Source organism: Eleutherodactylus coqui, chromosome 3 (genome assembly GCF_035609145.1).
Source record: "Eleutherodactylus coqui strain aEleCoq1 chromosome 3, aEleCoq1.hap1, whole genome shotgun sequence".
Taxonomy (NCBI): Eukaryota; Metazoa; Chordata; class Amphibia; order Anura; family Eleutherodactylidae; genus Eleutherodactylus; species Eleutherodactylus coqui.
In genome coordinates this window covers 300557673-300701851 of record NC_089839.1, presented here as the reverse complement: position 1 = coordinate 300701851, position 144179 = coordinate 300557673, and the positions used below count along the sequence as shown (strand labels likewise).

The 144179-nt window shown below is 43.3% G+C and overlaps 1 long non-coding RNA gene across 3 annotated transcripts; it reads left to right on the top strand.

Annotated features, from left to right (window-relative positions):
• The first annotated feature begins 41166 nt into the window (after positions 1 to 41166).
• On the top strand, positions 41167 to 142812 carry LOC136620054 (uncharacterized). 3 transcript variants are annotated; one of them, XR_010791119.1, is made up of 4 exons: positions 41167 to 41227; positions 41307 to 41355; positions 77330 to 77471; positions 142730 to 142798. It is a non-coding gene; the product is annotated as an uncharacterized lncRNA (long non-coding RNA). The 3 variants fall into 3 exon arrangements; XR_010791120.1 differs by lacking the exon at positions 77330 to 77471 and having other exon boundaries at positions 142730 to 142812; XR_010791118.1 differs by having other exon boundaries at positions 41186 to 41355.
• Positions 142813 to 144179: the final 1367 nt, after the last annotated feature.

The following is a 144179-nucleotide window of genomic DNA, read 5'->3' as shown; positions in this document are numbered from 1 at the left end:
GCCATTGTCGATTTTACGCAACCTGCAAATTCCGGCACGAGTGCTCGGTATGCGGGGGGCAGCATGCAGCGATCCGCTGTTTCAAGAAACAGAGGTCGGTACCCGCGGTGGGTAGCACCGGCGGAAATGCGAACTCCGGTGAGAAGCCAGTACCTGGATCCGTGGTTAAACATGTACCACAGGAAACAGGAAGCAGAAATCCTTAGGTTAGGATTTCGAGAAGGCTTTAGAATTCCGTACGCGCATCAGCCTGCCACTATGTTATGCCCCAATTTGAAATCGGCAAGGGACGATATCGAATTGGTAAAAGAGAAGGTTCAAAAGGAAGTGGAGTTGGGCCGGATGGCCGGCCCTTTCAGTATTCCTCCTTTCGAGAACTTGCGAGTGTCTCCTTTGGGTCTGGTACCTAAGAAGGAAACCGGGAAGTTCCGATTGATACATCATTTATCGTTCCCAATAGGGGGATCGGTCAATGATGGCATCTCAAAAGAAGAAGCAGCAGTAGCCTACACGTCATTCGATTGTGCGGTTCGGCTGGTAAGGTCGGCGGGTAGATTTGCGCATTTGGCGAAAGCTGATATTGAATCAGCTTTCCGTTTGCTTCCGGTTCACCCGGAGTGCTTTCATCTTTTGGGTTGTAGAATCGAGGACCAGTTTTTCGTCGACATGTGCTTACCGATGGGATGCTCGATCTCATGCTATTTTTTTGAGTTATTTAGTTCCTTCCTTGAATGGATGTTAAAGTATGAGACGGGCATCACATCGGTGATCCATTATTTGGACGATTTTTTGTTCGTCGGCTCAGAGACATCGGGTGATTGCGGTTTCCTAATGACAAATTTTAAGAGGTTAATGCGGTTAGCGGGGGTCCCGTTGTCTGAAGAAAAGACAATGGGCCCAGTTACATGCCTAACGTTTTTAGGTATAGAAATCGATTCGGTGGAGATGGTGTTCAGGTTGCCGGCGGATAAAGTGGTCAGGTTGCGGCAAACAGTGGGCGAAGTGGCTAAATGTAAAAAGGTGACGCTGCGGCAGGCGCAAGTTTTGCTGGGTCTTTTAAATTTCGCCTGCAAAGTGATTCCCATGGGGCGGCCGTTTGCCAGGAGACTGTCATTGGCAACCGTGGGGGTCCGCGAACCACATCATTTTATACGTGTGACGGCAGGAATTAAGGCTGACTTGCATTTATGGACGGTTTTCCTGCATTCTTTCAACGGGCAGGTGGTATGCCCTAGGGAAGATGTGGAAGGAACTGAAATCAGTTTGTTTGCCGATGCAGCGGGTTCGGGCGGTTTTGGCGTTATCTTCAACAGACATTGGTGCAGGGAGTCCTGGCCAAGGTCATGGAGAGAAAAACGGTGGACGAAGAACGTAACTCTGCTGGAATTTTTCCCGGTGGTGGTAGCAATTGAGTTATGGGGAGCAGAGTTACGAGACCGGAGAGTTTGTTTTTGGTCGGATAATGCGGCGGTCGTACAGACGATAAACAAACAATCGTCGGCCTCCCCGCCGGTTTTGGCTTTGTTGAGACACGTGGTGCTGAGATGCTTACAGGGCAATATGTATTTGCGTGCGAAGCATGTCCCGGGATATGACAACAGAGCAGCTGATGCACTCTCTCGTTCACAGATGGAGCTGTTCAGGGAACGGTACCCGCAGGCGGATGCCGAAGGGGTACGCTGCCCGCCTTCCTTATGGAATCTGGCAGAAGAGAGTTGTTGAAGCTGGTGGAGTCATCGGTGGCGGCTGCAACGTGGAAAAATTACAATTCAGTCTGGTTATTATGGTTGCAATTTGCAGGGGGAGCAGTGGTAGGAGGTGAAAGGGCAAAGTCAGCAACCTTGGATATGCTGACGGAGTTGCGGAAAAAGCGTTTGTCGGTGGGAGCAGCCAAAAAGCATCTAGCGGGTGTGGCGTTTTTGTTAAAATTACACGGTATGATTGATGTTACTAAGGATTTCGTGTTTCAGCAAATAATTCGCGGGTGGAAAAAAGAAAAGGTCCAGACGGATACACGCCGTCCAATCACGTTTCCAGTGCTTACAAGCCTGTTGTCAGTTTTGGAGTCGGTCTGTGCGGACGAGTACGAAACACTGTTGTTTAGAACGGCTTTTTCACTAGCATTTTTCGCGGCCTTACGTATCGGGGAGATGGTCCCGGCGAGTAAAGTCAAGTTGGGTGGCCTACGGGCCGCCGACGTGATAGCTACGGGAACAGCCATACGGGTAGGTATAAGGAAGTCGAAGACGGATGTATACGGAAGAGGTGAATGGCTCACCATTAACCAATTAGGGGCAGGATGGTGCCCGGTCCAGGTCATCAGTGAGTTCTTAAAAAAGCGCCCACAGAGTGGGCAGTTTTTAGTACATTCCTCTGGTTCCCCACTCACGCGTTTTCAATTTTCGGCGGTTTTACGTTCGGCGTTAAAGAAGTGCGGTTTGGAGCCGGGGGAATTCGGGACGCATTCTTTCAGGATTGGGGCCGCTACAACAGCGGAAGCCCATGGTATGTCGGAGGACGGCTTAAAACGATTGGGGCGATGGAAATCGCAAGCGTACAAGTCGTATATACGACCGGATCGTACGGTAGACGTGCTTTTGGAATAGGACTGATGTGTACAAAAGACTTAGCGTTATGTAGGTCGTGTTTTCTTGCAATTTGCGGGTATTTGCTATGTTTTTCTTGTTCCAGCGACTGACCCATGGCATGTTTGGATCATCGGCCATTCGTTTATACATTGGGCGGAGAGAAGAGCAGCCACTCGACCGATGGGACGGAATCTGGGTCTGAGTGGCGCGCTCGTAAACTGGATGGGTGTGCGGGGGCTTCTATGGCCCAGGATTCTGCAATTCGTTCTCAAAATTAGCAGGTGGACCCCCCGGAGAGTTATACTGGTCGTTCACGCCGGGGGGAACGACTTAGGAAAAACAAAAATGAATGAATTGCTAGTACTCATGAAACAGGACATGATGCGTTTCCGGGACTGTTTCCAGGATTGTGTGCTCGTATGGTCAGACATCGTGGCCAGGAGATGCTGGCGGGGTGCCAGAGACGGTGACGCGATTGAGAGAGTAAGAAGATTAATCAACCTTAGGATGTCCAAATTCGTTAAATCGTTGGGTGGAGTGGCAGTTCGCCATTGGGAACTCGAGGACAAGGAAAGAGGAGCACTTAGGGAGGATGGAGTGCACCTTAACGATGTTGGTTTGGACACGTTTCTGTCAGGACTCCAGGACGGTGTGGAAATGGCATTGGCTAGGGTTGGCGTGGTGGGGCGGGATGCGCCATAGGAATACGGCGCATACCGCGTGCCGGGAGCTTCCCATGCGGGCTACGGCTTAGAGGAGGGTTTGCAAGCCCGAGGTAATAAGGGGCTTACGAACGTCCTGTGGCCGTTCCGGTAATAAAAGTTCGACAGTTTAGGCATGGGAAAGCGTGAGGAATTTAGACTTAGGTAGTTCAGGTTAAAAAAGTAAAGGTTATAATATATGTTTTAAAATGTTAATAAAGCTGTGGCCAACCCACGTTTTCAGCAAGAAGTTGTAAGTATTGGTTATTATAAGATATGTTTTATTATATGGTAAGCGAGCGTACGCTTAGGACTAGTATGCCCCCAGTCTTGCAAGCCGCAAAGTGATTAACGAGGCGGCGTAGGACTGGGGGCAGGGGGGTGAGGGGGTTAGTCAATTAGCGAGCAAGGTAGTGGGGTGGGAGGAGTTAGAACAGGAAGTAGTAAGGAGAAGAGCGGGAAAAGCCACAAACGACCGAGGAGTGGAAGAAGAAGGACGTAGGAGGAGAGCAGACGCCCACCCACCCGCCCAGGTAAGGGGTAGGGTGCAAGGATGCAAGGCGTTCTAGAGAGGCGGAAGTTGTCACAGCTGGGGAATGGTAGGCCGGGAGCTTCCCATGCGGGCTACGGCTTAGAGGAGGGTTTGCAAGCCCGAGGTAATAAGGGGCTTACGAACGTCCTGTGGCCGTTCCGGTAATAAAAGTTCGACAGTTTAGGCATGGGAAAGCGTGAGGAATTTAGACTTAGGTAGTTCAGGTTAAAAAAGTAAAGGTTATAATATATGTTTTAAAATGTTAATAAAGCTGTGGCCAACCCACGTTTTCAGCAAGAAGTTGTAAGTATTGGTTATTATAAGATATGTTTTATTATATGGTAAGCGAGCGTACGCTTAGGACTAGTATGCCCCCAGTCTCACATGCAGCAGGTGCCCCAGCGGTGAGACCGAGCACATGACATGCAGCAAGTGCCGCAGCAATAAGGCTGAGCACACCACATGCAGCAGGTGCCGAGGCAATGAGACCGAGCACATAACATACAGCAGGTGCCCAAGCAGTGAGGCCGGGTACATCACATACAGCAGGTGCGCCAGCAGTGAGGTGGAGCACATCACATGCAGCAAGTGCCGCAGCAATGAGGCTGAGCACACCACATGCAGCAGGTGCCGAGGCAATGAGACCGAGCACATAACATACAGCAGGTGCCCAAGCAGTGAGGCCGGGTACATCACATGCAGCAGGTGCCGCAGCGGTGATGCAGAGCACATCACATGCAGCAGGTGCCCTGATGATGAGGCTGAGCACATTACATGCAGCAGGTGCCCCAGCGGTGAGACTGAGCACATTACATGCAGCAAGTGTCGCAGCAATGAGGCTGAGAACACCACATACAGCAGGTGGCGCAGCAGTGAGGCCGGGTACATTACATGCAGCAGGTGCCGCAGCGGTGATGCAGAGCACATCACATGCAGCCGATACCCCAGCAGTGAGGCAGAGCACATCACATGCAGCAGGTGCCGTAGCAGTGAGACCGAGCACATCACATGCAGCAGGTGCCCTGACGATGAGGCTGAGCACATCACATTCAGCAGGTGCTGCAGCGGTGAGACCAAGCAATCACAAGCAGCAGGTGCCGCACCAGTGAGGCCGGGTGCATCCCATGCAGCAGGTGCCCCGACGATGAGGCTGAGCACATCACATGCAGCAGGTGCTGCAGCGGTGAGACCAAGCAATCACAAACAGCAGGTGCCGCAGCAGTGAGGCTGAGCACACCACATGCAGCAGGTGCCCCAGCGGTGAGGCTGTGCTCATCACATGCAGCACGTGCCCCGGCGATGAGGCTGAGCATATCACATGCAGCAGGTGCCACGGCGGTGAGACCGAGCTCATCACATGCAGCAGGTGCCGCAGCAGTGAGGCTGAGCACATCACATGCAGCAGGTGCCCCGGCGATGAGGCCGAGCACACCACATGCAGCAGGTGCCCCGGCAATGAGGCCAAGCACATCACATGCAGCAGGTGCCCCAGTGGTGAGACCTAGCACATCACATGCAGCAGGTGCCCCAGTGGTGAGACCTAGCACATCACATGCAGCAGGTGCCCAGCAATGAGGCAGAGCGCATCACATGCAGCAGGTTCCCCAGCGGTGAGGATGAGCACATCACATGCAACAGGTGCGGCAGCAATGAGGCCGAGCGCATCACATGCAGCAGGTGCCCCAGAGGTGAGGATGAGTACATCACAAGCAGCAGGTGTGCAGCGGTGTGGCCGAACACATCACATGTAGCAGTTGCATGCAGCAGGTGTGCAGCGGTGTGGCCGAACACATCACATGTAGCAGTTGCCTGCAGGGGTGAGGCCGAGCACCTCTCATGCAGCAGGTGTGCAGCTGACCCTCCAGCACACAGACAGCGTAGGACTTCTCTGGAAAGACAGACTTTGCAGGACAATCTGCAGCAGCACGATATAGTGACCGTCATGGAGCGCTCAGGCTGCACAAGATCACAGTCTGGCAGTGGAAGTAGCAAAAATGCTGATAAGTCTGTGGATGCGATGCAGATAAGAACTACAGTAAAATCTCACCGTACTCTTAAACCGGTCACCTGTATAAACCTTGTTGAGTACAATACCAATGCAGCAGCTGGCAGTCGGTCTGGAACCAGTGGAGAACCCATGAGGGTAGACCTGACAAAATAGGAGTCTGCTGATTTCAGGACAGCTGGGTAAAGAGATGGCACGGGCACCTGAGTTGCATCTGGCAGAGGAGGTCCCGGCTCTGGTGAGAAATAATGGATGATCTAAAGTGCCAGAAACAATTGGTTTAAGTGGACATAGACTGCATTTACAAACTGAAGGCAGCAAATCCAGCAGCTGAGACCCTTTATGCACTTGGCCTGGAACTCGCCACTGTGGTTAGAGAGATGGCCTCTATCCTCCACAGCATGGGACCGCTGGCTCACACATATTGCAATAAAGAACGATTTATGGAACAAAGGCTGAGCTGTGAATCACCGTCCAGATCTTCAGATGTTGGATTGCACTCACATACCTCCATAGATGACCCCTGCAGGTGATGACATGGCCCATGCTATAGCCTGCAAGAGATCTACAAGTAAGTTAAAGTACAGGAACAAGCACCACAAGTCCTAGAGGGCACGGCTGGGACAGTGGACATGTGTCCAGGTTTAGGACAGTAAGCTAATGCAGCAGAGCTCTACTGCAGGGGCACCAACTGGGGATAGTTGTTCTCTAGTCAACAGTTAATTTTGGGGACCTGGACTGAAAAGATAATTCCTCATGGGCAAATAATATCAGTGATTGGATATTGTCTTTTACAGGATCTTGGATGCAAGGGAGCAGTCTCAAAAGAGGGAGATGGACTTGTGACTACCTTTTCCAGTATCTTGGCTATGGACTTAGGTGTCTGAAGAAATTGGGTATAGACAAGTCCTATATTGCAAGTAAGACCAGGAAGGACCTATACTTCAGAGTGTATAGGGCTTACAGCAAATACTAATAGACCGTACGACTGCAACCATACATAGAAGTCTAAAATTTCTCGAAAGAGTGAGGCTCCCAGCTTAGTTTTTTTTAGATTGCTTGCCTGTCATTACATGGGAAGCTTTATGTCAGATGGAACTTAAAATGTTTGAGTGGGTCAGAAAGAAAGTATCCTTTGGGTTGTCAGCAGAAGATGACAATGGTGCATTTTATATCCAAGAGCTGGGGAGGGAAACAAATATGGAAAAAAATATCCTGTAAGCTAAGAATCTCCAGGCTGCAACTCCAGATATACTGAGATATTATCTATGGAGTACCATCAAATGTGAATAGCATTGACCAAGAGACCATGTATCTGATAATTAGGCCTTAGTCAGACGGGCGTTTTTTCACGCGATTTGCGGATCGCATGACGGATGCGCATTCGCAAATCGCGTGACCAGTGCGCGCAAGTCGCCCGCAAATCGCCCGAAAATCTGCTCCTAGCTGCGTTTCATTAGAAACGGGCCGGAGCTGTCCAGCGCATTGCATTCAATGGAGACGGCAATACAGCCGTCTCCATTGAAAGCAATGCGCTGCGGGCGAGCCTGGGATGAATTGTCGGTAAGGGCTTAAATATATGAGCCCTTCCCTGCAATTCATCCTAAAATGTGTAAAAATAAAAAAAAATTGTATACTCACCTTCTCCCGGCAGCCGGAGCTCCGCGCGGCCGTCCTGCAGTGGGTGTGAAGGGGGTGTGAGTCAGACCTGCCCCCTGATTGGCTCAGCGCTGAGCCAATCAGAGGCATGCCTCACTCACACCCATTCATGAATTCATGAATGGATGTGAGTCAGACCTGCCCCTGATTGGCTCAGGGCTGAGAGGCAGCAGTCACTCACCCATTCATGAATTCATGAATGGGTGTGTGAGTGTTTTCAGCCTCTGATTGGTCAGGGCTGTGACCAATCAGAGGCAGATCATTCAGCAGGCGGGTATTTTAAAGCCCCGCCGGCTGAATAGTGCCAAGAAGCAGTTCAGGAGAACTGACAGCGGCCGCGGCTGGACTCCGGCTGCAGCGGAAAGGTGAGTATACAATTTTTTTTTATTTTAACACATTTTAGCATGAATTGCAGGGAAGGGCTTATATATTTAACCCCTTCCCGACAATTCATCCCGCGCACGCCGGCAGCCCATTGCTTTCAATGGAGCGGCTGTATTGCCGCTCCATTGAATTCAATGGGCAAACATCGTTCTTCTCTGCCACAGCTGTTACAGCTGTGGCAGAGAAGAATGATTTGTCTTCTATATGTTCTCAATGGGGTCGGCGCTGCTGTCGCCGGCCCCATTGAGCGCATATACAGAAGAGAACAGGAATCGGACGAGCGCATGAAAAGCGCTCATGTGTCCGATACCATTGCAAAGCAATGGTTTTATAAAATCGCCGGACGCATGCGCAAATCGTGGCTAAAAACGCCCGTCTGACTAAGGCCTTACTGTCATCAAATAATACAACTGGAACACATGAACAAGACTATCCATCCACAATGAGCCATTTGATTACATGCCAGCAGTGAACTTCATCCTGTCAGAGTTGGGTTAAATATTGAGAATTAAAGAAAAATGTGAAAAACTTGAAGTTATGGAGAAATACACATAATAAAGTAGGATCAGTTGTATGTATAATAAATTGTGTTGTGTTTGAAAATTGTTTTATTCCCTTCTCCTTCCCCTTATTTTTCTTTGACAGACATGCAGGTTTTTTTTTTACATAATTCTTTGTTTCGATATTTCTGGTGGAAATGTATTCTTTTATTTCTGTAAGTTTTTCTACTAATAAAAATTGCCTCCAATGTGCAAGAATATAACTACTATAATACTGCTCTTATGTACAAGAATAGAACTACTATAATACTGCTCCTATGTACAAGAATATAACTACTATAATACTACTCTTATGTACAAGAATAGAACTACTATAATACTGCTCCTATGTACAAGAATATAACTACTATAATACTGCCCCCTATGTACAAGAATATAACTACTATAATACTGCCCCCTATGTACAAGAATATAACTACTATAATACTGCCCCCTATGTACAAGAATATAACTACTATAATACTGCTCCTATGTACAAGAATATAACTACTATAATACTGTCCCCTATGTACAAGAATATAACTACTATAATACTGCTCCTATGTACAAGAATAGAACTACTATAATACTGCTCCTATGTACAAGAATATAACTACTATAATACTGCTCCTATGTACAAGAATAGAACTACTATAATACTGCTCCTATGTACAAGAATATAACTATTATAATACTGCCCCCTATGTACAAGAATATAACTACTATAATACTGCTCCTATGTACAAGAATATAACTACTATAATACTGTCCCCTATGTACAAGAATATAACTACTATAATACTGCTCCTATGTACAAGAATAGAACTACTATAATACTGCTCCTATGTACAAGAATAGAACTACTATAATACTGACTCCTATGTACAAGAATAGAACTACTATAATACTGCTCCTATGTACAAGAATATAACTACTATAATACTGCCCCCTATGTACAAGAATATAACTACTATAATACTGCTCCTATGTACAAGAATATAACTACTATAATACTGCTCCTATGTACAAGAATATAACTACTATAATACTGCTCCTATGTACAAGAATATAACTACTATAATACTGCTCCTATGTACAAGAATATAACTACTATAATACTGCTCCCTATGTACAAGAATATAACTACTATAATACTGTCCCCTATGTACAAGAATAAAACTAATATAATACTGCCTCCTATGTACAAGAATATAACTATTATAATACTGCCCCCTATGTACAAGAATATAACTACTATAATACTGCTCCTATGTACAATGATATAACTACTATAATACTGCCCCCTATGCACAAGAATATAACTACTATAATACTGCTCCCTATGTACAAGAATATAACTACTATAATACTGCTCCCTATGTACAAGAATATAACTACTATAATACGGCTCCTATGTACAAGAATATAACTACCATAATACTGCTCCTATCTACAAGAATATAACTGCTATAATACTGCCCCCTATGTACAAGAATATAACCACTATAAGGGCTTAGTCACACGGGCGTTTATTGCCGCGATTTGCGCATGCGCATGCGTCCGGCGATTTTTTAAAACCATTGCTTTGCAATGGTATCGGACACATGAGCGCTTTTTATGCGCTCGTCCGATAAATTAGAGAACAGAAATCGCAGATCGCACCTATCTGCGATCTGCGATTCCTGTTCTCTTCTCTATATGCGCTCAATGGGGCCGGCGGCAGCAGCGCCGACCCCATTGAGAACATACAGAAGACAAATCATTCTTCTCTGCCACAGCTGTAACAGCTGTGGCAGAGAAGAACAATGTTTGCCCATTAAATTCAATGGAGCGGCAATACAGCCGACTCCATTGAAAGCAATGGGCTGCCGGCGTGCGCGGGATGAATTGTCGGGGAGGGGTTAAATATATAACCCCTTCCCTGCAATGCATCCTTAAATGTGAAAAAATAAAAAAAAAGGATGTACTCACCAGCTCCCGGCAGCTGGAGATCCCGGCGGCCGGCCTGCAGTGGGTGTGAAGGGGTGTGACTCAGACTGGCCCCTGATTGGCTCAGCCTGAGCCAATCAGAGGCTGATCTCAGTCACACCCATTCATGAATTCATGAATGGGTGTGACTGAGACTTGCTTCTGATTGGCTCAGCGCTGAGCCAATCAGGGGCAAGTCTGAGTCACACCTCCTTCACACCCACTGCAGGCCGGCCGCCGGGATCTCCAGCTGCAGGGAGCTGGTGAGTACATCCTATTTTTTTTATTTTTTCACATTTAAGGATGCATTGCAGGGAAGAGGTTATATATTTAACCCCTCCCCGACAATTCATCCCACACTCGCCCGCAGCGCTTGCATTCAATGGAGCCGCTGTATTGCCGGCTCCATTGAATGCAATGCGCTGGACAGCTCCGGCCCGTTTCTAATGAAACGCGGCTAGGAGCAGATTTTCGGGCGATTTTTGGGCCGATTTTTCGGCGCCGGTCACGCGATTTGCGCATGCGCATCCGTCATGCGATGCGCAAATCGCGTGAAAAAACGCCCGTGTGACTAAGGCCTAATACTGCTCCTTTGTACAAGAATATAACTACTATAAAACTGCTCCTATGTACAAGAATACAACTATTATAATACTGCCCCCTATGTACAAGAATATAACTACTACAATACTGCCCCCTATGTACAAGAATATAACTACTATCAGGGCTTAGTCACACGGGCGTTTATTGCCGCGATTTGCGCATGCGCATTCGTCCGGCGATTTTTTAAAACCATTGCTTTGCAATGGTATCGGACACATGAGCGCTTTTTATGCGCTCGTCCGATAAATTAGAGAACAGAAATCGCAGATCGCACCTATCTGCGATCTGCGATTCCTGTTCTCTTCTCTATATGCGCTCAATGGGGCCGGCGGCAGCAGCGCCGACCCCATTGAGAACATACAGAAGACAAATCATTCTTCTCTGCCACAGCTGTAACAGCTGTGGCAGAGAAGAACAATGTTTGCCCATTAAATTCAATGGAGCGGCAATACAGCCGACTCCATTGAAAGCAATGGGCTGCCGGCGTGCGCGGGATGAATTGTCGGGGAGGGGTTAAATATATAACCCCTTCCCTGCAATGCATCCTTAAATGTGAAAAAATAAAAAAAAAGGATGTACTCACCAGCTCCCGGCAGCTGGAGATCCCGGCGGCCGGCCTGCAGTGGGTGTGAAGGGGTGTGACTCAGACTGGCCCCTGATTGGCTCAGCCTGAGCCAATCAGAGGCTGATCTCAGTCACACCCAATAAACGCCCATGTGACTAAGCCCTAATACTGCTCCTATGTACAAGAATATAACTACTATAATACTGCCCCCTATGTACAAGAATATAACTACTATAATACTGCTCCCTCTATACAAGAATATAACTACTATAATACTTCCCCTATGTTAAAGAATATAACTACTATAATACTGCCCCCTATGTACAAGAATATAACTACTATAATACTGCCCCGTAAGTACAAGAATATAACTACTATAATACTGCCTCTATGTACAAGAATATAACTACTATAATACTGCCCCCTATGTACAAGAATATACCTACTATAATACTGCCCCTATGTACAAGAATATAACTACTATAATACTGCTCTTATGTACAAGAATAAAACTATTATAATACTGCCCCTTATGTACAAGAATATAACTACTACAATACTGCCCCCTATGTACAAGAATATAACTACTACAATACAGCCTCCTATGTTCAAGAATATAACTACTATAATACTGCCCCTTATGTACAAGAATATAACTACTATAATACTGCCCCTATGTACAAGTATTGCCGTCTCCATTGAATGCAATGCGCTGGACAGCTCCGACCCGTTTCTAATGAAACGCGGCTAGGAGCAGATTTTCGGGCGATTTGCGGGCGACTTGCGTGCACCGGTCACGCGATTTGCGGATGCGCATCCGTCATGCGATCCGCAAATCGCGCGAAAAAACGCCCGTCTGACTAAGGCCTAATACTGCCTCCTATATACAAGAATATAACTGCTATAATACTGCCCCTATGTACAAGAATATAACTACTATAATACTGCCCCCTATGTACAAGAATATAACTTCTATAATACTGCCCCTATGTACAAGAATATAACTACTATAATACTGCTCCTATGTACAAGAATAAAACTATTATAATACTGCCCCCTATGTACAAGAATATAACTACTACAATACTGCCCCCTATGTACAAGAATATAACTACTACAATACAGCCTCCTATGTTCAAGAATATAACTACTATAATACTGCCCCTTATGTACAAGAATATAACTACTATAATACTGCCCCTATGTACAAGAATATAACTCTTATAATACTGCCCCCTATGTACAAGAATATAACTACTATAATACTTCCCCGTATGTACAAGAATATAACTACTATAATACTGCCTCTATGTACAAGAATATAACTAGTATAATACTGCCCCCTATGTACAAGAATATAACTACTATAATACTGCCCCCTATGTACAAGAATATAACTACTATAATACTGTCCCCTATGTACAAGAATATAACTTCTGTAATACTGCCCCTATGTACAAGAATATAACTACTATTATACTGCCCCCTATGTACAAGAATATGACTACTATAATACTGCCCCCTATGTACAAGAATATAACTACTATAATACTGCCCCTTATGTACAAGAATATAACTACTATAATACTGCCTCTATGTACAAGAATATAACTCCTATAATACTGTCCCCTATGTACAAGAATATAACTACTATAATACTGCACCTATGTAGAGGAATATAACTACTATAATACTGCCTCCTATGTACAAGAATATACCTACTATAATACTGCCCCTATGTACAAGAATATAACTACTATAATACTGCTCTTATGTACAAGAATAAAACTATTATTATACTGCCCCCTATGTACAAGAATATAACTACTACAATACTGCCCCCTATGTACAAGAATATAACTACTACAATACTGCCCCCTATGTACAAGAATATAACAACTATATTACTGCCCCTTATGTACAAGAATATAACTACTATAATACTGCCCCCTATGTACAAGAATATAACTACTATAATACACTCTATGTACAAGAATATAACTACTATAATACTACCCCTTATGTACAAGAATATAACTACTATAATACTGCCTCTATGTACAAGAATATAACTAGTATAACACTGCCCCCTATGTATAAGAATATAACTACTATAATACTGCCCCCTATGTACAAAAATATAACTACTATAATACTGTCCCCTATGTACAAGAATATAACTTTTGTAATACTGCCCCTATGTACAAGAATATAACCACTATTATACTGCCCCCTATGTACAAGAATATAACTTCTATAATACTGCCCCTATGTACAAGAATATAACTACTATAATACTGCTCCTATGTACAAGAATATAACTATTATAATACTGCCCCTTATGTACAGGAATATAACTACTATAATACTGCCCCCTATGTACAAGAATATAGCTACTATAATACAGCCCCCTATGTACAAGAATATAACTACTATAATACTTCCCCTTATGTACAAGAATATAACTACTATAATACTGCCTCTATGTACAAGAATATAACTACTATAATACTGCTCCTATGTACAAGAATAAAACTATTATAATACTGCCCCCTATGTACAAGAATATAACTACTATAATACTTCCCCTTATGTACAAGAATATAACTACTATAATACTGCCTCTATGTACAAGAATATAACTAGTATCATACTGCCCCCTATGTATAAGAATATAACTACTATAATACTACCCCCTATGTACAAGAATATAACTACTATAATACTGTCCCCTATGTACAAGAATATAACTACTATAATACTGCCCCCTATGTACAAGAATATAATTACTATAATACTGCTCCTATGTACAGGAATATAACTACTATAATACTGCCCCCTATGTACAAGAATATAGCTACTATAATACAGCCCCCTATGTACAAGAATATAACTACTATAATACTGCCCCCTATGTACAAGAATATAATTACTATAATACTGCTCCTATGTACAGGAATATAACTACTATAATACTGCCCCCTATGTACAAGAATATAGCTACTATAATACTGCCCCCTATGTACAAGAATATAACTACTATAATACTTCCCCTTATGTACAAGAATATAACTACTATAATACTGCCTCTATGTACAAGAATATAACTAGTATCATACTGCCCCCTATGTATAAGAATATAACTACTATAATACTACCCCCTATGTACAAGAATATAACTACTATAATACTGTCCCCTATGTACAAGAATATAACTACTATAATACTGCCCCCTATGTACAAGAATATAATTACTATAATACTGCTCCTATGTACAGGAATATAACTACTATAATACTGCCCCCTATGTACAAGAATATAGCTACTATAATACAGCCCCCTATGTACAAGAATATAACTACTATAATACTTCCCCTTATGTACAAGAATATAACTACTATAATACTGCCTCTATGTACAAGAATATAACTAGTATAATACTGCCCCCTATGTATAAGAATATAACTAGTATAATACTACCCCATATGTACAAGAATATAATTACTATTATACTGTCCCTATGTACAAGAATATAACTACTATAATACTGCCCCTATGTACAAGAATATAACTATTATAATACTGCCCCCTATGTACAAGAATATAACTACTACAATACTGCCCCCTATGTACAAGAATATAACTACTACAATATTGCCTCCGATGTACAAGAATATAACTACTATAATACTGCCCCCTACGTACAAGAATATAATTACTATAATACTGCTCCTATGTACAAGAATATAACTACTCTAATACTGCTCCCATGTACAGGAATATAACTACTATAATACTACCTCTTATGTACAAGAATATAACTATTATAATACTGCTCCTATGTACAAGGATATAACTATTATAATACTGCACCCTATGTACAAGTATATAACTATTACAATACTGCTCCTATGTACAAGAATATAACTACTATAATACTGCCCCCTATGTACAAGAATATAACTACTATAATACTGCTCCCTCTATACAAGAATATAACTACTATAATACTTCCCCTATGTTAAAGAATATAACTACTATAATACTGCCCCCTATGTACAAGAATATAACTACTATAATACTGCCCCGTAAGTACAAGAATATAAGTACTATAATACTGCCTCTATGTACAAGAATATAACTACTATAATACTGCCCCCTATGTACAAGAATATACCTACTATAATACTGCCCCTATGTACAAGAATATAACTACTATAATACTGCTCTTATGTACAAGAATAAAACTATTATAATACTGCCCCCTATGTACAAGAATATAACTACTACAATACTGCCCCCTATGTACAAGAATATAACTACTACAATACTGCCCCCTCTGTACAAGAATATAACAACTATATTACTGCCCCTTATGTACAAGAATATAACTACTATAATACTGCCCCCTATGTACAAGAATATAACTACTATAATACACTCTATGTACAAGAATATAACTACTATAATACTACCCCTTATGTACAAGAATATAACTACGATAATACTGCCTCTATGTACAAGAATATAACTAGTATAACACTGCCCCCTATGTATAAGAATATAACTACTATAATACTACCCCCTATGTACAAGAATATAACTACTATAATACTGTCCCCTATGTACAAGAATATAACTTTTGTAATACTGCCCCTATGTACAAGAATATAACCACTATTATACTGCCCCCTATGTACAAGAATATACCTACTATAATACTGCGCCTATGTACAAGAATATAACTACTATAATACTGCTCCTATGTACAAGAATATAACTACTATAATACTGCTCCTATGTACAAGAATATAACTACTATAATACTGCTCCTATGTACAAGAATATAACTACTATAATACTGCTCCCTATGTACAAGAATATAACTACTATAATACTGTCCCCTATGTACAAGAATAAAACTAATATAATACTGCCTCCTATGTACAAGAATATAACTATTATAATACTGCCCCCTATGTACAAGAATATAACTACTATAATACTGTCCCCTATGTACAAGAATATAACTTTTGTAATACTGCCCCTATGTACAAGAATATAACCACTATTATACTGCCCCCTATGTACAAGAATATACCTACTATAATACTGCCCCTATGCACAAGAATATAACTACTATAATACTGCTCCCTATGTACAAGAATATAACTACTATAATACTGCTCCCTATGTACAAGAATATAACTACTATAATACGGCTCCTATGTACAAGAATATAACTACCATAATACTGCTCCTATCTACAAGAATATAACTGCTTTAGGGCTTAGTCACACGGGCGTTTATTGCCGCGATTTGCGCATGCGCATGCGTCCGGCGACTTTTTAAAACCATTGCTTTGCAATGGTATCGGACACATGAGCGCTTTTTATGCGCTCGTCCGATAAATTAGAGAACAGAAATCGCAGATCGCACCTATCTGCGATCTGCGATTCCTGTTCTCTTCTCTATATGCGCTCAACGGGGCCGGCGGCAGCAGCGCCGACCCCATTGAGAACATACAGAAGACAAATCATTCTTCTCTGCCACAGCTGGAACAGCTGTGGCAGAGAAGAACAATGTTTGCCCATTAAATTCAATGGAGCGGCAATACAGCCGACTCCATTGAAAGCAATGGGCTGCCGGCGTGCGCGGGATGAATTGTCGGTAAGGGGTTAAATATATAACCCCTTACCTGCAATGCATCCTTAAATGTGAAAAAATTAAAAAAAAGGATGTACTCACCAGCTCCCGGCAGCTGGAGATCCCGGCGGTCGGCCTGCAGTGGGTGTGAAGGAGGTGTGACTCAGGCTTGCCCCTGATTGGCTCAGCCTGAGCCAATCAGAGGCTGATCTCAGTCACACCCATTCATGAATTCATGAATGGGTGTGACTGAGACTTGCTTCTGATTGGCTCAGCGCTGAGCCAATCAGGGGAAGTCTGAGTCACACCTCCTTCACACCCACTGCAGGCCGACCGCCGGGATCTCCAGCTGCCGGGAGCTGGTGAGTACATCCTTTTTTTTTATTTTTTCACATTTAAGGATGCATTGCAGGTAAGGGGTTATATATTTAACCCCTTCCCGACAATTCATCCCACACTCGCCCGCAGCGCTTGCATTCAATGGAGCCGCTGTATTGCCGGCTCCATTGAATGCAATGCGCTGGACAGCTCCGGCCCGTTTCTAATGAAACGCGGCTAGGAGCAGATTTTCGGGCGATTTTTGGGCCGATTTTTCGGCGCCGGTCACGCGATTTGCGCATGCGCATCCGTCATGCGATGCGCAAATCGCGTGAAAAAACGCCCGTGTGACTAAGGCCATAAGGCCTTAGTCACACGGGCGTTTTTTCACGCGATTTGCGCATCGCATGACGGATGCGCATGCGCAAATCGCGTGACCGGCGCCGAAAAATCGGCCCAAAAATCGCCCGAAAATCTGCTCCTAGCCGCGTTTCATTAGAAACGGGCCGGAGCTGTCCAGCGCATTGCATTCAATGGAGCCGGCAATACAGCGGCTCCATTGAATGCAAGCGCTGCGGGCGAGTGTGGGATGAATTGTCGGGAAGGGGTTAAATATATAACCCCTTTCCTGCAATGCATCCTTAAATGTGAAAAAATAAAAAAAAAGGATGTACTCACCTGCTCCCGGCAGCTGGAGATCCCGGCGGTCGGCCTGCAGTGGGTGTGAAGGAGGTGTGACTCAGGCTTGCCCCTGATTGGCTCAGCGCTGAGCCAATCAGAAGCAAGTCTCAGTCACACCCATTCATGAATTCATGAATGGGTGTGACTGAGATCAGCCTCTGATTGGCTGAGGCTGAGCCAATCAGGGGCCAGTCTGAGTCACACCTCCTTCACACCCACTGCAGGCCGACCGCCGGGATCTCCAGCTGCCGGGAGCTGGTGAGTACATCCTTTTTTTTTATTTTTTCACATTTAAGGATGCATTGCAGGAAAGGGGTTATATATTTAACCCCTCCCCGACAATTCATCCCGCGCACGCCGGCAGCCCATTGCTTTCAATGGAGTCGGCTGTATTGCCGCTCCATTGAATTTAATGGGCAAACATTGTTCTTCTCTGCCACAGCTGTTACAGCTGTGGCAGAGAAGAATGATTTGTACTCTGTATGTTCTCAGTGGGGTCGGCGCTGCTGCCGCCGGCCCCGTTGAGCGCATATAGAGAAGAGAACAGGAATCGCAGATCGCAGATAGGTGCGATCTGCGATTTCTGTTCTCTAATTTATCGGACGAGCGCATAAAAAGCGCTCATGTGTCCGATACCATTGCAAAGCAATGGTTTTAAAAAGTCGCCGGACGCATGCGCATGCGCAAATCGCGGCAATAAACGCCCGTGTGACTAAGCCCTTATACTGCCCCCTATGTACAAGAATATAACCACTATAAGGGCTTAGTCACACGGGCGTTTATTGCCGCGATTTGCGCATGCGCATGCGTCCGGCGATTTTTTAAAACCATTGCTTTGCAATGGTATCGGACACATGAGCGCTTTTTATGCGCTCGTCCGATAAATTAGAGAACAGAAATCGCAGATCGCACCTATCTGCGATCTGCGATTCCTGTTCTCTTCTCTATATGCGCTCAATGGGGCCGGCGGCAGCAGCGCCGACCCCATTGAGAACATACAGAAGACAAATCATTCTTCTCTGCCACAGCTGTAACAGCTGTGGCAGAGAAGAACAATGTTTGCCCATTAAATTCAATGGAGCGGCAATACAGCCGACTCCATTGAAAGCAATGGGCTGCCGGCGTGCGCGGGATGAATTGTCGGGGAGGGGTTAAATATATAACCCCTTCCCTGCAATGCATCCTTAAATGTGAAAAAATAAAAAAAAAGGATGTACTCACCAGCTCCCGGCAGCTGGAGATCCCGGCGGCCGGCCTGCAGTGGGTGTGAAGGGGTGTGACTCAGACTGGCCCCTGATTGGCTCAGCCTGAGCCAATCAGAGGCTGATCTCAGTCACACCCATTCATGAATTCATGAATGGGTGTGACTGAGACTTGCTTCTGATTGGCTCAGCGCTGAGCCAATCAGGGGCAAGTCTGAGTCACACCTCCTTCACACCCACTGCAGGCCGGCCGCCGGGATCTCCAGCTGCAGGGAGCTGGTGAGTACATCCTATTTTTTTTATTTTTTCACATTTAAGGATGCATTGCAGGGAAGAGGTTATATATTTAACCCCTCCCCGACAATTCATCCCACACTCGCCCGCAGCGCTTGCATTCAATGGAGCCGCTGTATTGCCGGCTCCATTGAATGCAATGCGCTGGACAGCTCCGGCCCGTTTCTAATGAAACGCGGCTAGGAGCAGATCTTCGGGCGATTTTTGGGCCGATTTTTCGGCGCCGGTCACGCGATTTGCGCATGCGCATCCGTCATGCGATGCGCAAATCGCGTGAAAAAACGCCCGTGTGACTAAGGCCTAATACTGCTCCTTTGTACAAGAATATAACTACTATAAAACTGCTCCTATGTACAAGAATACAACTATTATAATACTGCCCCCTATGTACAAGAATATAACTACTACAATACTGCCCCCTATGTACAAGAATATAACTACTATCAGGGCTTAGTCACACGGGCGTTTATTGCCGCGATTTGCGCATGCGCATTCGTCCGGCGATTTTTTAAAACCATTGCTTTGCAATGGTATCGGACACATGAGCGCTTTTTATGCGCTCGTCCGATAAATTAGAGAACAGAAATCGCAGATCGCACCTATCTGCGATCTGCGATTCCTGTTCTCTTCTCTATATGCGCTCAATGGGGCCGGCGGCAGCAGCGCCGACCCCATTGAGAACATACAGAAGACAAATCATTCTTCTCTGCCACAGCTGTAACAGCTGTGGCAGAGAAGAACAATGTTTGCCCATTAAATTCAATGGAGCGGCAATACAGCCGACTCCATTGAAAGCAATGGGCTGCCGGCGTGCGCGGGATGAATTGTCGGGGAGGGGTTAAATATATAACCCCTTCCCTGCAATGCATCCTTAAATGTGAAAAAATAAAAAAAAAGGATGTACTCACCAGCTCCCGGCAGCTGGAGATCCCGGCGGCCGGCCTGCAGTGGGTGTGAAGAGGTGTGACTCAGACTGGCCCCTGATTGGCTCAGCCTGAGCCAATCAGAGGCTGATCTCAGTCACACCCAATAAACGCCCATGTGACTAAGCCCTAATACTGCTCCTATGTACAAGAATATAACTACTATAATACTGCCCCCTATGTACAAGAATATAACTACTATAATACTGCTCCCTCTATACAAGAATATAACTACTATAATACTTCCCCTATGTTAAAGAATATAACTACTATAATACTGCCCCCTATGTACAAGAATATAACTACTATAATACTGCCCCGTAAGTACAAGAATATAACTACTATAATACTGCCTCTATGTACAAGAATATAACTACTATAATACTGCCCCCTATGTACAAGAATATACCTACTATAATACTGCCCCTATGTACAAGAATATAACTACTATAATACTGCTCTTATGTACAAGAAAAAACTATTATAATACTGCCCCTTATGTACAAGAATATAACTACTACAATACTGCCCCCTATGTACAAGAATATAACTACTACAATACAGCCTCCTATGTTCAAGAATATAACTACTATAATACTGCCCCTTATGTACAAGAATATAACTACTATAATACTGCCCCTATGTACAAGTATTGCCGTCTCCATTGAATGCAATGCGCTGGACAGCTCCGACCCGTTTCTAATGAAACGCGGCTAGGAGCAGATTTTCGGGCGATTTGCGGGCGACTTGCGTGCACCGGTCACGCGATTTGCGGATGCGCATCCGTCATGCGATCCGCAAATCGCGCGAAAAAACGCCCGTCTGACTAAGGCCTAATACTGCCTCCTATATACAAGAATATAACTGCTATAATACTGCCCCTATGTACAAGAATATAACTACTATAATACTGCCCCCTATGTACAAGAATATAACTTCTATAATACTGCCCCTATGTACAAGAATATAACTACTATAATACTGCTCCTATGTACAAGAATAAAACTATTATAATACTGCCCCCTATGTACAAGAATATAACTACTACAATACTGCCCCCTATGTACAAGAATATAACTACTACAATACAGCCTCCTATGTTCAAGAATATAACTACTATAATACTGCCCCTTATGTACAAGAATATAACTACTATAATACTGCCCCTATGTACAAGAATATAACTCTTATAATACTGCCCCCTATGTACAAGAATATAACTACTATAATACTTCCCCGTATGTACAAGAATATAACTACTATAATACTGCCTCTATGTACAAGAATATAACTAGTATAATACTGCCCCCTATGTACAAGAATATAACTACTATAATACTGCCCCCTATGTACAAGAATATAACTACTATAATACTGTCCCCTATGTACAAGAATATAACTTCTGTAATACTGCCCCTATGTACAAGAATATAACTACTATTATACTGCCCCCTATGTACAAGAATATGACTACTATAATACTGCCCCCTATGTACAAGAATATAACTACTATAATACTGCCCCTTATGTACAAGAATATAACTACTATAATACTGCCTCTATGTACAAGAATATAACTCCTATAATACTGCTCCTATGTACAAGAATATAACTACTATAATACTGCACCTATGTAGAGGAATATAACTACTATAATACTGCCTCCTATGTACAAGAATATACCTACTATAATACTGCCCCTATGTACAAGAATATAACTACTATAATACTGCTCTTATGTACAAGAATAAAACTATTATTATACTGCCCCCTATGTACAAGAATATAACTACTACAATACTGCCCCCTATGTACAAGAATATAACTACTACAATACTGCCCCCTATGTACAAGAATATAACAACTATATTACTGCCCCTTATGTACAAGAATATAACTACTATAATACTGCCCCCTATGTACAAGAATATAACTACTATAATACACTCTATGTACAAGAATATAACTACTATAATACTACCCCTTATGTACAAGAATATAACTACTATAATACTGCCTCTATGTACAAGAATATAACTAGTATAACACTGCCCCCTATGTATAAGAATATAACTACTATAATACTGCCCCCTATGTACAAAAATATAACTACTATAATACTGTCCCCTATGTACAAGAATATAACTTTTGTAATACTGCCCCTATGTACAAGAATATAACCACTATTATACTGCCCCCTATGTACAAGAATATAACTTCTATAATACTGCCCCTATGTACAAGAATATAACTACTATAATACTGCTCCTATGTACAAGAATATAACTATTATAATACTGCCCCTTATGTACAGGAATATAACTACTATAATACTGCCCCCTATGTACAAGAATATAGCTACTATAATACAGCCCCCTATGTACAAGAATATAACTACTATAATACTTCCCCTTATGTACAAGAATATAACTACTATAATACTGCCTCTATGTACAAGAATATAACTACTATAATACTGCTCCTATGTACAAGAATAAAACTATTATAATACTGCCCCCTATGTACAAGAATATAACTACTATAATACTTCCCCTTATGTACAAGAATATAACTACTATAATACTGCCTCTATGTACAAGAATATAACTAGTATCATACTGCCCCCTATGTATAAGAATATAACTACTATAATACTACCCCCTATGTACAAGAATATAACTACTATAATACTGTCCCCTATGTACAAGAATATAACTACTATAATACTGCCCCCTATGTACAAGAATATAATTACTATAATACTGCTCCTATGTACAGGAATATAACTACTATAATACTGCCCCCTATGTACAAGAATATAGCTACTATAATACAGCCCCCTATGTACAAGAATATAACTACTATAATACTGCCCCCTATGTACAAGAATATAATTACTATAATACTGCTCCTATGTACAGGAATATAACTACTATAATACTGCCCCCTATGTACAAGAATATAGCTACTATAATACTGCCCCCTATGTACAAGAATATAACTACTATAATACTTCCCCTTATGTACAAGAATATAACTACTATAATACTGCCTCTATGTACAAGAATATAACTAGTATCATACTGCCCCCTATGTATAAGAATATAACTACTATAATACTACCCCCTATGTACAAGAATATAACTACTATAATACTGTCCCCTATGTACAAGAATATAACTACTATAATACTGCCCCCTATGTACAAGAATATAATTACTATAATACTGCTCCTATGTACAGGAATATAACTACTATAATACTGCCCCCTATGTACAAGAATATAGCTACTATAATACAGCCCCCTATGTACAAGAATATAACTACTATAATACTTCCCCTTATGTACAAGAATATAACTACTATAATACTGCCTCTATGTACAAGAATATAACTAGTATAATACTGCCCCCTATGTATAAGAATATAACTAGTATAATACTACCCCATATGTACAAGAATATAATTACTATTATACTGTCCCTATGTACAAGAATATAACTACTATAATACTGCCCCTATGTACAAGAATATAACTATTATAATACTGCCCCCTATGTACAAGAATATAACTACTACAATACTGCCCCCTATGTACAAGAATATAACTACTACAATATTGCCTCCGATGTACAAGAATATAACTACTATAATACTGCCCCCTACGTACAAGAATATAATTACTATAATACTGCTCCTATGTACAAGAATATAACTACTCTAATACTGCTCCCATGTACAGGAATATAACTACTATAATACTACCTCTTATGTACAAGAATATAACTATTATAATACTGCTCCTATGTACAAGGATATAACTATTATAATACTGCACCCTATGTACAAGTATATAACTATTACAATACTGCTCCTATGTACAAGAATATAACTACTATAATACTGCCCCCTATGTACAAGAATATAACTACTATAATACTGCTCCCTCTATACAAGAATATAACTACTATAATACTTCCCCTATGTTAAAGAATATAACTACTATAATACTGCCCCCTATGTACAAGAATATAACTACTATAATAGTGCCCCGTAAGTACAAGAATATAAGTACTATAATACTGCCTCTATGTACAAGAATATAACTACTATAATACTGCCCCCTATGTACAAGAATATACCTACTATAATACTGCCCCTATGTACAAGAATATAACTACTATAATACTGCTCTTATGTACAAGAATAAAACTATTATAATACTGCCCCCTATGTACAAGAATATAACTACTACAATACTGCCCCCTATGTACAAGAATATAACTACTACAATACTGCCCCCTATGTACAAGAATATAACAACTATATTACTGCCCCTTATGTACAAGAATATAACTACTATAATACTGCCCCCTATGTACAAGAATATAACTACTATAATACACTCTATGTACAAGAATATAACTACTATAATACTACCCCTTATGTACAAGAATATAACTACTATAATACTGCCTCTATGTACAAGAATATAACTAGTATAACACTGCCCCCTATGTATAAGAATATAACTACTATAATACTACCCCCTATGTACAAGAATATAACTACTATAATACTGTCCCCTATGTACAAGAATATAACTTTTGTAATACTGCCCCTATGTACAAGAATATAACCACTATTATACTGCCCCCTATGTACAAGAATATACCTACTAAAATACTGCCCCTATGTACAAGAATATAACTTCTATAATACTGCTCTTTTGTACAAGAATAAAACTATTATAATACTGCCCCCTATGTACAAGAATATAACTACTACAATACTGCCCCCTATGTACAAGAATATAACTACTACAATACTGCCCCCTATGTACAAGAATATAACAACTATATTACTGCCCCTTATGTACAAGAATATAACTACTATAATACTGCCCCCTATGTACAAGAATATAACTACTATAATACACTCTATGTACAAGAATATAACTACTATAATACTACCCCTTATGTACAAGAATATAACTACTATAATACTGCCTCTATGTACAAGAATATAACTAGTATAACACTGCCCCCTATGTATAAGAATATAACTACTATAATACTACCCCCTATGTACAAGAATATAACTACTATAATACTGTCCCCTATGTACAAGAATATAACTTTTGTAATACTGCCCCTATGTACAAGAATATAACCACTATTATACTGCCCCCTATGTACAAGAATATAACTACTATAATACTGCCCCTATGTACAAGAATATAACTACTATAATACTGCTCCTATGTACAAGAATATAACTATTATAATACTGCCCCTTATGTACAAGAATATAACTAATACAATACTGCCCCCCTATGTACAATAATATAACTACTATAATATTGACTCCTATGTACAAGAATATAACTACTATATTACTGCCCCCTATGTACAAGAATATAATTACTATAATACTGCTCCTATGTACAAGAATATAACTACTCTAATACTGCCCCCTATGTACAAGAATATAACTACTATAATACTGCCCCCTATGTACAAGAATATAACTACTATAATACTGCCCCCTATGTACAAGAATATAACTACTATAATACTTCCCCTTATGTACAAGAATATAACTACTATAATACTGCCTCTATGTACAAGAATCTAACTAGTATCATACTGCCCCTATGTATAAGACTATAACTACTATAATACTACCCCCTATGTACAAGAATATAACTACTATAATACTGTCCCCTATGTACAAGAATATAACTACTATAATACTGCCCCCTATGTACAAGAATATAATTACTATAATACTGCTCCTATGTACAGGAATATAACTACTATAATACTGCCCCCTATGTACAAGAATATAGCTACTATAATACAGCCCCCTATGTACAAGAATATAACTACTATAATACTTCCCCTTATGTACAAGAATATAACTACTATAATACTGCCTCTATGTACAAGAATATAACTAGTATAATACTGCCCCCTATGTATAAGAATATAACTAGTATAATACTACCCCCTATGTACAAGAATATAATTACTATTATACTGTCCCTATGTACAAGAATATAACTTCTATAATACTGCCCCTATGTACAAGAATATAACTATTATAATACTGCCCCCTATGTACAAGAATATAACTACTACAATACTGCCCCCTATGTACAAGAATATAACTACTATAATATTGCCTCCGATGTACAAGAATATAACTACTATAATACTGCCCCCTATGTACAAGAATATAATTACTATAATACTGCTCCTATGTACAAGAATATAACTACTCTAATACTGCTCCTATGTACAGGAATATAACTACTATAATACTACCTCTTATGTACAAGAATATAACTATTATAATACTGCTCCTATGTACAAGGATATAACTATTATAATACTGCACCCTATGTACAAGTATATAACTATTACAATACTGCTCCTATGTACAAGAATATAACTACTATAATACTGCCCCCTATGTACAAGAATATAACTACTATAATACTGCTCCCTCTATACAAGAATATAACTACTATAATACTTCCCCTATGTTAAAGAATATAACTACTATAATACTGCCCCCTATGTACAAGAATATAACTACTATAATACTGCCCCGTAAGTACAAGAATATAACTACTATAATACTGCCTCTATGTACAAGAATATAACTACTATAATACTGCCCCCTATGTACAAGAATATAACTACTATAATACTGCCCCCTGTGTACAAGAATATAACTACTATAATACTGTCCCCTATGTACAAGAATATAACTTTTGTAATACTGCCCCTATGTACAAGAATATAACTACTATTATACGCCCCCCTATGTGCAAGAATATAACTTCTATAATACTGCCCCTATGTTCAAGAATATAACTACTATAATACTGCCGCTTATGTAGAAGAATATAAGTACTATAATACTGCCCCTATTTACAAGAACATAACTACTATAATACTGCCCCCTATGTGCAAGAATATAACTACTATAATACTGCCCCCTATGTACAAGAATATAACTTTTGTAATACTGCCCCTATGTACAAGAATATAACTACTATTATACTCCCCCCTATGTACAAGAATATAACTTCTATAATACTGCCCCCTATGTTCAAGAATATAACTACTATAATACTGCCGCTTATGTAGAAGAATATAAGTACTATAATACTGCCTCCTATGTACAAGAATATAAATACTATAATACTGCCTCCTATGTACAAGAATATAACTACTATAATACTGCCCCCCATGTACCAGAATATAACTACTTTAATACTGCCTCCTATGTACAAGAATATAACTACTATAATACTGCTCCTATGTACAAGAATATAACTACTATAATACTGCCTCCTGTGTACAAGAATATAAATACTATAATACTGCCCCCTATGTACAAGAATATAACTACTATAATACTGCCCCCTATGTACAAGAATATAACTGCTATAATACTGCTCCTATGTACAAGAATATAACTACTATAATACTGCCCCCTATGTACAAGAATATAACTACTATAATACTGCCCCCTATGTACAAGAATATAACTACTATAATACTGCCGCCTATGTACAAGAATATAACTACTATAATACTGCCCCCTATGTACAAGAATATAACTACTATAATACTGCCCCCTATGTACAAGAATATAACTACTATAATACTGCCCCCTATGTACAAGAATATAACTACTATAATACTGCCGCCTATGTACAAGAATATAACTACTAGAATACTGCCCTTTATGTACAAGGATGGCATTGCTTTAATACTGCTCTCTATGTATAAGAGTACAACTAGTAATTATTAGGACATTATAGTCCCAGTGTGTCTGGTGGCACACACACTCACAGTAGCTTGATTACCACACAAGACAAACACAGCTCGGCTCCTCCCGCAGCAGTGATGTCACCGCAGGTCCTTCAGCCAACCGTATTTCTGTGGTTGTGGTAGGTCAGTGTGTTCTGCCTCGACTGCTAAGTTGTGTAGGAAATCATAGTACCAGTGTTTCTGGTGGCACAATGCGCCACACAGCTCTGCTACATGGTCCATGCATTATGATCCCCACACAACACACACACAGCAACTTGATTACCACACATCACACACACAGCTTGGCTCCACCCACAGCAGTGACATCCCCACAGGTCCTTCAGCCCTCTGGATCTCTGTGGTGGTGGTAGGTCAGTGTATTCTGCCAGGACTGAGTTGTGTCTTCTGAAATAATAACGGCTTCGTTGTATTCTCATTTTGTTATGCTTGCCCTCCCCTTCCAAGAGCCCTAACTGTGTTGTTCTTCTGTAGGTCAGACTCTTTGTTTTATATATGTTGTAGGACCTACAAAGGCGTCACCAGGGGGCAGAGAGATGACATCAGCAGGGGGTGGAGCATAAGAAACACTCACACACAAACATACAGATAAGTGGTCATTAATATTTGATTAACCCTTTGTGGCTGCTTGATCTGAATGCATTGTTTAGTAGTGCATTTGGAGATAATTAATGATTGCCCTTTTAGTGTAACTCCTGGGCTCCTACAGTTATAACTCTCTTAATGTTTTTCCTACTGTGAAATAAATTATGCAGCTCGGGTCAGAAACTTCTCTTGTATCATGTATCTAAGTTGGAATATCCTGATGGAGAAAAAGAGAGAAGAATTTGACAAATCCTTCTGTGGACAGTAACAGGCATTGATTATACAAATCATTAGGTAAAGTCCTCCGTATAGATTGACCTAAAAACCTACATTATTGTGTTATTGACTGTTAGGTGAGCGGTCTGGTCAAGTACACTTACGATTCTGGTCATGTACGGTCCGGCCAGGTACACTTACGATTCTGGTCATGTACGGTCCGGTCAGGTACACTTACGATTCTAGTCATGTACTGTCCGGTCAGGTATACTTACGATTCTGGTCATGTACGGTCCGGTCAGGTACAGTTACGATTCTGTTCATGTTCGGTCCGGTCAGGTACACTTACGATTCTGGTCATGTACGGTCCGGTCAAGTACACTTACGATTCTGGTCATGTACGGTCTGGTCAGCTACACTTACGATTCTGGTCATGCACGGTCCGGTCACGTACACTTACGAGTCTGGTCATGTAGGGTCCGGTCAGGTACACTTACGAGTCTGGTCATGTACGGTCCGGTCAGGTACATTTACGAGTCTGGTCATGTACTGTCCGGTCAGGTACACTTACGAGTCTGGTCATGTACGGTCCGGTCAGGTACACTTACGAGTCTGGTCATGTACGGTCCGGTCAGGTACACTTACGAGTCTGGTCATGTACGGTCCGGTCAGGTACACTTACGAGTCTGGTCATGTACGGTCCGGTCAGGTACACTTACGATTCCGGTCATGTACGGTCCGGTCAGGTACACTTACGATTCTGGTCATGCACGGTCCGGTCACGTACACTTACGATTCTGGTCATGTAGGGTCCGGTCAGGTACACTTACGAGTCTGGTTATGTAGGGTCCGGTCAGGTACACTTACGATTCTGGTCATGTACGGTCCGGTCAGGTACACTTACGATTCTGGTCATGTACGATCCGGTCAGGTACACTTACGAGTCTGATCATGTACGGTCCGTTCAGGTACACTTACGAGTCTGGTCATGTACGTTCCAGTCAGGTACACTTACGATTCTGCTCATGTACGGTCCAGTCAGGTACACTTACGATTCTGGTCATGTACGGTCCGGTCAGGTACACTTACGATTCTGGTCATGTACTGTCCGGTCAGGTATACTTACGATTCTGGTCATGTACGGTCCGGCCAGGTACACTTACGATTCTGGTCATGTACGGTCCGGCCAGGTACACTTACGAGTCTGGTCATGTAGGGTCCGGTCAGGTACATTTACGAGTCTGGTCATGTACGGTCCGGTCAGGTACACTTACGAGTCTGGTGATGTACGGTCCGGTCAGGTACACTTACGATTCTGGTCATGTACGGTCCGGTCAGGTACACTTACGAGTCTGGTCATGTACGGTCCAGTCAGGTACACTTACGAGTCTGGTCATGTACGGTCCGGTCAGGTACACTTACGAGTCTGGTCATGTACGGTCCGGTCAGGTACACTTACGAGTCTGGTCATGTACGGTCCGGTCAGGTACACTTACGAGTCTGGTCATGTATGGTCCGGTCATGCACAATTACGAGTCTGGTCATGTAGGGTCTGGTCAGGCACACTTACGAGTCTGGTCATGTACTGTCCGGTCAGGTACACTTACGAGTCTGGTCATGTACGGTCCGGTCAGGTACACTTACGAGTCTGGTCATGTACGGTCCGGTCAGGTACACTTACGAGTCTGGTCATGTAGGGTCTGGTCAGGTGCACTTACGAGTGATACTTTCTTTCACTTGTAGATTTAAAGAGGTATTTTCATCTGTAAATCTGCTGCTCAATGCTGCCTGTTTACTGTGAATTGAGGCGGGTGGCCGAAACGATCCCCGGCCCGCTATGCCTCCATTCCCTTGAACGACTATCGCTTTTGTGTATAGCACAGCAATTATTTTTGCGCAGTAGTCGGTGGGACATCTGTCAGGCGCCTCTGCACCCTACAGTTGTCTCGTGTAAAAGTAATATTACCATCTTTGACTTCATTTTGTTAGTCGAAGCCCAAGTGAGAGTTAAGGCTGTTAGTGGAAGGTCCCATCTGTATGAGATCACCTTCCGGCATAGGTAAACTTACATTGTTTGATCAAAGTGTGTACTAAGACCCCCCTATTTACTGTTTAAGCATAGTAAATGTAAAATAACCCATATATTCAATATTTGAGCATATCTTTGGATTCCGAGTGATGTTATTAATTTTGTAGAAGGATAGATTTGAAATATTGGAGCAATAAATAGATGTAGTATAGATAGAGTTATAGATAGAAGGATAGATATGACATAGATATAGATAGATTTATAGATAGATATGAGACAGATTGATATGAGAGAGATGGATATGAGAAAGAGAGATAGATAGATAGATAGATAGATAGATAGATAGATAGATAGATAGATAGATAGATAGATATGAGACAGATTGATATGAGAGAGATGGATATGAGAGAGAGAGATAGATAGATAGATAGATAGATAGATAGATATGAGATAGATATAGATAGATAGATATGAGATAGATATAGATAGATAGATATGAGATAGATATAGATAGATAGATATGAGATAGATAGATATGAGATAGATATAGATAGATATGAGATAGATAGATAGATAGATAGATATGAGATAGATAGATAGATAGATATGAGATAGATAGATAGATAGATAGATATGAGATAGATAGATATGAGATAGATAGAAATGAGATAGATAGAAATGAGATAGATAGATAGATATGAGATAGATAGATAGATAGATATGAGATAGATAGATAGATAGATATAGATAGATGTGAGATAGATAGATATGAGATAGATAGATAGATAGGAGGTGGATAGATAGATAGATAGATAGATGGATATGAGATAAATAGATAGATAGATATGAGATAGATATAGATAGATAGATAGATAGATATGAGATAGATATAGATAGATAGATAGATAGATAGATAGATATGAGATAGATAGATAGATAGATATGAGATAGATATAGATAGATAGATATGAGATAGATATAGATAGATAGATATGAGATAGATAGATAGATAGATAGATAGATAGATAGATATGAGATAGATAGATATGAGATAGATAGATAGATAGATAGATAGATAGATATAAGATAGATAGATATGAGATAGATAGATAGATATGAGATAGATAGATAGATAGATAGATAGATATAGATAGATGTGAGATAGATAGATAGATATGAGATAGATAGATAGATAGATAGATTTGAGATAGATAGATATGAGATAGATAGATAGGAGGTGGATAGATAGATAGATAGATGGATATGAGATAAATAGATAGATAGATAGATATGAGATAGATAGATGTGAGATAGATAGATAGATAGATGTGAGATAGATACATGTGAGATAGATAGATATGAGATAGATAGATAGATAGATAGATAGATAGATAGATAGGAGATAGATAGATAGATAGATAGATAGATAGATAGATAGATAGATAGGAGATAGATAGATAGATAGATAGGAGATGGATAGATAGAGAGATAGATAAATATGAGATAGATAGATATGAGATAGATAGATAGATAGATAGATAGATATGAGATAGATAGTTATGAGATAGATAGATAGATAGATAGATATGAGATAGATAGATAGATAGGAGATAGATAGATAGATAGATAGATAGATAGGAGATAGATAGATAGATAGATAGGAGATAGATAGATAGATAGATAGATAGATAGATAGGAGATAGATAGATAGATAGATAGATAGATAGATAGATAGGAGATAGATAGATAGATAGATAGATAGATAGATAGATAGATAGATAGGAGATAGATAGATAGATAGATAAGAGATAGATATGAGATAGATAGATAGATAGGAGATGGATAGATAGATAGATAGATAGATAGATATGAGATAGATAGATATGAGATAGATAGGAGATAGATAGATAGATAGATATGAGACAGATTGATATGAGAGAGATGGATATGAGAGAGAGAGAGACATAGATAGATAGATAGATAGATAGATAGATAGATAGATATGAGATAGATATAGATAGATAGATATGAGATAGATATAGATAGATAGATATGAGTTAGATAGATAGATAGATATAGATAGATGTGAGATAGATAGATAGATAGATAGATAGATTTGAGATAGATAGATATGAGATAGATAGATAGGAGGTGGATAGATGGATAGATAGATAGATAGATAGATGGATATGAGATAAATAGATAGATAGATAGATAGATAGATATGAGATAGATATAGATAGATAGATATGAGATAGATATAGATAGATAGATATGAGATAGATAGATAGATAGATAGATATGAGATTGATATAGATAGATATGAGATAGATAGATAGATATGAGATAGATAGATAGATATGAGATAGATAGATAGATAGATTTGAGATAGATAGATATGAGATAGATAGATAGATAGATATAGATAGATTTGAGATAGATAGATATGAGATAGATAGATAGGAGGTAGATAGATAGATAGATAGATAGATAGATAGATAGATAGATAGATAGATATGAGATAAATAGATAGATAGATAGATTTGAGATAGATAGATATGAGATAGATAGATAGATATGAGATAGATAGATAGATAGATATGAGATAGATAGATATGAGATAGATAGAAATGAGATAGATAGATAGATATGAGATAGATAGATAGATAGATAGATATGAGATAGATAGATAGATATGAGATAGATAGATAGATAGATAGATATAGATATGAGATAGATAGATATGAGATAGATAGATAGATAGGAGGTGGATAGATAGATAGATAGATAGATAGATAGATATGAGATAAATAGATAGATAGATAGATATGAGATAGATATAGATAGATAGATATGAGATAGATATAGATAGATAGATAGATAGATATGAGATAGATAGATAGATATGAGATAGATATAGATAGATAGATATGAGATAGATAGATAGATAGATATGAGATAGATAGATATGAGATAGATAGATAGATAGATAGATATGAGATAAATAGATAGATAGATAGATTTGAGATAGATAGATATGAGATAGATAGATAGATAGATAGATAGATATGAGATAGATAGATAGATAGATAGATATGAGATAGATAGATATGAGATAGATAGAAATGAGATAGATAGATAGATATGAGATAGATAGATAGATAGATAGATAGATATGAGATAGATAGATAGATATGAGATAGATAGATAGATAGATAGATATAGATAGATGTGAGATAGATAGATAGATAGATAGATAGATAGATAGATAGATAGATAGATAGATATGAGATAGATAGATAGATAGATTTGAGATAGATAGATATGAGATAGATAGATAGGAGGTGGATAGATAGATAGATAGATAGATGGATATGAGATAAATAGATAGATAGATAGATATGAGATAGATAGATGTGAGATAGATAGATAGATAGATAGATAGATGTGAGATAGATACATGTGAGATAGATAGATAGATATGAGATAGATAGATAGATAGATAGATAGATAGATAGATAGATAGATAGATAGGAGATAGATAGATAGATAGATAGATAGGAGATAGATAGATAGATAGGAGATGGATAGATAGAGAAATAGATAAATATGAGATAGATAGATATGAGATAGATAGATAGATAGATAGATAGATAGATAGATATGAGATAGATAGTTATGAGATAGATAGATAGATAGATATGAGATAGATAGATAGATAGGAGATAGATAGATAGATAGATAGGAGATAGATAGGAGATAGATAGATAGATAGATAGGAGATAGATAGATAGATAGGAGATAGATAGATAGATAGATAGGAGATAGATAGATAGATATGAGATAGATATAGATAGATAGATATGAGATAGATATAGATAGATAGATATGAGATAGATATAGATAGATAGATATGAGATAGATAGATATGAGATAGATATAGATAGATATGAGATAGATAGATAGATAGATAGATATGAGATAGATAGATAGATAGATATGAGATAGATAGATAGATAGATAGATATGAGATAGATAGATATGAGATAGATAGAAATGAGATAGATAGAAATGAGATAGATAGATAGATATGAGATAGATAGATAGATAGATATGAGATAGATAGATAGATAGATATAGATAGATGTGAGATAGATAGATATGAGATAGATAGATAGATAGGAGGTGGATAGATAGATAGATAGATAGATGGATATGAGATAAATAGATAGATAGATATGAGATAGATATAGATAGATAGATAGATAGATATGAGATAGATATAGATAGATAGATAGATAGATAGATAGATATGAGATAGATAGATAGATAGATATGAGATAGATATAGATAGATAGATATGAGATAGATATAGATAGATAGATATGAGATAGATAGATAGATAGATAGATAGATAGATAGATATGAGATAGATAGATATGAGATAGATAGATAGATAGATAGATAGATAGATATAAGATAGATAGATATGAGATAGATAGATAGATATGAGATAGATAGATAGATAGATAGATAGATATAGATAGATGTGAGATAGATAGATAGATATGAGATAGATAGATAGATAGATAGATTTGAGATAGATAGATATGAGATAGATAGATAGGAGGTGGATAGATAGATAGATAGATGGATATGAGATAAATAGATAGATAGATAGATATGAGATAGATAGATGTGAGATAGATAGATAGATAGATGTGAGATAGATACATGTGAGATAGATAGATATGAGATAGATAGATAGATAGATAGATAGATAGATAGATAGATAGATAGATAGGAGATAGATAGATAGATAGATAGATAGATAGATAGATAGATAGATAGGAGATAGATAGATAGATAGGAGATGGATAGATAGAGAGATAGATAAATATGAGATAGATAGATATGAGATAGATAGATAGATAGATAGATAGATATGAGATAGATAGTTATGAGATAGATAGATAGATAGATATGAGATAGATAGATAGATAGGAGATAGATAGATAGATAGATAGATAGATAGATAGGAGATAGATAGATAGATAGATAGGAGATAGATAGATAGATAGATAGATAGATAGATAGGAGATAGATAGATAGATAGATAGATAGATAGATAGGAGATAGATAGATAGATAGATAGATAGATAGGAGATAGATAGATAGATAGATAAGAGATAGATATGAGATAGATAGATAGATAGGAGATGGATAGATAGATAGATAGATAGATAGATAGATATGAGATAGATAGATATGAGATAGATAGGAGATAGATAGATAGATAGATATGAGACAGATTGATATGAGAGAGATGGATATGAGAGAGAGAGAGACATAGATAGATAGATAGATAGATAGATAGATAGATATGAGATAGATATAGATAGATAGATATGAGATAGATATAGATAGATAGATATGAGTTAGATAGATAGATAGATATAGATAGATGTGAGATAGATAGATAGATAGATAGATAGATTTGAGATAGATAGATATGAGATAGATAGATAGGAGGTGGATAGATGGATAGATAGATAGATAGATAGATGGATATGAGATAAATAGATAGATAGATAGATAGATATGAGATAGATATAGATAGATAGATATGAGATAGATATAGATAGATAGATATGAGATAGATAGATAGATAGATAGATATGAGATTGATATAGATAGATATGAGATAGATAGATAGATATGAGATAGATAGATAGATATGAGATAGATAGATAGATAGATTTGAGATAGATAGATATGAGATAGATAGATAGATAGATATAGATAGATTTGAGATAGATAGATATGAGATAGATAGATAGGAGGTAGATAGATAGATAGATAGATAGATAGATAGATAGATAGATATGAGATAAATAGATAGATAGATAGATTTGAGATAGATAGATATGAGATAGATAGATAGATATGAGATAGATAGATAGATAGATATGAGATAGATAGATATGAGATAGATAGAAATGAGATAGATAGATAGATATGAGATAGATAGATAGATAGATAGATATGAGATAGATAGATAGATATGAGATAGATAGATAGATAGATATAGATATGAGATAGATAGATATGAGATAGATAGATAGATAGGAGGTGGATAGATAGATAGATAGATAGATAGATATGAGATAAATAGATAGATAGATAGATATGAGATAGATATAGATAGATAGATATGAGATAGATATAGATAGATAGATAGATATGAGATAGATAGATAGATATGAGATAGATATAGATAGATAGATATGAGATAGATAGATAGATAGATATGAGATAGATAGATATGAGATAGATAGATAGATAGATAGATATGAGATAAATAGATAGATAGATAGATTTGAGATAGATAGATATGAGATAGATAGATAGATAGATAGATAGATATGAGATAGATAGATAGATAGATAGATATGAGATAGATAGATATGAGATAGATAGAAATGAGATAGATAGATAGATATGAGATAGATAGATAGATAGATAGATAGATATGAGATAGATAGATAGATATGAGATAGATAGATAGATAGATAGATATAGATAGATGTGAGATAGATAGATAGATAGATAGATAGATAGATAGATAGATAGATAGATAGATAGATATGAGATAGATAGATAGATAGATTTGAGATAGATAGATATGAGATAGATAGATAGGAGGTGGATAGATAGATAGATAGATAGATGGATATGAGATAAATAGATAGATAGATAGATATGAGATAGATAGATGTGAGATAGATAGATAGATAGATAGATAGATAGATAGATAGATGTGAGATAGATACATGTGAGATAGATAGATAGATATGAGATAGATAGATAGATAGATAGATAGATAGATAGATAGATAGGAGATAGATAGATAGATAGATAGATAGGAGATAGATAGATAGATAGGAGATGGATAGATAGAGAAATAGATAAATATGAGATAGATAGATATGAGATAGATAGATAGATAGATAGATATGAGATAGATAGTTATGAGATAGATAGATAGATAGATATGAGATAGATAGATAGATAGGAGATAGATAGATAGATAGATAGGAGATAGATAGGAGATAGATAGATAGATAGATAGGAGATAGATAGATAGATAGGAGATAGATAGATAGATAGATAGGAGATAGATAGATAGATATGAGATAGATAGATAGGAGATGGATAGATAGATAGATAGATAGATAGATAGATAGATAAATAGATAGATAGATAGATAGATAGATAGAGAGATAGATAGATATGAGATAGATAGGAGATAGATAGATAGATAGATAGATATGAGACAGATTGATATGATAGAGATGGATATGAGAGAGAGAGAGAGATAGATAGATAGATATGAGATAGATATAGATAGCTAGATATGAGATAGATATAGATAGATAGATATGAGTTAGATAGATAGATAGATATAGATAGATGTGAGATAGATAGATAGATAGATAGATAGATTTGAGATAGATAGATATGAGATAGATAGATAGGAGGTGGATAGATAGATAGATAGATAGATAGATAGATAGATAGATAGATAGATAGATATGAGATAAATAGATAGATAGATAGATAGATATGAGATAGATATAGATAGATAGATATGAGATAGATATAGATAGATAGATATGAGATAGATATAGATAGATATGAGATAGATAGATAGATATGAGATAGATAGATAGATATGAGATAGATAGATAGATAGATTTGAGATAGATAGATATGAGATAGATAGATAGATAGATATAGATAGATGTGAGATAGATAGATAGATAGATAGATAGATATGAGATAGATAGATATGAGATAGATAGATAGGAGGTGGATAGATAGATAGATAGATAGATAGATAGATAGATTTGAGATAGATAGATATGAGATAGATAGATAGGAGGTAGATAGATAGATAGATAGATAGATAGATAGATAGATAGATAGATAGATAGATATGAGATAAATAGATAGATAGATTTGAGATAGATAGATATGAGATAGATAGATAGGAGGTGGATAGATAGATAGATAGATAGATAGATAGATAGATAGATGGATATGAGATAAATAGATAGATAGATAGATAGATAGATATGAGATAGATATAGATAGATATGAGATAGATAGATAGATATGAGATAGATATAGATAGATATGAGATAGATAGATAGATAGATAGATAGATAGATAGATAGATATGAGATAGATAGATAGATATGAAATAGATAGATAGATTTGAGATAGATAGATATGAGATAGATAGATAGATAGATAGATAGATATGAGATAGATAGATGTGAGATAGATAGATAGATAGATAGATGTGAGATAGATACATGTGAGCTAGATAGATAGATATGAGCTAGATAGATAGATAGGAGATAGATAGATAGGAGATAGATAGATAGATAGATAGATAGATAGATAGATAGATAGATAGATAGATAGATAGATAGGAGATAGATAGATAGATAGATAGGAGATGGATAGATAGATAGATAATTATGAGATAGATAGATATGAGATAGATAGATAGATATGAGATAGATAGATATGAGATAGATAGATAGATAGATAGGAGATAGATAGATAGATAGATAGATAGATAGATAGATAGGAGATAGATAGATAGATAGGAGATAGATAGATAGATAGATAGATAGATAGGAGATAGATAGATAGATAGATAGATAGATAGATAGATAGATAGATAGGAGATAGATAGATAGATATGAGATAGATAGATAGATAGATATGAGATAGATATGAGATAGATAGATAGATAGATAGGAGATGGATAGATAGATAGATAGGAGATAGATAGATAGATAGATAATTATGAGATAGATAGATATGAGATAGATAGATAGATAGATAGATAGATAGGAGATGGATAGATAGATAGATATGAGATAGATAGATAGATAGATAGATAGATAGATAGATAGATATGAGAGAGATGGATAATATACATAGATTTCAAAACTATAGCTAGATAGATATGAGATAGATATGAAATAGAGAGATAGGTAGATATGAGGTAGATAGATAGTAGAGATGAGCGAGCATGCTCGGATTAGGCCGCCTCTGCGAGCCCCGCACAAAAATAGGACATGCCGCGGTTTGTTTGCCGCGCGAGATTTCGCGTGGCCAAACCGCGGCCGTCTGCATAGGATTGCGTTTGTTAACGCAATCCTATGCAGGCTTTGAGCAGCGGAAATCCCGCGGGAAATCCCGCCGCGGGATTTCCGCTCGTCTGCAGGCGGCCTTAGGCAATTACTCAAGCAAGCATCGCTCTTCTCGAGTAACTGCATTCTCGTCCAAGCAGGCTCGGGGGGGGGGGGGGGCAGGGGGCAGAGTGAGAAAGATTTCTCCCCTGCTCACCCCCCCTGAGCCTGCTCAGACGAGAATGCAAATACTCGAGAAGAACGATGCTCGCTCATGTAACTGCCTTATCCGAGCGTGCTCGCTCATCTCTAATAGATAGATAGATATGGGATATAGAGATACTATACAGTACATATATTTGGATATTATTGATAAATAGATGTCAGGTAGAATAAACAAATTTCACATCTTATAAGAAAATACATGACAACATCTAGGAGACAATTGCCGCCTCTTCTCCTCTACTCCTCTTCTCATGCACTTATTGTATGAACAGTCTCATGGGAGTTTAGTTGTGATTCGCGGCTGACACGTGCGATGCAGCCCCAGCTGATCGAGGATGAGGAGGAGACGCAAGCAGCAGGATTTTACTAAATGTAACTTCTCTTCAGCTTTAGGTAAAATGTATGAAATCCAATTACTCCCCTGCATTTGTTCTTCACACAGAGACATCCAGATGAATCCACCTGTGAGGTTTGCAGTTTGGGCTTTACATGGGGTTGACAGGTATGATGAAGGATTTGTTAACTACCTGCATAGACAAATTGTTCACTAGGATTGTTGTTTCTTTTTCATAATCTTTTAGGCAGAAGATTTTCCCACGCCTCTAGCGCTCATTAGAAGGAAGCAACAAGGTATTTAATCAATGCCCATGTGCGGGAATATTCCTATGGTGCAATTTGCATAATATTTGTTTATGGCAGTGCCTGCTATTCAGCAGATTTCCCTGTTTGCATTCATAATTGTACATTATGTGTTTGCACTGATGTGTTCTCCAGTCTTGTACATAGGTAGAAAATAAATCAATGTCCTGTAAGTACACAAGCGGTAAAAATGCGGTTTGTGTTTAAAATGCTAAGCAGCAAAATATACAGATCCTTATAGTCTCTGCATAAATATAAAGCTGTTCTGGATAGTGAGACCTCGCTCTCTAATAATAGTTTTACATATTCAAAAAATGCTTAAAGTAAAAGGCCAAATCCCCTGTGTAGACTTAGGAAAATAATACAATTCTGGTTTTTTGAAGCCACCACTAGAGGGAGCTCATGAGCCTACTGCATACTTTATTACTGACTACAATGTAGAAGTCTCTCCCTCTAGTGGTGAATTTTAGGCAAATCCTCACAAAATAACGAACTTTTCAACCCGACGGTCTCAGGATTTCATGAAATTTGGTAGGATGATAAAGGGCATAAAAAAACTTACAGGTGTAAAATATTAGCCCTCAGTAATACACGGTATTCATACAGCAGGGTTGCAAACATGTAAGGGTTGTGCTGGTGGGATCTGTTGTATTACATAGGTTTCTAGCAGCACAACCCCACAGGTGTGGAATGATTAAGCTGGCTGGGTGTGGTGCTCTCCTGCTAGCCAATCACCACTGGTCTGTTTGCAGATAAATATCCACCCTCTGCCTGGTTGGTTCTGTTTTCCTGCATACTTGCTATAGCTGATTGTATTCTGTCTGCCTCTCTGTCTCGGGTCTGTTTCCTGACCTTCTGTCCTGTATGAGGCTTCCTGCATATCTGCGTCTGTTCTTTAGTTTATTTTCTGTCACTTTCATGTTAGTTTGCCTCCACTCTTTCCTGCATCTGTCTGCTGCCAGCTCCGTCTGGTTCTGTCTGTGTGCTGTTTATTACTCCTTCAGGGATAGTGAGGTCTGAGGTCCCAGCGCGGGGCCACCTTTATCGAGGCGATCACCTTGCTTACAGGCAGGGTTTTGCCATTCTCCCTGCAGCTTGGGGTTAGTTGTCTTGCTAGTGTAGGAACCCACAAGACAACGAGGAGCCTTGTAGTGGCATGTGGACTTAAGTGACTTTGCCAATCCACAAACCAATACCTCGTACTTTCATAGCATTTCCATCTGTTATGTGTGCTGGTATGCAAGGTGAGTGTTTGGGTCCTTATGGCAGTCCCTATCTCCGGTAACGTTCGTGTGGACCCGGTGCTCACTTGCCCATATGAACGTAACACAACTAGTGGAGTGCGGCATACAAATATTCCATATGAAATATTGCCTTTGGAAGATATAAAAGGCTTTGTGACTTGCGTGTATAATGATGCTTGGTAGTTAGGGGTTGTGTAATAAACATGAATACAACATTACAGGAGGTTTTGATCAGTCTTCTACATCGCAATAGTCCATCCCCATCAGGCGTATTCTCTCATCAGCCAGACGTATGGAACAGTACAAGAGAACACGTTTTCAGTGAGGTTGATCCACGTGATGAAACTGGGCAAATCTACACACTATCTGCTAGAGACACGAACCATTAAAAGGCGCTTGCGCGACACTGGGCTGCAAGGTAGATGTCCAGCAACAGGTGTTCCATTGACCTCATGCCACCGCTCTCAAAAGCCGGCATGGTGCAGAGCAAGACGGCAGTGGAGGATGGAGTGGAGGTCCTCTACAGTGATGAGTTATGCTTTTGTCTCAGATGCAATGATAGCCAGAAATTGGTCTGGAGACCATGTGGGCTACGTCATGAAGAAGTCTTCACAAGGGAACATCACACTGGTCCTACTTCCGGGATCATAGTGTGGGGTGGCATCAAGACTGGTAGCTGGACCCTTAATTCCAGGTACACTAACAGCTCATTGTTATATTGATTTGGTCATGGAACCAGTGGTACGGACATTTCTCTGGGTTTTTAACACGGCAACGCCAGGCCGCACATTGCTCATGCAACTGTGAGCAGTATGTTTAGCCTAAACATGCTACCATGACCTTCAGCGTCTACGGACTTGTCTCCCATCCAGCACATCTAGAATCTCATTGGTCATCAATTGCAAAGCCATGCCCAAGTTCATTTAGTGTGGCAGAACATTCCCCAGACAGCCATTAATAACCTCACCGATGGCATACCAAGACATTCAAGTGCGTGTATTTCTGCCAATGGCGCTCATACTCGATAATGAATAAATTGAGATATTTTCAATAGTTTTTCATCATTTGCAAACCGTTAAGATGTCTATTGATCCTACAAGTTCCATCATTCCACGACTTTTCCCTCTTGGTGTTGCAATTTTGATGTTGAGGAGGGGTCTCATTCTTCCTACATTGTATGCCTATATATTATATACTGTAGGGCGAAACTTTAGCCAACTGGGTATTCTTACAATGTGCCGATCAGTACCAAGAAGCAAAGTGTTCAGCTGCCAAGTCACGTAGGACATTTTCTGGATTGCTCTACCTAATTCGCGGCTTATTAGGATTCTATAAGTGTGTCCTTGACATTTTTAACATCTTAGTAGAAGAATGTTTACTTCACAGATTACATTATGCAAGTCTTTGACTTTCATACGGTTACATGTAATCAGAATGCCTATATCCACTGCGTTCCACCGCCATTCATATGTAAAAATCAACGCAATTGTGTTGTAAAGTGTCTGTTCCCGGAGTTGTGTGATGTAAATATACGCTGCCAGCGCGCTACTGGGACAATATGACAGTCTAACAATCATCCACTTTGGAGCTTGTTTGCTACTCAGACGTAGAAGATCTATAGAGGAAGTCAATGCCTGGAGAATTAAAACTTGAAATCAAGTACGTTTGATCCGAGGACCACGATGGCGGAGTGCTGTGTGCAGTTTGGGAGGAAGGTTAACCCCTTAGAAACCGCAGTCAATAGAGATGTCAGTGTTTATAAAGGGAGGAGATTCCATTTGTATCTAAGCAGGCGGCGTGGATCTGTATACCTGTGGATATTAGTGTACCTGGGTATAGCGTACAGTCACGTAGAGATATGGAGGAAGAATATGAAAAGTAGTTACCTTATAATAAAAATGTAAAAAGAAGTAAATGATAATTAAAAAATACATAATAAACACCATAAAAAAGTCAAAGGCAATATATTAGTAAATAAATGTCACAAAATGAGATGCAGCATCTCTTCTTCCGTTCCCAAACAGCACCCCCCCCCCCCATATCAGCACCGCAGTAGTACATCACTCCTCTGCATCCCTCTAGCTGAAGATCACTACACCCGTGATCATGCATATCTTCCCACCTTTCCCTGCAGCAGCACTTCACCCCCAGCAGCACCATCCTTCTAGCATCTAATGCCCGCTCCCCTATACACCAGCAGGTTTCCCTTTTCTTTTTTCCCTAGCAGTCTGTTACCCATGCCCTCCGTCACCACATACCTCTATCTCTCTAGTAGCACATTACCCTTGTCTTCCTGCTTCCCCAGCATCTTCTCCTCCTAATTCTAATATTCTTATACTGTATATATCCCTATTACAGCATACCAAATCCCAGGCAACATATTTTCTCTGTTTGATCTTTCCATTGGCTCATCTTCTCTTTCCCATCTCTGTAGCAGAACATCTCCGCTTCTTTATCCCTCTAAAAGAACATTTCATCCTCCCCATCCTTGCAGCAGATCCTCTCCTCCCCATCCCAGCAGCAGATCCTCTCCTCCCCATCCCAGCAGCAGATCCTCTCCTCCCCATCCCAGCAGCAGCTCCTTGCCTCCCCATCCCTGCAGCAGCTCCTCTCCACCCCATCCCTGCAGCAGCTCCTCTCCTCCCCATCCCTGCAGCAGATCCTCTCCTCCCCATCCCTGCAGCAGCTCTTCTCCACCCCATCCCTGCAGCAGATCCTCTCCTCCCCATCCCTGCAGCAGATTCTCTCCTCCCCATCCTTGCAGCAGTTCCTCTCCACCCCATCCCTGCAGCAGATCCTCTCCTCTCCATCCCTGCAGCAGATCCTCTCCTCCCCATCCCTGCAGCAGCTTCTCTCCTCCCCATCCCTGCAGCAACTCCTCTCCTCCCCATCCCTGCAGCAACTCCTCTCCTCCCCATCCCTGCATCAGCTCCTCTCCACCCCATCCCTGCAGCAGCTCCTCTCCACCCCATCCCTGCAGCAGATCCTCTCCTCTCCATCCCTGCAGCAGAACATCTCCTCCTCATCCCAGCAGCAGATTCTCACCTCCCCATCCCTGCAGCAGAACATCTCCTCCTCATCCCAGCAGCAGATCCTCACCTCCCCATCCCTGCAGCAGCTCCTCTCCTCCTGTCCCTGCAGCAGCTCCTCTCCATCCCATCCCTGCAGCAGTTCCTCTCCTCTCCATCCCTGCAGCAGATCCTCTCCATCCCATCCCTGCAGCAGCTCCTCTCCTCCCCATCCCTGCAGCAGCTCCTCTCCATTCCTGCAGCAGATCCTCTCCACCCCCTTCCGGCAGCAGCTCCTCTCCTCTCCATCCCTGCAGCAGATCCTCTCCTCCACATCCCTGCAGCAGAATCCCCCCTCCCCATCCCTCTAGCAGAACATCTCCCCACCCTTGTAACAGAGCATCTCCTCTTTGTCTCTTGTATTAGCACTTCTTGTTCTCCCATCTTGCTGCTTCACTTTTGTAGATCTCCCATTCCCTTTTTCCAAAAGCAAATCCCCCCCGCCATTCCTCTGGCAGTCTGTATTTCCCTTGCGGGCAACATACTGCTCTCTACTAATAATGTATCTTTATAAACTAGCAAAATCACTAACAACCATAACTGTCTGTCATCACACCTCATAGTAGCTACTCAGCTTTTCCCCAACTCTGAATGGCATACAGTTATGCAGTAGTACATCTTAGTGTTCCTTATCATGTATGACTCTTCTTGTGTGGCTTCATTGTAGCTTTATAGTTCTAATTATGTATCAGAAGAAGATAATCAATATCAGACAACATTCCTGTTTTTTTGTGGGGCTGTCCTGACTGCAAATTAGGCGGAGCTTGTGCACATTTGCATAAAAAGGCATGTCTAATGCGCTCCTCCTGGGTTGTGTAAGGGCGGGACTCTAAGTGTAATTTTTTTTAACAATTTCAACAAAGAATTCAAATTTTGGAATTCTGAGTAATATAAATTTTTTGAAAAATAACAAATATATCTACATGGTCATCAGTCTGTGAGAGGTGGCAGGTTCAAGTCGATATTGGCCTGACGGATAAAGCGGACCTGGCTCTAGAGCAGGGAGCACCAGACCAAGCTCCTTAAGTGGGTTAATGGTCCCCTTTTCTTCTTGTTTGGGCAGATGGAACACCGGAGACTCAGGACCCAGTTTAGGCCATAACAGTTCAAGGGAGGGCTGGGTCTTGAAGTAGGTCCTGTTGGCCACCATAGCTTGAAGGAGATGTCTTTGGAGATGTCTTTGCTGCACCATACATCACACTTTAATAAACGGCAACTGAAACTATCAAATCTGAGTCCTGGACTTTGGGATAACTAAGTTTTCAATACTGTATGACACAGGATAGCAATCAACAAGAACAGCATTGGTGTTCCACATTAGTGGTAAAATAATGAAAGTCCATACCCAGTTATCAATATCAGCAATAGGTGCTAATAAGTTCACCTAGACAGTCTGAAGACCGTCAGTATGGGATACCTGTAGATTCTCTCTGTCCAACTGGTCGAGGATGACTCTTTCACAGACAAGCTCAGCGAGTAGGAAACTGGGAAAATGCTCAATTCTAAGTTCCCTATTCAATGCCTCTTTTCCTGAACACCGGAGGAAAACCCGTCTGTAGGACAATTACTGCGTCCCGGTGGCATCAATCAAGAGAAACTCCCCTCTTCCTCCGTCCACAGCACAGCTGCTCCTCAACTAACTCCACTTTTGCTCCCTTTCCATTCAGAGTCCCGTTCCTCGGTTCCCATCCACTCATAGCCCCTTCACGCCCTAGGGCATACATTTACGTCCTGGTCGTGCAGGGTTTCTATGGAGGAGGATCGGGAGCTGATCCCGCTCCATGCACATCGGGTGCCGCCTGTCTTTGACAGCTGACACCAGTCCACAACACCATGATCAGCGTTCAGGCTGATCATGGCTGTTAATCCTTTTAATGCTGCTGTCAATTCTTATAGCGACATTTCAATGCCCGAATCTGCATTCCAGGGTCCCGAGCGGCCCCTGTGATGACATTGTGAGGTGCCTTTTGGTTACCATGGCAGTCTGCAGCCTTCTGAAGGCCCCCAGGGCTACCATAGTTGATTACCTATTAAACCATGCCTATAGCATGACTTAATAGACTGCCTGTCAGAACACCGTATAATGCCATACTATGGGATTTCATTATACTGCATTAACGATCAAACATTCACAAGTTCCCCCCAAAAATGGTTTATTAATCAGTAGAAAAAATAAAAGGTAATAAAAGTTTAACCCCTCCCCCTTCCACATATGTTTTAGTTTTTTCTAAGTATGAATATTTGCTATTCCTGCATCGATATAAGTCCGGCGTATCAAGGTAGCGCATTATTTATCCCCTACAGTCACCGTCTTCAGGAAAAAAAAATACAATGCCAGAATTGCACTTTTTTGGTTATCCTGTCTCCAAGAAAAAATGTAATGCCCTGCTTCCCTGAAAATAAGACAGGGGCTCTTATATTCATTTTTACTCCAAAAGCTTTTACTTTTTTACATGTATAGCTGACTGGACACTATTTTTATTGACTTTTTTAAATTAACTGTAACTAGGGCTTGTTTTTGGAGTAGGGTTGATATTTCAGGCATCCTCAAAACCCCAGAAAACGCATGCTAGGGCTTATTTTCGGGGAAATTGCAAAATACAGTTATTGTGTCATTATTGCCAAAGTGTGTACACCGTAAAAACAAGATCCCTCCAAAGATGACGAAATTTAGGGTTTTTTTCCATTTCGCTCCACTTTGAACCGTTTTAAAAGTTTCCCAGTACATTCTATGGTACATTAACTAGTGCCGTTGAAAAATACGACTCGTTCTGCAAAAAACAAGCTCTCAGACAGCGACGGTGATGGGAAATAAAAGAGATAGGATTTTTTGAGAGTGGGGAGGAGAAAACAACATAGTATTAGACAGTAAACGATCCATACCCCCTTACAAGTCTATGGGGGCTCTTAGAATCCAGGTGTCATATATCTCCCTATGCGAAGCGAGCGCCACTGAGAAGTAGTTTTTCGTAAGACTTCACACCCCGCTCTAATAACTGCAGGAAGCAAGAGTTGCTATTCTAAACTGTAAACATTGTACGTTGGGCTGACACATTTTTGACACGTTGATTCCTAGTTGCCACATTCAGGATGCAAAGACTGAGGCCAATTATATAGTCTTCAGCTGCTCATAATAGTCAGATCTGAGGCGAGGAGATGACGCTATTGACATCCAAATGAGCTCACAAACTGTCCTGTTCTGCATCTCCGAGTCAATCCCCGCTGCAAGAAAACAACCTTTAAATATTCTGAATAAATGCAAAAGCTGAACATCGGTGATTGATCTCAGACATCACATGTGCACGGGGAAGATAAAGCCGCGACAATGCACATTTATGAGAGGGGGCCTGAGACGACTTCTCACTTTGTAAATGCCATCTCATTGCTAATGCATAATACCTGTAGCCGCCGTCGTCCTGGCTCACAGCTCCCGTGCGTAGGGGAGGGCGGCTGTCAGCAGGCTTCACATAAGCTTCTTATCCTGAATAGTGCGGACTGTTCTGCGGCATCCCTGCCTCGACGGTGGCGGCTCCAACCAGATACTCTATAAGATTAATAAGGCTGATCTTTATGCTAGTCACTGCAATTTAAAGGGGTTTTCCCGACTGAAAAAAAATAAAAATAATGGGCAGGTAATAGAGATGAGCGAATGTACTCGTTAAGGGTGATTTCGCAATCGAGCATCGCTATTTTCGAGTACCTGACTACTCAGGTGAAAAGATTTGTGGGAGCCGGGGGTGAGCGGGGGTTGCAGAGGGGATTGGGGGGGGGGGGGGAGAGAGAGAGCTCCCCCCTGTTCCCCACTGCTACCCCCCGCTCCACCACGCTGCCCCCCGGCACCCCCCGAATCTTTTCACCCGAGTAGCCAGGTACTCAAAAATAGCGATGCTCGATTGCGAAATTGCCCTTAACGAGTACGTTCGCTCATCTCTAGCAGGTAACGTCACAAAATAAATATACTCACCTCGTTAACCCCTCAAGGGTTCGTTTTCGTTCTTTCTGCCTCGCTTTCAAAAAATCTGAACTCTTTTATTTATCCATCGACATAGCTATCCGAGGACTTGTTTTCTGCGAGACGAGTTGTATTCTTAAAAAGTACTATTTAAGGCTCCATATAATGTGCTAAAAAAACTTTCAAAGTTTCTAAGTGGAGTGAAATTTATATAGTTTTACTTTGGCTGTACAGCTTTTAAAAAATAAAATATCTGGAAAAAAAAAATTCAGTTATTTTCTGCCGCCATCTTCTGACCGCCATAACTTTTTACAATTTTTCTGTCGACATACTGTAGTTGTGTGTGGGTCAGTTTTTGTGGGACATCCTGTAGTTTCTATTGGTGCCATTATGAAGTTCGTGTTTTGTTTTTAAACTTTTTTTCTTAGAGATGCGGTTACCAAAAAAGCGCTATTCTGGTGTTATTTTTTTATTTATTTTTCTGATGGCGTTCACTGGATTGGACTTTTATGGATGCAGCAATACCAAATATGCTTTAAAAAAAAAAATTATTAAAATAGGAAATGATTCGGGTGGGAGAAGGCTAAACTTTGACTTCCCTTTATTTTTTCCAACCTAAAAAAAGTTTTTCTTTTTTGTCCACATAGGGGACTTGAACTTGCAGTCATTTGATCACTCATACAGTATCTATATATATAAAATTGAATGTATGTCTGTCTGCGTGCGTGTCTGCGTGTCTGTTTGTCCTTTATGCGCTACTACACCATTCATCCGATCGCCATGAAACTTTGGGAAGTTGTTGAGTACACTCCTGGGAAGATTATAGGCATAGTACAAATATCCTACGATAAATGGCGCGCGAGCGTCGTCGAAAGTTACGCCCCCCCCCCCCACGTAGATCGAATAAGTAAGCCACCTGCTATTGTGATGTCATCACTGATGTCATCAACATCGGACGCCCTTGAACATGCCCCAACATGTTCTATAAAGCTGCATTGTGATGTCATTAAGGCTCTATTATGACACGTACAGCTTGGAACCACTAGAGCACGCCAGCCAATTACCATTGGAGTTGGAAGTGGGTAAACAAGTACTAGGATATCTTCCTAAGAAGCCACAGCAGCCGGATAAATTGTATGTTCCACCCAACGGCTATTTTATTCAGCCCGCAAGGGGGAAGCAGCGGCCTACAAAATCTAATTCTCTCATTTCCTGATGTCATAGATAGATAGATAGATAGACTGTATGCAATAACCCTGATAGACAGATAGCTAGATAGATAGATAGATAGACTGTATGCAATAACCCTGATAGATAGATAGATAGATAGATAGATAGATAGATAGATAGATAGATAGATAGATAGATAGATAGACTGTATGCAATAACCCTGATAGATAGATAGATAGATAGATAGATAGATAGATAGATAGATAGATAGATAGATAGATAGATAGATAGATAGACTGTATGCAATAACCCTGATAGATAGATAGATAGATAGATAGATAGATAGGGGATAGATAGATAGATAGACTGTATGCAATGACACGTACAGCTTGAAACCATAAATACTAGAGCACGCCAGCCATTTACAGTCAGTCTCCATTGAAGTTGGAAGTGGGCAAACATGTACTAGGCCAGTGATGGCGAACCTTTTAGGGACCGAGTGCCCAAACTACAACCCAAAACCCACTTATGTATCGCAAAGTGCCAACACGTCAGGGGGCGGGGCTTATCACAACGTATGATTTTACCCCCGTCGTTCTAAAAAGGACAAGGCTGTTTCAGAATAGACCGGGTGCAGATTCTGACTGCTTTTTGGACGCGGAAATACTGCAGAATGTCCTCAGCGGAGATTTCTGTGGAAAATTCTGCAGCATTTCCGCATCTAAAAAGCAGTCAAAATCTGCACCCGGTCTATTCTGAAAGAGCCCTGCCCATTTCTGCCACATGTACACATACCCCAGCGGTAATAGTGACACCTTCACCCCAGCGATAATAGTGACATCCCACAGCAGTAATAATAGTGACACTCCCCCCATTAGTAATAAGAGTGACATACCCCAGCGGTCCCCCAGCAGTAATAATGCCCGCTCCCCCCCCCCCAGCGGTAAACCTCAGTGGTCGCTGCTGCCGTCATCTAGATATATAAAAACGTAGTATGTATGCATGTCTGTCTTCGCAGCAACGCGCGACGGGTACGCTAGTAATGTAATAAAACAGTGTTACATTATACTGCATTCTGACAGTCATTTATTCATGGCAGCCCTGGGGGGCCTTCAAAAGTCCATGGCAACTGAACAGAACCAAACAGTCTCATTGTAGAGGGGCTCTTCGGGACCCCAAAACAACAATCGGGGCATTTAGAGGATTAACAGCCATGATCACCATCATCGCTGATCGCAGCTGTTGCCTGCCATCACTGGCAGCCGGCACCTGCCTTGCATCGCTCCATACGTAAATGTATGTCCTGTAGTGTTAGGGGGTTATACTAAAAATGACTTTTATCACCTATCCACAGGAGACCCCCTCCGTTCCCAAGAATGGCGATCCCATTGCCTCTTTCTTCCTCACTGCACCCCCGCAGTGAGGAGTAAATTGATTGGAGTGGCAGTTGCTCCTGCGCGGTGCTGCTCCATTCCTCTTCAATGGGACCGCCAGAGATAGCCAAGTGCTTGATTAGCGCCATTGAAGTGAATGGAGCTGCACCACACATGCTCATCTGCGGCTCCACTCAATCTCCACATCACTGCCAGAGGTGCGGTGTGCCTGCAGTGGGGAGGAGAGGGGGACATAAGACCCCTGTACTCAGGATCTCAGTAGTGAAACCCCCACCGAACAGACTTTTATCGCCTATCCTGTTGATAAGTATAGAAGTCCATCTTGGTTAAAGGCCCCCCCACTGGTCCAGTTGCAAGAAAAAGTAAGTGAACCCTTGGCATTACCTGGATTTCTACATTGATACCAATATGTGGTCTGATTGCCATCTAATGCACAATTTTATAGACAAAAGCAATGTAACTAATAGCTAGCGAACGTTTGAATATCGGGAAAAAGTTCAGTTCAGTCCAAATTAGTTAGAACCAAACCTGAATTTCACCAATACCCCTAAAATAAGGATCCCGGCCAAACGGTGGTGGTGATTAATGTTGAGCAAACCAGTCGAACCGTTTATGGGGTCAAAGTTTGGTAAAAGTTTGGTTTGCGGTAAACCACATTTTTAACAAAGGGTGCAACTGCTTCGGTTCGCTGACCTCTGCTAATAACACGCAGGCAGTTGTACGGTTTATGTGTTTCGTCACATTCCCAGTGCAGGTGTAGGGGGGTGGAGATGTTCCCCTGCTTGTTTTGCATGCCTAACTGTATATTTTGATGAATTAGATTATTTATGCTTTATTTTGACAGGTAAGTTATCTCTTTTTAACGTGCGTCTTCCGCCTATTGCAGCTGTTTTGTGGTGGGACCTGTTCTCAGCTGTGTGGATGCAGTGGTTGTCAGGACTTTAGTGTCATTCTCCAGCCAATATAGAGAGCTATAGCCTTAGACCTCCTTCACATGGGCGACAATATACCACCGGTGGTCCGTGCAATATCACTGTGTTTTCTCGCAGCGATACTGCGATTTTGTGGCACTACAAAGTCGCACGTGATGCTACAGAGTTGTGTGACTTTGTAGCACCACATGCAAAGCTTTTCGTGGGGAAGCTTGAAATATAAGCCCTACCCTGAAAATAAGCCCTAGCTGCAGAAAAAAAATCTTTTAAAAAATAATACATCACCTAAGAAGCGCTGTCACCTCCGCACTTGTCTTCAGTCTTTGGACAGCCCTTCCTGGATTGGAGGATCAAAATCCCTGCCTCCAGGAAGGGCTGGCTGTGATTGGTTCACGAGCGCCCTGGCTTAGCCAATCACAGCCATTCATTCATTCATTGAATGGCTGTGATTGGCTCAAAGAGCTCTGGCTCTGATTAGCTGAACCATAGAGCTCGTCAACTAGAGCCTCGTGTGGTGCATAGTGTAAGCTCTTGCTCACAACCTGAAGGTTGCAAGTTCAATACCTGCGTGGTTCAGGTAGCCGGCTCAAGGTCAACTCAGCCTTCCATCCTTCCGTGGTTGGTAAAATGAGTACCCAGCTTGGTGTAGGGTAATAAATTACCTGAAAGCGCTGCGGAATAAGTTGGCGCTATACAAATAACAAGATTTATTTATTAACCAATCGCAGCCAGCCCTTCCCGGAGGCGGGAATTTTGATCCTTCAATCCAGGAAGGTTTGGCAGATGACTTCAAGCAAGTGCCTGGGAGCTTCAGAGGAGACCCATGCCGGAAATGACAGTGCCTCTTAAAGGGGTTGTCCCGCGAAAGCAAGTGGGGGTATACACTTCTGTATGGCCGTATTAATGCACTTTGTAATATACATCGTGCATTAAATATGAGCCATACAGAAGTTATTCACTTACCTGTTCCGTTGCTAGCGTCCTCGTCTCCATGGTGCCGTCTAATTTCAGCGTCTAATCGCCCGATTAGACGCGCTTGCGCAGTCCGGTCTTCTCCCTTCCGAATGGGGCCGCTCGTGCCGGAGAGCTGCTCCTTGTAGCTCCGCCCCGTCACGTGTGCCGATTCCAGCCAATCAGGAGTACATTACAAAGTGCATTAATATGGCCATACAGAAGTGTATAACCCCACTTGATTTCGCGGGACAACCCCTTTAAGATAACATTCGTTTTTCAGTGGCTTGAAGTGAGTTTCCAGGCAGCGCTGGCAGTCAGTGCCGAGATACTCCAGGGTTGAAGCGGGAGCCACTGCTCCGACCCCTGTGTAGTTGCCGGGGCTTGTAAATGTAGGCGCAGCTGTATCTTTAAAGAATGTTTATGGGTTTCACCTGCCCTCGCGGTTGAGCAGATTTTCAGGGGTACACTTGTACTCTTGGTACACAAATTTTTCTGGCCCTCGCCTATACTGTTATCTAACTAATTTTTCTGGCCTTCGCCTACACTCATGGTACACCAATGTTACAGGGGTTCGCCTATACTTCTGCTACAGGAATGTTACTGGGGTCTGCCTATTAGAAATGAGTGAGCATACTCGTCCGAGCTTGATGCTCGTTCGAGTATTAGGGTGCTCGAGATGCTCGTTACTCGAGAAGAGCACCACACGGTACTCGTCTCGATTAAACGAGCACTGACCACTGAATTCAATGAAGCCGGCAATACAGCCGGCTCCATTGAAAGCAATGGGCTGCCGGCGATCTCAGGATGAATTTTCGGGAAGGGCTTAAAAATATAAGCCCTTACCTGAAAATCATCCTAAAATGTGTAAAAAAAAAAATAAAAAAATGTCAGCATAAAGATCATTCTCCTCTTCCGTAGCTGTAACAGCTGTGGCAGAGAAGAACGCTGTTAGCCCATTGAATTCAATGGAGCCGGCAATACAGCCGGCTCCATTGAAAGCAATGGGCTGCCGGCGAGCGCAGGATGAATTTTCGGGAAGGGCTTAAAAATATAAGCCCTTACCTGAAAATCATCCTAAAATGTGTAAAAATAAAAAAAAAGTATACTCACCTTTCCGCTGCAGCCGGAGTTCAGCCGCGTCTGGCCGGCAGTTCTCCTGAACTGCTCTGAGTAGTATTCAGCAGCCGGGGATTTAAAATCCCCGCCTGCTGAATGAGCTGCCTCTGATTGGTCACAGCCTCATCAATCAGAGGCAGCTCTCACTCACACCCATTCATGAATTCATGAATGGGTGAGTGCTGCCTCTGATTGGCTCAGCGCAGGGACCAATCAGGGGCAGCTCTCAGCTGTCAATCAGAGGAAGCACTCACTCACCCATTCATGAATGGGTGTGAGTGAGAGCTGCCTCTGATTGGTGAGGCTGTGACCAATCAGAGGCAGCTCATTCAGCAGGCGGGGATTTTAAATCCCCGGCTGCTGAATACTACTCAGAGCAGTTCAGGAGAACTGCCGGCCAGACGCGGCTGAACTCCGGCTTCAGCGGAAAGGTGAGTATACATTTTTTTTTTTTTTTTTACACATTTTAGGATGATTTTCAGGTAAGGGCTTATATTTTTAAGCCCTTCTCGAAAATTCATCCTGCGCTCGCCAGCAGCCCATTGCTTTCAATAGGTCACACAAGGTGGAGGCTGGGACCGAGCCTGACCCAGGGCCCGCTCACATACTTCCCACACAGACTATAGCGGGTCCTGGTCATGGTTTCTTGGGCTTGTAATGCCACCTCCTCCTCCTGCTTGGGGTCTGGTGATCAGCGGTGGGCAACATGTATTTTCTCTCGTGTTACCACAGTTATCTGAGACACTGGTTTGGGCCAAACAAAAGGAGCGTTACAGCATTAATGAGATGTTCATTGCTGTACTAGCATCGGAGTCCGCTTTATGCCCACGATTGCTGAGGGTGTGGGCAGAGGCCTATGTCCTGGGGGAAATGCAACTGCGCCAGGTTTGGCTCATAGAACTTCTTCCTGGTTAATCCAGTCTTTGGAGCGGTGAAAGCAACCGTAACTGATTTAATGAGACCTTCACAGCTATACTAGCATCAGAGTCCGCTTTATGCCCACTATTGCTGAGGGTGTGGGCAGAGGCCGAGGTCTTCTGCAGAGTGAAAGTCTGCCATTTTTGGGCACTGTAATTGCTTCATGTTTAATACTTTCCTTGGGTTTCATGGGCTCGCCTATGCTGTGGGTGCACACAGATTTCCCATTGCGGTGTTTTAGCTATCTGGCACAAATACCCTGAATGACTTGGGTAGGGCACAGACGGCTTTCCTAGCGCGTTGTTCAGCTATATGACACCTACACAGAATGAATTGTGTGGGGACACATGGATTTCCCATTGCTATGTAACTCATGGCACCTTGGGTCACACAAGGTGGAGGCTGGTACGTCAATCTATCATCAATTCTCAACAAAATTGTGGGCTATCGCCCACACTTTCAAAGAGGGTCGCTGCCTGGCCCTGCCAACCCTCTGCAGTGTGTGTCTCCTGTTCCTCCTCATCCAATACGCACTTATAAATAGACATGAGGGTGGTGTGGCTATGAAGCGAGCGTGTGGCATGAGGGCAGCTGAACGCTGCGCAGGGAAACTTTTGTGTGCGCTGTGGATGCAGGGTTGTGCGGGGGGTTGGACAGCAATGCCAGCATGTAACTCAGGAGAAGAGGCAGCGGGGTCACCCGCAAGCAGTGATTGTCCTTGGTTGCAGGTAGTGTGGTGCTTAGCTAAGGTGTGCCAGCACGTGTGCCTTGCTAATTCGGGTTTGTCCAAAGTAAATTGTTAGGGGGGTGACGCCAGACTCTTGCCCCCATTTTGGCTTAATAGTGGGACCTGGGAGCATCAGATGCAGCCGTGCATGCTGCCCCTGCCCTTCCCTATCCGTTTCTGTGGTGTTTCCATGACTTTCTGATGTTTTCTGGTGTTTGAGAAGTCATCAGCTATGCCGAGCATCGGTCCAATACAAAAATGCTCGAGTCGCCCATTGACTTCAATGGGGTTCGTTACTCGAAACGAGCTCTTGAGCATCACGGAAAGTTCGACTCGAGTACTGAGCACCCGAGCATTTTGGTGCTCGCTCATCTCTAATAATGTCGTAATCGTACAGATGCAAAGAATAAACATAAGATGTCATTTTTACTGCACCGTTAGCGTCGTTAGGGCAACTATCCACAACAATGGTTAAAGTGATTTTTTTAATCCCATTTCTCCCCAGTTACCCCGGCTTCAACATGGGTGCAAGAGTCTTTGTGCGCACCTGAGCGTTGTGTTTCTGTGCAATGAATTATGCTTTTTGCACGTGCATCGGCATATTTTACTGCGCCTTTTGACCCTTTTAGTTCCAGGCGTGTTCCTTTTCCAGCGGAGTTATGCAGTGTTTCACACACTTCTCTGCATATTGCGTGTGCATCTGCACCCCACCTCACCCCCATTGACTTCTATGGGGACTTTTGGTGCTGAAATATGCAGAAAAATTGAGCATCTTCTTTTTTATTTTTTCTGCGAGCACTAAATACGGAAATGTGAATGAACCCATTGAAATCAATGGCTTCTATTCTCTGTGTATTGTGTGCGCAAATATGCCCGTGTGAAGCCACGCTGATGAGTTTTCAAAGTTTTCCGGTGCATTATATGGTATATTTAATGGGGTCATTGAAAAATACAACTCATCCACAAAAACCCTCATGTCACTGGAAAAATAAAAAAGTTGGAATTTTTTGGAAAGTGAAGAGAAAAAAGAAACCAAAGAAGCAGAACAGGGCCGCAGCAGAAGTGCTTTAGATTTGCTAAGTATTTGAGTACGAACAACTGACAGAAGGGTGTAAAGTATTATTTATATCTCCCACAATTCACAAATTACCGCATTGACATGGCCGGCCTACAGAAGACGTCCCGCGGAAGCGCCGGTGGAGGACTGGCATGCGTTCTGCATTCTGCCACAGGGCATGGCTCCGTTCATAGAGTACAGCACCATACTTCATGAATCCACTTATTGCTATCATATTTCATTGCATTATCCAATCACTCGGGGCTGTGCAGGACGTCAGCCAATGAGATCTGGCTGAGGCTACAATGCACCTGCCTCTCTTCGGCGGCCAAAGGATCACCTGCAATTGAAATGCGTTTGAACAACAAATCTGACAATATCCCCGAGTGCTACATTTATAGATTTTGGCAGAAAGCTGCTTATTTCTTAACCACTTAACTCCTCTCACATATGTTAATCAGCCCAATCTTCCACAATGAGCTCCATATGGCGGTGGTGATACTATTGGAAGAACTTTACTGGCTCTTTGTTTGTGTTCAAACAATTATACAGTAAATTTGTTTAATCCTGCATCAACATCCGGTCCGTCCAATGAGCAGGATTACGTAAAATTGACTTGTAATGGAATCTCCTGCAATAACGTTTCTGTTTTAAGCAAAGGATTCTAAATCTGACGTCTTCGGGTCATGTGAGATTCTACACTGAATGGACCCTATTCATATTGGACACCCCATCTATTGGCACGTTGGACCTCCTTTGGTTTACAGAACCGCAGCAATCCATTGTGACGTCTATCTGCAGGTATTAGAGGACCAAGAATGTGCCAAGAAAACATTCCCCACATCATTACTCAACCTACACTAACCTTATAGGAAGGGTTTGCATTGCTTCATGCTGCTTGCACCAAATTCTTCCCTCCCATCAGCACGGTGCAACAGAAATCTGGATTCATCTGACTAGGCAATATTTTTCCACTGCTTGGTGATACCATTTTTGTTCTCTGCCCAATGGAGTCTCACCTTTCTGTTTCTTTTAGGGCTTATTCAGACGACCGTATATCGGCCAGGTATTCACGCCGGCTGATATACGGTGTCTCTCTATGCAGGGGGAGGAGGCTGGAAGAGCCGGGAGCAGGAACTGAGCTCCCGCCCCCTCTCTGCCCCCTCTCTGCCCCTCTGCACTATTTGCAATGAGGGGAGGCAGGACGGGGGGGACTACTTTCCCCCCGTCCCGCCTCCTCTCATTGCAAATAGTGCAGGGGGGTGGAGAGGAGGCAGGAGCTCAGAGCACTGCTCCCGGCTCTTCCAGCCTCCTCCCTCTGCAGAGAGGGGGCGGGAGCTCAGAGCACTGCTCCCGGCTCTTCCAGCCTCCTCCCTCTGCAGAGAGAGACTCCGTATATTGGCCGGCATGAATACCTGTCCGGTATACGGTCGTCTGAATAAACCCTTAGACACAATGGCACTGGAACTGGTCATCTGCTGTTATAGCCCATCAGTTCTAAGGAATGATGAGTTGTGTATTCGTACACATTAGTCACAGCACCAGTGTTGTATTTAGCTGCTCTTGATTGTGCAGTGCCTGTTGGTCAGATTCTACTAGTCTGGGTCCTAGTACTTCTTGTTCTCAGGGACAGTAATTCACACAGAGTTACCAATAAGGACAACAATTTCTGACATCCTCCTCTGACCCCTTTTGGTGACAACTTGTTTTTGTCCACAGGATGCAGGGGCGTAACTATAGGGGATGCAGAGGATGCGGTTGCACCCGGGCCCAGGAGCCTTAGGGGGCCCATAAGGTCACTTCTCTCTATACAGGGATCCCAGTACTATGAATAAAGCATTATATTTGGGGGCTCCATTACAGATTTTGGATTGAGGCCCAGAAGCATCAACACATGCCTCTGACTGGATGCTTTTTCTCAATCACACAATTCTTGGTATACTGTCCACACTGTTACATGAGAAAACCTGACAAGGGTGGCAATGAAATCCTGGCCTTGGCTAGTCTAGCTCAGATGAACAGGCATTGTTGGAAGTCGCTCACATCATTGGATTTTCCCCTCTGATGTGGATTCACACTGAAACAGATCCATGAAAAAAATGGACAATGGGAAACCATCGCAAAAAAGTAGTGGCTGCAAATTTTTTACTTTTAATCCAATTCATTTAAAACTAATTGTTTTGACTGTATCTTGACAATACATCACAGAAGGGGAAATATAAAAACAATCACAGAAAATGGCCGTTACTTACTGAGTGAGGAGTGCATATAGATGCATCCTCTCACCATGCAGGTAGCTGACTACCAAATAGGGGAGTGAATTACACCTGTGCAGGACACCGATGAGACAGCCACTCACACTGCCTCTTGATATAGAGGGGGGTGGATGCTTGGCGTATACTCCCACACATAGTGGATACAGAGTGGCAGACCATTCTGATACATGTAGTGCACCATGCAGACCAGCAACCTATTAATGACGCCATACTAATTCGTCGGGTTGCCCTGCACTTCCATCAGTGAACCACATTGGTAGTGCCACCCTGGGCTCCCCCTGGAGTCTTAATGCCGCGCTGCATGTGAATGATACATAATAAATGCAAGGCATTGGTTGGATGTTGGCCAAGATACATGAGCCCACTAACCACTTCATGGTTCCTTGCGTTGTAGTGGGTCCCTACACTAATATAAATGCATCACAGAAGGGGAAATCAAGAATTAAAAACAATCACAGAAAATGGCCGTTACTTACTGAGTGAGGAGTGCATATAGATGCATCCTCCTCTCACCATGCAGGTAGCTGACTACCAAATAAGGGAGCTAATTACACCTGTGCAGGACACCAATGAGACTCACACTGCCTCTTGATATAGAGGGGGTGGCTGCTTGGCGTATACTCCCACACATAGTGAATACAAAGTGCCAGACCATTCTGATACATGTAGTTCACTATGCAGACCAGCAACCTATTAATGACGCCATGATAATTCAACTACCTGCATGGTGAGAGGATGCATCTATATGCACTCCTTACTCAGTAAGTAATGGCCGTTTTCTGTGGTGGTAACTTGACAGTAAGATTTCTTACATCCCAAAGGAATATCTTTTTGGATCTTCATCTCCTGCCTTCTAACCTGTTGTTGGGGGAGTTACTAATTGTTCTCACATCTAATTCACTGGAGGGAATCAACTGGCCTCATTGCTCAGTCAACCTCATTTAGGAAGTTGGCTGCTCTTCTTTTAACTATCCTTTGCTTCTGCAGTATCATTATAGGTTATGGCAATAGCAATGTGCTTTATCCAGTATTCCATGTTCAAGTTCTAATACCTTGTTTTGTTTCAGTCAGTATATTCTTGTTCTCATGGTTGTCTAGTCCAGTCTTGCTGTTTCCGAGCCTTGTGGTTTTGTCTGCACATTACCTGTCTGCATCTGCTTAGGTTTGATTAATTATCTGCATAGCTTGTTTCACTTTTAGTCCTAGTGGCCGAGTGCTATTTAGGGACAATGGTGTCTGCTGTTAGGGTCAGTGTCATCATCATTATCATCTAGTTGCCATCAACTTTTGCTCTTGCCATTTAATAGCATCCCTCACTTAGGGAGTTGGCTGGTCTTCTTTTTAACTATCCCTTGCTTCTGCAGTATCATTGTTGGTTATGGCAATAACAATGTGCTTTATCCAATATTCCTTGTTCAAGTTTTAATACCTTGCTCTGTTGATTTGTTTCAGTCAGCATGGTCTTGTTCTTATGGTTTTCTAATCGTCATGTTGTTCCCTAGCCTTGTGGTTTTGTCTGCACTTTACCTGTCTGCATCTGCTTAGGTTTGGTTAATTATCTGCATTGCTTGTTTCACTTTTAGTCTGAGTCTTAGCGGTCGAGTGCTATCTAGGGACAATGGTGTCTGCTGTTAGGGTCAGTGTCAGGGAGAAACTTAGGAAGGGCTGGCATTAGGAAAACATTTTCTATGGTTGCCTTTTTGTAGCATACCATTTGCTCTATTATCCACTGCCAGTTTCTTCATCATTATCATCATCATCATCATCATCTAGTTACCATCACCTTTTGCTCTTGCCATCTAATGGTGAGTTACTAGTTAGATAGTTGTGTTTTCACTGTGTTGATATGTAATGAGCCTGGGAAATCACAGGTGGAGGGCTCCTTCACACCACCATATTCGTTTTAATGGTCGCCCACATGCATCGTTAAATCACGTGAATGAAGAAATTACACAATCAAGTCCTGAGCTTAATTACCATTTTCTCATCCATTCACACGGCCGGGTGCAACATATTAGTGACAAAATACGCCATGGGCATGAATCCTTGAAATGACTTCAAATGCCTAAATGAAGGCATCTGTAAGCTTTTCCCTGCATTGGACGCTGCTAAACTGCCTCCCCCTCCCTATTTTTCCAGTTTCCATAGGAGTCTATGGGAGCCGCCTGTGTATTCAGGCTGCAAGATAAAACCAGAACTATCATTTCCGGCTGTGCGTAAAAGCGTCCAGCGGGGTCCGCAGCATATGTGCTATTTTACCCTGCTGGGTGATTGTTTGTGGCGCCATATGAACAAATGCATTGGAATCCAATGCCTCAGATGGTCGCGATATTCAGCCGGGCATTAAAACGTAGCTACATGGCCACGTAAAAACACTTGTGTGAATAAAGCATAACGGCCCTTTTAGATGAGCCGATTTATCATTCGATTGAGTGCACAATGTTATCATTAACTCCTTCGCTTGTGCGCTCTGTCTATATAGGCAGATACATCGTTGGCTCGTTCACATAAGAAATCATTCAGAATTGTTCAGTCTTTCACATTCGCTTTATAAGTGACTGAGAAGGACTGAGCGTGCGCTGGTTAACCCGAACGATAAGTGAACGAGCCAAAATGTGCTTCGGTGAGCGTATACACCGTACGGTTATTGATCACTTTTGCTCATTTGAATGATTTTTTTGAATTGTTCTGTCTAAGAGCACCTAAAGGGGTTAACTTCCACAGGACAAGTCATAATCTCTTTATTCCGGTAGAGGGGCTATTAAGGATTCATGGCTGGGTTCGAGTCAAACTGATTCCGCAGAAGGCGCCATACTGAACTAGGCCCGGTTGCTTGGAGGCCACCTGAGGCAGAGCCATTTCTTGGCAGTAGGAACTATTTTTAACAAAACCATAGAAACTCCATTTCAGAGCCAGTTACATAGTAACATAGTATGTTAGGCTGAATGAAGACAATGTCCATCTAGTTGAGCCTGATTCAACTCCCCCCCCCCCCCCCTTATTGGTCCAGAGGAAGGCAAAAAAAAACCAACGAGCCAATTTAGCTCATATGTTACGGGTTAACAGAGTTGGGAGAAAAATGGAGGAACTGGTCTTGTTTAACTCAACTGTGCACTTCACCGTTTGGTCTTACTGGCCGAAAAGAGGTCACCACTTAACGGTCCTACTTGACAGTTCATTACCCGGAGGGCCATCGTCCAGAGGACAACTGCTGCTTCGCTCACACAGTAGGAGATACTCCTACTACCACACCCCTTTCTTGCTTTGCTTGCTCTCCCCCACTTCCTGTTCTCTTCCCGTTTTCACCGGCTTCTCCATTCCCGCACCCTCTTAATGTTACAGCCTCAGAGTAAAATATCATAAAACTTCAATAGCCAGCGTTCAACTTCACCCCCTAGCTTCATAGCTATTATTCCTGTGACGTCCGATTGTTGCAGTAAGCTCGAGGTGTACCCGAGTCCTGGGAGACATGGTTAACACCCAGAAAAGATGGCCACCAAAGATGAAGTCTAGTTCTGTCATTTAGCCTCCAGCCGGCGTTGTTACAGGATCTTCCATTAAATTTCCCAAATGGCAAAAATTTTAATCACATTTTTATTTAACAATCTGTTGTTCTCACTGTAGTCTCCACACTTCCCCGTTGCTTCTGTTGACTTTCCCCACTTGATAGAAGACGAAGTCATACGTGGTGAAACGTGAAGTCAAGCACCTTCTTGTAGTATAATAAGCCAGTGTATTAATAATCAATGCACTGTTGATCCAGAATTCCCTCGCTATGAAGACCCCAGCATTCATCTTCTCGTACGTCTCCCAGCCTTTTGTTTCCATACATAAATCATGCGTCTCGGCATTGTTTGTGCGAGCTCTCGCTGCTACGGTAATACTCAGTGCAGCGCTCCATGTCTTTAATGCCCCCGGTATTGGATCACAAGTCTTAACCTGATTAACTTTTACAGTTACCCACAATGTAAAACAAATTCTCTTCCTACAGCCTAAAGCTTTTCAATTATTCCAAAACCCATTATTTTTTTTTGTTTTCTAAGCAGCCAACCACATCTGAGCATCTCGTTGTGTCGAGTTTGATTATGCACAATTTTGGTGGGTGCAAAACGTCCTATAAGACCAAGAATTCTGCCTTCACCTAGAGAGGAAAATACAAGAAGAACTCAATTATTAATAGGATCTTGTTGACTGCATACTTGTAAACTTGGAGGAAAAAACTCCCTGCCGCCTTTGTCCAAGGGCTTTTTTTTTATTACTGTGTTCTAGTTTTAGAATAAGGCCTTAAAGTGAATGTCCACATTTAAACACTATATCATGTTTAGGTCCAACAGTCTGTGCTTTAAATCCCCCGTACAGACATAAAGATAAATTATAAAATTGTGTCTGCCTGCTGCCACCACTAGGGGGAGCTTAATGCATACGGTTTTATAATTGAGTTTAATATATTAAAACGTTTTTTCAGGACTCTAGCATTGATGATCCATCGTTAGGATAGGTCATCAATATCTAATGGGTGGGGGTGTGCCACTTAAGACCCCTGCCAATCAAGTGTTTGAAGAGACCACAGCATTCGGGAGGAGCACTAGCAGCCTCTTCTCAGGTCAATGATGTTAAATTCATTCATCACGTGGCCTGAGAGCAATTCAGTCCCATTCAGGTGAATGAGAATGCACTGCTATGGAAGGTACTGGCACTATGAAATGTACAACACTGTGTCTAGTATGCAGTGAAGAGAATGCTTGCCTAAGTACCGTGGCTTCTTCAAGAAATTGATCGGCGGGGTTCCTGACTGAGGGAACCTCACTGATCAAGGACTTAGCTTATGGAAAACCCCTTTAGCAGTATGCAGTAAGGTCATGAGCTCCCCCTACTGGTGGATGCAGAGAGACAACATTTTATCACCTCATATTAATCAATGCACTATCCAGGGGATTTGGAGCTTTGCAGCAGAAAACAACCACTATAAAATGCACTAAGAAATAAATCAGCAACTCAGCAACCAACCAGGTTTTCAAAAACCTGTGAATTTAGATAATTTTTCATTTTTTTGCCTTTCAGAAATACGCATTTTCTCTCTTCAGGTAGATAGGCTCTTCCTTGTTTAGTGATAGTGCCAACTGGTGTGATGACTAGAGATAAGCGAGCATACTCGTCCGAGCTTGATGCTCGTTCGAGTATTAGGGTGCTCGAGATGCTCGTTACTCGAGACGAGCACCACGCGGTACTCCTCTCGATAAAACGAGCACTGACCATTGAATTCAATGGAGCCGGCAATACAGCCGGCTCCATTGAAAGCAATGGGCTGCCGGCGAGTGCGGATGAATTTTCGGGAAGGGCTTAAAAATATAAGCCCTTTCCTGAAATTCATCCAGAAATGTGTAAAAATAAAAAAAAATATATATATATATATATACTCACCCAGTAGAGTTCAGCCGCGGCCGGCAGCAGTTCTCCTGAACTGCTCTGAGTAGTATTCAGCAGCCGGGGATTTAAAATCCCCACCTGCTGAATGAGCTGCCTCTGATTGGTCACAGCCTGACCAATCAGAGGCAGCTCTCACTCACACCCACAATAGCGGGGTCTCACTCTTGCCGCTATTGTGGCTGAATAGTGGGACCTGGGAACCTGAAATGCAGCCCAACATGTAGCCCCTCAGCCCTATCCGTTTCTGTGTCGTTCCCATCACTTTCTTGGGTTTTGCAGATTTTCACCAATGAAAACCTTAGCGAGCATCGGCGATATACAAAAATGCTCGAGTCACCCATTGACTTCAATGGGGTTTGTTACTCGAAACGAACTCTCGAGCATCACTGAAAGTTGGACTCGAGTAACGAGCACCCGAGCATTTTGGTGCTCGCTCATCTCTAGTGATGACCCATTTAAATGTCTCCCCATGTCTTCCCCCATTACAATTTGCAGTCATATAGGCACATAGAGTGTGAAACTGCAGCTGCATCCCCCACCCACCTCTCCCCTTCTTATTGTCTACTAATTCATTGTATTATAGCAGATGGATTTTTGGGGGTCTCTGAGCATTGACCCAATGCAGTACAGGAAAGACAGCATAGAAGAGCGCCTCATAGGCAACAATGTTGTAAATAAGAGAATACATAAGTTCACTGTATGCCTATACGCTAAACTATATACGCTATGCGGGAAAGCACAGCACTTACCAGTGATTTTGTAGGAAATATTTATGTCTGCTGCTTGCATCCAGCTTGGCAGCTCCAAAGATAACAGCAGCAGAGATGCATAAGAACATCTTATATCAACTCCAAAAAAACGGGCCATGGGAAATATTCCAATCAATGGATAAATGTTTAATTTCTGTAACCTGAAGAAGGTCCCTGTCCGGGTCTAACAGGCATTGCTTTTATATAAAACTTGTAACTATTGATTGGAATATTCATGCTCTGGGGCAGTAACAATTCACAGGATTGGGGATAAATGTCTGTTCGCTGGTCTGACCCAAGACCCCCAGAAACCCTGAGATTATCGCCCCAAAAATGCCCCATGTGAATGAAGCAATGGTGTGCATGTGTGACCACCACTCCAATCACAGAAATGGTTGAGGACATCGATCTCTGCTTTTATCCATAGAAGTGAATAGACGGGTGGTCACACATGCACACCACCGCTCCAATCCCATGGGGCATGTAGAGGCACATCCTCAGGAGCGCTGGGTGTGTCAGCAGTCGGAACACTATTAGGGTGCCCACCCACTAGCGTTTTTTTACTGCGAAATTCGCAGCATTTTTTTTTTCTGCAGGGGTCTTTGGGCTATGGGACATGCAAAGCTAAAATCGCGATCGCGCAAAATCGCAATATCGCGGTAAATCGCGATTTTGCGCGATCGCGATTTTTACATTACAAGTCCCATAGACCCCGGCAGAAAAAAAAAACCTGCGAATTTCGCAGTGAAAAAAAACGCCAGTGGGTGGGCACCCTTAGGGCGCCCACCCACTGGCGATAATTTTTCCCTGCGAAATTCGCAGCATTTTTTTCTCTGCAGGGGTCTATGGGACTTGTAATGTTAAAATCGCGATTTTGCGCGATCGCGATTTTAACATTACAAGTCCCATAGACCCCTGCAGAGAAAAAAATGCTGCGAATTTCGCAGGGAAAAAAATCGCCAGTGGGTGGGCGCCCTTAGGGCGCCCACCCACTGGCGTTTGCGATTTTCGTGCGTGAAAAACGCAACGCAACGCCAAAAAAAACGCCAGTGGACAGGAGTACATTCAATTCTAATTGCTCTTGAGAAAAAACGCAAAGAAAAAAAAATCGCCAGTGGGTGGGCGCCCTTAATCAGAATTTTATCCCCTATCCTGTGAATAGCAAAAGAATGGCTTTGTTGTTGGTGATGTGATCACTCAACATTTTGGTCTGAGAACTAAAGTCTGCCTTTCACACCTATGCTAGAGTGACTTTTGATCCCATCTGCTTCTTTTTGGACTAGCAAATAAACTTTTTATAGTAGTCACTGGTGTAACTATAGGGGATGCAGGGGATGTGGTTGCACCCGGGCCCAGGAGCCTTAGGGGGCTCATAAGACCTCTCTTCTCCATATAGGGAGCCCAGTACTATTAGCCATTTGCAGGAAATCCCATTGTCTCCCTCCAATACACATCCTCCAGACTTGCTGACTACAATTTCCCTCAACTGAGATGGGACAAAGAAAGAATTAATAATGGGATTATGTGTCATTTGATGGTCCCAGCTCCACAGCATTTATATTTTCGAAACCATGAGTGTACTCAATACGAAGTGCAATCACTCCCATCACTGTGTGACCGCTGCAACCCACAGAATTGCATATCTGCGAAGCTAATAATCTGTCGCATATCATGTTTGGTATCCACTCACAGGTAAACTCATGATATGAAGCATGGTGGCCACAGCTCCCCTATTGTAGTGCCTCTTAGGGAAATATGGCCAACATGTTACATTTGGTTTCCATCTGGAAGATCTGTGCATCTATTTAACCTGTCTTTGGTGGTGTCATGAGGAGCACGTCGGAGGCGGTACTCCAAGGTACTTTAAAACCAAAGGGGGATCTTCACCCCATTGTCAGACCCAGGAGTGGCATCTACAGGCAGACTGACCATCCTTCCGCATGCTCCTCGCCGAAGAACTATTGGAAACAACCTCATAGACTGGTATTTTCTATTGTTTGTGTGTATTTGTATCTCCTTCTGTAAATATTGCCTTTTTTTTTTACTTAAAACACAGCTAACCCTTTATAGAATTAAACTTTATTTAATGTGTTTCCTTGGTGCTTTAAGCGATCCATAACCCTGAAGTGTGTTAACCATGTGTCGGCTGGTGGAAACCAAGGTGGTTGACCTACCTGTCAGAAATGGTCAGTGGCAGCAGCAAAGTGTGCTGGAGTGTGCCGCGCCGTGCCTTAGGGTCTGTCTTACACGATTGCAGATCTGGAGAGCTGGAAATAAGTTGACCCTGTGGTTTGCCCTTGGATGCTGTTCGTAACACATTGGTGACTGTCGGACCCGTAAACCCTGTTACTCTGACAGGTGTTAAAACACCTTTAAAATAGTTGCCACTTAATTTCCTCCAATCCGCTTAACGAATTATTAACCCTTTCCACTCCAATGTCTGACCTGTTCCGACATCATGAGCTTGCTCTATCGCTCCGATGTCGAAACAGGTCTGCAACTGCAGTGCAGAAATGCATCTGCACCCGCTTGTCAGACACATCGGGTGCAGATGCATTCCTGCACTGGTCCTCATCAAGGACCCCCGAGGAGAAGGCAGAAAGGGTTTTTAACCCCTCCTGACTTTTCCTTTACACATTACATAGTGGTCAATTAGCGCTATATAATTGTCAGAAAGAGGGTTACCACTGGGGGCGCCGGGGTCTGGTCTGTGCGGGCTGCTCCTCCTGGCGTGGCTAGGACCCGGGCTGGTGGCTCTGTCCAGGGTTCCCCTGCTCTCGTGGTTGGACGCGCCGGTCATCAGCTCGTCTCGCGTCCAGCGCGGGCACGCCGGTCCGCTGGTCGGCCGCGCAGTGCTTGGGTGAGTGTGCGCTTTCGGGGAGAGGTGCTTTTATGACTCCCTCCAGTCATCAGGTGACTTATCTCCGCCCCTCTGGGTGGGGTAGGTCTGCATATAAACCCTGCTGGCCCAGACCTCTGTGCCAGTGTTTGTTTTGACTCAGTCCTGACTACAACCGCATTCTGTGACCTGACTTTTGTGCTTAGACCTCTGCTTGTTTTTTGACCTTACTTCTGCCTTACCCTCCTGTACCTCGCTCGTGACCTTTGGGTTTTGACCTGGCTGGTTACCTGACAATTCTCTGGTTTGCACCTCTCTGTCCTCGTCGGTACACGGTTCCCACCTTTTGGTTTCCCAGTCCCTCCTTGGCTCCCTGATACTAGTGCAGCGCAGAGACCGTCGCCCAATTGTCGACCTGGGGCTTAGCCCTGCGGGGCAAGTAGCGGGTTGGCATAGGGAATCCCTATCTGCCCTGGCCAGCCCTAAGATAAACACTGGCCATATTGTGGCTGAGAACCTGTTTCAACCTTCCCGTTTGAACCCTGATATGGGGGCTGTTGCGGTCTTGCTAATCAGGTGCAAACGTTAACTGGGTTGGTGTAAGATCTGTCCACTCGGCTCCAGCATCAGGAGCAGACCATTGCTGGTACTCCTGTCCTGTACCTATTGCGGCAGCCCCGGGCTCGGAGGTTGAACCCAAAATTGCGCTACTTGACGTCTTTTCGAGTGACCATAGGACGTTCTTCGTTTTCCGAGAAGCATGCAAATTATATTTTGAATTACGCCCCCACTCGTCGGGTTCAGAGTACCAGAGGGTAGGCATTGTAATTTCTCGCCTGAGAGGCGACCCTCGAAACCGGGCATTTTCGTTGCCCTCCGACTCACAGCCCCGCCAATCTATTGATGCCTCTTTTACGGCCCTTGGGCAGATTTATGACGAGCCAGATAGGGTGGGATACGCTGTGAGCAAGCTATTAGGTCTTCGGCAGGGAGGATGTTCTGCGGAAGAGTTCTGCTCCCAGTTTCGGCAGTTTTGTGTGGAATCTAGATGGAATGACCGCGCTCTGAAAGAATTGTTTCTGACTCGGTTGTCTGAGTCTGTTAAAGATCTGTTGTTGTCGCACCCGGAACCCGAGACCTTAGAACAGGCTATGACTATCGTGATAAAGGCCAACCATCGTCTTAGGGCCCGACGCAAGACTCAGTTCGAACCGACCGGGATCCAGTCCGAGACTCTGCCCTGGACCTCAGCCACCAACGGAGTCGAGGAAATGGAAGTGGGCTCCTTGTCCCCAAAGGAGCGCAAGGAATTCCAGCTCAGGAACTGATTATGCCTCTATTGTGGAGGTACAGGTCATCGGGTTGCCATCTGCCCCAAGAAACAGCCGTCGGGAAATGTCCACTCCTAGCTGAGGTCTAGAAGGATCGCTTAGGAGCTCAGGTACTTCCGGAATGTTTTAAATTGTTAGTGCTGTGCTCTATTTCGTATAATGCTTATATCCTTAATGGTTGGGCCGTCATTAATTCGGGGTCGCCGCGAACTTTGTTAACTTTGATTTTGTCAAATCTATGTCTGCATGTCTTTTACCAGTGAATCCTCCCATCCGGGTATCGGGTATCAATTCCACTCCGTTAGCAGCGGGGTTAGTCAGGAAGAAAACTCCGGATCTAGTTTTTTCTGTAGGAGCGCTACATTCAGAGGTGTGTTCATTCCTAGTCATGAAGAGCCTTTCCGTGGATTTAGTCCTTGGGTTACCCTGGCTCCAGCAGCACAACTCACAGTTTGATTGGTCCAACTCTGAACTAGTACAGTGGGGGCAAGGTTGCCATGAGCATTTAGTCTCCGTCCAGGTGCATTCCACAGAGTGTAAGGTAAAGGGGTTACCTCCGTATATTGAGGATTTTTCTGACGTGTTCTCCAAACAACTTTCTGAGACATTACCTCCGCAGCGGGAATGGGATTGCAAGATCGATCTTATTCCTGGGAGCAAGATCCCTAAGGGGGGAATATATAATGTAACTGTCCCTGAACACGAGGCTATGAAGGAGTATATTACTGAGAGTCTCGCCAAGGGACATATACGTCCTTCTGAATCACCTGCAGGGGCTGGGTTACTTTTCGTGGAGAAGGATTGTGGCCTCCGGCCCTGTGTTGATTATAAAGCCTTGAATAGGATAACCATCAAAAACCAGTACTCATTACCCCCTATTCCTGACCTCCTCAACCAGGTTGTTGGGACCCATTGGTTCTCCAAGCTCCAAGCCTCCAACCTAAAGCTGCTACAATGCTTTTTGGGGTTCGTAAACTTTTATCGGAAATTCATTAAGAACTTTTCGGTGGTGGCCAAACCCTTGACTGACTTGACTAAGAAGGGGGCTAGGGTCGATTCCTGGTCGCTGGAGGCAGTGAAGGCCTTCACACTTCTCAAGAAGGCTTTCTCCACAGCACCGGTGTTGGCTCAGCCGGAGCTAGATTGCCCGTTCATCATTAAAGAGGATGCATCTGAGCATGGTTTGGGGGCAGGCGACCTGGTCTTCAACGCTGTGCGTTCTTTTCCAGAAAGTTCAATCAGGCAGAACGCAACTATGATATTGGCAACAGGGAATTATTGGCCATCAAATGGGTATTTGATGAGTGGAGACATTTCTTAGAGGGCGCTCGTCATACTATTATGGTCCTTATGGTTCATAAGAATCTGGTTTATCTGGAGTCTGCCAAGCGCTTGAACGCTCGTCAGGTAAGGTGGGTATTGTTTTTTTCGCGTTTCAATTTTGTAGTCACATATGAGCCTGAGTCCAAGAATGTCAAGGCTGATGCGTTGTCGCGCAGCTTGGGGGCCCCCGAGGTAGAGGAGCCTCAGCCAGAGAGTATTCTGGGCCCGGGTGTGGTTGTCGGCGCTCTTACGTCTGACACCTCAGCAGTAAGTTCCTCAAGGCCTTCCCGAGGGGAGGCTATTTGTTTCCCGTGCCTTGCGGCTCCTCATATTGGAGGAGGTTCATTCGTCAGTTTTAGTTGGGCATCCTGGGGTCCGAGGCACCATGGAGTTATGTGGCTGTTTTTATTGGTGGCCACAAATGTCTCGGGACGTCAGGGAGTTTGTCAAGTCCTGCCCTATTTGTGCTCGAGGGAAGGGTGTACGGAGACGACTCAGCTTTGTCCTCTTCCTGTTCCAGAGAGGCCATGGACCCATCTGTCTATGCATTTTATTACCGACCTGCCAGAGTCCCAGGGGTGCTTGGTCATCTGGGTGGTCGTCGACAGATTTTCCAAGATGGCACATTTTACTGCTCTTAAGAAGCTTCCGTCTGCACCTGAGTTAGCCACCATATTTATCAAGGGAATTGTGCACCTGCATGGGGTCCCTAATGATATGGTCTCCGACTGGGGAGTCCAATTTGTTGCCCGGTTTTGGAGGGCATTTTGTAAGAATATCGGTATTGGATTGTCGTTTTCCTCTGCCTTCCACAAGGAGTCCAATGGGCAGACGAAACGGATGAACCAGGAACTGGTTCAGTACCTCAGAATGTATGTGAGTGATTGTCAGAGTCTCTGGGTCAATTATCTAGCGTTGGCTGAATTTGCTATCAATAATCATACACATTCGGCGTCTGGTGTGTCTCCATTCTTCTGTAATTTTGGATTTAATGCCAGGTTATCGGTGTCCTTCCCCTCCTCCTCTAACAATCCGTCTGCTGACGCTCAAGTTCAGGACCTACGGGAGGTGTGGGAGAACGTGCAGGGCAACTTGGAGCAGTCCAGGGATGCGGTGCTGAGGAGGAGTAGAGGTACACATACTATCTCTGAACCTTTGTCTGTGGGCCAGTTGGTGTACCTGTCTTTTAAGAACCTGAAGTTAAAGGTTCCTTCGTTGAAGCTGGCTCCCCGATTTGTGGGTCCTTTCCCTGTCACTAAAGTGATTAGTCCTATGGCATACGAGCTGGCATTACCGGACACGTGGAGAATCCACAGGGTGTTCCACAAATCACTCCTCAAGAGGTACGTCCCTCCAGTGGATCCCTGACTATCTGCCCCGGCCAGCCCTAACAGTAATGCAGAGGGGGGGGGGGGGGGGGGATGGGATTAGAAAGGGTTAAAAGTGCATAACTCAGAAGAAAGCTCCACCAACATTAAGGAGAATATTAAATCTGCACTCTATTTTGAGGAAGGCAAAAGTCAGAACTTAAAAAATGGTGTTTAGCAAATCCTACACTGTATGAAAGAATATCCTTACTTGCAGCCTATGAGAGTCTACTGCAGTATGGATGGTAATATCAATCATGAATGAAACTGCCCTTTAAAGGGAATAGATCATCTATATTTTTTTTTACTAGTCAAAAGGAAAGATTTTTCTTGTTTGTAAACTGATTAGAGTTTGTTTTTACTTTTTAATTATTCATTTTTTTATTCTATTGTCTGTACAAACACATGACTATGGGGGCAAACATCTTTCCTGAGCTGCAGTTAACAGCATTTAGCAATATGCTTTACATCAGCTTCATGGGCCTTTCACACAGCAAACATGATCTGACTCATTGACTTCTATGGTAGAGTGTTGTGGGCATGCTCTGTCACCTATGCAGGGAGATGAGTTCAGACATCACTTAGTATGAATGGTGCATACTGTGTTATCTACATATAGATGTTACCTTTCACTGTAATCCTGCCTGTGATGGTAATGAGATGACTGCTGAGAAGTTTCTCTACCGGACAGGAAGTGTCATATTATTATTAGACTTACTGGTCAGTGTGAGAACTGCAGGATTTTAAGTTTTTTTTCTTTTTAAACATCATGGCTCTTTAACCCTTTAAGGACCAGGCTGTTTTGTGGTGGTTTAACTGCCCAATTTTTTTTCCTTTAGCAACCCAAATTATTTTTGCTGCATTTTTCTTCTGTGACATATAGGGCATTTTTATTAATATCACTTTTGCAGATTTTTTTTCCCATTTTTAGTTTTATTAGGGGTAAAAAGATAAAAAAAAATGTGTTTTTTTTCAACATTTATAGCTATTTTTTTAAATTAGTATATTTATGCTAAAATCGAGTATGGGAACGGGGTCCTCATTTTGTTTTGGACGTTTTGATATATAGTATGTACGGTTTTGGTTTACAGGGCGCTTATAGTGATGGTTATGGTTGGCGTTGGTTTTCGGTTATTTTCTTTCTTATGTATGTATTGTTGTTTTATTCTGTAATTTTGTTTTACTGATGTATGGAATTATGTTTTTTTACCATCTATGTCCCCCATGACGTCATGTAAGACCTCTGAAGGACATTCACATACTTTTTAAAAAAATTTTATTTGACACTTTCCCACTGTAACTGGGGCATCCGACAAACCTGACAGAATAACAAGGGTGCAGATTGGGGGTCACCTAGGAAAGAGTGACCATAATGTAATACATTTCTACTTGTCTTTCAAGAGAGTTTTATAGGGGAGCCACGAAAATATTAAACTTTGGAAGACCAAGTTCGATCTACTCAGTGATGCCCCTAACCTTATTGAATGGAATAATGTCCTCAAAGATATGAGTACGAACATTTAATAAGAAAGGCTTAAAACCATCCTAATAACTTACTGTAGGCGGTTACTACCTTATAGGAATAACGCCCCATTTACACAGGACGAGTGTCGGGCAAGGGTGGGGCAGTCCAGGAGATTTCTCTCCGCTCGCTCCCCCGCCCCCCTCCATTCACATAACACAGCGGCCGTTCACTACTGAATGGTAGCTGTTTAAGCTGAGCGATAAACTTCATTGCTCATCTTTTATGCTGCATAAAAGATGAGCTATGAAGCTCATCACTGATCGTGCAGTTTAAACAGCTGCCGTTCAGTGCTGACCTGCGGAGATTCGGCGGCGGCGGCTCCCGCGGCGGAGGTCTGCCGCGGGACTTTGCAACGCCCGTGGACAGCCAGCCTAACTGTAAACTTAACTGGAGCAACCAGTGTCAGGCAGCTGCTGCCAAGCCAAAAAGGATCATGGGGTGCTTTAAAAAAGGTCTAGGGAACATGTTGAGAACATTGTTCTTCCTCTTTACAAGTCACTGGTCGAACCGCACATGGAATATTGTGGACAGTTTTGGGTACCCGTACTCAAGAAGGAAATATAAGAGCTTGAGCGGGTACAAAGACGGGCAACTAAAGTAATAAACGGAATGGGTGCATTACAATGCCCAGAGAAGTTATCAAATTTGGGGTTAGTTTGTTTAGAAAAAAGACGGCTGAGGGGCAACCGAATAACTATGTATAAATATATGAGGGGACAATACAGAGATCTCTCACATCATCTATTTATACCTAGGACTGTAACAAGGGGGCGCTCTAATAACTATGTATAGATATATCAGGGGTCAGTACAGAGATCTCTCACATCATCTATTTATACCCAGGACTGTAACAAGGGGGCGCTCTAATAACTATGCATAGATATATCAGGGGACAATACAGAGATCTCTCCCATCATCTATTTATACCTAGGACTGTAACAAGGGGGCGCTCTAATAACTATGCATAGATATATCAGGGGACAATACAGAGATCTCTCCCATCATCTATTTATACCTAGGACTGTAACAAGGGGGCGCTCTAATAACTATGTATAAATATATCAGGGGACAATACAGAGATCTCTCCCATCATCTAAATATACGCAGTACTGTAACAAGGGGGAACCCTCTACGTCTAGAGGAATGAAGGTTTCTACATGACAAAGAAGAGGGTTCTTTACTGTAAGTCCCCCTGTTCATATCGCTAGCGGAGGGGGGGGGGGGGGGCGCTGACAGGTCTCCACGCTGACAGGTCTCCACGTTGAGCCTATCTGATAGATAGGCTCACTGCAGAGAATTGCGGCAATTGCAGCATGCTGCGAATTAAATCCCATGAGCAGAGAATTGCTATGATCCTCCACTCGTGGACGCTGGGCTGCACTTTCCATAGCAACGCTATGAAAAGCTCCACAGTGCGTGATCCACGGGCAATTTATCGCCCGTGGACAGGCAGCCTTCGAGCAGTGAGACTATGGAACTCTCTGCTGGAGGACATGGTGATGATGAACTCACTAGCAGAGTATAAGAGGGGCCTGGACACCATTCTTGAGATTTACAATATTACATGTTATATCACTGATCATTCAGAAGGGTCGGTGATCCGGGGATTATTCTGATTGCCAGATTGGAGTCAGGAAGGAATTTTTTCCCTTAAATGGGGAGAATTGGCATCTATCCCATTGGGTTTTTTTTTGTCTTCCTCTGGATCAACATTGTGGGAAAAATAGGCTCAACTGGATGGACATGTGTCTTCTTTAGGCCTTACATACTGTGTTACTATGTGATATCAAAAATAAAAAACTTCTTAAAAATGTGTTTAATACAAAAAGTTTATTTGTACAAGAGGTCATTTCCTGATGACACATTCCCTTTAAAGGGATAATCCAGGCATTTACTATTGATGGCCTATCATCAGGATAAGCCATACATAGTTGATCAGCAGGGTTCAATGCCCTGGATCCCTGCCGATCAGCTGATCCTCTGGCCTGCTGTCAATGAGGCGGGGCTAGATATCCACATCAGTGGTCATGGCTGGAGGAATAATTGATGGACCGATGTCTTTCATTACACTTCTGGCATTGCGGTCAGACCCGGAAGTGTAAAAGAAGGCATCACTCCCCGTACTGAGAGCGAGCAGGAGGATCCCAAGCAACGGATCTTCACCGATCAACTGTTGATGACCTATCCTGAGGATAGGACATCCGTAGTAAATACCCGAAATTCCCTTTAAGTATGTACATTGTATCTTGCTTTCTAATCAGGCAGCCTAAGGCCTCTTTCACACAAGCGTATATCGGCCGCTGTTTTCACGGCCGGACGATATACGCTACGATCTGATGCATTGGATTCCAATGAATAAGAGCACATGGCCGTATTCCCGCGTCGTGAAAGCGCGCGGCCAGACCAATATAGCGCCAAGCACTTTCACGCCGGCCCGCAAGGATAGTCCAGGAACTATCTATCGGTCCGGAATATGTCGGCCGCTGCATAGAATCCTAGTGGCTACTCCTACCGCTTGCGTAATAGCAGACTTATGCTTTACATCTTGATTCCTGTTGGGTCACCAGTTTGCTGACTGTTCTGATTCCATTTCTAGGTATCACCCAGAAGTAGTCGGGTTCAGCTGTGAGGCTCGGTGCCTTTAATATCCTGTTTTATTGGATTTTAGAAGTATTATTTTGAAGCAGCACGCCGAAGTAAAGATTTATGTCGCAGGAGAATTTGATGCAAGTCAAGAAGTAAGCAGAAAGTGGAAACTGGATGATTTATGTAACTTATTGTTCTGTAGAATAAGTAAATATGTCTTTGAAAGTAGCACAATACTCTGGAAGTCTACAGATGTAGAGCCATGATAAATACTAACACACAGGAAACTGTAAACCATTTAGATTGTCAGCAACTGTGAGTATATAAAGTTGATAAACAGTTCCTCCGTTCTCTCCCAGCAAGATGTCATTAAGAAATGCCCAAATCGCAGGTTGTAATTTACATTGTAAAGTTCAGCTCAATCAAAGGTAAATACAGGGAACTCGGCATCGCCTTTTTTTTAACTCTTCGTTCTGTACGGTGATACGATATAGAAATATAGTTAGAAAATTAATGGGGCTTAAATCTTTAAAAGGGGCGTATCATTTCAAGAATCTCCTTCTACACCGACTGATCACTGCATTAGGAACACCTACTCAAAAAGGGGTTGATCTACCTTTTTGGGCAATCTTGGCTTTCAGACGTTGGGAGAAGATGCCACCATTTGATGGACGTCCTCCATACTCAACTCAACCGATGCCGGCTGCAGCAGTTCTGTCAGTTGATACACATTTTGTGGATAAGTGTGAGCAGAGCATGTTCAATAGGGTTAGAGTCCGGTGAGTTTGGTGGCCAAGGCAATGTTGAGAATTCAGTGTTGTGTTCCTCCAACTACTCCCTAGTGATCCGAGCTCAATGACATGGAGCGTTGTCCTATTGAAAGTTGGCAATGTGGTCGGGGAAGACTTCCTGAAGATATGGGTGCAGATTGTCACCTAACAAGTCCCTGTAGTGTTCACCATTCAAGGATTGACCAACAGTCTTGGATCATGTGAGGAAGATATTCCCCCAGACCATGACACCGCCACCACCGGCCTGCTGAACCTGAATGGTACACCAACTGGATACAGCTTCATACATAGAGCAGCATATTCCATCTAAGGAGCAGACTAATTTTAGACCTAATGGGGTTGTCCAGGAATTCAACTTAATGGCCACCATCCATGTAACCATTAAGAAACCCATCCTAGAATGGGTTGAACACATGTCTAGACTGGAGGAGGGGCCATGTTGGGGCTACTGGCTACATGCCGCCTCACACTAAACCCCCCCCCCCTTGCAGTTCCAATCTAGAAATGTATTGAACCTATGCTAGGTGAGTTTCTCACAGGCAGCAGGAACAGCAGCCATTTTGAATTCCCATTCAACACCTTTTAAGTGGGTTGTACAATATGTGATTCACAAAAAGTCTTATTTTTTTCCTAAAGCGGGGCCTTTTTCTTCATAAGCTATGGTTCGTACTGACTTGAATGAAGCTGAGCTGCAATTCCATAAACTGCCAGTTACAAGAGTGGTGCTGTTGCTAGAAAAAAAGCCCCCTTTTTCTTATACTATACAACCCCTTTCAGGATCAAATACTTTCCTTTGTTTTACATAGTTTTACGTAAAGGCACCTTTCTGTAAGCCGTGAGTTTGGCCTTACTCATGGATCTCCTACTGAGACTTAGACTGCAGTTTCTATGTATAATAATATGTAGAAGCTGCAGAAGACAAACAATGCAAAATTTTTAATTAAACCCTATTAGAAAACCGATTGTCAGCCCAATATACACCATCCTGCCAAAAGTAATTGGTCACCTAAGCAATAATTAAAAGTATTTATTTTCCATCCTTTAATACTGAGTGGGGCTTCTTTAGCCTAATGACACTGGATACCCTCCATGGCATACTTTCTACTAACGTCTGATACACTTTAGCTGTTATTTCCCTTCATTCATATTGCAAATGTCTGGCAAGGAAATACCACTTCTGGTTCTTGCTCAGGTGTCCAATTAGTTTTGGTAGGATAGCTCATTAATTTAAGTGAAAAAATTGCCCCTTAAAGGTTTTTCATAGCTTTTAATGAAATGCAGTTATGCCCATATGCTACAAATACTACCCCCCCCCCCCCCCCAAGTCCCTCTAGTCTATCGTATGCCATGTACATTATCAAATCTGTTTAATCAGCTCACCCTCGCAGGCTCGCCCAGTCCACAGCGCGCTCAGAGCACAAACCCAATGCAAAAAATGGAAGAAGGAAAAACTCCAACATCGGCCGGGACGTCTTTGTTTTTGTTTGTTGGGATGGAGATATAATAGAGATATAATAGTTAATGAACATTTAAAACAAAAACGAAATAATATAGAAAACAGGAATAAATACAATGTAACTTTTTCCACCCAGCATATTATACATAATAAGGAATGCAGGATTTACCAAAAAAAGGGTCCAGGCATATCTGCCACTATAAATCAATGCCCCCCATAATAATAATGATCGCTGTGAGGCCAAGCAATTAGTTTATTGAAGAGATACATAAATATTTATCACAGACAACTCCGATAACACCGAGGATCCACTGGGTAGGGGTTTAAAGTACATGACAAATCTCACTACGAGGCTTTAGTCACACAAGCGTTTTATCATGACCTTCTGATTCATTGGATTCCAGTGCATCTGTTCAGATGGGTGATTTTCTGGTGTGTAACTAATACGCCAACCGGTCCCATAGACTCCTATGAGAGCCTATTAGAGCTGCCCAAAAAGGGAGGTGGGAGGGAGTTTAGAAGCAGCCCTACTAAACTCCCTCCCCCTCTCCGCCCTTTGCTGGCTGCCTGCAAAGGGAAGGGGGCGGGACTGGGTGGGAGATTAACACACTAGCTCCTGCCCTGTCCCACCCCCTCCCATTGCCGTGAGGGGGAGGGAGTTTAGCAGAGCTAAACTCTCTCTCCCCGCCCGATGGTATTCCGGGATGCAGCATAATCTCGCCGCATCTCGCAGCATTGGTCATGGCTGCCTCTCGTTCAAGCAATTTTTGCCGCGACGCAACACGCCCTGAGGAGAATCGCAGTGGCCGTGTAAAGGAGCACTAACAGAGAAGTATATAGGTCCCAAGGGTGCCTTCTGGGGTGCCTTCTGGCTCTATTCTGGTACTTTATTAGTATGTGGCTCTTCACTCTGCTTTTACCTTGTCCACTTTCCTATTGATGTGTAGTATCACTTTCATCCTATGTACAAGTAGACTGAGTCCTTGGGACCTATATTCTTCTTCTAGGGCTTAAAGACGTGGACGCATGTGCTCATACGCTCGACGCTACCAAGTGTAGTTGTGCATTTTTTTTTGGACTATTCAAACTCCGCACTATTGCACACAGAATAGGCAGGAAGATTGGTCCCCCCGATCTTTCTCCCATGTAGGAGAACTATGTGCAAGACAGATAGGGCAAGTCCTACCGTTCCTAGAGCCTAGTATTTACGCGCGAGAATCCCGACAGTGGAAAAGCAACCATTGAAATCACTGGTTTTGTCTGTTTAATTTTCAGTGCCACATAACGGAACAAGAACACACCCATGTGTTTAAGCCCTCAGGCCGCTTCACACTGGCGAGACTCTCATGCTCATCGCAATTATTAGCCACGTTAAAACGTTTGTCCAGTGAAGATAGGTCATCGGCATCAAAATACACCGGGCGACCTTTTGACACGGCCGTAAAAGATAGGTCTTGCCCTATATGTTTCGGCTATGATCAGCCTCCAGCTCCCATAGGCATCTATGGGAGCTGCTGGCAAAGGGAGGGGGAGCGAGGGAGTTTTGCAGCGGCTATTGCTGCTAAATTATGTCAGCTGGTTCTCTGTTAAAGTGTTAATGCCGGCCTAAAGAATTCTGGACTGCAGCATATACCCACCGCCGTGTAAAGGGGGTGAGAAAACACGAGATGTAGCCGCTAATGAGGTCTTTCACTTAGATTTCTTATGCACTTTAAGCCCCTATCCAGCAGGTACTTGGTTTTATCTTTTATCTCCTTGTGTTTTTGTGATACGTATTTGTGTATGTCTTTAACCCTTTCCAAACCACTGTCTGACGTCTGAAGACATTATGATTTAAGACTGTACAGCCCCAATGTTGGAAGATGTCCGTCAGGGGTTCTCTTACTGTATATTGCCAGCCTCTCTGCTGTCGGAGCCTATCCAACGTGTCACCTCATGCAGTACTGGCTTTAGCCAGCAGATGGCGCCATTGTATAAAGGCAGAAAAAGAGTAAGCCCCCTAGGAAAACCAGGATACAAATTGAATTGGAAAGCGTTAATAAACTAATTGTTTGCCCTCATATTCCTTTTTTTTCTTTTGTGTTTATACATTCTAAGGAAGTAGTGAACATTATCAAGAGACACCCAGGCTGCCTGTCCACGGGCATTGCGATATCCACGGTGGATCTCCGCCACGGGAGCCACGGCCCGGGAGCAGAAGCCAGCTGACGGATCTCCACAGTCAGCCTATCTCACAGATAGGCTAACTGCAGAGAATCGTGGCAATTCGCAGCATGCTGCGATTTGCTGCCCGCGAGCGGAGAATCGCTATGATTCTCCGCTCGTTAACAGGGGGGCTGCGCTTTCCATAGCAAAGCTATGGAAAGTGTTCACTGCGTTCCCCGCGTCTGGATTATCGCCGTGGGGAACACAATGCAAAAATGCCAGTGGACAAGCAGCCTTAAGCCTGCTGCACATGAATGGGTCAGATTCTGGACGCGGGTTCCCGCACCAGAATCCGACCTTGTGCCCGGCCGGTGACCCTGCGTACCTGTCATTTCTTTTCATTTTTTCCGCTGTGTATGGTCTGGAAGGCTTGCCGTTGGACATGAGCAGTACAGATTTTCCGCACCATCCCTAGGTGATGATACGGGTACTGTGACCCTTACGCAGTGTTCATTGCAGAAGGTCTGCGGGTCAGACGGCTTCCATTGACTTCAATGGAAACCGTCCGTGTGGACACCGCTCAAGATTAGAGCATGCTGCGCTTTTTGCAATTGTTTTCCGCTCCTGTGCAGGTAAAAAGCATTCTATGGACAGTATCTGCTACGGAACCCCGCCCCGTATTCCGCAATGCTAATATGCCCATGTGCAGCCGGCCTTAGCGATATTGTATGGAAATCCCATGTTGAGAAAGGTCATTTCCAAAGGGGTTACTTTTGTGGCAAGAGAGACTCCAACATTGGGTCGGATACTTCTCCAGTTCACTGGTGGACAGTGCACGTTTTTTTTCCGTGTGGCTGTGAACTTTGTAAAGTTTGTCAATAGTTTTGGTTCTGCAGTTACCGGTAAGACGTATAATATCAGGACGTACATAACTCGCTATTCCACTTGTGTGGTATATTGGATCACATGTAAATATTGTAATTTACACTATGCTGGTTACACAACTGGAGAATTAAAGGTTCGCATTCGGAGGCGTTTCTCACGAGGCGCTGCAGAGATCAGTGTTTTCCGAACACTCTGCAGAACACTCTGGCTGCACTAATAGATGCCTTTTGCAGGGAATAGGAGGCCCTGCATCCTCCAGCTGGCTCTCCGACACTGCTTTCCAGCACTTTAAGCAGGCGGGGATTTAAAAATCCCCACCTCCTGAAAGGGCTGTGCTGATTGGCTGAGCACTCAGCCAATAGCAGCTAGTGCTTAGCTATTGGCTGAGCGCTCAGCCAATTACAGCTAGTGTTTAGCTATTCATTCATGAATAGCTAAGATAGTGCTATTCATGAATGAATAGCTAAGCCCTATTTGTAATTGGCTGAGCGCGAATATGAACCCCATTGTTTTGAATGGGGTCATACACATGATCAATGTTTTCCTGCATGGCACCGTGTTGTGATGCAGGAAACAAATCGCGGCACATCCTATCTTTGGGCGTGCCATCGCATCTCCCATTGTTTGCATTGGGGCCAGCGGCAGCATCACACCACATGCTAGGTGCATGCGGTGCGATGCCATTGAAAACAATGGGAGACACTCCGCAATCCTGACAGTCGCGGCGGAGGATCGCTACTTCCCCGTAGTGATGCCTCACATATGCGGGGAAATCGCATGTTGGCGATCGCCATATCAGGCTGTGATTCACAACTTTCCTGTGCGAAATCAGCCTCAGGGTATGTTTAAACGTAGCGGCAAATTCTGCATCCAAAACAGAATCAAAATCTGCACCAACGCTGCGGGTTTTGACTAAAAATCAGCTGTGCATCCGCAGCTGGTATCAGAAGATGCCGCGCTCCTCCTCACCTCCGACGTCTTCATGTCCTCGGCGCTTCCTTCAATGGCCTCTAACGGTCGCAGAGGCGCTGGTTACTTCTGCAACACCTGACCACTGATGCTCTATAGGTGCCCAGTGAAAGAAGCGCCAAAATCACAACGACTTTTGAGGTGAGAGGGAACGCGGCATCTTCTGGAATCAGCAGCTGATTTTCTGTCAAACCCCCCACAGAAGGTGCAAACTTTGACTCTGTTTTTGATGCAGAAATGCCGCCAAATTTGCAACGGAATGTTTCACTGCATTTGCGCTACGTGTGAACATCCCCGGAAGAGGAGTTGGGTTTATTGGAGAATAGGCAATGATGAGTGAAAGCAATTTCCGAAACATGGAAGGGCCTTTTCTGCAGTTCGAGCGTCGCGGGTTTTTTTTTTTTCTATTTCCGTGTACATTAGGACCAATCATTGAAAACATAAGAAAATCCTCTAATACTGATAGACTTATTCCATGTACAGTCCTAATGCTGGGATACAAGCAGACAGATCCAGCTGGCGCTAATGTCCTGCTAATGATGTCACAGGCGGCGCGGGTCTCAGGCTGGAACATTTCGATGTATTTCTATATGATATTATACGAGGAATAATCAGTGATTTTAGCAGCTAATTTTAAGGGTAATTTGCATGTTTTGCTGCCGGCCGGCCGCATCAATTACTATTACAGCTGAAGACTCGTTACACACAGCGCTTCTGGGGGAATACGGTTGGAAGTGACATATCTGGGCCTCGCTCAGGATTAAGCTATAGGCCCAACATGGGGCACAAGGCATGGTAAACAGAAATAGCTCGTCCTAATATAGCCGTCCTGTCTACAGAATCACGTTATGTGAAAGTCAATCTGCCAGTCACAGTATCCCATCTAACAATACTAACCACGGGAATATAGACCAACTCAGTCCTACCTTTTGTTTTATGCTCCATTTCTCCGTGGCCCATGGTTTACAATCATCCCGCGCTAATAAGGCACCAACGTCCAATGGGCGGCACACTGCTTGGAATCATCCAAGCTCGCGTCACCTCCTTCTTCAACCATGCCCATTTGCAGTTGATTGACAGAACATACCCTTGTGGTATTAAGCCAGGACCTCTATTTCCCCTCATAGTAATAGTACCCCTAGTGTTGCTCTCAGAGTAATAGTGCCCCTTCAGAAATAATACCCTACATACCCCTGTTCAATAATGCCCCCATCGGTAATAATGCCTCTACATGCCCCCTTAGTAATAATGCCTCTGTGTGACCCCCTCACTAATAGTGCCCACATATATCCCCTCAGTAATAATTCCCCTGAGTCCTCAGCTCTGTATTGCCCCCGCATGCCCCACCAATAATAATACTTTTGTATGACCCCTCACAAAAAATGTCCCTGTATGACCCCCTAAGTAATAATGCCCCTGCATACCCCTGCTCACTATGGCCACAACATACCCCCTCAGTAATAATGCCTCTACATGCCTTCTCAGTAATAATGCCTCTGTGTGACCCCCGCACTAATAGTGCCCACATATATCCGCTCAGTAATAATACCTTCATATGACCCCTCAGTAAAAATGTCCCTGTATGACCCCCTAAATAATAATGGCCCTGCATACCCCTGTTCAATACGGCCCCAACATACCTCCTCAGTAAAAATGCCTTTACATGCCCGCTCAGTAATAATACCTCCATATAACACCCCACTAAAAATGTCCCGGTATGACCCCCTCAATAATAATGCTGCCAGATATCCCCCCTTGGTAATAATGCACTTGTTTGACCCCTCAGTAATAATGCTTCTACATACTCCTGCTAAACATGGCCCCCACATGCCCCTCATATGTCTCCTCAGTAATATCACAGTATGGCCCCCTCAGTAATAAAGTCCTCGCATGCTCCCTCCATAATAATGCCCTGGCATACCCCTGCTCATTACTGCTCACACATGCCCCCTCAGTAATAATACCCCTGTAAGTCCCCACTCGATAATACCCCTTTTATAAAGTTAAACAAAATAACAGCCTACGCTCATCTCTTTTGCTCCTCTTGTCATTCTGGTCTTCTGCTCCCTTCCAGGCACTGTGATCACATGATCTCTGTTGCCAATCCCCAGTTTCAGCATTGGTACAGCTGAGACCAGTGATTGGCGGCAGTGATCAAGTGCTTGGCAACGCATGATCACGCTACCCAGAAGTGAGCAGCAAGCTGGAGTGAAGTGGACTGCAATGGCAAAGGGAGTGGAAGTGGTGAGTATAGGCTGCTTTTCATTTTACTTCTTTCCTAGTCACCCCTGCAGGACATGTTTACTGCTTTCCTGGATGGTGGACAGCCCCCAAATCCCAGGACTGTCCCACCAAATCTGGTACAGTTAGCAGACATGGAGTCGTGCATATTGGCACAACCCCTTTAACCACATAGTATATGGGAAGAACCCCAGCTAATTGTACAATGTATCACTATATAACTAGCCAAAGTGACTGTCACGTCCGTGTGGCTCACAAGCACCACGCTCAGCACGGACGCAGGGTGATGTTCACAACTACTTTAGTAGATAGACTATGCACCGGAGAGCAGTGCGCACCACAATTAAAATACGTAGCCCAGATGTAAAGCCCGTACGACACAATAGTACAACACTCAGCACGGCAACAGGGAACATACACACAGTAGGAAAAAGCCGCACACCATGCTATGTGGGACAGTAGCACCACTCCAGGGAGAGGGAAGGAAGCCTGGCCCTAACCTAGCAGGGAGTTGACGGGTCTCTGCCTAAAGCGGGGTCATTGCCTCGATAAAAGACGGCCCCACGATACTCTTTTTGGGCCATGATTGTCCCTATAGGAACCCCTGAAGAGATGAACCGACACGCAAAACAAAAACAGAAGTGAAAAGTGACAAAACCAACTGGAAAGAAACCTGTAGCTACTTATCTACAAGTAGGAAAACACCCACGACAGCAGAGCTCCAAACTCCAAGTTCTCCACTATGGAATGGAATAAGCAGCACTGATCACCAGGAGGGGTGAGAATATATAGCCACTCTGCACCTGAAAACTGGCAGAGTGAATAGGAAATCACACCTCCACCTTACTCCCAGGCATGGCTAATCCAGCATGCATCCAAGCAGCAAAGGCAGACAGCACCAACAGACTGCACATGGTGCATTAACCCTTGACCTGCTTAACAAGGCAACAAGTCTTTGCCTGTTTTGAAGCCACCATGCCAAGACATTGTCACGACCGACAAGTTACCATTCGGTTAGCTGTTGCATAACATATTAATATAGTGTGTAAGGCCTTAGTCAGACGGGCGTTTTTAGCCGCGATTTGCGCATGCGCATGCGTCCGGCGATTTTATAAAACCATTGCTTTGCAATGGTATCGGACACATGAGCGGTTTTTATGCGCTCGTCTGATAAATTATAGAACAAAAAATCGCAGATTGCACCTATCTGCGATCTGCGATTCCTGTTCTCTTCTCTATATGCGCTCAATGGGGCCGGCGGCAGCAGCGCCGACCCCATTGAGAACATATAGAATACAAATCATTCTTCTCTGCCACAGCTGTAACAGCTGTGGCAGAGAAGAACGATGTTTGCCCATTGAATTCAATGGAGCGGCAATACAGCCGCTCCATTGAAAGCAATGGGCTGCAGGCGTGCGCGGGGTGAATTGACGGGAAGGGGTTAAATATATAAACCCTTCCCTGCAATTCATCCTAAAATGTCTTAAAATAAAAAAAAATTGTATACTCACCTTTCCGCTGCAGCCGGAGTCCAGCCGCAGCCGCTGTCGGTTCTCCTGAACTGCTTCTCGGCACTATTCAGCCGGCGGGGCTTTAAAATCCCCGCCTGCTGAATGATCTGCCTCTGATTGGTCACAGCCTGACCAATCAGAGGCCGGTTTCACTCACACACCCATTCATGAATTCATGAATGGGTGAGTGACTGCTGCCTCTCAGCGCTGAGCCAATCAGGGGCAGGTCTGACTCACATCCATTCATGAATTCATGAATGGGTGTGAGTGAGGCATGCCTCTGATTGGCTCAGCGCTGAGCCAATCAGGGGGCAGGTCTGACTCACACCCCCTTCACACCCACTGCAGGACGGCCGCTCGGAGCTCCGGCTGCCGGCAGGTGAGTATACAATTTTTTTTTATTTTTACACATTTTAGGATGAATTGCAGGGAAGGGCTTATATATTTAAGCCCTTACCGACAATTCATCGCGGGCTCGCCCGCAGCGCATTGCTTTCAATGGAGACGGCTGTATTGCCGTCTCCATTGAATGCAATGCGCTGGACAGCTCCGGCCCGTTTCTAATGAAACGCGGCTAGGAGCAGATTTTCGGGCGATTTGCGGGCGACTTGCGCGCACCGGTCACACGATTTGCGGATGCGCATCCGTCATGCGATCCGCAAATCGCGCGAAAAAACGCCCGTCTGACTGAGCCCTAAGGCTGAAAAAAAGACATGTCCATCCAGTTCAGCCTATTACCCTCCAAATGTTGATACAGAAGAAGGAAAAAAAAACAATGGGGTAGAAACCATTTTTCCCCATTTAAGGGGAAAAAAATCCTTCCTGACTCCAATCTGAAAATTGGAATAATCCCAGGATCAACAACCAATTTCCCAGAGGAGCATGCATGACCTTATAAGTCTCCTCACACCTACTAGGTGCACTCCTTAAGGAGAAACTTTACTCCTTCCGCTTACATCACAGGCCTCTCACCCAACAACTTCTTGTACACTGATGATGGGGCAAAAACCCTGAAACAGCTGTCTGTACATGGTTATCTTTTCCTTCTAGAGAAGACTTTTCTGCTCATGATCCCAGTCATTGTCACAAAGCCTATTAAAAAGTCAGACATTGACTTTCAGGAATACTAGGTGGCGCTGTAGAGGCATTACTCCATCTTTCCATTTGCATAAATTTCCCAGAGGAGCATGGATGGCCATATAAGTCTCCTCACACTTTCTAGTTGCTCTCACTAAGGCTAATTGCACACCGCCGATCACAATTTTTGCCGCCATCTTCCTTGTCTTTTTTCCTGTGATTTTTGAGTGTTAATCCTGCTTTTTCTCGCGAAATCATTGCCGCCACTCACGATTTTCTCGCAAACGCACCATTTTGCCGACTTTTTAATGTTAAAATCGCATCGCAACACAAATTTGTTGCAATGCAATAAAAATGAGGTTCCAAAGGGGAACATGGGAAATAAAAAAAACGCACATTGCAGAAGGATAGAGCGTGCCGCGAGTTTTTGTTCTCTCAACATCACATCAGTGAAAACATCGCAGATAAGAAGGAAACCATTGTAAATCATTGGTTTCATCATCTGTTTTTTTACTGACTACCGCATCACGCGAAAATCGCGGCACGCTCTTTATTTCTGCGATGTGCGATTTTTTTTTTGATTTTTTTTTAAAAACCCATATTTCCTTATAGAGCCTCCTTTTATCGCGATGCGTTGCGATTTTAACATTAGAAAGTCCTATTGAATCCGAAATAAAAAAAATCGTACGTTTTTATTGCGCAATTATATCACACGTGACAGCATTGTGATGCGAGATTATTCTAGAAAAAAAAGCATTGCCTTCGCCCAAAAATCGCGGGAACAAAGGCAAGATTTTGCCGCGATTTCCTTGCGGCAAAATTGCTAACGTCCCTGTGAAACTAGCCTAAGAAGAAACATCATCCCAGCCATCCCCCTTATAGTAACATTCCTTTAATTCCAACTACTTTACATTATTTCCAGGATTTAAAGTGACAGTACCCCAGAGCGGACAGACTGGCGCTGTAAATCTCTTGATGATAATCATCACACGGAATCCATATTTGCAAAATTAGCAAATTCCTAAAAAATCGTCATGGCAAATCTATTCTTTTTTTCATTTAATCATTAAAAACGCAGCGAGGAATAATTGAATGTTTTAATTATCTAGTGAAATAAAACCTGCGACCGCCCACCATCACCCCGTATCACGGATCCAAATTATTTGGCAACCGTCTGATGGAAAATTGGGCAGTAAAGTCTGGAAGGAATTCCTCCAGTCATCCGGCCACCCGGGCCCATTAAAATGCAAGACTCAGCACTGTTATTTAAGAAATAATGACCTGTGTTCCGTCCCCGCGTTCTGCGGTAATATTAGATTATTGGCACGCGGGGTATATATTTATAAGCAGCGCTGTACCTCACCGTGAGCCTGTCAGGGTGTTAACGGCTCCTTTGTTGATAATTAGCTATAAAATTGAATAACTGAGTGAACGGCGCGGGTAAAAGTGCATATTCATATTGGAATTTGGAGATTAATTGTTATCTCATCTCACTGTCACCAGTGACATTAAAGAGGTATTAAACGCCTGTACAGCGCGCAATTCCCAGATAGCTGAGTATTAGCAAAACAGCTCCTCAGAAGATAAACTGTATCTTATGCTGTACTGGATGTACCACGTTGCAAGAATATGCAGGTCTGTTCTACTAGTGTTATATGCTATATTAAAAGGGAAGGCAAACTGTTTATACGGCTATTAAGGTATAGGGACGTCTTAGAGAGGCATCTGCAGCTCCAGACTCATCTCTTGGCCAGAATACAGAGCTAATAACAAAGAGCGTCTCCCTCTCGTGGACTGGGCCTGCCAATGAAGTATGTAGTACAATCCTGAGTTACATCCTGTATTATACTCCAGAGCTGCACTCACTATTCTGCTGGTGGAGTCACTGTGTACATAGATTACCTATCCTGTACCAATCCTGAGTTAAATCCTGTATTATACTCCAGAGCTGCACTCACTATTCTGCTGGTGGAGTCACTGTGTACATACATTACTAATGCAGTACTGATCCTGAGTTACATCCTGTATTATACTTCAGAGCTGCACTCAATATTCTGCTGGAGGAGTTACTGTGTACATACATTACTTATCCTGCACTGATCCTGAGTTACACCCAGTATTATACTCCAGAGCTGCACTCACTATTCTGCTGTTGGAGTCTCCGTGTACATACATTACTTACCCTGTACTGATCCTGAGTTACATGCTGTATTATACTCCAGAGCTGCACTCACTATTCTGCTGGTGGAGTCACTGTGTACATACATTACTTATCCTGTACTGATCCTGAGTTACATCCTGTATTATACTCCAGAGCTGCACTCACTATTCTGCTGGTGGAGTCACTGCGTACATACATTACTTATCCTGTACTGATCCTGAGTTACACCCAGTATTATACCCCAGAGCTGCACTCACTATTCTGCTGTTGGAGTCTCCGTGTACATACATTACTTACCCTGTACTGATCCTGAGTTACATCCTGTATTATAGTCCAGAGCTGCACTCACTGCACTCACTATTCTCCTGGTGGAGTCACTGTGTATATACATTACTTATCCTGTACTGATCCTGAGTTACATCCTGTATTATACTCCAGAGCTGCACTCACTATTCTGCTGGTGGAGTCACTGTGTACATACATTACTTATCCTGTACTGATCCTGAGTTACATCCTGTATTATACCCCAGAGCTGCACTCACTATTCTGCTGGTGGAGTCACTGTGTACATACATTACTTATCCTGTACTGATCCTGAGTTACATCCTGTATTATACTCCAGAGCTGCACTCACTATTCTGCTGATGGAGTCATGCACAAATAGCCTGACCACAGGGCCTGTACAATATCCGATAACTATACCGTGCACATATACTGTAGCAGTAACACGGCACCCATGCATCTCTCTCCAACACATTTAGGCTCTTCTCCCTCTGCATCTGCAGTATACATCTGCTGTGCACACCAGGACATTTTGAAAGGTCTTGATGCATACGATATACAGATCCGCACACCCCAGTTCTCCCCACGGAGGTACTTTGGCCTCCATTCGGGTGGTTTTCATGAGAATTACCATTTCTTTACTGCATGGAATAGTGCAGCAGACTGTGCTGTTCCATTCAGAGGCATTCAACCTGCGGTATACCATATTTTCACAATTACACCCTATGGTTGTCGGATGCCACTAAGTGGTGACTGGTAAATGTATATGTTCAAAATCTCCATCTTTTAGTAAATTCTTCCAACAAAACCTTGGATACAAGCTAGTCACGGCCATACAGTATCCACACAGTACCAGGAAATGTACTGTGCTCTAGAGCGCCATCTAACAGTCAGTGAATATACAGTGTGCATATAGTACCCACCCAGCACCTATATAGAGTAGCATTCAGCAATTGTGCAGTGCTACACCAGTGCCTCACCGAGGTACAGATACAGCATATACACCGAACCATCACTGCATGAGGAGCACCTACTCAATATCGGGTTGGTCCACCCTTTTGGGTGATCACTGCTTTCAGACATCGGGGAACAGAATCCACAAGCTGGTGAACATCCTTCATACTCCACTTTCCCCTTGCCCAATGCAGCAGATCCGTCGGTGCACATTTTGCAGATAAGTGGAACAGATCTCACAGCCCTTCCCAGCAGATCCCAGACATGTTCCATGGGGTTACAGCCCAATGAGTTTGGGACCAAGACAGTGCGGAGAATTCATTGTTATGATCCTTCAACTAATCCGTAGTGATTTGAGCTCAATGACTTGGAAAGTATTCCTGTTGAGAGCTGTCACTGTGGTCGGGGAAGACTTCCTGAAGATATGGGTGCAGATGGTCAGCTGACAGGTCCCTGTAGCAATGATTGTGTATGATGCCTAATGGTCCTAGGATATGCCAGGAAAACGCTCCCAGACCATGACAATGCTACCACTGACCTGTTGAACTCCAACAGTGCACCCATGGCATACAGCTTCATGCGGACCCGGCTATCTGTATGGTTCAGTAAGAAATTGGACCCATCCCTCCAGATGACCTTTTGCCATATGTCCAAGGTCCACTGATGTCTTTCCTGGGCCCATGCGAGGGTCATCAGGGCCATCCTTGTCGGTCTTTGACTATTGAACTAGTCAATATAAGGTACACTGCATGGTAATTGTAGAAATTTGTCTAACTTCCCCACTTGTTGTACTGCTGGGTCAGTTGGTCCACTGTGGCACATCGTTGTTGAGACGTACCACCTGACGCTCACCTCTAGAACCAACCACACGTGGCCTGATGCTGTGTGATCTTCTGTTGGATGACTGTCCATGGCTCAACTAGTCTTGAAACTCTCTTCCTATTGTGGTTCAGGAAAAGCCAACAAGTGCAACTGTTTCATAAATGTTGGCACCACACCTCCGGGCACCAACAATCTGCCTGTGGTCAAAGTCACTCGAGTCATCAAATTTACACACTACTGCCAAATGTTGGCTTCTGCTCCGCAGACGAGAGGTAGAGGTCAGCAAATTATCTGAGAGGAGATTGTGACACGGCCATCGTGTGGTACCACGTTACTGATCACAAGATCAGTAACGTGGTAGAAATATATAGTGCACATACAGTATCCATCAGGGTTTCCCCGAAGCCTTTATGCTACCTGAAGCACAGTATAAGCACTCTGAAAGAAAGAGAACAATAACTTGAAAAATAACATGAAAGTGCCAATATACAAGATACCCTACACATATTTGAACTATTGAGACTTGTTTGAAGTGACAGAGTTATAGTGCTCCGAAGAGTGCCTTCAATAGTAATAGTAACTGCCTTAATGGCCCCAATAGTTATAGTGACCCATTTCACGGCCCCAGTAGTCATAGTGATCCAATAAAGTTGTCGCAGCAGTAATGGTGCCCCCCCCCCTCAGTTGCCCCAGTAGTAAGTGACCCCATAGTAGCCCCAGTAGTAAGACTTATCCCCATGGAGGGCCCATTTGTAATATCATGCCCAATAGTGTCTCCAGTAGTAATAGTTTCCCCAATATTTATACTGACACCCCCCATAGTGGCCACAGTAGTAATAGCGTCCCCCATAGTGGTACCAGTAGTAATAGTGCCCCCCATAGTAGTTGCAGTATTAATACTGTCCCCCTTTTGTCCTCCAGTCTAGCAGCAACCTTACAAGCAATTCACTCACACTGCCTGCCGCTCTGATCCAACAGCGGCCGCTGCTGCTGGTGTCACCCGTGACTTCTCTCTGTGGTATCTGTGTTGCATGCAGGAACTTAGATACCAGGGGAGATTTCAGGTGTCGCAGACTTAGCAGCAGCGGCCACTGTTGGACTGGGGCTGCAGGCTGAAAGAGTGAAAGGCTTGTGGGGTTGCTGCCTTACCGACTCGCAGCTGGCAATTATTTTTTACTGACCATTAATGGCCAGTAAAAACTAATTACCATATGGGATGTTTCTAATGCAGTGATCGCTCCCTGTACAGTAGTGCTCCCAGTAGTGTCTTCAATAGTAATAGTAACTCCCTTAATGGCCCTGATAGTTATAGTGACCCATTTCATGGCCCCAGTAGTCATAGTCATCCAACACAGTGGTCGCAGCAGTAATGGTGCCCCCCCCCCCCCTCAGTTGCCCCAGTAGTAAGTGACCCCATAGTAGCCCCAGAAGTAATACTTACCCCCATGGAGGCCACATTAGTAATAATATGCCCAATAGTGTCTCCAGTAGTAATACTTACAGTCTGCTGCCCTTCCTTGGTCCTACAGATTGCCTCATGAGGCAGCAGTCCCAGGTCACCTCATGGTAGGGGCACCCCTGGTAGCCGTACAGCAGTGTGGCCATAGGTTAGAGTTGGCCACATAATATGATGATGGCAGTGCCTTTCCGCAGATCAGTAAGGACAGCTCTCTGCTTTTGTGTAGGTCACTCATTGCGCAGGCTGTACATACCTAAGGCCATCTCTGTACCTGATAGAGGAAATTTGGAATATTAACCGTACCGCACATGTGATCTGTAATCATAAAGGAAAAAAAAAATCAGACAAAGGCTTGCATCTCTTCACAGTCTAAATTGCATTTTTATGGATGGGTCATATACCTCAATTTATTAAGTAAATCACCGGAGAAATAAGTGCAAGAAGAGACACTTAAGTCACTTAATTACCTTGATTAAGATTCTGTAGTAAGTGCGCACTGGTTTAATCAAGTATATTGCAAAATTGCTGAAAAGCCATATTAGGGACTATGTGTCTTGTTCTGGAGATGGAAAACGTCCAGTGAGTTTAAGAGGTGCCTTCATTTTCCCAGTCATCCAAAAAAAGGCAAATGATGGAATGTGCTCTTTAATGGGAGAACCTTAAATTACACAGTACAAATTAGCTACATTAGTCAAATTTCTAATCAATAGCTGTAAAGTGATGTCTGTGGGGCCGCAGCTCATCGCTCACACCGCAGATATAGGACAAAACGCCGAAATATGGACATTAAAGGTTTTACAAACCATGAATCACAAATGAGGAGACAATGAGCTGTGACTCACCTTCATGTTGTGCTTCAGTATTTATCTCATAGTCTATATACGGAGAAGGAGAATCAAGTATTCTGAAGTCTGCCGGTACGGTAATGATCGTCACACCCAACACTGGAGCGAAGATAGAAACTGCAGGACGCCGGGAGCTTGGCCATTAACGTCTTGGATTGTCAACTTTCAATGCCGTATTACCAAGCTTATGCTCACAGGTCATGAGCTATACTTTAAGACGTCCATGGACCTTGAACTAGTTCCAGCTAGTTCATCTGGGTTCCCGATCAACATTTGGCTTGGCCAGGCATTCTTGAGTTTAGTGACTTAAGTATCCTTTGTTAGGGTCTATGGCCATTGTGACTACCCTACAGCGATTGTCCGGCCTTATGGCGATTGTGCCTGTGGAGATTGTGCCGGCTCAGCAGCAATTGTGCCTGCTCTGCACCTTATCAAGTACTGCATTTTTGGCTCTTTTCCAGTGAAATCGGCTTATATCCCAGGGAGCAAAACGATAGGGCGTTGAAGTTTAAAGTCCCCAAGCCTTCTTTTCCTGACATCATCTGTTGGAGAAAAGTTGAGCCACTCCTCATGCATATTAGGAAGTTGTCCAGCTCTGCCATTATCATTGGGTTTGGATGACTAAACTACGGAGGTCTTAATCTGAAACCTGTAGTAACCTACAGCATGGGGTTATATAGAGGGTCCTATATTCAGAAGTAACAGGAAACTTATGAGCCCCCTTCCAAAATCTATTAACTATTGTCACAGAGGCCTCATAAGTATGGCATTTGGATCAAACAGCCCATTTTTAACCCTTTCCCAATGTGTGCTGTACATGTATGGTCAGAGTAACTTTAATTGTGGCTGTTAACCCTTTAAATTTCACTGTCAATTCAGATAATGGCTTTTAAATGCACCAATAGTTGTTCAGGGATCCCAAACGACTTTCCCTGTTGCATGTCTTAATAGAACGCTTTAGTTGAAACTGTTGAGTCGCAATGCAACATTTGCAGCAGGGCCTACTGATGGGGAATAGAGACATTATGTGTCCCCTACAGTTCCAAGAGTGCATTTATTATCTATCTATCTATCTATCTATCTATCTATCTATCTATCTATCTATCTATCTATCTATCTATCTATCTATCTATCTATCTCTCTATCTGAATTTAAAGAACATAAACTGTATAAATTGTATGACCACGAATGCAAGAAGTCTGATCGGTAAAGTGGGTGAACTTGAAGCGAGAATGACTGATGAAAACTATGATATAGTAGGAATAACGGAAACCTGGCTTGATGATAAGTGTGATTGGGCGGCGAATTTACAGGGTTACAACCTCTTCAGAAGAGACCGAAGGAACCAGAAAGGGGGAGGGGTATGTCTGTATGTTAAATTGTACTTAATGCCGAGGCTACGGGAGGATATAGGGGTAGGAGAAGAACAGGTGGAATCTCTGTGGGTAGAAATACAGGGAGAAAAAAAAAACAAAATTCTGATAGGGGTTTTCTATAGGCCACCAAAAGCAACAGAAGAAACTGAAACCTTACTATTAAGGCAGATAGAAGAGGTGTCAATCCGCAACAAAGTAATTATCATGGGGGACTTTAATTATCCGGATATAATATGGGATAACGAGACCTGCAAATCTCACAAGAGTGATGAGTTCTTGAGAACAATTAAAGATAACTACCTTACCCAACTTGTGCGGGAGCCAACTAGAGGGAGGGCCATTCTGGACCTAGTACTAACTAACAAACCGGACCGAATAACGGGGGTACAGGTTGAGGGCCACTTGGGGAACAGCGACCACAATATAATCAACTTCCAGCTATCATTTAACAAGAAGCCTTTTCAGGGAGTGACAAATAAACTAAACTTTAGTAAAGCAAAATTTGATCAGCTTAGAGCTACTATCAGTAACATTAATTGGGACAACATCCTCAAAAATATCAGTACAGAGGACAAATGGGAAAAGTTTAAAGGGATCCTAAACACCTCAAGTGAGCAGTTAATTTCCTTTAAAAATCAAAGAACTTCAAGTAAAAGGAAACCGATGTGGCTCGACAAGACGGTAAGAGGGGCAATAAACGAAAGAAAAAAAGGGTTGAAACTACTAAAACAACAAGACAGCGAAGAAGCGCTAAAATCGTACAGGGGAAAAAAACAAAATATGCAAAGATAGGATCAAAATTGCTAAGCAGGAGGCTGAAAGACGGATCGCCAAAAACAGCAAAAACAACCCGAAATAATTTTTCAACTATATTAACAGCAAAAGGATTTGCACCGAGAGCACTGGCCCTTTAACAAATAATGCAGGAGGAATCATTGAAGATGATGTGGGAGAAGGCAAATCTATTAAATAGTTTCTTTTCAGGTGTATCCACGAACGAAAAGGAAATGTCACATGAGATGCAGTGGAATAAAATGAACCCCTCACAAAATATCTCATACCTAACGCAGGAGGAAGTGTGGAACCGGTTAGAGAAGATTAGAATCGATAAATCGCCAGGTCCAGATGGAATACACCCAAGGGTACTAAGGGAACTAAGTGATGTGATAGCTAGGCCGCTATATCTTATATTTATGGATACTATAGAGACTGGGGTTGTACCATTGGATTGGTGCATTGCCAACGTGGTTCCAATTTACAAAAAGGGATCCAAAAGTGAGCCTGGTAACTACAGACCGGTAAGTCTCACTTCAGTAAGTGGAAAAATATTCGAGGGGTTTCTGAAAGATGCCATCAAAGAGTACCTCAAGGAGAACAAGGGAATAACTCCTCACCAGCATGGGTTCATGAAGGGTCGATCATGTCAGACCAATCTGATCAGCTTCTATGATAAAGTAAGTTCTAGGCTGGACCTGGGAGAGTCTATTGATCTCGTATATCTGGACTTCTCTAAAGCATTTGACACTGTGCTGCATAATAGGCTGATATATAAAATGAGACAGCTTGGATTGGGTGAAAACGTGTGTAGTTGGGTAAAGAATAGGCTCAGAGATAGAAAGCAGAGGGTGGTAAAAACGGTTCATACTCTGATTGGCCCACCGTCGCTAGCGCGGTGCCACAGGGTTCAGTATTGGGCCCCATTCTGTTCAACATATTTATTAATGACCTGATAGAGGGGCTGCACAGCAAAATATCAATATTTGCAGATGACACAAAATTGTACAATATAATCAATGCAACGGAGGACAATGTGCGGCTACAAACGGACCTGGACAAGATGGGGGCTTGGGCAGAAAAATGGCAAATGAAGTTCAGTGTTGATAAATGTAAGGTTATGCACATGGGCAGCAAAAATGGATGTCACCAATATTCACTTAATGGGGTACTGCTAGGGAAAAGTGAGATGGAAAAAGACCTGGGGGTACTAGTGGACTGTAGACTAAACTGGAGTAACCAATGCCAGTCAGCTGCTGCAAAAGCTAATATAGTCTTGGGGTGCATTAAGAGGTATATGAGAACATTATCCTCCCACTATATAAGGCACTTGTTAGGCCCCACATGGAATACTGCGCACAGTTCTGGACACCGGTGCTCAGGAAAGATGTTACAGTGCTGGAGGGGGTTCAAAGAAGGGCAACTAAACTAATACATAGAATGAGGGGACTGGAATACCCAGAGAGGCACCAAAACTGGGATTATTCACCCTGCAAAAAAAAGACGGCTAAGGGGTGATCAAATAACTCTGTATAAATACATGAGGGGACAATACAAGGATCTCTCCCATGACCTGTTTATACCAAGGACTGCGTCGGTAACAAGAGGGCATCCGCTACGTCTAGAAGAAAACCGGTTTCATCGCCAACACAGAAAAGGGTTCTTTACTGTAAGAGCAGTGAGACTGTGGAACTCTCTGCCTGAGGATGTGGTGATGGCAAAATCCATAGAGGAGTTTAAAAGGGGACTTGATGTCTTTCTGGAGAGGAAAAATATTATAGGTTATAAATCTTAGGTTAATTGTTAATCCGGGTATACAGGCAGGTAGGAACTATTAGCGGTTGATCCAGGGAACAGTCTGATTGCCATTCGGGAGTCGGGAAGGAATTTTTCTCCCAAAAGGGCTAATTGGCTTCTGCTCTTGGGATTTTTTGCCTTCCTCTGGATCAAGAACACAGGAGGATAAACAGGCTGAACTAGATGGACATTGTCATGATTCGGCCTTACATACTATGTTACCATATCTATCTCTCATATCTATCTATCTATCTATCTATCTATCTATCTATCTATCTATCTATCTATCTATCTATCTATCTCTCATATCTATCTATCTATCTATCTATCTATCTATCTATCTATCTATCTATCTATCTATCTCTCTATCTATCTATCTATCTATCTATCTATCTATCTATCTATCTATCTATCTCTCATATCTATCTATCTGTCTCATATCTATCTAATATCTATCTATCTGTCTCCTATCTATCTATCTATCTATCTATCTATCTATCTATCTATCTATCGCATATCTATCAATCTCATATCTATCTATCGCATATCTATCAATCTCATATCTATCTATCTATCTCCTATCTATCTATCTATCTATCTATCTATCTATCTATCTATCTATCTGTCTCATATCTATCTATCTATCTCATATCTATCTATCTATCTATCTCATATCTATCTATCTATCTATCTATCTGTCTCATATCTATCTATCTATCTCACATCTATCTATCCATCTATCTCTCTATCGCATATCTATATATCTCATATCTATCCATCTATCTCTCTATTGCATATCTATCTATCTATCTATCTCATATCTATCTATCTATCTATCTATATATCTCATATCTATCTATCTATCTCATATCTATCTATCTATCTATCTATCTATCTATCTATCTATCTATCTATCTATCTATCTATCTATCTATCTATCTATCTATCTATCTATCTATTCTCAAGCTAATCAGGTTATAAGCAATTACAGCTGTAAAACATGAGGATGCTAATCCTGTGGCAGTAAGTGACCACTGCTTAGGTGGGGTCCACACGGGGCGGAATAGCCACAAAATTTCTGTGCGGACCCTCTCATCCACAAGCTGCGGAAGTAATCAGCACAAAATTGACTTGTGGTGCGGAATTCAATTCAAAAGCATGTCAATTTTATCGCTGCCTCCTCCCTCTCGTAAAACCCGCTTCAAAACCCGCACATAAGGGCGCCCACCCACTGGTGATTTTTTTACCTGCGAAATTCGCAGCATTTTTTTCTCTGCAGGGGTCTATGGGACTTGTAATATTAAAATCGCGATCGCGCAAAATCGCAATTTACCGTGAAATCGCGATTTTGCGCGATCGCGATTTTAACATTACAAGTCCCATAGACCCCTGCAGAGAAAAAAATGCTGCGAATTTCGCAAGGAAAAAAAATCGCCAGTGGGTGGGCGCCCTAATAGTACGGTTTGGAGGCAGGCGTTCCGCGGCTGATCTGTAGCTAATGCCCGCTGTGGACATTTCTCTGTAAATCAGCCCCGCATTGACCCAACCTAATAGTTCATAGAGCGGGACTACAAGTGAAAGGAACTTTATCATGAGAACAGTGGAACTAAAATGTGTTGTAGCCAATGAGATCAGAAACAATCCCAGCAGCGGAGGTTGAATGAATGGAGGGTGAATGAATGGAGGATGAATGTGCGGCTGTTGTTGCAGAAAGTGTCTTCTTCCACTTCTGTTATTATGTTTTTGAGGAAAGGACTTCTGCAATGTAGTGGGTGGGGTTAAAGCCTGCTGTAGCCAATCAGATGATGGGACCGAGCTCAGCATCAGCATAGGAGTGTGCTGATCTTGTAGGAGGCAGTGACTTAAGCTTGTATAACATGACGAGGGCAGCGGCATAACTAGAGAGGAGCGAAGGAAGGAATATGATCGCCAGACAGCGGGACATTAAAAGTGAAGAAAAACAAAAGTCATCTAACGTCTTCCTCTTCTTTCTCGATCCATATTTGTAATTTACATAAAGCAGAAATCCAAGTTCTAAAGCAAACAGCCCGGAATATCTGAAACTTATAAAACATCTGAAATCCAGCTAGTAATTTCTTCATTAAAAATGCACTCGAGTCGAATGCCTTGTGTAGTTTAACGGCATGAAATCACAGATTTAATTTCCAGTGGAAACAATCAAGATTCCTATCCTCCATCTCTAAATGTAATAACCATGAAATAGCTTAACAGAAGTGAAATGCAGAAGCCCATAAATCTATGAACCAAAAACACTAAACAAGTAAGCAAAACAGCCCATGAAATACACATTATATAAAAAATGGAAAGCGCCGCATTGTCATAACGATAAAGAACATCCTGGTTTGCAATAAAGTCTTTTGTGCGCAATGATGGGTGAGCAGCGAGCAGAATAAAACCGAATCTGTCTCATTTTCTCATTTCACATCTTAATTTCTAGGGGAATCATTTACAAACTTTTAAGACGCATGTACAATGTACACACAACGCATCTATATACGAATCTGTAAATATTCCGGATTTCATTCTGGCCACTAGAGCGCGCACAATAGGTTGACATTCCTCTGGTTTCTGCAGCTCACTTGTCAGCTGTGCTGTATAGACTGGGACAGAGTCAGCAGAGGACAGTTTGTTTAATAATAGCTGACTCCTTCGTTCGTGCAACAGGTCCTCATTGCAGTGTTGCGTCGGGTGTGCTGTGACATCACCGCCATTTAGTAACATGAGTTAGGATACTTCTAGACTTGTATGCACAAATATAGGGTGTCACTTGCATCTAGAAGCACATTGGCTGCCGCAGTCATGTGACTATACAAAGAAATCAGCACTGCTGTCATTGGAAACAGAGACCGGCGAGTATCTGGCAGCGGAGTGGGAGCAACAGGCGATTCCTGGGTTTTTATACAATTGAACATTCACACAAGCACATTTTCAATGGGTTCATTCTCACTTTTGGTGCACTCATTTTGCAAAAAAACCCTGCAATATACTCCATTTTGGTGTGCATAGGAGTTTCTGGGGGGCGCAAATGTGCCCCTGATACCCGCACAATGAACTGTGCAGAAATCAACACACGAGGGACTAATTAAGGCTGTATATACTTTAAGGCTGCATAGACTATAGGACATACAGTTACGTCCTGCCGGGTCGGGGTGTGTATGAAGAGAGATCGCCGGACGACCTCTCTTCATACAGCGTTGGCTGTTTATTAAGGCCCCGGGGCTGTCTTAGCAGACTGCCTATCAAGCCATCCCCGTGGGGTGGCTTGATATACTTCCTGTCAGATCGCAGTATGATGTAATGCTGTGGCATTACGTCATACTGCAGGAGCGATCAAAGTATCGCATGTTGTTGTGCCCTGTGGGGACTTAAAAAAAAGTGAAAATCAGTACCATAAAGTTTTACTAAATATTAAAGGAAAAAAAAGTAATAAAAGTAAAAAAAAAACAAAAAACTTTTGCCATATTTATAATAAAATAATCTAAATAATAAAACAAAAATACACATTTTGCATCGCCACATCTGTAAAAGTCCGATCTATCAAAGTAATGCATTATTTACCCGACACACTGAACGTCATGCAAAAAAAAAAAAGAACCCCAGAAATGTTTTTTTTTTGGTCTCCCAGAAAAAATGCAATAAAAAGCTATCAAAAAGTCACATGTTTTCATGGTACCAACGAAACTACAGGACGTCCCACAAAAAGTGAGCCCTCACACAACTATGTCAACGGATAAATAAAAAAGATGGCGGTAGAATATAATTTAAAAAAATTAAATGTCTGAAAAAAAAGTAGTACAGCAAAAAAAAACAACAACCTATATAAGTTTGGTAACGTAGTAATCGTACCGACCCACAGAATAATGTTATCATGTTGTTTTTGTTGCAGTTTGTGCTCCGTAGAAACAAAATGCACTGAAAGATGGCAGAATGTCGTTTTGTTCCATTTTACTCCACTTAGAATTTCTTAAAAGTTTTTCAGTACATTATATGGTACATTACATAGCACCATTGAAAAATACAACTCGTCCCGCAAAAAACAAGCCCTCAGACAGTGACGCCGACGGATAAATAAAGGAGTTACGAGAAGAAAAAACAAAAATGGGGGAAAAAAAGGGTTGCGTCATTAAGGGGTTAAAATCGCAGCGCGGGTTTGATTATTAGTACTGTTTTGGAAAAGATGCATACTTTGATCATTTTTTATTCCAATTTTTTGGGGAGCTGTGATGTTAAAAATTTGCAATTTTGGCATTCCATCTTTTTTTCCTTTATGGTCTTCACTATGCGGGATAAATTGTGTTTTAATAGTCTGGATCAAAAATGTGGGTGTTTTTAATTGTTTATTTTTTTATAGAAAAAATGTGAAACAGGGAGCCCTGTTGAACGTTTAATATTTCTCTATTTTTTAACTCTTAAAAAACTGTACTAAACATTTTTTTCCACTTTTGTTTAGTCCCCACAGGGAACTTGAACTTGCGATCACTTGATCGCTTGTACTATATACTGCAATACTTCAGTATTGCAGTATACAGCAATTTTTGATGTTGTATTTCAGAGTCAGAGCTTGATGGGCATCTATGATTGGCAGCCCTGGAACCATTCAGTAGTCTCTTGGCTGCCATGCTAGACCATCGGTAGTCTCCAATCTCACTGTGGGGGGTGCCAATGGGTTGCAGAAAGGAGTCCCCCTTCCTGCTGACTGCTTAGACTCATGATCCTCTATGACCACGGCACCTAAACAATTAACTACTGCAATCTGAGCTAACTCTGATCACGGCAGTAACTGGTGGCTGTCAGAAACAGCTGATCGTCAACGGGTATGGAGTGCATTTGACCTCCGATCCCACTCCATATACGCCTCAGGACCACAAGACATTAATAGCCGTTCTGGATAAAGTGATATTCTAGTTAGTGAAAAAAACTTACAAGTTGATAGATCGTGGGGGTCCAACCAATGGGACCCCCACCAATCCTGAGAACTACCTATTTCATAATGCGGGGTTGCTTCTCCTTATTCCCCTAACGTAGCAACAAATCGTTACTGCTCGCACATATGTGGCGCCGGCTCCATTCCTTTCATTGGGACTGACAGAAATAGCCGAGCTCAGCACTGCGCTATCTGTCTGCCCCATTAAAGTGAATTGAGCAGCAGTTACTCATTTGTGTGACCAGTGGACCATTTGTGGTTGTTGGGAGGGGCACAGGCCCCTATTCTGGGGATCAGAGGGGGTCTCAGTGAAAACATGTAATTTTGTACAAAAAGTGGACTATCTCTTTAAGATGGTCTAGCCATGTTACTATCTCGTTCTTTACAGCTTCCATCTTGTTTAATTTCTCAGAACTTTCCAGGCTGGTTAACCGTCTTCAGTAAATTAATTAAACTCCAGCTCTGAGGTAGTGAAATTAGATTCTAAGCTTCTCTGTGGCCAAGATAAATGTGGATTAATAAACATTCTTTGATTGTTCACAGTGTAATGTAATAATACTGTAGTAAGCTGTAAAGTAAGGACAAGAACCGCGGCTACTAGATTCTACGCCGCGTATAAAAAGCTTTAGACTCCGGAGTTTTGGGCTTAGTATTTCAGAATTTACAGATTTTAGACAAAATTACTTTGTACATGGAGGTTGTGGAAGGACTTGGATAATCGTCACACGATGACTCGGTTCTGAGGGTAACGTCTGTTCTGTTCGTAGTTTATAACCTCCCACTTGTCTCTTTTTGCTCCTCGATTCATAACTCCCATCACATATTGTCCTCTTTGCCTGTAACATTATTACACATATGGATGGGTCACTGCCTCCTGCAAGATCAGAACACTCTTCCTCTGCTGCTGAAATCATTCCAGTGATCTGATTGGCTACAAGGATGTATAATCCCCACCTACTGGGCTTCCTATATGGAGAAGATGGGCCTTATGGGCTCCCCAAGGCTCCTGGGCCCGGGTGCAACCACATCCCCTGCACCCTCTATAGTTACCCCCCTGTTACATGTGTATTCACTGCGTTTTTTATGCATGTTTCCAGAAAACAGTGGAAAACAGTGACATCAATTGGGCCTTCTTGCGTTTTTTTTGTGCCCGTGCTAACCGCAGTGAATACAGATGCTACACGGACATAAAAAGGCGCATATGCACCAAAAATGCACATACACATGCAGTGAAAATGATGCATTTATCATTGACCAAAATTGCATATGCCCGCAGGCCTAACATAATCATATGGCTAACCAGGTCACTTTCTTCCACAAAATCAGCTCACTCTTCCTCTGTTGCTGTCATCATCTCAGTGATCTAATTGGCTACAGGTTGTACAATCCCCGCCTGCCTTATTCACACGAGCGTATATACGCAGCTATTATAGCTGCGTCCAAAAATTGCGACCATCTGAAGTATTGGATTCCACTGTATTCATTCAGATGAGCGATTTTTTTAGCTGCAAAATAAAAATTGCGCCGGCAAAAATAGCACATCGGCGAAAATCAGTGCGCAAAAAGATAGGTTTTGACCTATCTTTTCCGAGATACACTGGAAGCTCCCATAGACTTCAAATTCAAATCATCCAGTGATTTTTTTTTTAACGATAATTGTTCTGTGTGAAAGGGCCCTTATGTATCCCATCAAGTCACATCATCTTAAAAAGGATCTTATGGCTAATGAAGTCACTCCCTCCCACAAGATCAGCTCACTCCTCTTCTATTGCTGTCATCATTTCAATGACCCGATGGGCAACAGAGATTTCTATCGTCACCCACTTTAAAACACTGGCATATTACATGAAGCCCTATCCTCCAATAACATACTCTCATGTATTCAGGTGACTTCCCTCCACAAGATCAGTACACTCCCCTCCTGCTGTTGTCATCATTGAAATGATCTGATTGACTACATGGTCTTCTATTCCTGACCACTTCATGACAATGACCTACTGTATCATATCAAGCCCTATCCTCATTACCATAATTTACAGGAAGAAACAAGTCACTGCCTTCCACAAGATCAGCACACTCGTCTCCCGCTGCTGTCATCATTTTGGTGATCTTATTGGCTGCAGGGTGTAGAGTTGCTCATTACTTCATGACACGGAGCTCATTAAAGGGGTTGTCCGGCCATAAACATTAGGTCTCATAACTTCTGTTTGCCCAATACAATGCACTTTGTAATATACATTGTGCATTGTAAATTAGGCAAACAGAAGTTATTCACTTACCTCTTGGCTGCCCCCCCCCCCCTGTGTTGCTCCTCGGTTGCCATGGTTCCTGGTTCCGACAAGTCTCTTCTCCTCTTCTTGTCGGGACGACCGGGGACGCGCCTCTCCAGCACAGGTCTGCGCAGGTGCAGAAGAACTTCAGCCTGGGAAGCTGCCTGCAGGGGAGGCGTGGCTGCTGGCTCTTCAACTCCAAGGTAAGAATGAGAGGAGGGGCGGGCTCTCGTGGGGGGGGGGGGGGGAGGAGGGAGGGATAGATGGATGGATGAGTGTGTGCAAGTGGCTGTCAGAAGTCCCGGGGGTGGGGGGGGGCATGTGTAGGGGGGGGTACTGCGGAGGGCACTGGGGGGGGGGGGCACTGTTGAGGGGGGGACTGTGGAGAATGCTGTGGTTGGGGGGAATGAGGGGGGCTACTTTGGAGGGCACTGTAAGGGTGACACTGGGGGGCATGTGTAGGGGGTACTGTAGAGGGCACTGTTTGTGGCACTGTGGGGGATCATTAGGGGGGCACTGTGGGAGAGTGCACTGTGGGGGGGGGGGGTCATTGTGAGGGGGTGGGGTCGCTGTGGGAGGGGCACTATGAGGGCATGTGTGTGTGGGGAAATGTTTTGTTTCACTTTAGCAGGGTGGGGGGGCAGTAGGTAGCCTTGCAGTGGGGGGCTGCAGGAGAGTTCTCTCTCGGCTCTCTCCCGCCCCTCTGCATTCACTATACGCAGTGCTAGTGTTTACAGTCATGCCAGGATTTTATCCTGACATGAGTGTATAGCGCAGTCTCCCCTGGCCACACCCCCTCTGATTATAGTATGCAGCAGGGGGCGGGGCCTGGGCGGGGAGAGACTGTAGAGCAGTTCAATAGAGGTGGGCGTGTCGTGGGTGGGGCTAGGATGTGAGCTTTGGGAGGCCATGAAATCCTGCCTTTTCATGTCTCTTACTACCATCGGGAGCGCGCACACAGAAGAGGGAGAGCGCAGAGAGGCGCCATCTTTGAAAGCTGCAGTGAAGATCAGAATCTAAGGTAAGAAACTGACATTGCAGCTGATCTGCCGGCCGGTTTGAGCCCCTGTATGCTGTCTGTTACTATCCTTACTGAAAGGAAAGCAGCAGCATCATAAAAATGTTTACCCTGTGTGGCCGGACAACTCCTTTAAGTCTTTTTATCTCTAACATAATCATATGACCAGCCAGGTCACTTCCTCCCACAAGATCAGCACACTCATTTATGGTTGCAGTCATAACCCTACTGTTGCAATTAGTTACGGGTCTGTTTTTCGTTCCTGACTACTTCATGGCATTGACCTACTGTATTGCATCTGTTTCTGTCCTCAGTGACATTATTCACATGCATTGATAGGTCACTGCCTCCCACAAGATCAGCACACTCCTCTCCCATTGCTGTCATCATTTCAGTGATCTGATTGGCTACATGGTCTTCTCTTCTTGACCACGTGATGATAATGACTAGAGATGAGCGAACGTACTCGTCCGAGCTTGATACTCGTGCGAATATTAGCGTGTTCGAGATGCTCGTTACTCGAGACGAGTACCACGCGATGTTCGGGTTACTTTCACTTTAATCTCTGAGACGTTAGCGCGCTTTTCTGGCCAATAGAAAGACAGGGAAGGCATTACAACTTCCCCCTGCGACGTTCAAGCCCTATACCACCCCCCTGCAGTGAGTGGCTGGCGAGATCAGGTGTCACCCGAGTATATAAATCTGCCCGCCCGCGGCTCGCCACAGATGCATTCTGACAGAGATCAGGGAAAGTGCTGCTGATGCCGGAGCTGCTATAGGGAGAGCGTTAGGAGTGATTTTAGGCTTCAAGAACCCCAACGGTCCTTCTTAGGGCCACATCTGACCGTGTGCAGTGCTGTGGAGGCTGCTTTTTGCAGTGTTGCACTTTTTTTTCTTTTTTTGTATATCGGCCGTGCAGAGCATTGCGTCCGCAGTCTGCAGTCATTGTACAGAGTATAGGGCCAATACTGGTGAGGCAGGGAAAGAGATATTCAGGCTATATAGGCAGTGGGCTTTTTCCAAAAAATTGGGGAAAAATACTATATTTGAGCTGCCTGTGACCGTCTTCAGTTTACTGCGTGTCTGCTGGGGGTAGTAGTCCTAATTAATACGCAGCTAAGCGTTACAGCAGGCTTGCGCAAAACTGTTTCCTGGATCTGCTGTCTCTGTTACATCAGCGCCGTCATCCCGCCAGAGGGAAACAGTATACATAATATTATACACTGCCTACAGTATCTGTCTGCTGGGGGTAGTAGTCCTAATTAATACGCAGCTAAGCGTTACAGCAGGCTTGCGGAAAATTGTTTCCTGGATCTGCTGTGCATTCCGTAAGGGAAGTCAGCCTCCAACCACAGGCCAATAAGCGGCACATTTAATTACAGCGTTCTGTTTCTGCACTACTGGTAATACAGCATGCTGAGGGGTAGGGGTAGGCCTAGAGGACGTGGACGCGGGCGAGGACGCGGAGGCCCAAGTCAGGGTGTGGGCACAGGCCGAGCTCCTGATCCAGGTGTATCGCAGCCGACTGCTGCGGGATTAGGAGAGAGGCACGTCTCTGGCGTCCCCACATTCATCTCACAATTAATGGGTCCACGCGGTAGACCTTTATTAGAAAATGAGCAGTGTGAGCAGGTCCTGTCGTAGATGGCAGAAAGTGCATGCAGCAATCTATCCACCACCCAGAATTCTGCGCCGTCCACTGCTGCAACTCTGAATCCTCTGGCTGCTGCTCCTGCTTCCTCCCAGCCTCCTCACTCCATTACAATGACACATTCTGAGAGGCAGGCAGACTCCCAGGAACTGTTCTCGGGCCCCTGCCCAGAATGGGCAGCAATGGTTCCGAATCCTCTCCCACTGGAGGAGTTTGTCGTGACCGATGCCCAACCTTTGGAAAGTTCCCGGGGTCCGGGGGATGAGGCTGGGGACTTCCGGCAACTGTCTCAAGAGCTTTCAGTGGGTGAGGAGGACGATGACAATGAGACACAGTTGTGTATCACTCAGGTAGTAGTAATTGGAGTAAGTCCGAGGGAGGAGCGCACAGAGGATTCGGAGGAAGAGAAGCAGGACGATGAGGTGACTGACCCCACCTGGTTTGCTATGCCTACTGAGGACAGGTCTTCAGAGGGGGAGGCAAGTGCAGCAGCAGGGCAGGTTGGAAGAGGCAGTGCGGTGGCCAGGGGTAGAGGCAGGGCCAGACCGAATAGTCCACCAACTGTTTCCCAAAGTGCCCCCTCGCGCCATGTCACCCTGCAGAGGCCGAGGTGCTCAAAGGTCTGGCAGTTTTTCAGTGAGAGTGCAGACGACCGACGAACAGTGGTGTGCAACCTTTGTCGTGCCAAGATCAGCCGGGGAGCCAACACCAACAGCCTCACCACCACCAGCATGCGCAGACATATGATGGCCAAGCACCCCACAAGGTGGGACAGCCTGTTCACTGCCTCCGGTTTGCACCGCTGCCTCTCCCCCTGTGCCCCAACCTGCCACTGAGATCCAACCCCCCTCCTAGGACACAGGCACTACCGTCTCCTGGCCTGCACCCACACCCTCACCTCCGCTGTGCTCGGCCCCATCCACCAATGTCTCTCAGCGCACCATCCAGCCGTCGCTAGCGCAAGTGTTGGAGCGCAAGCGCAAGTACGACGCCACGCACCCACACACTCAAGCGTTAAACGTGCACATAGCCAAATTTATCAGCCTGGAGATGCTGCCGTATAGGGTTGTGGAAACGGAGGCTTTCAAAGGTATGATGGCGGCGGCGGCCCCGCGCTACTCAGTTCCCAGTCGCCACTACTTTTCACGATTTGCCGTCCCAGCCCTGCACGACCACGTCTCCCGCAACATTGTACGCGCCCTCACCAACGCGGTTACTGGCAAGGTCCACTTAACAACGGACACGTGGACAAGCACAGGCGGGCAGGGCCACTATATCTCCCTGACGGCACATTGGGTGAATGTAGTGGAGGCTGGGACAGAGTCAGAGCCTGGGACCGCTCACGTCCTACCCACCCCCAGAATTGCGGGCCCCAGCTCAGTGCTGGTATCTGCGGCGGTGTATGCTTCCTCCACTAAACCACCCTCCTCCTCCTCCTCCTCCGCAACCTCTGTCTCGCAATCAAGATGTGTCAGCAGCAGCATGTCGCCAGCAGTCGGTGTCGCGCGTCGTGGCAGCACAGCGGTGGGCAAGCGTCAGCAGGCCATGCTGAAACTACTCAGCTTAGGAGAGAAGAGGCACACGGCCCACGAACTGCTGCAGGGTCTGACAGAGCAGACCGACCGCTGGCTTGCGCCGCTGAGCCTCCAACCGGGCATGGTCGTGTGTGACAACGGCCGTAACCTGGTGGCGGCTCTGCAGCTCGGCAGCCTCATGCACGTGCCATGCCTGGCCTACGTCGTTAATTTGGTGGTTCAGCGCTTTCTGAAAAGCTACCCACGCTTGTCAGACCTGCTCGGAAAGGTGCGCCGGCTCTGCGCACATTTCCGCAAGTCCCACACGGACGCTGCCACCCTGCGCACCCTGCAACATCGGTTTCATCTGCCAGTGCACCGACTGCTGTGCGACGTGCCCACACGGTGGAACTCTACACTCCACATGTTGGCCAGGCTCTATGAGCAGCGTAGAGCTATAGTGGAATACCAACTCCAACATGGGCGGCGCAGTGGGAGTCAGCCTCCTCAATTCTTTACAGAAGAGTGGGCCTGGTTGGCAGATATCTGCCAGGTCCTTGGAAACTTTGAGGAGTCTACCCAGATGGTGAGCGGCGATGCTACAATCATTAGCGTCACCATTTCTCTGCTATGCCTCTTGAGAAGTTACCTGCAAAGCATAAAGGCAGACGCTTTGCGCTCGGAAACAGAGGCGGGGGAAGACAGTATGTCGCTGGATAGTCAGAGCACCCTCCTGTCTATATCTCAGCGCGTTGAGGAGGAGGTGGAGGAGCATGAGGAGGATGAGGAGGAGGGGGAAGAGACAGCTTGGCCCACTGCTGAGGGTACCCATGCTGCTTGCCTGTCATCCTTTCAGTGTGTATGGCCTGAGGAGGAGGAGGAGGAGGAGGATCCTGAAAGTGATCTTCCTAGTGAGGACAGCCATGTGTTGCGTACAGGTACCCTGGCACACATGGCTGACTTCATGTTAGGATGCCTTTCTCGTGACCCTCGCGTTACACGCATTCTAACCACTACGGATTACTGGGTGTACACACTGCTCGACCCACGGTATAAGGAGAACCTTTCCACTCTCATACCCAAAGAGGAAAGGGGTTCGAGAGTGATGCTATACCAGAGGACCCTTGCGGACAAACTGATGGTAAAATTCCCATCCGACAGCGCTAGTGGCCGAAGGCGCAGTTCCGAGGGTCAGGTAGCAGGGGAGGCGCAGAGATCAGGCAGCATGTACAGCACAGGCAGGGGAACACTCTCTAAGGCCTTTGACAGCTTTCTGGCTCCCCACCAAGACTGTGTCACCGCTCCCCAGTCAAGGCTGAGTCGGCGGGAGCACTGTAAAAGGATGGTGAGGGAGTACGTAGCCGATCGCACGACCGTCCTCGGTGACGCCTCTGCCCCCTACAACTACTGGGTGTCGAAGCTGGACACGTGGCCTGAACTAGCGCTGTATGCCCTGGAGGTGCTTGCTTGTCCTGCGGCTAGCGTCTTGTCAGAGAGGGTGTTTAGTGCGGCTGGGGGAATCATCACAGATAAGCGTACCCACCTGTCAACCGACAGTGCCGACAGGCTAACACTCATCAAGATGAACAAAGCCTGGATTTCCCCAGACTTCTCTTCTCCACCAGCGGACAGCAGCGATACCTAAACAATACGTAGGCTGCACCCGCGGATGGAAGCATCGTTCTCTATCACCATCAAAAACGGGGACATTTTAGCTTCATCAATCTGTGTATAATATTCATCCTCCTCCTCCTGCTCCTCCTCCTGAAACCTGGCGTAATCACGAACGGGCAATTTTTCTTAGGCCCACAAGGCTCAGTCATATAATTTTTGTAAACAATTTTTATACGTTTCAATGCTCATTAAAGCGTTGAAACTTGCACCTGAACCAATTTTTATTTTAACTGGGCTGCCTCCAGTCCTAGTTACAAATTAAGCCACATTAACCAAAGCGATTAATGGGTTTCACCTGCCCTCTTGGTTGGGCATGGGCAATTTTTCTCAGGTACATTAGTACTGTTGGTACACCAATTTTTTGGGGCCCTTGCCTACAGTGTAATCCAATTAATTTTTAGCCCACCTGCATTAAAGCTGACGTTACATCAGCTGTGATGGGCAATGCAGTGGGATATATTTATGTACCGCCGGTGGTTTCCAGGGAGCCACCCATGCTGTGGGTCCACACGGAGTTGTAACTGCATGTGTCCACTTCTAAAGAACCCCAGTCTGACTGGGGCATGCAGTGTGGGCCGAAGCCCACCTGCATTTAATCGGACGTTACCTCAGCTGTGATGGGCACTGCAATGGGATACATTTATGTACAGCCGGTGGGTTCCAGGGAGCCACCCATGCTGTGGGTGCACACAGAATTCCCATTGCGGAGTTGTACCTGCCTGTGACTATTTATAAAAAAACGCGGTCTGACTGGGGCATGCAGACACCTTGCCAGAATGAATAGTGTGTGGCACATAGGTTCCTCATTGCTATGCCCACGTGTGCAGCTCCTGATGGCGGTGGCACAGGATTCTATTTCTCATTGCTTCTGTACAGCATTGTGGGCTATCGCCCCACCCCTTTTAAAGATGGTTGCTGCCTGGCCCTGCCAACCCTCTGCAGTGTGTGCCTGCGGTTCCTCCTCATGGCAGACGCACTTATAAATAGACATGAGGGTGGTGTGGCTATGAGGCCAGCGTGTGGCATGAGGGCAGCTGAAGGCTGCGCAGGGACACTTTGGTGTGCGCTATGGACACTGGGTCGTGCGGGGGGGGGGGCAGCATGTAACCCAGGAGACGTGGCAGCGGAGTGTCATGCAGGCAGTGATTGTGCTTTGTTGGAGGTAGTGTGGTGCTTAGCTAAGGTATGCATTGCTAATGAGGGCTTTTCAGAAGTAAAAATTGTTGGGAGGGGGGGCCCACTCTTGCCGCTATTGTGGCTTAATAGTGGGACCTGGGAACTTGAGATACAGCCCAACATGTAGCCCCTCGCCTGCCCTATCCATTGCTGTGTCGTTCCCATCACTTTCTTGAATTGCCCAGATTTTCACAAATGGAAACCTTAGCGAGCATCGGCGATATACAAAAATGCTCGGGTCGCCCATTGACTTCAATGGGGTTCATTACTCGAAACGAACCCTCGAGCATCGCGAAAATTTCGTCCCGAGTAACGAGAACCCGAGCATTTTGGTGCTCGCTCATCTCTAATAATGACCTATTGTGTCAAACCATATAATATTAGCATAACTCGCATGAATAAACGGGTCACTACCTCTCACAATATCAGAACCCTCCTCTCCTGCTGCTGCCATCATTACAATGATCTGATTAGCTAAAAGGTATTATATCCTTGTAAATTCATGACCATGACATATGACACACAGTCTGTCCTATTATAATCACATGACTAGACAGGTCCATTCGTCCTACAATACCAGGGCAACCTTGTCCTGCTGCTATTATTCTCCTGATCAGATGATTGAAGATGCTTTAAGAGAATATTCATAACATAGACATAGTGCATGTCCATTATGTAATGAATGTTGGATGTATGTGGATGAATGAGGAGGTGGGCCCTCGTACACACATCACTGTGCTTATCTCTATTGGACTTAAAGAAGCAGACGATTATGGTGGCTTGGCTGTTTCCATAGCTCCCATAGGCGTAAATGGAGGGAACTGCTTACACAGGCATCCCCCTCTTCATTTATTCTCAGCCTAGATATAGCATCTGCCTCACCAGATTAGGGGTCTGGAGGCCCTTGTTCTACACATAGGAGAATGTCCCCAATACGGGACTCACATTTATACAGACATTTATAGCCAACATATTTTTCTGCACTCCTAGTCCTCTATGGGGCTCACAGTCTAACATTCCTATTAGTATTGAGTGAACTTTTGAAAAGTTTGGTTTGACCATTTCAACAAATTTTGGCAAAATGTTTGGTTTGGTACAAATTAATTTGAAGCAAACCAGAACTTCACCCAAACTCCTCAACTTAGTGCATAACACTGTCTTATAGCCATAAATGTTCTCCTTTTCTTCCCCTGTTCACTAGCACTGGCGTCCTAGGTTCAAGTCTAACCAAGGACAACATCTGCATGGAGTTTGTATGTCGTGCTTCTTATTTTCCTCCAGAGGAGGAGGAGGAAGAGAGCAGAAGAAACATGTTGACACAGTAGTTAGCACTGTTGTCTAGCAGCACTACATTCAAATCTGACCAAACATATGTTGTCTTTGGCCTTATGTCCATGGGGAAAATCAGGCCCGCTCCGGATTCTCCATGGAGAATCCGGAGCGGGTCCCTCCTGCCCCGCGGACATGAGCGCTGAAAATGAGAATAAATAAGAATAAACTTACCTCCCGCCCGCTCCGGATCTCCTTTTCGCCGCGGTGTCATCTTCTCTTCGTCGCGGCCGGATCTTCTTTCTTCGGCTCGGCGAATGCGCAGGATGACGTCGGTGACGTGTCCTGCGCATGCGCCAGCCCGAAGAAAAAGGATCCGGCCGCGACGGAGAGAAGATGGCGCCGTGGCGAAGGGAAGAACCGGAGCGGGTGAGTAAATTCCGATTTTTGTCTCCCGCGGATCCGGACGGCTTCCATAGGCTTCAATAGAAGCCCGCGGGAGCCGTCCCCACGGGAGACCCGCACGAGAATGGAGCATGGTCCAGATTTTTTCATGCTCCATTTTTAAAAAATCACTTTTATTGACCATCCGCGGGTATTTATCTACCCGTGGGTGGTCAACGCATCCCTATGGGATGCGGATCCGCAGGCAGGAGAAGAGTTAAAGTCCGCTGCGGATTTTAATTCTTCTTTTGCCCGTGGACATGAGGCCTTTGATTGGATTTGAACCGAAGACCCCAGCACTGCAAGACAACTAAGGTACTTAATAGAAGGAGGAGGAAATGTTAGTGATTTTAGCTGAAAGAACCACTTAAAGTTTGGGGCTGAACTTTCAGCAAAGTTCGACTTGAAACAGGGTTTGGCTGTTTCGATTCACTCAACACTAATTTTGTGCCATATTGTATCCTGCGACATATCAATTCACATTTGCTGTAGCTGAGCCTCTAGGTCCTGCAAACTTGTAGGCTGTCGAACTTGGCATCCCAGATGATCCCATACATGTTCTATTGGTGAAAAATCTGGTGACTGGGCAACCATGGAAGTGTGACAATGTTGTGGGGGATCCTGTGACCCCCTTGTGTGTGCAGCTGAGTATTATCCTGCTAGAAGCCACCATGAGAGGCGCACATGTGGCTGCAGGATGTCCTGAACATATCGCTGAGCTGTCATTGTCCCTTGTACTACTACTAGGGGTGACCGACTGTCGTATGTAATGGCTTCCCAGACCATCACACCAGCAGGGGCCAGCCAAGTGCCTGGAAATGGTTCTGATAGACACAGAGATGTAATGATGGTGCCACTTGTCTCTGGATGGTGGACAATAAAACGATTAGACAACCCTCTCTACTAGTGGTCTGTAGGGAGTCCTGATCCCGGTCACCGTGTGTGCCCTCACACATCCACTGGTCCCAGCACTTCCTAACAGTCTGGTCAGATGCTCCTCTCTACTTGTGGTCTGTGTGGGGTCATGATCCTGGTCACCTTGTGTGCCCTCACACATCCACTGGTCCCAACACCCCCTAACAGTCTGGTCAGATCGACCGGTGGGGGACAATTCATCGATATGACCGTCCAGCTTCTCACATCCCAATAATGCGCCCCTCTCAGACTCTGGTAACGGGGTGAAATCTCTTCTCTGCATTGTAGAGGCGTCTAGAGGTCAACAAACTCTACAAGCAGAAGAAGAGGTCACTACACACAAGGGGCCTCCGAGAGCCTCTTATAGGCCAAAGGGGAACCACATTTAGGACCTCAGATGGCAAGACCGTTCATCTAATTACTTAGCCATTTACACACATTCTCGCCCAGACCAAGCGTTCTCATTTTATATATCAAGCTTTTATGCCGCACAGCATCAAACACTTTGGAAAAGTCAAGATATACAAGATTAAGTGACTCTCCCCGGTCCAGTCTGGAATGTACCTCCTCATAGAAGCTGATCAGATTGGTTTGACATGAGCGACGACACCCTTTAATATAACAGAGATCCAGTTCTTCTTATTCTAAATTTCAACTTTTACATAAGTAGTCTCGATTTCAAAAACAGGCTGAAGAGGAATTTTCCTGAGAATTACTTGAACGCGGCGCATACTGAGGGATTTTTCGCGAGATGCATAAAACAGAACAAAAGCCGAGACCCAGATAAGAGGTAAAAAAAAAAAAAAAAAAAGTCTTTTATTTTTCCCTTTTTATTTTAGCTTAAACAGAAGCAGACTTTATCCTCCTCATTTCAATAATTCCTTTGCACTGCAGTTTGAAACAAGTCTGAACCCTCGGCTCCTAAGCAACAACGACTATTGGCTGCGCCAGCAGAAACTCAAGTACTGTAATTCGCTTTAAACTGTTTAACGACAAGAATAACATGTAACCACTGCATAACAGACACGACAGGAAGCTGCTGGCTTAACACAGTGATAAAGTTTTTTAATCAAATCCTAGAGCTGGCTGCTTTAATGCTAAGAACAGACAATGAGCAGTCCCCGAAGAGGCAGGAAAAATAACATCAAGTGCACTTTGGGGGAAAAGTTCATTTATAAAGCACTATCGACTGGGAGACTAAGAGAAAAAAAACTGTCACCGTGTAAGAGAATGGAGAAAAAAGGGACTTTTTTGAAATCCAATCATCGGCTGGAAAATGATTTCCTGCAAATAAAAAGCGACCAAAAAGGAGATAAAAAGATGTTTTTGAAAAAATAGGGCCGTTCCTTCAAGGATGGGATTCGTTGCTCAATACCAGAGTGGAGAACTTCAAACGACGGGGCGAGTTTTAGTGATCTGAAGACGGAGAATTTTTTTTTCTCTCTCTCTCCTAAAGAATAAAAATAACGAAGCCTTGTCTCCAAATGTCGCAGTTTTTTTTTTATATTTCACAAAGGCGCGAGTGTTTTTTTTTTTTTTTCTTTTCTATTATCATTTAGAGAAAGAACTTTTACCACAAAGAATTTTTAACAAGCTACAAGCTTTTCAATTCTCGAGATGCCGAAGAAAAGTGTCCTATATTTGAGAAGCAAGACGTCTCCTCGGTGTCCCTGTTTAGCACGGCAAGAAAACAGTGATTATATAAAGACGAGAAAAAGTATAAAGATAGAAAAAAAAGAGATAAAGTTATAATTATCTGCCTAAAATTAACAGATCAATGGAATCTTTAGATTTGTAAATTTCAAAGTAGAGTAGTAAGAACTTGTGTGGGAAATGTGCCATCAGCGTGTGTGATGCTTCCGGTTGGTCTGATATCAGTTCATCCTATTTTATAGCAAGGGAATAGAGCCAAAAATGCAATACCTGATAAGGTGCAGAGCAGGCATGATCGCCGCTAAGCAGGCACAATGGCCATAAGGCCGGCCCAATGGCCGTAGGGTTGGCACATTGGCAGTAGGGTCTTGTGCTGACCCTACGGCCAATGTGCTGACCCTACAGCCATTGTGCCCACCCTACGGCCAATGTGCTGACCCTACGGCCTTTGTTTCCACCCTACAGCCATTGTGCCGACCCTACAGCCATTGTGCCGAGACCCTACGGCCATTGTGCCCACCCTACAGACATTTTGCTGACCCTACAGCGAGTGAGACTGTGAGACTCATGGTTGTGGCAGCTGACTACTGTACATGCCACTAGACTACTGATGTACTGTACGGACATCACATTAATTTTTAATGTTGACCATGTAATAGTTTACCTTCCCTGTGGTGGTGCTGCAGGAAAATGAAATATTGCTTATATGATCATTGGGGCTCATACTCTTTGGGGGAGGGGAGAGACATGCTCTATCAGAAGTGACTTGTCAGCCATACAGCCTCTCTTTTATATATCTGTATCAAACAAAACATCAGAATTGGTGTCTGTTACATTCTATATACATACTACATAAAGTAGCTGATTTATACAATCCCTTTTTATTAGAGAAACCCCCTAAAAATAATCTGATTGCATGACCCCAGTGATCATATCTGCAGAACAATTCTTCCACAGCACCCCCACAGGGGAGGTATAATATTACACTGTGTTCATTAAAATGAATGTGCTGTCCATGTAATGCAGTTTATCAGCTGCGGCCATAACGAGTCTCTTGTTGGGACTGGCAAGGGATGTCAGGCATCACAGGCACAGAACGCAGCCATTCACAATTAAAGGGGTTGGCTATCCTCTACTAATAGATTTTGCTGTGGCATACAATAAATTGTTGTTTCATTCCAGAAGGTGATATTACAGTGCTTACCCCATTTTTTTTTTTACTTGAAAGCCTTCTGTATGTAATGGACATGGCCATCTCTCTGTCCAAAAGAATGAACATGGTAGCGGTCATGTAATTTAGCCATGTGACCACTTCCCCAGCTAATACCTTAGCTCTGTTCAGTTCCGCATTGGCACAGATAGAGGTCCTTTTATTGTCTGCATTTGTTCTAAACTCATTTAGTACGCATACAAATACAGGCAGCAAGAGGACCTCTATATGTGCCAATGCAAAACTGAACAGATCCAAGGGAACATCCGGGAAAAGAGGTCACATGACTAAATTGCATGACCACAGCCTTGTTTAGTCGTATAGCTGGGGAAGAGCAACATGTCCATTGCATACAGTGGGCTGCAGAAGACTTACAATCATAGCCTGGTAGAGTTGGAAGGGACCTTCAGGGTCATCTGGTCCAACCCGCTGCTTAGAACAGGAGTCACTAAATCATCCCAGGCAGATATTTGTTCAGCTTCTGAACACTTCCATTGAAGGAGAAATCACCACTTCCTGTGGTAACCTGTTCCGCTCATTGATCCCCCTCACTATCTAATATCTAATCTGTGTCCTCCTCCCTTTCAGTTTCATCCCATTGCTTCTAGTCTCTCTTTGTGCAGATGAGAATAGGGCTGATCCCTCTGCACTGTGACAGCCCTTCAGATATTTGTAGACGGCTATTAAGTCTCCCCTCAGCCTTCTCTTCTGCAAGCTAAACATTCCCAGATCCTTTAACCGTTCCTCATAGGACATGATTTGCAGACCGCTCACCATCTTGGTAACTCTTCTTTGAACTTGCTCCAGTTTGTCTCTGTCTTTTTTAAATTGTGGTGCCCAGAACTGGACCCAGTATTCCAGATCAGGTCTGACTAAGGAAGAGTAGAGGGGGATAATGACCTCATGTGATCTAGACTCTATGCTTCTCTTAATACATCCCACTTACAACGGTTATGGATGGATACATAGCGACACAAGATTTAGGATACGATACAACAGATGGAGTAACCAAACTATGAATTATTGATTTAAGAACGGTGAACAGTATAACAGTTAAGCAAGTGAACTTTTGCCATCAAATACATATGGGCTATCTACTGCTAACTAAAACATAGGATTGGTAGTACTTGGTGACCAATCCGTAGCAACGGCAATACCAGGAGTAACTCTTCCCTAACCTCAGAACTGTTTCACATAAATATAGATCCTGCAAAATGATGCATAGTTTTTATTTAAGGGTTACCACCACTACTATCAATACAGTCTATTAAAAATGCAGGTTACAGAATACACTTGCAGTGTCTCTTTGTGTAAGGCATTTTCGCTACCCAGGTGCCGTTTAACTTTTCCCCCTTGTAAACAAACATCTCAGTCTGTGAAGGGGTCTCTAGCTGCGTGAATTTAGCAACACTCCAATTTCCCAGTGTAGTCTCTTAGTCTCTCCCTGCAGCAGGCCTGCTAGCTAACTATTCCAACCCCATTGGTGTGAAAACCTATTGTCTATGTTGAGGCAGGCGTCACTTACAGTTGGATGCACAGGAGTCGCAGCCTCCTCAGCCATCCTTCCTGTATCAGCACACTTCAGCTCAGTTCTGCTCTTTCCTGCTCTGCTGAGGCCGGTCTCACTTACAGTTTGATGCACAGGAGTCGCAGCCTCCTTAGCCATCCTTCCTGTATCAGCACACTTCAGCTGAGTTCTGCTCTTTCCTGCTCTGCTCATTACACAGAAATAATTGTCCTTTTTATAGTCAGAGCATCAACCAATCATCAAGTGTCCTGTGGACATGCTCAGTTTGAACCAGTAATACCAGTACACCCTAGTTATTGCCACATCTCCAGTCCTTTCAGAAGCAGCATTTACTCCTTAGGAGTGAGTCCCTTACACAAAAAACTAAATTAAAAAATGGGTCAAGCACTATGATGCTTTTCCGGCCCCTTATACCACAGCGAAAAGTGGCTAACCCCTTCAATAGAACCATATTTAAAATAGTAATGTACTTATCTCCGTGCCCATTATCAGGGGTTATATCCCTGCTAGGCTATCCTAGCTGATTCTCTGCCAGCTTAGACTCCGCTTCTGCTTTGCTCCATTGTGCTGCCTATTCGACTCAGCTACATGCCTGTTACTGAACTCTGGCACGTCTTACTACCCTCTGAACTACCTACTACTATATCACTTACTACTTCACCGTTACCATCTTCCCTAGTACTGCAGCTGTATCTGTTTGACTCCCATTGCTGACTCCAGCACCCACTGACCTTACTTCCGTTTCATCTCTTGTATACTGATGCCGTACATTCTAGTAACTTAACTCGGAACATTCTAGTAACTTAACCCTATTCTCTTTGTATTAGATCTTAAAGGAGCGTGGACAACATTTTTTCTTTAAACACAAGGAACCTGACTAGGAAATCCCTAATTGCCTTTAATACTGGGGATCTACCAACCATGTGGGGGCACTCAGATGCAGTCCAGAATGGAGCTATATGTAGCAGAGCTAAAAGGAACACTACACCTAAAAACATAAATAATACAAGTATCAGAAGAAAAAGTTACCTGAAGTATTTGTCAGTCCACAATGCAGGTTACAGAATACACTTGCAGTGTCTCTTTTGAAAGGCTTTATCGCTACCCAGACACTGTTTTACTTTTCCCCCTTGTAAACATATATCTTAGTCTGTGAATCGGGCTCGAGCTACGTGAATTTAGCAACAGTCCAATTTCCTAGTGTAGTTTCTGTCTCTCCCTGCAGCAGGCCTGCTGGCTAACTATTTTGACCCTATTGGTGTGCACACCCAATATTCACTTATTGGGGTACCACTAGGGAAAAGTGATATGGAAAAGGATCTGGGGGTATTAGTGGATAATAGACTAAACTGGAGTAACCAATGCCAGTCAGCCGCTGCAAAGGCAAATAAAGTCTTGGGGTGCATCAAAAGAGGTATAGGGGCGAAGGACGAGAACATTATCCTCCCACTATATAAGGCACTTGTCAGGCCTCACATGGAATACTGCGTACAATTCTGGACACCGGTGCTCAGGAAAGATGTTACAGTGCTGGAGGGGGTTCAAAGAAGAGCGACTAAACTAATACATGGAATGATGGGACTGGAATACCCAGAGAGGCTATCCAAATTGGGACTATTTACTCTAGAAAAAAGAAGGTTAAGAGGCGACCAAATAACCATGTATAAGTACATGAGGGGACAATACAAGGATCTCTCCTATGATCTGTTTACACCCAGGACTGCGACGGTAACAAGAGGGCATCCGCTACGTCTAGAGGAAAGTAGGTTTCATCACCAACACAGAAAGGGGTTCTTTACTGTAAGAGCAGTTAGACTGTGGAACTCTCTACCGGAGGAAGTGGTGATGGCAAAATCCATAGAGGAGTTTAAAAGGGGACTTGATGTCTTTCTGAAGAAGGATATTACAGGATATAAATTTTAGGTTAAGTGTCAATCCTGGTATATAGGCAGGTAGGAACTATTAGGGGTTGATCCAGGGAACAGTCTGATTGCCATTAGGGAGTCGGGAAGGAATTGTTTCCCCAAAAGGGCTAATTGACTTCTGGCCTTGGGGTTTTTTGCCTTCCCCTGGATCAACACAGTAGGATAGACAGGCTGGACTAGATGGACAATGTCTTCATTCGGCCTTACATACTATGTTACTATGTTACTATGTCTGTCCTCAGGCTGGCCTCACTTACAGTTTGATGCATAGGAGAACTTGGAGAAATGGCTGTGGGGTGGAGCTTAGAAAAGAGGGAGGGTTTATAGTTTCTGGTCTCCTTTTTCAAACAGAACAGTTGGGGAGGGTTCCTGCTGTAGCTAGTTGCCTTACAGCCAGAACAAAGGTCTGATCTGGGGTTTACGGGAAAGAGAAAATTATTGATCTCCTGGGACAGATATCCAAATTCTCTCTGTTTTCTTTTATCAGATTTAGTTACAATATGAGACAAAAGAAGGAGAACAAGATGTTAAAAGGGGGATCTATTTTATTGATTGAGATAATTAAAGGGGTTGTCCAGGGAGGCAAAATTATTACCCGGATGTGAAGTATTGGAACCTCTACTTCCAGCCCAGTTCGGACACCGGGTTACATGGATTTGTTCTGCGCCTTGTCATATCTTCAAAGGGTCCGGCTATTCTGGTCATCCTAATAACAAAGCCAACCCCCATCAGCTGTCACAGAGAAGGGTCTGGCTTAAGGTGTTTTTTACATGGAACGATTCCAATCAGAACGATAACACGGCCAATGATTGAGCGATGAATGATAATTCATTTGCTTATCATTCATTTCATACAAGCATGAAAATCATTGTTGGCTCATAGTTTGACAATAGTGATGAGCGAGCATACTCGCTAAGGGCAATTGCTCGAGCGAGCATTGCCCTTAGCGAGTACCTGCCCGCTTGAGAGACAAGGTTCAGGTGCCGGCGGTGGGCAGGGAGCTGCAGGGGAGAGCGGGGAGGAACGGAGGGGAGATCTCTCTCTCCCTCTCTCACCCCTGCTCCCCTCTGCTGACTGCCGGAACTCACCGCTCCCCCGCGCCGGGACCCGAACCTTGTCTCTCGAGCGGGCAGGTACTCGCTAAGGGCAATGCTCGCTCATCTCTATTTGACAACTATTAAACACCGATTGTTCAGTCGTTCTCATTCACTGGTTTAGCAGACTGAATGTGAATGATCTTGTTAAAAAATATAGACAATTTATCTTTGTGTTTAAACCGTCCACCCGAGCGAACGAACAAACCGCTATAAACCCTCTCCTCCCTCAGCTTCACTAGCTCGCCCGTACCTTACTGACGAATGGAATGTTTCTCACCTACACACCACATTCTCTCTCTGTTGGTGTCCCTCAAGGCTCCACACTAGAACCCATACTGTTCTCCATCTACACCCTTGGTCTAGGACAGCTCATACAACCCCAATGGCATTCATTACCACCATTACCCTGATGACACTCAAATCTACCTCTCTGGGCCAGATGTTACCTCTCTGCTCTCCAGAATCCTTCTCCCATCTCCATGTTTCCTAGAGGAGCATGGATGGCCTTACTAGTGTCCTCCCACCTTCTATGTGCTCTCCCAAAGGAGAAACAATACCTGACCTCTTTCTTACTGAGTGATGCCTCCAGCTCTGTGTGTTGGCAATGCTATGCATTCCACCTCCAAATCACATGCGCAGTGACTCATTCTTGGACACAACTGACTCTGCACGCATGCGCCGTTGTCAGCGGGGTGCAAGTATATTGGAAATGGAACACATGACATCTCTAGTTGGCGGAGCTGGAGGTGTCGCTCAGCAAGAAAGGGGGCAGTTTTTAGTGGAATAGGCAGGAAAGGAGCCCAGACCGCAGGCAGAGTCAGACCACCCATGGGACGCTGCATGGCTAATTAGCATATGGTGTGCAAGGATGTTATTGAGTGATATCTTTGCATGGGAGACAGTATGGAAGAAGATAAAAGTACCATTGGATTACTTATAACGTTGCACACTTAAGAGAGGGCAGAGGCAAAGGGACTTGTTATTTGTATAGCGCCAACTCATTCCACAGCACTTTCAGATAATTTATTTATTACCCCCAGCAAGCTGGGTACTCATTGTACCGATGATGGAAGGCTGAGTCAACCTTGAGCCGGCTACCTTGGGATTTAACTTGCAACCTTCAGGTCGTGAGCAAGAGCTTAGGAATGCATACTGCTGCCTTAACATTCAGCGTCACACTTATGAGTATATTAGGTTACTACTAGGCAAAAAATGTAGTTGACAGACTCCCTCTAAGTAGGTTTTACTGCAGTCCTATTGAAAACCATAGATGGCATTCATTTATATCATGACCCAGAGTATAACTACTGGGGTCTCCCTGGAGAGGATGAAGAGCAGTATCATAAATAGTCATAGTTGGTGGCCCTTTTGCAGAATCTGCATTGGAACCCCAAAGTTCTAAGTTACCTCCTCTGACCACAAACCATATTGAATGACAAGCTCAACTCTCCTACATCTTTTTAGTCAAACGTTCTGCGCTGTTATCCCCAACGGAGGAGCAACATTTATCGTCTAAGCAAAAAATGTCAATTAATCCTCCGTATCAATCAATTTCACAAGTGGTCGTACATAGAGGAGGAAATCATGTTTTCTATTTCCAGCGTCAGGCGAACGCTCGCCTCTCGATCCTCCATTACTGCCTTCCTAGTAATGAGTGTGCTCCACTACCTCTTAGGACTCAATCAATGAGCTCAGATTGTCATTAGTTGACCTCGTGGACTGCTGCAATCATTGCATTTGCTTTTCCCGTATAGATTTGTACTTGAAGATTTATTGTGACTTTTGATCTCCGTTATTGATGATGGTTAGGAAGATGAGTTGATTATTATTTATTTGCAAACTATAGGACAAAATGTACCTTAAAATGTGGTAGAGTTGAGGCCACCGTTGTCATCTCACTGATGGAGTGACCCGCTTGACTCGCTTTTGTTACAACTTTACTTTCTTTAGCAATAATTGTAGCAAGGTTACTTAGGAGGACTATTTGGTCTCATGAACCATTTATGTGCATGGAGTACTGAAGGAAAGGGCTGTAACAGAACTAGTGGCATAGCTATAGGGGTTGCAGGGGTCTCAATTGCAACCGGCCCCTAAGCCTTGGGGGCGCAAAGGCAACCATAACCACTGTCACAGCTCCCCTCTAGGCTCTGACCAAGAGAAATACAGGTTGCTTACACTGCTGTACCGTAGTCTGTCACAGTGTCTCAGGGCATAGCACAGAGCATCTCCTCCCCCTTCTCCTGCTCTCAGTACAGTGTATGTGCTCTGGAGAGGGGGGAGGAGCCAATCAGTGCTATGCTCCCAGAGATCCTGGGACAGGCTGTGGCACAGCAACGTGATTAATGCAGCAACCTGTAATCTTCCTGGGCCAAGCTTTAGGGGGGTTGTGTGACTATAGGGTGAGAATGGGGAACGCAAGGTAGGAGCACAGAAGGGAGGCCACACTGTGCATGGAGGGATTGCAGAAGAGAGGCCACACTGAGCACGAGGGAGGCCCAGAAGAGAGGCCCCACTGAGCATGGGGGAGTACAGAAGGGAGGCCACACTGAGCATGGAGGGATTGCAGAAGAGAGGCCACACTGAGCACGAGGGAGGCCCAGAAGAGTGGCCCCACTGAGCATGGGGGAGTACAGAAGGGAGGCCACACTGAGCATGGAGGGATTGCAGAAGAGAGGCCACACTGAGCACGAGGGAGGCCCAGAAGAGAGGCCGCACTGAGCATGGGGGAGTACAGAAGGGAGGCCACACTGAGCATGGAGGGATTGCAGAAGGGTGTCCACACTCAGCACAAGGGGGGCCCAGAAGGGAGGCCACACTGAGCATGGGGTGGGGGGGTACAGAAGGGAGGCCACACTGAGCATGGAGGGATTGCAGAAGAGAGGCCACACTGAGCATGGGGGAGTACAGATAGGAGTTCACACTCATGCCAATTAAGAAGACACAGAAGGTTCCCATCCTGACCATGAGGGGAACTAATGGTGGCAAATTAGTTCTTGTGGTGGGTACTAAGGGAGAAATATAAGGGTACATTCACTTTTAGCGGATTTTGGTGCGGAAATTGTCACTGATTTTGGTTGGGATTTTCCGCATTTCCGCTACATCTGAATGTACCCTTACTGTATTAAGGCACTATTGCTTCACGGGGCACAACAGGATACACTAGTGCAGTTTTAGATACAAATTCAAGCATTATTACTGTGGGAAGGCACGGAGAGGGGCATTGGAGGTAGCGGCAGCATGAAGAGAATGCGCAAAGACTAATCAAAGTGTTAATGACCACTTGTCCGTCAATCCATGTGTGTGTGATGTGTGAGTTACATGCAGCTTATATGCGAAAGCTATGAGCAAACATGTCTCCTTAGCGAGCTGCTGAAGTTTGTAAATCACATGCAGCTCATATGCGAAAGTAACGTAGCAGAGCTGTGTGTGTGTGGCATGCATGTAGTAGAGCTGTGTGGCACTAATTTCCTAATAATTACTAGTTATAAGCAGAGAAAGTTAACAACACCAATCAGAAGAGACGTCATCTGTGATCACGGGAGGTAACTGCACTGTAATCACTATCACTGCATAGAACTAGTATTTGACTATTACATGGTGACTGCATTGTTTAGTGCTATACTAGAGCAGAGCTGCTGTATCTAAGTGTTATAAAAGCTGTCTTATCTGTTTAAAAATGTGTGTGCGTGTATGTATGTACAAAATTGTTTTTTTGGAAGAAAAGGGTATTAAAGCACACCCCTGGCATCATCCCTGGCTGCTAGTGCTGCATCAATCGGTCACTTAAAAGACCCAGTGATGCAGTGTAAAGTTCTTTGCTGAGTTTTTTAGGTATCCAAGAAAGGAAGTTGGGAGGGTGGGGCCCAAGCTGAATTTTCGGACCTGGGGCCATGAGCTTTTAGTTACACACCCCTGAAAGGAGCTGAGTCTCTGGTGCATTCCTATTGGCAAGTGATTATTTAAGGAGTGAAGACGATGGTATGGATTAAAGTTGGAACACTTTATTTACAAGCAGTAGGTAATGTGTTTCGAGGTACATAGAACTCTTCATCAGACAGCTGGAGAATATAATTTCCTTATAGTCCAATGCCTAACCATACCACCGTCCACCAATGTTGATGCTTGGTTTATGCAAAAATGTGGTTGCTATTGGACTCTTGGAGAAAGTGGGCCTAGTCCTGTTGGGCCCTGTCTTCTATGGTATTAGTTGATAAGGACCTATGTAGGACCCCGCACCTCAAAGGAACTGCATTCTTACTAAACAAGGGGGTACTCAGGGGGACACCGGGCCCTTCTGTCCTCAAAGACAAGGCCATAACCATAATACAAGGTGGGATATAGTTTTCTGAGTGTAGGGTTTTCTGCCGGTGGATATAATTAGGCATTTACCACCTAGAAAAGCGACATATGCAATCCTGAGAAGATGATGAGAAGGTCCAAGGTTCTTCTCTGTACTGCAGGTCACCTCCATTAGTCTTCGGAGATGTAAAAAGGCAGTTCAGATATCCCACACCTACTTAAGACATCTGTTCCCTCCGTATGTCTTCTGCTTTATTAACTAAACAGAGAAGGAAAATGTATTGAAAACCTGAGACCATTGAAAGGGTAGCGAGAAGTGTTTTCCTGGGGATGAGGACGGAGTGCTTAGGACAGCAGAACGGCTAACTATGTGCTCAGGTTACAGAATCCCTTTAAGGTGATAAAAGCATAAAATGTTCAAGTGATGAAGGGCTTCAGCTGAAAATATATGTTACTTTATAAGACACATAAAAATGTACTCTATCCTCCACCAGACTCCCGCAGGAAGAAATCGAAAAATGTATAAAAGGGAAAGAGAAAGAGTTTCCAAAAACTCAGTTAATAATTAAAAATCTATTTTGCCGTCTGCTGCTAAGTTTTATAGAGATCTTTTTCCTCTCGTTTTAAGTTCATGGTTTATTTTTCAATGTAGCCAAGTTCAAGAAGAGCAATAAGATCTATCTATCTAATATCTATCTCATATATATCTCCTATCTATCTATCTATCTATCTATCTATCTATCTATCTATCTATCCCATATCTATCTCATATCTATCTATCTATCTATCTATCTATCTATCTATCTATCTATCTCATATCTATCTATCTATCTCATATCTATCTATCTATCTATCTATCTCATATCTATCTATCTATCTATTTATCTATCTCATATCTATCTATCTATCTCATATCTATCTATCTATCTATCTATCTATCTATCTATCTATCTATCTCTCTATCTCATATCTATCTATCTATCTTCTATCTATCTATCTCATATCTATCTCATATCTATCTATCTATCTATCTCATATCTATCTATCTCATATCTATCTATCTATCTATCTATCTATCTATCTATCTATCTATCTATCTATCTATCTCATATCTCTCTCTCTCTCTCTCTCTATCTATCTATCTATCTATCTCATATCTATCTATCTATCTCATATGTCTCTATCTATCTCCTATCTATCTATCTATCTATCTCATATATCTCTATCTATCTACCTCATATCTATCTACCTCATATCTATCTATCTATCTATCTATCTATCTATCTATCTATCTATCTATCTATCTACTATCTATCTATTTTCTATCTATCTATCTCATATCTATCTATCTACCTCATATCTATCTATCTATCTATCTCATATCTATCTATCTATCTCATATCTCTCTATCTATCTCCTATCTATCTATCTATCTATCTATTTCATATCTCTCTATCTCCTATCTATCTCATATCTATCCATCTCCTTTCTATCTATCTATCTATCTATTTTCTATCTATCTATCTATCTCATATGTCTCTATCTATCTATCTATCTATCTCATATATCTCTATCTATCTATCTCATATCTATCTACCTCATATCTATCTATCTATCTATCTATCTATCTATCTATCTCATATGTCTCTATCTATCTATCTATCTATCTATCTCATATATCTCTATCTATCTATCTCATATCTATCTACCTCATATCTATCTATCTATCTATCTATCTATCTATCTATCTATCTATCTATCTATCTATCTATCTACTGTCTATCTATTTTCTATCTATCTCATATCTATCTATCTACCTCATATCTATCTATCTCCTATCTATCTATCTATCTATCTATCTATCTATCTATCTATCTATCTATCTATCTATCTCATATCTCTCTATCTATCTCCTATCTATCTATCTATCTATTTCATATCTCTCTATCTCCTATCTATCTCATATCTATCCATCTCCTTTCTATCTATCTATCTATCTATCTATTTTCTATCTATCTATCTATCTCATATCTATCTATCTATCTCATATGTCTCTATCTATCTCCTATCTATCTATCTATCTATCTATCTATCTATCTATCTATCTATCTATCTCATATATCTCTATCTATCTACCTCATATCTATCTACCTCATATCTATCTATCTATCTATCTACTATCTATCTATTTTCTATCTATCTATCTCATATCTATCTATCTATCTATCTCATATCTATCTATCTATCTATCTCATATCTCTCTATCTATCTCCTATCTATCTATCTATCTATCTATCTATCTATCTATCTATCTATTTCATATCTCTCTATCTCCTATCTATCTCATATCTATCCATCTCCTATCTATCTATCTATCTATCTATCTATCTATCTATTTTCTATCTATCTATCTATCTCATATGTCTCTATCTATCTCCTATCTATCTATCTATCTATCTATCTATCTATCTATCTATCTATCTATCTATCTATCTATCTCATATATCTCTATCTATCTATCTCATATCTATCTACCTCATATCTATCTATCTATCTATCTATCTATCTACTGTCTATCTATTTTCTATCTATCTATCTCATATCTATCTATCTACCTCATATCTATCTATCTATCTATCTATCTATCTATCTATCTATCTATCTATCTATCTCATATCTCTCTATCTATCTCCTATCTATCTATCTATCTATCTATCTATCTATCTATCTATCTATCTATCTATCTATCTATTTCATATCTCTCTATCTCCTATCTATCTCATATCTATCCATCTCCTTTCTATCTATCTATCTATCTATCTATCTATCTATCTATCTATCTATCTATTTTCTATCTATCTATCTATCTATCTATCTATCTATCTATCTCATATCTATCTATCTATCTATCTATCATATCTATCTATCTATCTATCTATCTATCTATCATATCTGATCTACCTTCTGATTAGTTGACCTTAATGGTTCACAAATGAGATGCACGCTGGCACCGTTCTCAGACATGCTCACAAAACAGAAACTATTGATCAAGCTTCAATGTCAAAATTGTCTTCCAGTTGTTTCTAGACGCTCTATGAATATAGAACAAGTGCGGGTCTGTCTTACGCTGGTTCTCACTATGAAGCCGCTGTGTGTTACTAAGGCATTCCGAAATGAAGATGAAGAAGGGCGAGGCGTGGGTGGTCATCATCATCATCAATATAGGAGTCCTGGCGATTAACCCGCTTATAAGACAAGGAACTGGTAGAAGCACATTCTGCTTCTGGATCTTTGAAGATGAATGATCATAATGCATCCTGCTGCTCAAGGAGCTGTCGGGGTTGATTGATGTGTTCTGTACACACTGGGAAGGATGATGGTCATTATAGTGATCCATACCGTGATTGAGCCGCGCTGTCCCACATTTCTGTCTACCACGTCTATAGTGTAGAGCACATAGATATATTATGTCTCTTTCTCTCATGGCAGTAGTTCAATGGAGTAAAGGATTGTCCCTCTAAACTCTAAAAATCTCTGAATTATGGAGACCTACAAATATAATTACGATACGGGTATGCATATGTAGACTTATAAGAGGGTATGAATACTTTTGCAACCATCCTACTTTTGCCCAAATACCATGAATTGCCACTTTATTAGAGACCCCCATCTAGTGGCATATTAAGCCATCTCCTTTTAGAACTGAAGAAGTTCCATTAAGTGCTGAAATCATTCTGCAGGAATATCGGCCCCTGCGGACAGGAAGCTTCTTGTAGTTGCCGCAGATTCGATGGGGATGCCAAATTCTGCTCTCCCAACAGCACGGTGCACAGAAATCTGAATTTATCTGACCAGGAGATGTTTTTCTGCAGCTCAGTGATACAAGTTTTGCACTCTTTTGCCCGCTGGCGTCTCGCCTTTCTGTTTCTTTTAGACACAACAGCGCTGAAACTAGTCGCCTGCTGTGATAGCGGATCTGTGCTAAGGAGCAGCAAGTTGTGCGTTCACACATGGTAATTGGACCCCCAGAATTGTATTGGACTGCAGTTTCCTTGACTGTGCACTGCAGGTTTGTCAAAATGATTCTTGACATCCACCTCTGACCCCTTTCAGTGACAAATTGTTTATGACCACAGGATCCCCTTTTGCTGGATGTCTTCGTCAATCATGCTATACTCTCCATATTGTTATGTGAAAAAACTCCACCAGCATGTACATGGAGCACCAGGCAGATGTAGGCTGTGGATGAGCCCCCTTATTAGGTCCGCCCGGGCAAATGATCTTCTTCTTCCATGTGGCAGGGTCTTGATTGCACTACATGAATCATGCTCCTCCTGGCTCTGTCTCCTGCCCTCTGATCTTCCAAGATGCCGCTGTCAGCCCACAGTGTCCCCACAATGCAATAGTTTAGTTCTGCTGCTCTATTTAGGTTATGAGCTTTACTCTGATGCTGTATTTATACTATGAGGTTGATTCTATTATTGTATGTGTTATGAGCTTGGTTCTGGTGCTGCATTTATGATATGAACTTAGCTCTGGTACTGCATTAATGTTATGCGCTTGGTTCTGGTGTTGTATTTATGTTATGAGCTTGCATTAGCAGTGTTGCATTTATGTGCTGAGCTTGGTTCTGGTGCTGTATTTATGTTATAAGCTTGGTTCTGGTGTAGTATGTATGACATGACCGTGGCTCTGCTGCTGCATTAATGCTGTGAGCTTGGTTCTGGTGCTGAATTTATGGTATGAACTTGGCTTCTGGTACAGCATTAATGTTATGCCCTTGGTTCTGGTGTTGTATTTATGTTATGAGCTTGCATTGGGGGTGTTTTATTTCTATGCTAAGCTTGGTTCTGGTACAGCATTTTTTCCTGAGCTGTTTATGTGTGTGTATGCTGCTATCTTGCTGCTTTCTGCATAGACAGACTGTCTATCAAGTACAGTATATTGTTTCTTCTTATGATGGGCAACAGGAGCAAAAAGAAATCCCGCACAGGGCAACCTAGGACTGGCACGGCTCACACAAACCCTTTACATTTACCGCTATACCATGAGATATAAAGTAGCCACACTGGCAACTACTGATCTTGCCAGAGATACGGAACAACCTGCAATGATGTTGAGTTTTCAATGGAGGAGACTCTTGGATGAAGATTTAGCATGTTGTTTGCTCATCTAAGCTACAATATGTTGTGCCCACTTAACCCACATGACTTGAGGGCATTGGTGACATACAGATATGCCCACCCTTACGTATCACCAAATTTCCTTATGGACTCCGACTTCCCACGAAACAAATGTAAGACATTATCATGACATGCAAGCAAAACCGTTGACAGGCTGCACCGCCCATCACAACCACTGGGTGGCCACAAGTAACACAAATAGCATAGACATCTCCCAACAGAGTATTGCAAAAACGTATTTTTCTTTCCAAAATTGGTCATTTCGTGCCGCACATCCCAGGAAATGTCAAGGCAAGATGAAAGGTAAGGAAGGACACATCCGTATTGTCTGAATGCTACTTGTATCGACTTGTTGTGTTGGCCAAAAGCTGCTTTGCTTGACCCCTATGGGGAGCACTTTTTTCTAATCACATCTTTATTTCGGCTCAGCTATGTTCTAACTCTCTGTGCTTATCCCCGTGCATCCTGGTGTTCTGAGGGTCAAGCAAAAGGTGGCTGGTTGTCCATGATCTGATTCACTAGCGTTGCCTACGCCATATGAGTCAGCTCCGAGAGCATTCTGCTTCCTTCCCACTGTCAGATCAGCCTGTTCCCGCTCAGCAATTACTCTAATGGTCTCTCAAGTCTTGAAAAAAAAAAAAAAAAAAGTTAAATTTGTTAAAACACCTCCAGATGCAGTTTGCTATACACACACGTTACTTTATATCGCGCCGGGAAGTCTTTCATCATTGTGCCTTGATGATTACACATTCGGAGATTGTAAAATATGCAAATATCGGGAATCAGGTGCAGTTTCAATGACACATTCCTTTATGAGAAGATTGTCAACTGTTAGACAGGTGGAAGAGAGCGGTTGTGGCGAAGTCACACGGTCTATGCGGCAAATCATATAATTAGGGTACACAAGCTCTTCTCCGGGCCTCATGGTGTTTTTGTTCCATTTTCGTCTTATTCTCAACACCGATGATAATTTAGAAGAGCGTCGGCAGAGCTGAGCCGCCGGTACACCGCCGCTGCGTCTTCAGGACATTCGCACAGATCTTTCGGAATTAACTGAAAATAATTTTTTCTTATGTTTTGCTAAAAATTGCTAAATATTTATAATGTTTCATAAAGGGGTTGTACCCAAATTACAAGTTATTCCCTATCCACGGGATATCCACAGGGTAGGGCAGGGTTTCCCAACTCCAATGCTCAAGGCACCTTGACGGGTCTTGTTTTCAGGATGTCCTCCACAGGGGTTCTTACTACAGGATATCCCGAAAACATGACCTGTTGGGGTGCACTGTGGACTGGAGTTGGGAAAGATTGGAATAGGGGAAAACGTCTTGATTGGTGGCAGGTCTCAATGCTGAGACCCCCACCAATTTTGAGCATGGAACTGCTGGGTTCGGCTCTGACTGCCACTACGGCAGGGGCGTAACTATAGAGGATGCAGGGGATGCGGTTGCACCCGGGCCCAGGAGCCTTGGGGGGCCTATAAGGCCTCTCTTTTGCATATAGGGAACCTAGTACTATGACTAAGGTATTATAGTTGGGGCGCCATTACAGATTTTGCATTGGGGCCCAGAAGCTTCAAGTTACGCCTCTGCACTATGGGGCGGTATTTCCCCCACAGTCACATCACTATGAAGGGAGTACTGGCCACACATGCACGGTTGGCGCTCTATTCATTTCAACGGGGCTGACGGAAATACCCAAGCAGATGCCGTTCCATTGAAAGTGAATGAAGTGTTGGTGTGCTTTTGCTTCAGTCTCCTCTTTGCTGCAGGGGGTGTAGTAACCAGGGGCGTAACTAAAGGCTCAGGGGCCCTGATGCAAAACGTGATCCGGGCCCCCCCCCCCCTCTATCTGTATCTGTACCCGTACCCATACCTAAACCATGCTGCACAGAGACATGACTTGAGGCTTCTGGGCCCCAATGCAAAACCTGTAACAGGGCCCCCAACTATAATGCTTTATTCATAGTACTGGGCTCCCTATATGGAGAAGAGAGGCCTTATGGGCCCCCTAAGGCTCCTGGGCCCAGGTGCAACCGCATCCCCTGCACCCTCTATAGTTACGCCCCTGGTAGTAACCCTGTCCTAGGGATGGGGGACATGAAACCCCATTCTTGAGCAGTGAGACCCCCATTGATCAGCAAGTTATCCCCCATCCTGTGTGTAGGGAATAACTTGAAATCCTGGTACAACTCCTTTTTTAACCCTTTCCCACCCTTTGACGTACACATTACTGTAAAACTGCTGTATATGTATGACATGTAGAAGACACGGGAGCTGAGACTGCACCATCCGCAGTGGGAGCTGGCTGCAGCTGAGAATTGGGGTCCCCCTGCAACAACACGTTAACCTCTTACATGCCACAATCAGTTTTGATGTACAAAGTTAAGAGAGGGAGGTAGCTCTCTCTATGACATCCAATATGGAGGGTCGATGATGTCACAAAGAATACACAGCAGTACAGGATTAAAACTGCAGTGTATTATCAAGGCAATCATAGAATTGTAAGAGCAAGTCAGCTGGAATAGTTGATGGGGAGTTTTGTACCATCTTGTAATAAGTTTAAAAGAATTAACTTTTAACGCTTAACTCAAGCACATCCCCCTCATCCATTGAGGGTTTTACATACAGTCACAGAGGAAATACCTCACAAATAACCAAACAGCACGTTTTCAGGCCAGAATCTATTAGGAATCAATGTAGATGACTCCCTCGCCCCCCCCCCCCCTTATCATGTTCCCCGTACCAGTTCAACAGAAATATTTAACCCTTTCCAATCCACTGTCTAACGTCTGCCAACTTTCTGATTGAAGCCTGTTCGGCTCCGATGTCGGAAGACGTCCAGCAGGGTATTCTTACTGTATATTACTGGCCGTTCTGTTATCAGGGGCCTCTTCGGTATGTCACATACTGCAGTACTGGCTTTAGCCAGCAGATGGCACCATTGTAAAATGTCAGAAAGAGAAAGCCCCCTAGGAAACCCTGAATCTAAAATTGGATTGCAAAGGGTTAAGATACTCTTATACAGTAAATTGGCAGCTTTGCAAATGAGGGATGAAATAATGCCTCCACAGCACCACCTATTGGAATGAAGCTACCCTATGAGTCAATATCTGACTAAGCCAAATCAGAACAACCATCCACAGGGGGTGGACAAAAATATAGAAACACTGTTCAAAATGCATGGGATTTAATCATTAGCACTAAGCTGCCCTTTTGACCCCTGCTTGGCTGAGTTTTCCCGCCAAGTTTGTGTTAACTTCACCTCTTGCCCTACTCTGGGTGGTTTTGGGAGCCGGGTGGTAACAGCAGCTGAGTGGCTCCAACCCATGACCAATGGTACCTTGTTGCTCAGGCAGATGTTCACTTCTGCCCGACAGCTGTCAATGTATGGTTTCTGGCTTTGGCTCAAAGTTCCCAGTCATTGTTATAAGACCTGTTTAAAGGGTCTAACATTGACTTGCAGAAATGGTGCCTTTCAATAGGTGGCGCTGCAGAGATATTTTCATAGAATCAGGCTTTATTCATAGTACTGGGCTCCCTATATGGAGAAGAGAGGCCTTATGGGCCCCCTAAGGCTCCTGGGCCCGGGTGCAACCACATCCCCTGCATCCTCTATAGTTACGCCAGTGGTTACCCGTATTCGTCCCCTCCCAGGAAGTGACGCACTATTCCATCTGTTACCGCCGTGCCATAAATAACACCATCACCCGCTTCATAGAGACACCATAATGCAGCACATAAGCTTCTATAGCTCTGTAGTGCCGCCATAGAGTGCTATGAGCACGAAGCCTGGAGTATATGCTTCTCCTTTAATAGGTACAGTAATTGGAAGCATTTTAACCTTGCCGGGAAGGAGGTACTATGTGTTTCTTTTCATGTAGTAATTTAGTGTTGGCCGACGAGCTGCAGCTTTTAATGATTTGAGTTTTTTTTTAACCTTCGTCGAGAAACTGATTTAATTTAAATTGCTGTTATGGAAAAAAAAAAAGACAATCACATTGAATAGCTTCATTTTCCATATGGAAAGGAGACACAAGTGTGGAAATGCGCTTCATGGAGAGAATGAGCCCATAGACCTCCCTCAGCGCAGATGTTGGAGCCCGTAACGACTTACCTGTTATTGTAACCTCACATCGTTAGCATTCAGCGATGTCTGCTTTGTTATGATAAACTCCATATGTAGAAGGGCCGGCGGCAGAAGTTTAGAGCCGGACTGCGTGATGTTCGGTGGCTTTTGACTTGAGCCATATAAGAGGGGTCAGTTCAGAAATGCGGTCAAGGTCAAAGAGCCAGGAGGGTGAAAACTAATGCAACAAAAGTTATAAGTGTTACTGCCTTCATTATTTCTAGAGCACGCTCTATTTTACCTTGTAGATGACCTCTATTGAAGTCAAAGGAGGTATCCGACCCGCGGCCTATACACAATTAACATTGCATATGGGCTGAGGGTACCTGCCTCAACGTTTTAGGCAGGTGTGGAAGAAAGACTGCAAAAAAAAAAAAATTTAGAATTGGCTCCAAATTTATTCTTCAGCAGGACAACAACCCCCAACATCCAGCCAATGTCCCTAAAAACTACCTGAGGTGTAAGAAGAACAGGGAGTCCTGGAAGTGATGATTTGGCCCCACAGAGCCCTGATCTCATATCATCCGGTCTGTCTGAGATTACATGAAGAGACAGAAGGAGTGGAGGGAGCCGACATCCGCAGAAGATCTGTGCTTAGGGTGCATTCAGACCAGCGTGGTTTACACGCTGCTACAGCAACGTGTAAAACACGCTGCTGACATGCAGGAATTCTACAGTGAACGAGCGGCTCCATGCTCCACGGAGCAGCCCGCTCACATGTCCATGTAGCGAGCAGAGTGCTGCCACGGCTCCCATAGGAGCCTGTGGTCAGCACCATGGACAGCGCCACAGCACGGAGATGACAGATGTCCTATCTTTTTCACCAGCGCAGATTCTGGTAAAGAAAACTCTGTGTGAGCGATTCCATAGCAACCTATTGGTTGATATATAAGCGTGGTTTACACGTTGCTGTAGCAGCATGTAAACCACGCTCGTCTGAATGCACCGTAAGTTCTCCAAGATGTCTGGAACAACCTCTCTGCTGAGTTCCTTCATAAACTGTGCGCAAGTGTCCCTAGAAGAACTGATACTGGCGTGAAGGTAAAGGGCGTCACACCAAATACTGATGGGATTTACATTCCTCTTTTGTTCAGTCACTTTGTATTTAGTTAAATGACAAAAATAAACTATTAACACTTTTCAATTGTTGAAAACATTCTTACTTTGTAGCATTTTTCACATCTGCCTAAAACTTTGACATACTACTGTTTATATGAGAGAGATACTATGGGGGTGACTATGGAGAAGGGGAGATATAGTAGGGGAGATATATACTCTGGGGGAGCGGTGGCACTGCAGGGAGAGCTATAGTGTGGGTTTTCGATACCTTGGGGAGTATTAATACTGGGTGGAGACAGAAAACTAGGGAGCCAATCGATACTAGGTGGATGATACTGACGGGAGGGAAGAGATAATAATAGGAGGGAAGAGATAATACTGGAGGGGAGCGACAGTTAATATTAGGGATAGTGATAATATCTGGGGTGAGGTATATAGGTTTGCATAGGAGCAGTATATCAAATATGTATAGAAAATCAGGAGACTGTTCATGACGTTTCTTTATTTTGCATTCTTAATGCATTCAGTGAATTAAAAAAACATTGTTGGCGCCGATGACATAGCCATTCATTCCTTCTGTAATGGCTGTATGTGATTCAAGGGGTGACACGTAAATAATTCCTGCATACGGCACCATCTAACCAAAGATCGGCCATGTTTCCAACTCAGCTTTTCATAGCCAGGATGGGAAACCGCTGCTATAGTTACCAACCACCACTACAAAAAAAAGCGCTTCCCCCCGCTCTGTGTCCATAGCTGTCATTGGGAGCTACAGAAACCACGTAGCGCAGCGAGCTCCACTGTTTCCATAGCTCTTATTCGATTTAATGACAGCGACCCTGGACTGAAATGCTCGGCTGTTTCTGGCACGTGGTTGGTAGCAGAGGGTCGAGTTTTCCCATCTCAACCATGAAAAGTTGGGATGGAAATGCCCCTTTAAGTGTCAAGTTAAACTTCATCTCTTCTGTATCAACCACTCATACTGTAAAATGAGGTCACATTGATATGGGTTCGGGAGGTGGGAGTCCGCCTGCAGTCTTGAATGTGCAGATCCGTGGGTTTGTGCTGGTTGGGAAGATAAGAAGGACACTTGTTAATTGTGAAGTTATTGTCAAGTTAGTTGTAAAAAGAGTTCACAAGCTTAGGAATCATTTTGGGGCTCATTTTACTGATACACCATTGTATTAAAAAGTACACCAACGTTGTAGCAAGAGAGACTTGTCCTCACATGCACATATTGTTCGGGTGCTTCTCAGCAATGTTTATAGACTTTGTTACATTGTGATCAAATAGTATGAGCCACTAGCCACTTCACGGTGACCTCCTTTTAGTGGGATCCAACGCTACTGGGCACAGCACTGCATGGTGACCCCCACGGCCACAACACAGCATCCGCAGGAGGAGTGACCCAGTTGCCCAAAAACCATTAAGAAGTACATAAATGGTGCAGAATAGAACAGAACACGGCTAACAGCCGAACAATTAAAAGCTAATTTAAAAAAGTTCTTCCTCTTCTTTTTTGTCTTTCCCTTTTACATCTTTTAAAAGGAACCTGTCAGAGCCGAGCTGTACCATAAACTAAGATATGGCGCTGTTCGGGGAGGTGACAGGAAGCCGGGGGATGTATTGTCCATACTCCCCCATTACCGTGCAGTCTGCCGGTGAAGTCTGTAAACAGCCTGAAAATTCAACGCTTTTTCAGACCGCTGTGTATGCGCGGTCCCATGGAAGTCTGTCCCTTTAATTCTCATTTAAGTAGGACTTCTATCTTATTTCTTTCTTTTCTCTTCTTTTTTTTTTTACCTTTTTAGTTTCTGTTTTTCTATTTTATTTTTTGCTTTTCTGTTTTTCTTCTCTTTTACGTTTTCCTTTTCTCTTCTTCCTTCTTGCATGTTCATTTCTTTTCCGTGTCACTTTTTCCTTTTCTCCTTCTTTCTTACCTTTCTTACCTTTTTCTTTTCTCTTCTTCTTTCTTACCGTCTCCTTTTGTCTTCCTTTTACCATTTCACACTCTCTTCTTTCTTACTTTCGCCCTTTCTCCTCTTCTTTCACATATTTCCTTTTTCTCATCTTCTCTCTCACCTTTTCATTTTCTCTTGTTCTTGTTACCTTTTCCCTCCCTTTTCTTCTTTCTTACCTTTCGTTTTCTCTTTTCTTTTCTCTTTTTTTCTTTTCTAAGTGTTTTTGCTTCCTTCATACTTGTATTTCCTTTAAACTCTCCTCCCTTTCTTTCGACATTCTCTTCCTTCCTTTTACTTCTTTTCACATGATCTTATTTCTTATTCTAGTTTTCTTGTTTGTCAGTTCACATTTCTTCTTCCTTATTTTCTGTCCTACATTTTTATTCCTCCTTTTTAATTTCCTTTTTTATTTTTTCCCTTTGCCTTTTTATTTTCTTCATTTTCATCTCTCAATTTTTATTTTTTGGTTCATTTTATTCTTTTCGTTACCTTCTGTTTTATCGTCTTGCAATTTTTTTATTCATACTTTCCTCTACTTTATCATCTTATTTATTTTTATTAGACTTTCAGACATCTTTAATGCCTCATGTTGACTATTAGATTAGATTCCTCTTTCGAACCACCAGAAATGACCCTCCTCATGTAAATAAATGTGGCTATTTCTAATACTATCCCTTCGTATTCTAAGAAGATTCAAGATGCCTTCGTATGATCATTGTATTGCTGCTGACGAGTTCTTTCTCTGAGCTTCTACAATGACTTGTAAATTTACTGGGTTGTAAAACTATTGCTGGAGTCCCTAAGGAATACTTTTGGATGCGTGCCCCCCACCAGTCACAGCGCTCCGTGTCTTACACCGTTATCTTTTTCTTGTAGAGAAGATTATGTCTTTAGTTTATATTCCTGATCATTGTTACAAGGCTTGTTAAAAAGTCAGACATTGACTTGCAGGAATGCTGCCTTATAATAGGTGGCGCTGTAGAGGTATTGTTCCATTTGCCTCCACACATTAAACTTTAGTTGTCCAAACTCGCCAATAATAGAAAGTTTGAACAACTCTGTAATGCGTACGGCGGCGGCAAAACTTTCAGAAAGAAAGATCCAGACATTGCATTTCAATGCCTGATCCTTTAGTTCCTTGGGAGATTAGCTGGCACCAGGACTGTCTGGCTGCGGCTTACCTCCCTAAACACTTCAATGCTCAGCGGAGTTGAACATTTGTGTGTATGGAGGAACTGGGAAAAACAGCTGTAGAATGAACAGTTGCTCATTCGGCAGTCGTTGAAGGTGTATAGGCATCTTAATTCAATGTTAACAGCATATCCCAATGACAATCTCCTGTGTATAAGACAGCCGGTAGAGTCTGGAAGGAACTGAATGGCAATTGCCCTCTTGCCCTCTCTATAGAGCGGCACTACTTACAGGACTCATTACAGACAAGCAGAACTCCCTGGTCATTAGTCGATAGATGTTAAGTTTCGCTGCTCGCTTTGTTGTCCTATCTGCATACATTCAGTACAATGACTAAGTAAAAGTGATTTTTTTTAAAAAAATTAACCCTTTCAGGACCGTAATGGATTCATTCGCATTTGAAACTGTCTAAAACTATGGGACAAACTGGTTCTCAAAGGGTTAATCTACTTCTTTGACAAACTTTCTGATCGTTCATTCCATACGACTCTCGCTATATACTGTATATATACCATGTGCATTTCAAAAGCTTCCTCCTAAGACCATAATTACAAAGCCTGACTGTGAATGAACTACCCCAATTTACTTGGCATCATTAGAGTGTCAGGCTGATGGTCGGGGTTCCTCAGAACTGTAACCTGCCGTCAATTATGCTAATATGGCTAACAGATTGCAAACTTTCTAAGGAGGTGAAGGAATACTTTCAAATTGAACTTTTGCTATATGCAAACTTCCTCCACATCCCAACAGGTTGTGTTTCATCTATCGTATGTGCCAGGCGGCATTCAAAAGAGGGGAAAAAAAACAAAAACAGATGCATTCTGGGTAACTCCATGACTTAGTGAAATATTGTCGACTGTTAAACAGGTGTGCACATGCTGCCATTATGTGTGTCGCAAATCATATAATTATGGCACAGCCAGCTCCGGTGTATAAATTCACTTGCTTTGTTCGTTTCGTCTTCATTTTCCAGCATTTATGGAAATTTCGTTACCACATAATGAGGCTGATTTTCTCTTTGCTTTTGAAAACATCTCAGTTTTTAACTTTACGATTTTGATAGCTCCCTTATTATGGATTAGGAAGTCAGTTGGTATATAATGAGTTTGCACTCCAGAATCTAAGAATATTCCTCCACTATTTGGGGATCATCACTGGTGGGGAGGATATCATTTAGTTTTCATTCTTTCTAGTACAAAAACACATCGGCAGGGGATTTGTAACCCTTTTAAGGGGTCATCTCATAAACACAAGCCGTGTCCATATATCCTATTAAAGCATACAGGCATCATAAATGGGAACCCGCCACTTGGGACCTCAAGAAGAGCAACTTTGAGTCTGGAAGATCCAATCCCATCCATGTATGTCATGGTTGACTATTCACTTGAATGGTTGCATATACTACTAAATTTGCCCTTCCCTTTCTCAATTTTTCCCAAACCCCAGTCCTCGCAACACCTGGGCAGGTTATGATTTGAGATATATCCTACTGAGAGAACATCGGTGGCATCGGTGGTGCTCGATGCCCTGCCTAAATAATGCCATCATTTGTACAATACTATGGAAATCCTGAAAAACCTGACTTGCTGGAGTCAGGCTCGGATTGGTTCATAGGAGAACAGATGAATTCCCCGGCGGGTTCTGAGCCAGGTTGGACCCCCAACACCCACTCCCTGCATGAGCTGTGTCACAGAATCTGCACATAATGGGTAAATTGGAGTCTACTAATTCTTGCCTTCTGCATTCGCCATATAGGTCAATGGAGATAGGAGCCATGCACCAACGCAACAACCACCTTCCTGGATGCGGTGGGGAAGAATTTGTGAATGCAAATAAGGTTATATTCGCATGTTGGCCCCAAAATTAATTTTACTGGTGGGCAACGGGGATCCCAATCCGACATTGGTTGGGGGCTGTGAGGAATGGAGTTTTAGAAGCACTGTCTTGGCTGGACGATGAGCTTAGCCATAAGACGTAGATTCCACCATGCAAACATCTCAGGATTCATTGGTATCTGTCTGAAACTGATCCGTCACAGATCCATCATAAATGGAAGCCATGACAGTAGTCTGACTTGATAGAATAGGGGCCAAAAGGTAGGGACTGGATGGTGCTACTCCTAAAAGGAAGGCAGTGCACCAATGCCTATGGTATAGCACACACTAATAAAGTGTTTTATGCCCAATGAAACGCTTGGTTCCAGCATGAAGTGCATCGTTCCCCTGTCAATTTGTACTGGGGTGCTGTTTTCCTATCAGTAGCACCACCAGTCCCTAACTTTTTCCCCAATTCGATTAAGTCTGTTTGATGATCTCAGTGTTGAAGTTGGGAGAGGCGCAGGTCTCCTGCATGTACTTCACCGTCTTTCAGCAGCATTACGGATGGGGCAGTACAACCGGTGAAGGTGAGCAATCCACTACCATCTAGTATGGAAAACTGGTAATGCATGTGTAGCGCTTCCTCTTCTGCATGTAGCATAACCGTAGTCTGAACAGAACCCTACCTGTATTTTATAATATGCACCATCAGAATGGATAACCACACTTTATGCAAATATAGTGGAGCCGAAATTGTAATTTTGCTATCACTGGCTTGAAGGGGATCAGGACAGATCTCCTGTATGTAAGAACAGATATTAGATGCTCTACGGGAAATGCGTCAGCGCTTGGGATGCTGAGACAGGGCTTCTCCAGACGGATGTATTAATGCAATATTCAGAGAATAGAGCCTATTGATGTCAATGTGTTCTTTCACATGATCGATTTTTTTCCATGTGCATTTCGGTCTGCTCTATCTTTACGCTCAAATCCGCAATACATGAAAAGGAGAACACATCTAAACCCCATTAGGTAAAGCAGCCTTTTAAATCAGGGCGCGGGTGTGTCGCGTGCACATATGAACAGGCCCTATGTGCGCAAAAAAGTACAATACAGTGGGTTGATAGGCGCACAATTCATCATAGTTCCATTCAGTAGATGGAATATAATCTGTTAACGTATTTCCTGTAGAAGATGTTCTTACTTAAAGGGGTGTATCCTAGTGACAGACTCCCTTAAATCAGATAATGACCAAGTGCCATAAATTTACGGCACAGCGTCCTGGGCTTTAATCCCACTCCATTGTATTAATATGGTGCAGGAGTAAAGCTCCTGCAATATAGGAGGAGCAGGTCGGGGGCTCAGCTGTCAGTGACGGCCGAAGACCC